We start from the raw sequence: 136,092 nt of genomic DNA, 5'->3' as shown, positions 1-136,092 counted from the left end.
TCACCAAAAAAAGGCAAACCAACTCTGAGTTACTGCCATCCCCTGAAACATTTCTAGGCTGCTTTCCCAGGGTAGAGAGAAAATAGGACACATTTCTTTTTGCATAGAGTAAGGAGGATGTCGGATGCAGCGTGGGACTACCCAACCTGCATCGCTTTTTGGCGTGCAGGCATATTCCCTGTCAGTGGGAGGCAGGACTGGTCTCCGGAGGGCTTGTTTCAGAAACAGATGGATGATGCCAGTGTGGGGGTGAGGTAGCAGCAATGCTGGCAGCTGGACAGGCCGAAGCCTATGGGGGACATGTACAGAAGCTAAAATTTCAGCTTTACCCCACATTCGTGGGAACTGGAAAAAAGGTACCTGATCATAATAGGTAGCATGACATGAACGTATTGGATGCATGAAAAAGAAAGACAAAATCCTTGGAGGTGATGCTTCAACTTCAATTCCAGAAGGTATTTGGGGGGAGCATTGAAAGGGCCAAGCAACCAAGAGATCCAAAAAAAAGCAATGTGCTTAATTCTCCAAGTCCTTGTACCATAACATGTCAACATTCTGTCTCCACACTAGAAACTATCTGTTCCTGTTCCTAAGTGTAACCTTGAGTGATAACAACCACATAAAACACCCACAGAGTCGGTGTGGTCCAGTTAATATGGAGGATTTCCATTCTGTTTTCCAGGCACTGGCACTTGGATACTGTCACTTGTCTGGTAGAGAATGAATACAAACAGACCAGGACAGTCTGTTTGGAGGAGAGTCACAATGCTAGTACTGAACCACAACCCCCAAGGCTGTACTTTCTCAAACTATCTATCTGGGCCCATGTAATGGGTACCAAATCCAGCAGGTTTTAAAAAATTATACATGACAGCACATCCACACTGAGGATGTCATCAGCCAGAAAAGTGCAGGGTATTCAACCCAGTCCTCAATGTGCCCTAAACATGACCTACTTTCACTGCTGATGGGCACACACATAAAAATGCATGCGAGCAGGTAAAAGAAACCATCAAGGAGTCTACAGCTGTAGTACAGAGCACACGTGGAACAACATTTGCCCACATAATGGAAGGATGGCCCAGTTCACAATGGTTTCTCATGTAAGCCAAAGAGGTCACCTCCTTGCACTAAACCCCCGGTCCTCGCTGATCATTGGAACCAGCGCCTTGCCCTAGAAACAGACAGCTGTTAGTATCCCATCAGCTCCTCTTGCTCCAGATGTTCCTGGTTGCAAAATCAAGGTCACATGGTCCAACCTTTTTGCAGGTGTCAGTCAGGGTGTGTGAGTGAAGGGAGAATGGAATGGGTGGATAACATAAACAGGCATTTTGGCCACTTGGCGCAAAGGAGCTCACTAAAAAACATAATGAGTGAGAAATGCAGGGTCTGTCAGAGGTGCCTCTCCTCAGCACAGCTCTGCTTGTCCAAATACAGCAAGCTTCCTACCACCATAATCAGTCAGAGGATTTACTACTCTACTATAGCCAGCTTTAATGACCGGCCATATGTGTTTCCTTGTAGTCAGAACATTACCGGTTTAGATGAGGGGAGATTACATTTTGCCATGAGGCTCTCAGGCATCTAATACCCCAGTTAATCTTAAACCATATCATCAAAAAACTTTAACCAAAATACTGTACATAATAATTATTTCAATGGGTGGGGGCTATGGATAGTTATCTCAATCACTGGATATGTGGAACAACTGAGAAGTATACTGGCCCATTAATTTTAAGACGGAAGATATTTTACTGCATACCCAAGAGTATCAGTGTATATATATATATATATATATAGGTGCATATATGTTAATATGCAATACAAATAATATCAAATGTTTCACTTCCCTCATTTTTATTACATGAATGCCCCCATTGCCGTTTTATTTGTTTCAGCCCTGACCATGATGAGACACCTGCTACACGACCACAGCCTGCCCACAACCTAATATTTGCCAGAATCATGATTGACAGCCATTTAAGTAATGCTTAGAATACTGATTCAAAAACTTTAAAAAATTATTTTCCTACACAAATGGGACAATTTTACATGCCAACGTGAATCGTGTGAATGATTATATTCTATAAGATCAAGTGAAAATGTGACTTTGATCGCGTAAACTGACTTTTTAGTATTTCAGATGAGAGTACACACATCAATTTACAACAATGGAACTTAAACTTGGTCACTGAAATAAAATCAGTTGATTTTAGCTTTAGATTAGGTTCGTTGTTAGTCGGCTAAATAAGGACAAAAGAGCCAAAACACCTAACGAGATTTTGATTTCCAGAAACCAGTGCACAGAAAACATTGCGACTTTAAAAATAGGCAAAATAGGCTAACAGGCCTACTTATATACAATTGCTCTCTTACTACGCACACTGGACCCATTCTGAAAAGGCAGTTTTTATATGACCTGGTTCTGTCAGTAAGATGGAAACATTTGGGACCTTAGGACCCGACGGACTTTTGCGCCGCTGTAGTACAGTTAGCGCACCAAAACAATCAGTGTGGGATGCAAATTGTTAGTGTCCCTTTGGGGTTTAACTGTGCGCTTTCATATGGAAATCTGTTTTGTCGAAAGAAGCCAGAGAGGACAGAGGAAAAAAATATAGAAATTGTACCCACAAACACTAGCCACAGCGTGAAACTGGTATAGGCTTTTTACTGCTCAGTAGACTACGGAGACTACGGTAGACGATGAGATTTGATTAGGGACATTAATAATGTTATATAGATTTAGGCGTCCATGTCATGCACTGCAGGGTACGTCTCTCGTACACATGAAGATTAATATTTATTCTTTGACATTAATATCGAAGAGCAATCATGAGTAATTTAGCTGTATCTAACGCCTATTTTCGTATGCCTATAAACGTTCATTCAGGTAGAGCCCCATGCGAATATGCGACGCTGAGCAAGAGGTATACATCTCAAACAATATTTATAATTTCAGAATTTCCCGTGAAAACGAATTCGCTGCCTCCGCGTTAGCTATTAGCTAGCTGGATCCATCTACCCACGGGAGACGCTATGATAATAGTGTCCCTCCTAAAAAAAACTGTTTTCAATACAAGAAATTCTCAAACGCAGGTAATGTCGTGTTATACAAGTCAGTATTGTTGCGATCTTACCTTTAAGTTTAATGATGCTACTGATGTGGGTACCTCGCTGCACAGGCCAGTTCTCTCACGGTGTATTCCACAGCAATTCAACTGTTCTCAGTAAGAATGGAGGGAGCGAGCATCTGATAGGAAGCGAGAACATCCGGGAGGACCAATCATGCGACCCAAACAGCCGATCACCCTCCCGTAACCCGGGGGCGTTTGAGCCTGAATAGGTAGGTGGTGTTGGGTATTGTTAAATAATGTAACTGTCCGTTTGAAACATTTCTGCATATAGGCTAGTATTTTGTTCATGAATACAAGTATTTAATTCCCCTTACTGAGCAATTACAATAGCACTGGATGAACAGTAATACAGAGCTCCCTGGGGATAATTAAGCGATTACTTCTCTGTAGTTTCAAATAAATCTATAAAATATGTGCACAAAAATGTGCGTTATTTAAGGTGCGACAGCGCCAAACCTCAAAACAGTCAGGGTATAGTAGACTATGCGGCTCATTTTTGCCATCGTGTGGTTGACAAATGAAATGGCATTAATGTCGAGGGAAACGTGTACCACTTCCTTCACATTGCAGCAACCATCTTATCCGACAAGTTCTCCCTACACAAAAATGTATCCATACACAATCATGACCGACATTTGTCCAAGCCCTTGTGTAATTTTTTGTGGCGTATTACATAGCCTTGCTAGCCAGCTCACTGGCCTGCGCCATCAGGCTACTGCCTGCCTGCCTGCCTGCCTGATCTTCAACCGGCATAAACTAGCTTTTGAACACTTCTTATGGCCTTCGCATGTCAGACACACAAGCAAATTATTTATGACCCAAATCATTAGAAGCTATAATCCAGTTTGATGTAGATGGTGACCTAAAACTCTTACTGCACTTAATTTTACTACCTTTATATTTCTACACTATTGTGTATGTTGTGTTTGTGTGTGACCCAGTGCCCCCCAATACTACTAAAACATTTATGGGATATTTAACTCAAGCCAACAAGCACATATCTGACCAAGCATTTCATTGCTTACACAAACGATACTTTGTGTAGTGTAAAAAATAAGTTGTAATTCAAGCCTTGAGTTTTGTCTGATCACACCTATGAAAAGAGCCTCTGGATTATAAAGGCAAATCAGTTTAACAACAGCAGATGAGTTCTAAATTTCAGTAATTCAGTTTCTGCTTCTTAATCTGAACAACTTTACTTTTTGTTCTGACCTGATAACCCAGTACAGACTAAAGCATAAGCTCCCACTTAATCAGGCATCCGGGACACTTTGCCACTACTGCACTGAATTGTACCAACTACCCAATATATAGTTCATACAATTTATAGCTACCCAATAATCAGACATTTATAGTTTCTTATTTTGCCATGAACAGAGCCATATTTTAGTTGTTAAACAAAATAATCAAACAGCAAGAAAGTATTTAAAAAAAAAAAAAAAAAAACTTTATTGTGCCTCCAAAAACAATCATAAACCTGTTACACCATGCTTCTTCACCTTTGTATTCCAAAACTTGCAACAGGTAGCAATGCTGTATGTCTTAAAAACTAGGGGAAAAAGGTTCAAAACAGCTGTACAATTTTTAAACAAGGTTCAAACAAAACTATCGCCTTTTCTGGAAAATGTTTCCTCGTCCCATACCACCACGTCCTCGACCTCTTGCAGCCACTGAAAGGAATGAAACAAATGTCAATTACGCAATACATTATGTTAAAAGGTGTCATTGGTAAAGCAACAAAGAACAAATTAGGCACAGCACACAAGACTGATATCCAAACAAAAGTGGGAGTTGGCAACATGGCTGCAAAATGCTTCCACTCTTTCCTCTCACCTTGGGCTTTGAGAATGGCTGCTTTCCCTCTCCCTGCTCCAGATCCCTGGTTTTTGTTCTTCATGCTCTTTAACATGGGTGCATTTTTCAGCATGTCCGGCAGGATCAGGAATCGGATCTTGCTTCCCCGGATGTAGACCTGCTCTAGCTGGGCCACACGGCCATCTCTGTATGTCACTGTGATGTTTGCCATCTAGGGAAAAGGGGAGGGGTTGTAATTAAAGGCTGTATGAAATTAAGACAAGTGGGATTTATAATAAATTTTATAAAGGATAATTTTAACATGTGCTTGTAAATCAGAAATGAATACTAGGAGCAGTAAAACAAATATTTAAAATCAACAAATACCTAACGGTTAAATTATTCAAATGCACCTCTGGCACTGCATATCAATGCAGAAACGTGAGCATAATTGGTCACTTAATATTAACTTGGGTAGATTTCTTGTTGTAGTGTTAGGTGGCATTACCTGGCAATTCATATTGTCCTCTGCTTCTATGAGTTTCCCTCTGTACACCTCGCCAGTGTTGGTCTCACAGGTCACAATATGTCCCTCTGCTTCGTGCAGGACTTTAATAGGCACGCCGATCGACATGTTTGCTGGTAACAAAACAATACAAAGAAAAGAGACAGGAAAGTTGATCAATGACACACATACTTTTGAATAACGAAAACAGTGAACAGGAAGGACACGTAGTCGGACGGTATCCGTTCTCCAACTGATTACGCTTAAAACGTTTGCTAATGCTGGCCTACCATTTCTTGATGCATAAAACAACCAGTTTAGCCACGGTGCTAGTAGCTGCTAGCCTCGGGTGTTCCGCGTATGAAACAGTAACTTACAATACGCTTCATTTGGTCACTAAACCAAATTTATAGCGCCTCAGCCGTTCTAATCTACTCTGTTTTGTCGGCATTAAACGAGAACAGTTAGAGGTCTAGTCGATGCAAAATAGTTGGCCGCACTGCTTGTTATAGATGACTTAGTATCGTTATCTGTAAAAACACCATACTGAAAGCAAGCCTCTACCAAAATCTGGGCCACTCGCAACTGAAAACCCGAGAATTAGCATCTACTTTTTTTCTGGGCCACTCGCAACTGAAAACCCGAGAATTAGCCTGATGCTCAAATCGAGCATTCAGTATTAATACGATATTTTTATATATTTTTTACGAGCATCTTAACATACCAAACAAGTATATACCCATTTAGATGGATTTTGCAATTAAATGTAACCCAATCTACTTTATAAATACAGACAATGTTAGCGTTAGCAAGCTAACTAGACTAACAGCCAAACAATACACAACGTTAGCTAGCAATGTTCGTCGCCATCGTTCCATTCGAGGCTGTACTGAATTATTCTGGATATTTTTTTAGATATTGGCTAACATCAACGACTTTGGGTTATACTAATGTGATAAACGAAACACTATACCATAAAACAGACCTTACCTCCTCGAATTCAAAGGAAATTGTTGGAAATTTACAAACGTCTCCAGACAAGCTGCTTCTTAGCTCAGCGTGCTACCAACGCAAAAGGCGTATTTTCCGCCACCCATAATGCATTAGTTACACCGGAAGTTGTTAAAGTACTTCCGTTTGTCTATATTTTTTTGTTAAACATTTTCTTCCTTCCGCATTAGTATTATTGACCAAAATAGGTTATGAACACCGTGTTTAATACCGTGGCACACCATCTGCATATGTTGCTAACTAGCTGGAAAACAACCAAGAAACCGAACTACTGTTCTGTGTTAATCAAAGGTCTATTAAACTAAAGAAAGTATTTTGCATTTTTGTAGTAAGTTAATAGTTGCCGACAAGGTGCAAGCTTCCTAAATAACAATCCAATGAACTAGTCTGATGTATAAAAAATATTTGCACTTTACATGACGGGTAGTCGCAAATGTAAACGCGTAACTCGCATGAGTGTCTGACCTATCGGTTTTTGGTTTCATGATCATTTTACAAGTTAGCTACCTTCTTCACATTCGCAAGACTGGCTTGAACCGTTTCTAGAAAACTAACAAACACACCCATATTTTGGGCGAGGCCATTCGACCATAGTTCTATCAGGGGCCGTATTCCCTAAGATCACCTTCCAAAGAGGAAGTTGCGCAGCCCTCTCGACGAGCAAGACACAACGTCGCATCTCTTAGAGTTACAAGTAGCAGACGGCTCTGTAGTTCGTGACAATTATACCGGGATTCGTGATCAAACAACATAGGCAGTAATGTAGCTAGTTTACTATCCGATTGACTTAGCCGTTTGGCGAGTCTCAGACTTCATGAGGTACCCAACGGGATTAACGGGCAAAAGACAGCTGATCGATATTAAACAAGCGACAAAAAACATCGCACAATGACAGGTAGGTGAATACACCGATTGTACTTGCATCGACGACAATTTAGTAGCTAACGTTACTTATCACTCTACGTTAGCCAGATTGCTCGCTAACGTGAGGGTATGCCTTGTACTTGAAGTGGACGTTGTGAACCTTAGCTCCATTGATCACCACTACTAAAAATAACTTGATTGCGGTCTGCTTCCTAACGTTAGCTTAGGAAGTCACATAGTTATTTGATATTTTGCTAGCGTTACATTGCCAATGTTAAGTTAACTAACACGACAAAGAAATAGCTGTCGGAATCCAAGCATGCAGTCATTGCTAGTTCGAAAAAACGGTATAAACAATGTAGCATGTTTATCAATATTTTGGCCAACCAAATTAGCGTTAGCTACTCTGGTTCCTTCTAGCTTACTGTGAAGTCATAAATGACACATAATCTGTTGACCGAGTAGCTAGCTAGCTAACATGATCAGCGTTATTGCGGTATTCTTAAACTGAGTGGATACAACCTGTCCAAGGGTTTTAGAGAGGGAGTGGAGTTATGGACTGGAGATGTATACAACATTGGATATTGTCACTCTTCACTGGATACACAACCAGTATTCAGCGAGGTGGCCACAGCAGAGATAAATGGCAAAGTGCATGATCTGAGGACTGCAGAAGGGGTCAAGTAATTGGACGCTTGGAAGTTAGGAGTCGCAAGAAGTTACACTTCAGCATTACACACTGCTGAATATGCTCGGCGTCTAGGAAGATTTGTAATAGGAGCAGTATGTCTTCGTGGAAATGTGATGTCGTAGAGCTATATAGATATTATAGAGCATATAGATATTTCTTATTTTGGTTTGAAAGTAGCAGGTGAAACAGTCGGCTGTTAGAGTGGAGGGGGAAGGGGGCTAAAAAACGAGTAAGCTTTAGGAGAGGATACATGTGCTCAAGATTTACTTGTTATTGCCCCCTTCCATGATCATGAGCTGGTCATGTTATGTTATGCTAACATGTTGGTCACAATTTTTAATTTGGCAGATGATGTCGTTCTGTTAAACGTACCTGTCATCCGGCAGCTGTACCACTGGGACTGCGGCTTGGCCTGTTCACGAATGGTTTTTAAGTAAGTCAGCCTGTCGCCTCCTTCTACTCCAATGATACGAAGAGAAAACGCAGAATATATTACCATGACACAATTTAATATGGAATTCAGCTTTAAAAGGAATCTGGAATTTTTGTGTGATCTCCGATTGGATGAACTTTTATTTTCTTAGAACGGTTGCGTTGCTACTCTCTTGGAAATTCAGAATTGTCGCGATGGTATGAGGATGCAAAGGTATTTTTTCTCTATACTGGTTAAATATTAATGTTAGGTTTTTCCCTAGAATTTTGTTGCATATGTTGTTCGTTTTTGATAGTTAGCCATGACGTCATTAGTTGTATCATCACCATTTTGACTATCCAAATAAATCTCCATCTGAGGCTTCATCACTGATATTTGATTATGATTCAATATAAAGTCTTGTACAGGGATCAAAGTGTATGTGTTTCAGATACACAAGTCACTGACACCTGAACTGTATCAGGAGACAGTGGAGATTAGTTAATTGTGTGTTGTAGGTACCTTCACCCTGTGAGTGAAGATGACTTCCAGAGTGCTTGCTGGGAGCTAAAGCTGACGGAGAGTGTGTGGACAATCGACTTGGCCTACCTCATGTGCCAGCTTGGAGTCAGACACCTGTTCTGCACTCAGACGCTGGGTGTAGACAAGGGCTTCAGGAACCAGGTAAAGTCGCTGATTACGGACATACTGCATATCTACTACTAGAATTGTAGACAAGATGTGGTACCCTTCAACAAGGTACTTTTCTAGAATAGCTTCATTATATGTCATACGTAACTTCTGTATGTACATCACCCCAGGTTAGATTTATTTTATTTAATAAAAGTTAATAAAAGTTTTATTTAATAAAAGTTGTTTGCAATGTTTTGTTGACAGATGTGTCAAATGTTCCTAAAAAGTATGATATAAGCATTGCAAACTTGAGTACAGTTAATTTATTTACACTATACAGTTTATCTTAAGATTGTCTGAATCTGGAATAACTGTATATTGGATGGATTGTGCTTAATGAAGGCCTAAGCCTTCACCATCTTCACCTTCTAGAATGTCACCGTATTTTAGGTGTTCATTGGTGGTTTCTGCAGTGTGCATTTCAGCAATAAATGTTTCATACAAAGAAAATTCACCTCAGTCACATGAGAAATGTAGTCTTGCTTATATTATCTCACTTTCTTTTCAAATCTAGTCATTCTACAAAAAACATTTTGATACTGAAGAGGACAGAGTTAATGAACTCTTTCTAAAAGCTGAGAGCAAAGGAGTGGTAGTCAAGAAATGGTATGAAATATTTTCTCTCTCTCTCTCACTCACATGATGCCTTTTAAAAAAATATAAATAATAGCCTTCCATGAAATAATTAGATTTATTTCTAGAATGTATCCTTCCTATCATTTTATGGGCAACTTGACAGGACAGGAAACCAGTGCAAGAAAATAAATATGTTCAAATACTTGCATGGTGCCATCATTTGAATTTTACTTCACTAACATACCCAAAGTGTAATTTAGTTTTTTTGGATTATGTGGCAGTTCTTTCTCCCCAAGGACAAAGACAGAAGTTTTCAGAACTCATTTTAGGAAGGTTGTGAATATACAGTGAGCTCCATAACATTTGGGACAAATAGATTTTTTTATTGATTTAGCTCTGTTCTCTGTGATTTTTAAACCATTAAGTATTGCCCCTTTTTGATGACTTTGCTGATTCACAGACATCCGCAGATCCTTTACAACCACCGCCCCCCTCTCTGTGCCCTCCCTTCCTTTTCCACTTTCTCCCCCCTTACAGACTCTGATGTTTCTCAACTCCTGCTCTCCCACCGCCCTACAACCTGTGCCCTTGACCCTATCCCCTCTTCTCTTCTCCAGACTATCACACCTGACATTCTCCCATTTGTCACATGCCTTGTTAATTCCTCCCTGTCTTCTGGCTGTTTTCCAGCATCCTCCAAGAGGGCCCACATCACCCCGCTGCTAAAAAAGCCTACTCTGGATCCCTCCATCATCCAGAACTACCGCCCAGTATCTCTTCTTCCTTTTCTATCTAAAACCATAGAACGAGCCGCTTCTAGTCAACTTTCTTCTTTCTTTTCTAACAACAGCCTGCTAGACCCCCATCAGTCTGGCTTCAGATCTGGCCACTCGACAGAGACACCGCACTCCTCTCCGTCAGTGAATCACTCCATGCTGCACAAGCAGCCTCCTTCTCCTCTGTCCTCATTCTTCTAGATCTCTCTGCTGCCTTCGACACTGTGGATTACTCCACCCTCCTGTCCGCCCTGTCAGCAACGGGCATCTGTGGCACAGCCCTGGACTGGATTGAGTCCTACCTCTCTGGTCGTTCCTTCCAAGTTGCCTGGGCTGGTACGGTATCGAACACCTCGGCCCCTTGCCACAGGAGTTCCCCAGGGCTCAGTCCTAGGCCCGCTTCTTTTTTCTCTTTACACGCGTTCCCTTGGCCCTGTTATCACTGCACATGGTCTATCCTAGCACTGCTATGCGGACGATACCCAACTCTTCTTCTCATTCCCACCATCTGACACACGGGTTTCAGCCCGTATCTCTGCTTGCCTGAGTGACATCCAGAGCTGGATGGCCAACCACCATCTAAAGCTCAACCCAGGTAAGACTGAAATGATATTCATCCCTGCCATTGCCTCTCCCCATCTGGATCTCTCCATTTCCCTAGGGGATACCACACTTACGCCATCACCCAGTGCAAGGAACCTCGGCGTGGTGATGGACAGCAGACTGTCCCCCTCCGAGAACATTCTCGGCGGTGACCAGGTCATGCAAGTTCTTCCTATACAACATACGGAGAATCCGCCCCTTTCTCACCCCATACTCGACCCAGCTCCTGGTCCAAGCGATGGTTCTGTCCCGCCTCGACTACTGCAATTCCCTCTTGGCTGGACTCCTAGCATCTGCCATCAGACCCCTCCAACTTATCCAGAATGCAGCAGCTTGTCTGGTCTTCAACCTTCCCAAATACTCACATGTCACCCCCTGCTTACTTCCCTCCACTGGCTGCCAGTCATGGCTCGGATCAAATTCAAAACATTGGTGCTAGCCTTCCAAGCAGTTAAGGGGTCTTCCCCAGCTTACCTACAAAAAATCATCAGACCCTACACCCCTGCCAGACCTCTTCATTCAGCCTCCACAGGCTGCTTGGCACCTCCCCCTCTCTGAACTTTCACCTCACGCTCACAACTACTGTCTGTTCTGGCTCCATGGTGGTGGAACAAACTCCCCGTTGAAGTCAGAACTGTAGAATCTCTTCCAATCGTCAAGCGCAAACTGAAGACGCACGTCTTCAAGCAGCACCTCTCCCCGTCCCTCCCTACCTCCCTGTGAACCTTAATTGTTGTCTTCCTGTGATGTACTTTTTTGTGTATCAGTATTTCTTGTTTGGCTAGGTAAGCAGTGTTTGGCTAGTTAAGGGGTTTGGTCATACTTTTGCGTTTGTTTGTTTGTTTGTTTGTTTGTTTGTTTGTTTAAAAAAAAGAAAAGAAAAAAGATCAAATAGGCCCTGGTCCTTATCTTTGTTGTGCAGGTAGCAGTTGAAATTGTACTTCCCTCTAGGGTCTTTCAGCGCACTTATCCCTAGTTATAGGTATGCACTTTGTTATACGTCGCTCTGGATAAGAGCGTCTGCCAAATGCCATTAATGTAATGTAATGTAACACACCAATGACAGGCTTAAAAATGACACACCTGAAAGAAAATGGTTACTATTCTTGAAGCCGTTTGACTATATGCATTAATTCCAACTTTTCTAAGTTGGAATTGTCTAGGCAGGTCTTTGTCCCAAACATTATGGAGCTCACTGCTGGGGGCTTTTGGGTACCACGTAAGACAGCAGCTCTTGGTCTGGAGTAAAATCCAGTCTTGGCTACTGCCAAATACAATCTTTCTTCACAGGAAGTGCTGGAAATGCCACTGCGGTGGGCATGCAGCTCATCTGACTGACTGCAAAACTGAAAATAAATGGCGTCTAGCCTGAATTGGCACGTTTTCATGATGCATGTTGTTCTCAACAGAGATGGGATTGGCATATAATTGTGTTTGTGTAGTCCAATTTGATCAGATAAATGTAAAGTAGAGGTTAATAAATTGTCATATACAAGTTAATAAATATATGAATATTAAGCGATGCTCTGTGACTCTGCCCCTCCCCAAAGCTCAGTGACCATCCAAGAAATCCAGAACCACTTGGTTCAGGGCCATGTGGCTATTGTGCTGGTCAACGCCGTAGTGCTGGTGTGTGAATTCTGCTCGACACCAGTGAAGTATTGCTGCTTCCTTCCTGTGGGCCAGAAATGCTTCTGCAGGAAGCCAGAATACCAAGGCCACTTTGTGGTGGTGTGTGGCTTTAACCGCAGCACTGGCTGTATCTTCTACAACAACCCCGCCTACTCCGACCGTGAGTTCCCTCCTGAAATGTATTCCTGTGACATGGGAGAATATGTCACCCTGGCACGCTGAGTGTAATTTGTATTAGCCGTACTGCAGTACTCTCTACCAGTTTATCTTGACTGGCGGAGTACTTCAGATCTTTTTTCATTTATAGGTCTTGAAATGCAGTTCTCACACAGGTGTGTGTGTTTTCTGTTTAACAGGAGTGTGTTGCACCAGCATGAGTAATTTTGAGGAGGCCCGCATGAGCTATGGGACAGATGAGGACATTCTCTTTGTCTACAAGGACAGCTGATTTCCAGGCAGGCCTCTGGAGCTCCGCGTCAGGTCTTGCCTTCTTCACTGTGAAAGCGCGGCAGTCAGACTGTGGTCTCCCGCCTGGCACTGGAGCTTACCCTTTATGACCAGGTAGCACAAGACTCTCCTTAGACTGTATTTTTTAAACGGCTGATGGCACCAAGAATATGACACTGTGCAATTTCATCCCTCCCATTTCCCTCAATACAAGCCATGTTGAATGAAGCAAATTAAGGGATAACTGTCGAAAAAGGTTTAAATGAACTTATTTTGTATATGAACTGAATGTAGGAAAAAAAGATTAATTGTTGCCATTGCTTTGGTTTTTTATTTGCTGGTTCCATGTTTAATTTGTTGAAACCATTCGTTAACAAGGAATTGTGTAATTTAATTATTTACTTCTCCTTTAGTTAGCTGGTGGCATGGGCTGTTTTGTAGACATGAGACAGACTGACGTGTTATGTCCATGTTTTACAGCAGAACTTTGTGATTGCTGTCCCAAAGTGGTGGTTTTGCACATGAGGGTGTATATTGGAGAATTGCCCATAATGGGTCACATTATGATTTAATTTATTAATAGTAGAGATGAGTCAATTCTTATTGCGCTGGTTTTCCTTGGTGAAGTGGGTTGTCTATACACTGCTTTTATTTTTCAAAAAAAATCCATTGAGTGATTTTGGTATTGATCTGGATTATTCTAATAATGTTGTGGAAAGAGGGGCGTCTGTTTCTCTTCTGTGCTTCAGGAACTGTCCTTAAAATCTTTGCCCTATGGTGACTGTATGTAACTGAGGAAAAAGGGGTGTGTTACATTGCAATATATCTGGGCTTGGGGGGCTGACTATAGGGAAACATGGGACCCTTTATACAGGTAAAAACAAAAGCTCACAACTACAGACATAAGACTGAAGTCCATCCCTCTGTGCCAGATGTCAAATGGGACTGTGGAAATTAAAAGGGAAAGTGTTATTACGGTTATGTCTGAACAGCATTTCCCATTAAAAAAAAATATTCATTATGTATCAATTTATCTGAGCTGCAAGCAAATAGACACTGGCAATGGCATGCTGGTATGACTGACAAAAGTACAAGTCTCTATAGCTTATTAGCAGTTTAGCAGTGCAGGTATTACAGGAGAGATGCTGAGAATAAATACTATCTCAGTGTATGCTGAATCGCTGGGTGTACACTGAATGTGCTTCATTTGCACCAGCTATAAAATGTCAATTAATTGGCTTTGATTTAGAAGTTATTTATGTACTAATCTGGATCTGACATCACCCACCACCTCTCCATATTAGCTATCAGTTAATTAATCCTGACATAGGATGTTGGATGTAGGAACATATCCCTAATGGGAAGGACTTAGTAAAGTCAAGATTTTCAGGTTGCCAGACCAGTTAAGAGTATTGAATTTAACTGTTGTAAATAACAAAAATATGTTGAACAATTTTACTCTCTTCATATTGACATAAGGCCTTGTCCAACAGGAAATCTGTAATTCACAAATAATTAATAGAGGATTAAAGATCAGATTGCAGTTTATAGCTCAGTAAAGGTCCCCAGAATGAAATGTGTGCCCCTTTAACTCCAAGATCTTCCACCTCTGGTCTATCTGCAGTACTGAATGTAGCCACCAACCTCACTTTATTACCTAGGATTGCATATCTGAACATTTAATTTAGCCTGAGAAGCAACTACAACTTCAGACCAGTCAAAAGTAATGTTTTCAAAAGTAATGCATTTTTTACTTATTTACCACAAACAAATATTTGAATCTGATTTGTGCGCAGAATAATTTTGCTAAACAAGGGCCCTTAAAGAATTGCCAAACAGAATTCCTGCTCCTGCATTCATGTTCACATATTCTCCATGACAACATGTGGAAGCTAAGCATTACCAAATTCCTAAGTCCTCCATTCAACAGTATCACAAACCCTATTACAATATTCTTATGGTTGGGGAATATAGAACTTTAATATAATGGATACACATTTCCAAATGTGTGTCAATAAAACATGTAATGGTTAATTCTGTGGTTTCTTCGCATGAAGTAAGATTACAGCAAATGCTGGTATGCAGGGGTTGCGTCTCAAATGTTCAGTATTATAACATCAGAAAGTTGTGAAGGTAACTTGTGGTCTTCTGGTAGTATCAACTCAGTGTTTGTAGTATTCAAACCAAGGTCAGGTTAAGTGTGGATGTTTCTTTAGTGCCCTGCATTACTTCCTTCCATGTTGTGAAAGGCTAAGCCATTAGCATAGATTGCTTGTATGCCATTTGAAATGCATTGAAGCTTGTGATTTGAACTAGTTCAGTCCACATGCAAAATGTATAGCCAACCATCAAAGTTGAGTAAGAATGCTACTGCGGAACACCGTTTAACCATCAGGACACGTTTAAAAAAAATAATGTTGACATAATTCAGATTGTGTACGGTGCTACAGTTGTTTTAAGAAATGAGATCTCAAGGGTAAAAGTATTGCACTACATTTTAATGCCATCCGTAATGGAGTATTATTTAATGTTGAATTTAACTGAGATGATTTCTTTTTTCTCCATCAGAATCTAGTGTTATGATTAGTTTTCAATAATTCCTGCTGTGCATCTTTTTTTGTTAAGCACATGATGGATATTTTAAAATGGCAAACTTTATTTTTATGAAATATAAGATTCCATTTATGTTCTCAATAAAGGAAAGTATGTTATGTACATTGCTTTGGCTGAGTGTATTTTGTTTTGGTGGATGGGGCAATGCACTCTGGGTTCATCATACGTACTGTAAGTAATACCAATGTTTTCAAAATCAATATTTATTTCAACATTTTGTGCAATTAAAAACGAAAAATGAATTTCAGAATTGACAAATTCCTATGGCTGCACTAAGTTTGACAAGCACCTCAATATATTCAGTGGCAGAAGAATCACCAGGTTCTCCAGTCCTCCATTAAATGTAAGAATTGTCCTGCGGTTGGAGAATTACACCACTTATCTCATTCTCAGACACTCATGCACTTGGTTGTCTCATTTCAGTTCCATTCAGGTACCATTGCTGTGGTAAGAGCAGTGATGAACTGTTATTCCTTCACAATGTTTGGTTTGAAGTCATCCTGGACTGCTTTAGTGAGCTCCTGTGCATACATGTCATACCTTCCAGTCATCTGCAATGCAATGCACAGAGAACATGCATCAGGGGACCTGGAACCAAAGCCATGAGAGACCACCTCGCCCAAACTTCAGGTCTGCTGTTGCGCTTAATTCATCCTATGTCACCTGTAAAAGATTGCTGAGAATTTCCACAATCATACCAGTTGATGAGAAGTAGAATTGGAAAGATGGGACCAGTAAATTTAACATGCCCCTGGTCTCTTTGCAGTCACTGTGTGAAACCAATTATTGTCACAATAGCCCAATCATGTCTCTTTTCCCCTAGCCTTTAGCTATACTGCGACCAGACAAACACAAGGTTTTTAACTCCTCTGACTGTAACAAATATGAGGAAAGAAAAGGTGCGTGGAGGAATCGGGTAACCGTCTCACCTTGAAACCCCACTTGTCATTGATCTGCCGAGTCAGGTTCAGGTCCAGTTCGGCCACTAGGAGCCCATCACGGGTTCTGGAGAGGCCTGGGGAACGGCTCCCATCCGGGGCAGCCACATAGCTGGAGCCATAAAAGTACCCAAGGTCTTGGTGAGCTACAAGAAGTGAAAAACAGATCACATTTGCACAGTTTAATCCTGAAGTGCCCAACAATACAACAGCAAGGCAGGAGATTAGAAGATTAATTTTGCAGTAGCTCTGGTTCTTCAATTTTTAATGAAAAGAAACCGTATAAGCAAACACCTTTGTGTGGGGAAAGTTTTACTCGTTAATGATCGTCATTGAAATATTCAGCACTTTTCACTAAATGTGGAAATGATATGCTGCCAGAGTACTGAACAGTCCCAGGTTTGGTCTTCTGTTCCATACACCTCAGCCATAAAAGTGTGTGATGTCAATGAGTACTTGCCTTCATCATAATGTGATGCACTGTATGCGTTACCTGTTCAGAATTCCTGTCTGTGTAATGCTATAGCCAAAGGGTGCATGTTCTGCTCACCAACTTATGCAACGGTAATGAGCTCTGTGTGGTTAGCACCACCATAGTTTTCAACAGCTGTGTTCACTGTTGTCAGTCAATATGGGAGTGGTGGAGCAGGGTCCTGGCATGGGGCCAGACTCAGACACTAAGCCATCATTAATAAGAGAACAGGGGACAGACAAACATGATGTTGCTGATAATTGACACTAATCATGGTCTGGGTGGAAGCCAGGCCCGCTCTCAAGAGGCTGCACCAGGCGCCTATGTTCGGTCATCAGAAGTTGGAGCCACTTGTTCTTTCTTATTTTTACTTTATTTTAAATTGATTAAACAGGTAGGTCAAGTGAACGCTCAATTCTCATTTACTTTGAGTGGTTCTCAACAAGGGAGCCATGGTCCAAAAGGGGGGGAATTATCGAAAGATCAATCACGAAACCTCAAGGTGCAAGTAATTATTCAGCTAAATAATACAAAGCAAGCAATTAACAGTACATAAAATATGATAACCTTTCTGTAGCTCTCACACTCATTATGCTTGCTGTGAATGGGGAAAAGGAAATAAAGAACGACTTCGGCTTCATAAATATATGATATAAACAGCAATAAAGATTTAAAAAACGAACACTTTTATGTTTTTATCGGGTTAAATGGAAAAGGCTTGACTAACTGCACTGGACTGTGTACAGATGGGAGTTTGATGATGACAGACAGACAGGTCTTCTGTGAGTGGCCTGCCTGCAATATTTCCTTGGACACAGGGGTCCTTGGGGGCAAAAATATTGAGAACCACTGACCTAGGGGAGTGAAATTCACTGGGTTGTGTAGCCAGTGAAAATGTCAGACTCTTAAATTGTAGCTGAAGGTAGTGGATGACATATAAGTAAAATGTAGGCAGGGGGCAGTGTGGTTAAAGAACTGGATTGCCAAGGCTGGCCATTGTACTTTTTAGGAAGGTACTGTGCTGAATTGGTTATATTTTTGCCCTCAACAGCACCCTGGGGGCAGACAGTTGTGTCAAAAAGGTAATCTCACGCTCTAATCTCACGCTCTAATCTCACGCCTGTGTATTTGATAATCAGGGTAAAGAAATGGCACTGGCTTCCAGCAGATTTGGTGATGTGTTTAGTGTGATAGTCTCTTCAATATATGAAAAATAGTATAGTCAGGTACTGAAAAATCTTCTGATTTCCCCTATTATTGATCTTTAGATTATAGACAAAGACAGCCCAAAGAAACACAAAACATGTATTTTAAAATAAATTAATTTTTTCCATCCATCCATCCATTATCTTAACCCGCTTATCCTGAACAGGGTCGCTGGAGCCTATCCCAGCATAAATTGGGCGAAAGGCAGGAATACACCCTAGACAGGTCGCCAGTCCATTGCAGGGCACACACACCATTCACTCACACACTCATATCTATGAGCAATTTAGACTCTCCAATCAGCCTAACCTGCATGTCTTTGGACTGTGGGAGGAAACCGGAGTACCCGGAGGAAACCCACGCAGACACGGGGAGAACATGCAAACTCCGCACAGAGAGGCCCCGGCCGACGGCGATTTGAACCCAGGACCTCCTTGCTGTGAGGCAGCAGTGCTACCCACCTTTCATTTATTTAAATCACCTGTGAAAAAGTAATTGCCCCCTTAAATTTAATGACTGGTCGCAACAGTCTTTCACATTGCTTTGGAGGACATCTCTTTGCAGAACGGCTTTAATTCAGACAAATTGGTAGGTTTTTAAAAACAGCTTTTTGTGTTTACTTGGATTCCCATTGTCTAAAATTTCATATTCCTAAAGATGAGACCATTCAGTATAACTAATATGCAATAATAGATGAAAATGAGGAAGGAGGCAAATAATTTTTCATGGCATTGTACATGGAAGTTTGTATATTGCAGGTTGATTTTATTCATTTTTATTTATTTAAATTAAAATTGATTATTTATTTTAAGGGAAATGCAGTAACTTCCTCTAAGCTATTTTATGCATAATAAGGTGTTTACACAGTTTCTGGTCTTAAAATATTTCAGATATACCCAGATTATTATGCTGACTGTCATTCACAAGAGCTTGGCAGCATCAGGGGATTTCTTACCTTTCTTTCCATCTGCAGAGGTGAACTCATTCTTGAAATGTTCCTGGATGTGGAAAATTGTATAACAGAAAGACAGTTATGAGGCACACAATTCTTTTCACCCACTGTGGCCTCTGCATTCCTAATCAGTTTTGAAATTCTGCTTAAATTGGGGCTATGTGGTAGGCTGTGAAATAAAACCACCAGTAGAGGACAGTGTTGAGTGCCACACTGCAGCTTGGGGCGCATTGCCACCTATAACTATTATGCTTTTGTACAAAGCAAACATACCATGTTACTTTGTTGAATTGGGAAATAAGTCTCCCACTGCCCAGTTTCAAGCAAACCACAACTTTATCAATTGTCATTTATTTAAACTTGCAAGTACTCAAACTTGAGTAAATTGTGATGGGGCATAATTATCTCATTATGCTCAGATCATATATAATTTGTATTTGATATTCTTACCAAATAAGAATGTCAGAAGAATGGGTGACTGTAAAGAGCAGTTAACAATGTACTGGTTTACACCACAGTCCTCAACAAAGATGTCCTGCTACCAGAAGGGAAGTACAATCTGTCGCTGCATGTTGACAGTGGACTTGTTCCAGGTAAAAGCAGTCAGACAGGTAAAATCAGTCAGAATCTGATGATAAACTAGAATTCAGACAAGGCGCATAGCCACCATATTCTAACACTGCTCAACTGATACGCAATATTTGGACACACATTTTTCTTCCACAAGATAATAACTTTTTTAACTTAATGTTGTTTGTATGTAAAATATATGTATGATGTATACAAGAATTATTGGCACCCTTGATAAAAAATAATACAGTTAATAACATAAGTTATTCCAACATATATATATATATATATATATATATATATATATGTTGGAATAACCATTTTCACATATCTGTTTATTTCATGTTTATATCGGTCCCACTAAGTTCAATCATTCAGTAACCCTTTGAAAAGTTTTTATAGCTATTCAGTCAGTCCAACAAAACATTTTCCCTGGGTCGTAATTTCACACTGGGCCGCCCTGTATGTCCATTCATGGGTATGACAGCAAGATGTGGGACGATAACAAAGTTGCCTTCATATTAAAATGAGTTTCCCAGCTGCATAATAACACATATTTGTAGTCCTGGGAGGCTCAGTATGAAGGACTGTGGAAACAGTGATGGAAACAGAGCTTTGTGGAAACGGCAGGGCTGGTCCTGGACCAGACACTGGTACAAAAGGCTCACCCACCGTGCCCACGCGGTTGATCGCACAGGTGAAGCAGTGGTTGGCAATGGCTGCGTTCCTTGCCTCAATAGGCCACATGGGCTCACTGCAATCAACCACACATGAACACAATTAGGCGCATTCAATTCCACGTTACACATGCTAGTACAACAGATGGCAATCTGGACTGCAGAGGGAGTCAGTCAGGAAAAGCACTCAACACAAGCCCTGTGCGAACCCAAGTGCAATCCCAAGCTATGCCTTTAGTTGACTACAACAAGCAATCTGAAGCAGTGCACAGGCTACTAGAAGTGTGAGACTAATTTGCCCAGGGTTCCTTGGTTGAACACTGCATTGGCCCTTCATGCCAGGTTCCTGCCTACAGTCTACCAATTCATTAGTGAAAGACATGCCTCCAACTGGCACAAGCTACAGTAGTACTGTGTAGCCTGTAATTTTGAGAATAGTCACATATTTCAGCTGCCAAGTGTCTTGCTTAGTTGTTGGTGGGATAACAGTGACTCCAGCAGCAAAACTGCCAATTCCAATTCTGGGGAAATTTTTTTGGGAAAAAAACAGTGTACCCAGAATGACTAAGCTCGATCAAAATGGCAGAAGCAAGAGTAATTACAATGCCTAATGTTATATTACAATAAATTAATGAACTAACAAATGAACTAATTAAATAAATCAACCACTAAATACAGGTTACTTACCCTCACAAAATGACTGCAGGATATGCACCTAAAATGAACAATGTCAGGCTGTTCATTAAAATAAATTCTGAGCCTAATGAAGTGTTGGAACTAATGTGACATCACTCACAAGTGCTGAAGCTATCTCACTCACCTCAGCTCCCCCACTGTTGCAGAGGGGTTGAAGATGATTTCTGCTCCATTCATGCTATACATGAACCAGTTCAGGGGGTGGTGGCGGCCATAGCAGATGTTCACTGCGATCTTCCCAAACTGCGTCTGGAACACCTGGTGACCGGTGTTGCCCTCCATGTAGTATGTGGACTGTTTTTCAGATGAGACAGAGAACACCTTACTCAGGGTTTGTACAGTTAACACATGAGAGACTAAATATTGGTGCCCAGGTTTCAATACACATTACAGCATTTTTATACATTACAAATGATCTATTTTCTGAGGGACTCCTACAAACACAGACCCAATGTTATTTTACTTGCCTGATGGTAAATTATTCAGGATAAACAGCAGTTTGCCATCTTTGGCACCTGAAGAATAATCACTAAAAAGTTAGCAGCAATACAAATGGTGGTGGAGTTGATAGGGAGGGAAAAATGTCTATGTCTGAAAAACTGAAAAATTGCAAGCTGCAGAGTTTGTCCATGTGTTTCGCTATTGATATTACACTGACAACAATTGCTATGTTTTGATAGATCAGCTATACAAGCTTCAGCATTATGAGACACTGCATGTACACACCATAAGAAAATCGTATTAACGCATGAGAAGCATTTCTTGTGCCAATCACAAGAATACCTTTACCCTGGTAATGACTGATAGTCTCAAGTGTAATATATGAACCTGCATATTATTTATTAAACCAAGTACGGTTTTAAACTTAAGGACAACAATTTGTACACAACATTTAGAACACAACAAAGTGTTCAAATAACAGATCATTACATTTATACAACAACTGTTTTTCCAATCCTGCTTTTATAGGTCAATGTTCCAGCAGGACACTCCGTAGCCAGTGTACCATGGCCAGGAGTCGGGATACAGCAGTGCTGCAATTATATGAGCCCATGAATACATGTTTTGAGGCTGAGAACAGGGCATCATGGATTTGTCATGTTTAGTTAGGCTGAGGCCTGAAATAAATACACTTTCAGCAAAATATGTGGCACAGGGGCATTATTAGGACTTTCCCCCATAGGATTAGAAAGGAGCTCATTAAAACACAGTTCTTACAGTTCTGTCTCTTTCTCCCTCCAAAAAAAAGAGCAAACCAGATGTCTTCATTCTGAATTCTGTTTTGAATGGTTGGTTAGGCAGTCATTCACAAATACGACGAATGATTATACAGATACACAATACACAATAGAGTGAATGAAAGGAATGAATGGCACACTATATGTACACTATGCCCTTCCGTTGTTTTCAAATTTGGACACTTACATAACTTCCAATATGCCAAACCATGTACTGTACATGAAAAAATAGATGGCACATTAATTACATGGTGGTCTATGCACTCTCTTTCTATAGAATGAAAGCACTGTACTCAGTTCAAAGGTGTCTGCTCTTTGTGGTCTGGCTTATTTTTTGCTCCTCTCAAAGGCCAATAAAATCCAGCCACAATATGTTTGGCATAATCATAATAAAGTGCAGTAATTACTTAGTTTTTCATTTCATGCATTCATTTATTATTATTATTTTTTTTTTTTGTAATCAGTATTTTATTGAATTTTTCAATAAACACATTTCTTGACTATTTTTTATTATTATTATTATATATTTTTTTTTACATACATATTGGATTAAAATAGAAAACAAAAGCAAATTATATGATGGGACTCCTAGTCTTTGGCTAGTAACTCTTTAACCAGTAAACACCAGGGGGGAAAACCGTGCTTTTTTTAAACCAATTCTTAGCCATGGATCTTCTTTACTCATGTGGAATAGCGAGGATATCAGGCTCAGTAAATCAGAGAAATAAAAACTTCCCATGGTAATATAAGAGCAAAGACAAGAGCAGAGCTCAGTACTGAACCCAACACAAAATGGAAAAGTCTCATCACTGGAACATATCGTAAGGAAAAGTCTGTGCTTACTCCCTGGAAAGGTGATCGAAGGTCAGATTCCTCTTTAGGCCCTCAACATACTGCACAACCAACTGCTCATGCATAGATTTACGGCTGTGCATTGGTGGGTGTACCGAGATGATCAACTGAAGCTCTTTCCAGGTGTAAAATGTGCTGACTACAGTACAGTTCTTACCGTTGATCTTCCCTAAAATGAAAGGCCTTTGATCTTCCCGAACCATGGGGTGGGGAGAGGGAAGGCAGCTTGCAGCTGATGTCTAATTGTTAGGAGAGTGTGCAGTTACAAGAACTGCCCGGTGGCTAGGCCCCAAATCATATTTCATTCAGGGAACTATGTCTACAATTAATTTGAAGGTGAAAGCTTTTAGATGTCACAGCAATTATCATCAACATAGCACACTCCCTGGGAGAGGGCAAAGGAAAGGGACTTTGTGTCCCAGGCTGAATAAATCCTGACTGTGACGGCATTAGTTGAAATGTCACAGCCCTTTCATTAACCTGCTGAATCTGGACAGGAATCGCACCTTTCCTCCTGCCACTACCGCTGCTGTTTCTTTAAGGCCACGTGCCACATTGGGTTTTCCTGGAAAGGCGGCACGTGTCTCTTCCCGCACAGCATATTCATCTCACAGTATCACAAGTACAGATCAGCACGAGACTGATCAATGGATCCAGATGAGTGTGGCTTGTGGTAATCAGTGGTTCCCCACTCTCTGCCACAGGGTGTTTGGACACATTCTGTCCATACAGCACTGACAGTCAAAAACCTCAGAGTCTCACACACAAGAGCTCAGAATAAAAAGGCCTTCTTCAAAACTTTTTTTTTTTTTTTAAAGGCCTGGATTCAATAAACCTTTATCCTTAGTGTGTGTGCAAGGTCTTGTGAGCTGGGGTTGTAAAGTTGCATATTTATCTGCAGCATTTCTGTTGTTGTTTGACAGGGTACCTGGTCCGGGATGGAAGTTGCAATTTACAGCAGACAGCAGCAAAATCCAGGAAAATGCAATTAGTGGGAAGTCACTCATGTCCACTGTGTCCAAAAAAAAAGAAAAGAAAAGTATACTCTGTGGCTCTGAAACAAATGCATTACAGCATCAACATCACACCAACCTCATTGAAGTCACCCACACGGGGGATGTGGTTCTTGCGAGTTTTTCCCAGCACGGCACCAGAGTTCGACACCACCACTGCTGTGTTCCACAGAGTGTCTCCGTGGACCTCGTCCCGCTCCAGAATTGGCGACACCACAACCATGTTGTACTTCTTTGCCAGCTGTACCCAAGGACAGAGGGCAGATGAACTGGTGCTTCTGACATTGAGTGCATGTAAGGATAGCTTGACACACCCAGAGTTTGGCTCTTAATACAAGTAATCAGGCACATCTGCAATCTGCAATCAATCACGTAAGCAAGCCCAATGCATATTTTCAGATCTGAGCCACAGCATATCTCAACAATGTCCTCTCCTCTTGAAAAAGAACTAGACAAGACCAGCTGCAGTGATCATTTATGTAGCATTGTGCTTTATAATACATGACCCTGTGAATCCTGACCCCTCACCTCTTGGCAGAATCGAATAGTGGGTCCCTCTTCAGCCGACTCTGCAAATTCTGTCCATGGCATCTTCTCTCGGGTGCAGAAGGCAAAAGGCATAGCTGTGAACAGCCAAGCAGAACCATCTCTAAAGTCATCGACAAAGCAGGACAGAGCCCCCTACTGCTAGTCTCCCATGCCACAAAGTGGACCTCGTCTGATGAGTCAACAAAACCAAATTTAGCTGCAGAAAATTTGTTTGGTATTGTGCGGTATTATATACTCTTGTGTATTATATTTGCTGTAATACTGGAGAGTTTAGTGGTCCTGTTTCTTTCATGACAACTAATATTGCGTAATATTGTTTTATTACTCCCTAAGTACTAGTTACTTACAGTGTAAGTGTTATGTTCCTGTGTTCTGTGTGTTAGTTTATCATTGTTTATTATCATTATTCTTGTAATTTATTATTTTTCATATTCATGTCTGGTGTTCTATTTATATTCATTAGTCTTTGCACTCGTCTTCCCCTGTGATGTCTGAGTCTGAATGTTTTCTAGCCCAGTCACTCCCTTGTCTGCGTGCCCCACGTGTTTACGGTAGTTCCGGGGTTCAATCTTCCTTCCAATCTTACATTCCGTACTTCCTGCTTTCTCTCCATTTCATGTTTGTACATAGCACTAATATATTAATCCCAACTAACATAGAATTTGTACAGTACTAATTATACTAACACACTAATATGTTTGTCAAACTAACAAACTAACATTCACTAGTTTTGGGTATTTGTAATTTAAATCACTTATCTAGCTTACTAATGCATCTCCAGTTTCAATTCTGTTCTGTAACTCCGCCTCCCTATTCTATCACTGATTGCTTGCTTAGTTTCAGCGAAGTATTGCACCTGTCTCTCTGTATCTCTGCATCTCCTGATTCTCTGCAAATTGTCTACTCCCTAGTCCGGAGCTGTTTGTATTACAACTTTGTGATTCCAGTCCGCGTTTTTGTTTCCCCCTCGTTATTGTCCTATTACCCTTTCATGTGTCTCACCTGATGTTTATTTGTTAGACCGCCCTCACTCCCATGCCCCACCTAGTTTGTCTCATTCCCCTGTGTATTTACACCTGTCCTTTTCAGTTGCACACTGCTAGTTCGTCTTGTCTTGTTTTGAGTCCTGAGCCCTTCATCCCTTCCCCCAGTTCTAGCCTCCTTGTTTCCTTGCCCTTGTTTCCTAGTCCTTGCCTTTGTGTATTTTTGTGGATTTCCTGTTTTGAGCCCTGCCTGCTTCCCTGGACTATTCTTTGTGTGTTGTGGATTTCTGTACCTCTGCCTTATTGGATTGACCCCTCAGTTTTTGACCCTGGCTTGCTTTTTTGCTTTTTTTTTTTTTGCTTTTTTACGCTCTGTCTGCCCCTTCACCTGCTAGTAAACCTGCCATTTTTCACACCCCTGTGTCTGCTTCTGCTTCCTCTGTCCCCCCCGCCATGACAGTAAGAACTCAGAATTCTCTTATTTATAATTATACTATATTCTACCTGCAGTGATCCATTATACAATAATTTGTTACTGTAACAGTAACTGCAAAGTGGAAAGTATGTCCTCAGAACATTATGATAAAAACGGACTGAATTGGCTGCTTGTTGAGTAGCAAAGTTGGTTGTCAATGCAGTTGGGAAGGAGTGGGGGTTAATGCCATAGCATGGGACCTTCTTTCATCTGAACACACTCAAAATGTCCTTGGCAAGCCAAGGCAAATAAGAGGATGGATTCGGCCTGCTATGCTGATTTGTGTTGGTGACCACTTTTAAAGATAAAAAGACCGTTGCTGTGCATAACCAGGGCAATGTGTATGAACCTGCATTAGCCAGACAAATGCACATCCAACTGAAATGCAGGACATGCAATTACAGGTAGTAACATTTTTACAAAATGGCTGAAAAAATTCAGATAGTATGAATCATTATAGTTGGGGTGTGCATCTCCAGCAAGTTCATTATGAAGTGAAGGACACTCTCAACCAGCCTCTATCAACCAGCCTCTATCCAGTTGGACCCTGAATTGAAAGATCTGAATGATTGTAGCTGAAAATAACACAATAGAAACGGCATGTTCCCGTCCATCTTGAGGAGCCAAGAACACACAGGATATAATGGTGTTGCGTAAGGCATGTCCTCAAAGAAGGAATCTGGAAGTCAGGTTTTCCTTTTAAGGGGACAGCTGAACTGGGTTACAACAGTGCTAAGCCATACCCACTTATTGGCACCAGAAGTAATCTATGTAGATAAATACTGTAGCTGCCTTGTTCTGATTTGATGTAAATGTGTCATAGTCTTTCTTCTGTAGAAACTGGAGACACACCCCCCAAAATTAAAACAAGGCACTAACTGTAGAAAACTCATACATCAGAAAAAAGTCACATAATTTATTCACAATGTAGTTAAAAAAACCCAATGTTTTGGCATGCAGTGCTTTCGTCAGGTTTACAGAAATTAGTTAAAGCATACAATTTATAGACATAACAGAAGTTAGTACAATCAACAACAGGCTTGTGTATCAGTAATTATACACAAAGGGATAATTCATACCTCATTCAATTGCAACATATCATTATAACCTAAATACATTTACATGAAATCAATGCATGCATGGAAAGCACAATTATAAATATAGTAGCTCATAGAAAGGATCTCAAAACTAAATCAACATTAACCAAATAAAAATTATGAGAGCAGGTAGAGCGCAAACTTCCTTTTTTCTTCAACTCATTCTATTAATCCCATCACTGAAAATATCTCCTTTCCCTGATTTTAATGTCAAATATGGCCTTGTTCAGGCCATAATTTAACATATATCCTTGATGTTTTTTTTTGTACTGAATGTGTTTGTGGTCAGGGCGTTAACAGTTGCATTATTTTGTCATTTTCATTATTCCACAGTTTTTCAATAATTACATTTTTGAATTTGTGTTTGTATTCCTTCTGGAAAACACCCAATGTAGAAGGGCTATGCAAATGTCTGATTGTAAATGGTAAAATGCTAAATAAAATGTACTGATCTATTTGGACTGTGCTGGAGAGGGTACTCACTCCAGGCCTCTTGGAAGCAGACAATATTCACCCCACACATGGCAGCCACCTCCACCACCTCACCCACCCTTCTGTGGAGGGCAGTGATCTGCAAGGGATAAAACCAGTCAATCACCAGCAGTAGTAGTAAAGAACAGCAAATATGAACAGGGGAGAAGTTACCATCTATTCTGCCACCCCCCCATGTACCTGCATATCTGCTGAGGCTAGACAAAGGCCACTCCTTCACAATTATGCTGAAAACGCACTGGGGTAAAGAATATCACTCATCATTGGACCACTGAAAAATGGTAGAAGTTCAATGCCTGCTTTTTTACGAAAAGGCACATATTGTTACCCATTAAATAATAGCAGCAACAAATATAAGTGATGTAGTATATGGAGGAAAAAAGAGGATTTCAGCTGCACATCCAATGCCTAGTAATTACATTACATTATTTTACATGTTTGTACAGGATGCCCCAGTGGCAGGCTTTGTATGGTTTCATGTTAAATATTGGACATGCTGTACACTTTCTTGTAGTATAAGTTACATTAAACACTTGCCAGATTGTCACACATCCAAATATCATCAACATCGTAGCAGAAAACCATGTCGCTTTCAGAATAAAACACATCCTATTATGACAGACTAAAAACAAGCCATTTCACGTAACAGCCCACAGGCAAAGGGGTATTGTTGGGGTGATGGCAAAAATATGTTTGCAGGGCTCCAATTTCCATCAAATTGCAATGAAAGGGTAATATGCCCTTGGAAAATGTTATGTAATGGTTTGTGTATGGAACATGTTACCTAACTGTTTTTTTGGAACATGCTTAATTCTGAGCACACAATTCAAGTGCCACAATGTATGAAATGCATTTCATTCCACAAAGATTGAACATACTGTTTCTCTTTGCCATCCCTTTTATCCAGTTTATGCCATTAATGTACTTTTCCTTTTACTAGAAAATCCTCTTGTCCTTGATATTCAGTACACAATGCCTATGATGTTTATGAAATTCAAACTCATACTGTAGGTTTTCTCTCCCATATACAATTGAAGAGAAAATGATTCATATTTTTTAAAAAGGCAGGTGGAACTGTGGTATTCTTTTTTCAGTTTTGTAGGACAACATCTATTCGGTATCACATTATCAGCACAAATGTACTGTATGTGTCTTAAAAACAGCACCTGGAAAAGTTTAGCACAAAAATGTAAGATGGGCCTAAAAATCTGTTATTCACAGCTCCTCTATCTTATGATTTCCACCAGGACAAATTACCAGAATTAGGAGATACAGAGCATTATAGGCAGGGCCTGGAGCTAGTTTCCAATGGACTCTGGAGTCTGTGACCCATTCTGAACAGAAAATGTAATCATTCAGTCAGTTGTCAATCATTCACAAATGCTACCATAATATGTCTAGTGTCAGCTCCAGAAGTATCAACCCTTAAGTTTTCCAGGTAACTGGTGTAATTAGCCCAAACCCAGGCCCCACAAGTCCCACTCGTCCATTACTGCAGTCTGTAGTAGGAAGTTTTCCACCATCATACTTTCACAGGGAGTGCCATCACCAGACTCCTTGAGGCTACGTTGTGAAGGTTACCTGCTCCATAACAGGGGCATCTGTCGGCAGGACGATGGCATTCTGAATAAGACCAACACGGACGATGCGTGGCTGCCTGAGTTGTTCCTGGCCAGCCTCGAACATACATCCCTGGAGTTCAAAGTCCCGCTCCAGGGCCGCTTCTACAGCACACTGCGACAGCTCCAGCTTCCTGCAATTATTATTTTTTTAATCACTGAGAGAGGACCTCATATCTTCCAGGGAGCTCCAACTGAAATATTACTATATATGCATTACTCTATACTATATATTACTCATTCTAAATATACATACAGCATTCATGCAAAGCATTCGTAATTAGGTAAGTAACTGCACAACAAAATAATTGCATACAGTGAACTAGAGCCATGCACACTCTCCCAATAGAGATTGAATTATCCATGAATGAAATGGAGATGACTAGCTTTAATCTTTCACCCTTCTCACACTATTCTCTTCTCAAATCATTTCTTGCACCTAGTGTATACCTGGGATGGTGGTCTTGAACAATGTAGTGTTTGCTGAAAACAGTTTGATTTAAATTTGTTACGGAATTTTAAATACTGGCATTTATTGAACTGAATGGGGAATCTGGCGGAGTTCGCATCCCATAATTCCACGTCCATTCAGTAAAAATGCACAAAAAATGGCATCTAGGTACCTGGGATGGTGCTCTTCAAGAATCTATTGGCGTTTGCTAATAAGTTTTACTTTTGTTAAATTTTTTTTATCTACATGTATAAGGCCTAAAATAAATGGCCATTTTGTAGTATTGAAAGTTATCATTTTTATTATTGAATGTTTTCAGACGAACCAAGTGAATACAGCATCAGTTGCCGTATTGAAAATAAGAGTTCCCCGCTGTACATTTGCGTCACAAACATACCGTAAAGCACAATGTAGACGCGCATAAGATTATTAAATTGAGATTGACCAAAATTTGACCAAGTTCAGATGGCATGACCACAGTACAGCCCCGAGGTCATTATGAGGTCTTAATTGGTGCTCAGCTTTTTACATGGATGTATAACAATTTGGCATTTAGCTTGCTATTTTGCCATGCTAACTGTTCGAATAGTTCTGCTCGAAAATGGCTTCGCTTTTCATGTTGTCATTTTCTTCACAAGTTACAGAACAACAGGTGTAAGGTTTACATTAAGACAATGTGATTGGATTTCTTGAAACTATTTCCCGTATACCATATACAGGTTTGTAATGTACCTACTCCAATACCTTTAAAACGATTTGTGACGTGCAAGCTATCGATTGCCTTGCAGGCTACTTACTTCGTGTCATTCCCAAATAATATCCGTCTAACGTCTTTCAACTCAACAGGAGGGATATGCTTTTCCAATGTCTTCTCCAAAGATTCAAACGGAGACCCAGCCATTGAGAAACGTACGCTTTATAGGACTCACAACCTACTTACAGTAACTGCTGCTGGGCAAGGGTGCCCAGACACATGCGGGTGGGGTTTATCCACGACTAAAAATAGTTCACCTCCCCCTCGAACTATTGGTTGCGCGCACGTTGCGGTTAACCTTTTCAGTGAACGTGAAATGATGAGTGGAAAGCTGCAGATTATAGGAACATTACAGAAAATTATGCGAGTATACTGAAATTCAATTTCAAAACATATGACAGGACATTAAAACCTGACATTTTCTTTTCAGCAAATATAAACCCATTATTACACACACAAGCTAGGCTAATTAATTGCTGAATTTTATTTTCTTACTCGACGTTCCTGTGTCATTGTGAAATTATGGTCTGAGTACCCGAGGACTTCAAACCACGGATACTGAACTTTCAAACATGAAGCCTTATTTTGCAGTAGGCTGCATTCATTGAATGTATGATGCATGCAGTTAGAATACTGTACCCCTTCATGGAAATGCTTGAAAAATGTATACATTTACACGCCACATTTGTGACCTGCTCTGTTTAGAATATTTTGAGTTTTAGAAAGAGGATAATGTACACTTTCTGAGGATGCCAAAGTTATCTCTCTACTCTAGATATGGGAGTTGTGTCCTTTAAGTTTGAGTGCCACCAAACCATGTTTTTCAGTTTCATCGTGAGAATTACTTGAGGCTGGGAGACTACCAACACTGGGCTAACAGAACTAAGGCTATAACTTCATTTTATAGTTAAAACCCTTTAAAACTATATGTTTAAGCAAATACATTAACATGTAGCCACGGGCAGCTGATGTGGTTGTTTGAGACTGGTCAACAGTGAGAAGCTGGGAAGCTGGCTATCCTCCAAAAAGTGCCAAACTCCAGTGTTACTTTCACTTTGACATCTTGGTTTGAAGGCATAAAAACAACATTTTTAATCTATATTTGGCATTAAAACATCCAGATTATGAAAGGCAAGATCCTGTTCTAGAAAATGAAGATGAAAGTCTAAAACAGCAAAAAATGAGCGATTTATGTGAAATTGGCCTTTGCAACTTATGACTGATTATGATAGAACAGCTAACATGCAGATTATTGGAGAAACAACTTCTTGTCCTTTCACCAGTGTTTAGTGTTGTATATATTTGACAATTCAGTGAGTCTAAAAATTCTTTAAACAGGTTCAACAAGTAAACAATGGTAGTGTAGACAAAGAGTGAAATTACAATTCAGCTTCAGTACGTTTATTGAGAAGTCCAATGAGAGAGAAAAAACCACAAACCCATTGCCATAAATATCAATAAATGTTCCAAGACTTCTGCATAAAAAGAAATAATAATACTGCTTTTATTTCCAAATAGATCACCATATCCTATTAACACCACAAATTCTTGAACCAAGTGGTTGTATTTTTAAGTTGTATGTAGATACATAATTTATGTATTTACTGTGTGTATATAGAAAAAAATATTTTATATGCAACCAATAATTCAACCAAGGCCAGGGGAAGAGAGAAGGCACATAACACCTGTTCTATTCATGTTAATTAATTTACTGTGTTTAATAGAGACAATCAGTTGAAACACACTGTTGCAGTTCGCTCACAAAGCATACATAGTGCCTACATAGCGAATCAGAGTTCCCACAAAGGCCCATTGGTGCCAAGACACCATGGACAGGATGGGGATCTGAAATTTACTTTGTGAGTGAAAGAATTAGAAAGAGAAAAAGATCAAATAAATTAAGAAATGAAAAATGATTTATTAAAACCAACTCTCCTTTAGAGTATCAGTTGTGGCAGTGAGTTTGTCAACAGAGCACATTGAGGATGTTTCTGCCTTAAAGGGGATCTCTGACAGTGCCGCAGTAGTAACCTCAAGCTTGCAGTTCCTCTCTCTGTAGATCTCATAGGCTTGTCAGTTCCTGAGTGTGACAGTACTGCTCTTCCTAGGACTCGTGGCACGCTTGCTCCTCGGCGTATGATTTGTTGGGGTGTCCCTCTGGGGCAACCCCCTCCTCGAGGGGTTCTTCTTGTCCTTCTCCTTGTGGGGGTTTGACAGCTTCTTCAGAAGATCTGTGAGAACATGCCAATAACGAACACCAGTTATGCAATGGTTTAAATTTGTCACACTGTCTTTTTCCAGTTTCTAAAGTGAGTGTGTCACCATTGACTGTGAATATAGAGTGCCGTGAAATTCATGAGGGAGTAGCAAGGTGGGAAACACTGTTAACCAGGGGAAACACCAATGCTCATCTCACAATTGCAAAAAGCATTTTGATGATCCCAAGTCTTTGGATAATGTTCTATTGACAGATGAGTCAAAAGTGGATTTTTTTTAATGATACGGGTCCCATTATGTCTGGCATAAAGCAAATACAGCATTTCACAGTAAGAACATAATACTAAAAGTCAAACATGGTGAAGTGTGATGCTGTGTCCATGCTTTGCTTGGGATCTGTCTGACTTGTCATTATTGAAGGAACCATGAATTCTGCTCTGTACCAGAAAATTCTTAAGGAGAATGTTCGGTCATCTGCCCATGAGCTGAAGCTGAAACGTAATCCAAAACACAAAAGCAAGTCCACATCTAATTGACTAAAAATAATCCAAATTAAAGTTTTAATGGTCCCGACTTGAATCAAATAGAGATGCTGTGGCAGAATCTGAAAAGAGCAGTTAATGCTCAAAAACCTACCAATTTGTCTTTATTAAAGCAGAAGAGTGGGTTAGCCCTGTTGTGGTTGAGTTGTTGACGTCTGATATTATTGTTGTATTTGTATTTATATCATACAAAAACTGTGACATAATAAAACTGCAAAATGGCAATGCCAGATTGTCTGCTAGCGAGAACAGAAATTTAGATGCTTATCAGCCTCTTATTTGCAAAGCAGGGAAATACAACTCCAGCCTCCCCCATGCCCTACTCACGGTTTACAACCCTCACCTCGCCACAGATAATAAAAGGCATATTCTAACAATCCTCTCAACGTCAAAAAATCATGTTCCAATATAAGAACTAAAAAAAGTTGCATAAATAAACCCTTTTTTTTTTTCTTAGCTCACGTCCGGCCTTAATGAAAGAATAATTTAAAATATGTACTTAATGTTTACTCAGGTGCCTTTTGTCTAATATTACATTTTATCTAAAGATATGAAGCCATTCAGTGTGAAATTATGCAATAATAGTGGAAATCAGGAAGGGGGCAAATACTTTCTCACAGTAAATGTAGCTCTCACAATAAAATGTGAGGTATTGTCTCTTTTCAGATACTTCCACATTTTAAAAGGTGTGCCACCAATAATGACTAATAATAATAATTCATGTCTAATTACTATATAATTATGCAACTAAAAATATATATGTATACAGTATGGCTTGCCTGCCTGGCATATATACAGTATGCCAGGCAGGCAAGCCACTGTAAACCACGTCCAGTTTTTTATCGCAGCTGTTCAAGAGGCCAGTAGGGGGCTACCCACAATACAGTAAAGCATGTTTCCAATTTACTCTCATCCTTCTTCAGTATAATTACAATGGAATCACATCCTGTTGTTTAGAATCACACACACACAAAAAAAAAAACTCAATGGTCACCCCTGTCAATGTCATTCGTACAGCACAGGATTTAAGGCCCCTAGTGTGACAGTTATTGAAGCATTCCATCAGCTAGTGTTTTTCCCATTTCTAAAAGGACTGACTCTGCAGTCATCAGTTAGAAGATTGCCATCTGCCCTCTCCAAGATGTGTGGGGAGAAGACAGAGATGGAGGACTCTGCCCGCGCATTAGTCACGGCAGTGGCTGAGACGGACTCTTTACCTGCTAACTCTGGGTAGTTCTTCCCCAGGTCTCTCAGAAGAGGTTCGTATTTATGGCCCTCGGTTCCATCGCCCCCTAGGTTTAATTTTATTTCAAATGAAATAAAATAAAAACAATTTGTAAAAAAGGATTAAATAAACTCACAACATCCATTCTCTACAAAATGAGTCTGAAAAACATTTATACTGTTCTGTTCTGAATATCATGATTTCCTTTATTTACAAAATAAAATATTTGTATTTGAGTGTCTAAAAACTAAAATCAGCTAACTTGATATATTGTGTTTATAGCCTATGGCTTATCTCATTAAAACAGTATAAAAAAGAAAAATGATGGTTTCAAGAATGAGATGCATGACATGGTGAAACCGATGCACGAGAGACAGTCCGAACCCCTTACCATGGATATATGAAGAAATATGGAAATATATTTAAGATATATGGAAAATGAAAACTGTAAATTACTTACTGATTACCCGAATGAGTATGTAGGTATGCCTGTCCCTCATTAGATAGTTTGCCCTCTCCGCAGATTGCTCCCTGTCACTCAAGTTCACCAGTTCCCCTGTCTTATCCACTAGGTCCACACACTCTGTACACACAGGGAGGTCAGTTGCAGGGTGAGAGGAAGCACATTGAATGTGTTGTTTACATGGATCCCTGTTTGACCCGTGGCCATATTCTCCTCTGTATGTCTCATACAGTAACATTATTTCCTTTGTGTGCATTTGTCTCTGATAAACTACTGACTTCTAATGATGATTTGTGAATAACTTGGACATCAAGACACAAGTGAGGTCTGTTCAATCACAAGCTTTTTCACAGGTGATGGCAATGTTAGTGTATTGATCAGGTCTGAAATCACCTGCCTGGTCGGTGCTACCCCTGTCACAAATCGATGCTTCACATCAGCAAATGTCTTTGCTAACTTCTGAGCTAGCATACATTGATAAATTCACACATAACGAGAATCCTGGAGAGTCTGCATTCAATAGAAACATACACTCAGTGAGAACTTTATTAGGTATTTCTTACACTTCTACTGCTGTAGATTATGATGCATTGTGTGTTCAGAGATTCTCTTCTGCATACCACTGTTGTTACTTGCATTACTGTCACCTTCCAGTCTGGCCATTCTCCTCTGATGTCTCTCATTAACAAAGCGTTTCTGTCTGCAGAACTGCTGCTCACTTTTTTTTGGCATACTTTGCAAACTCTAAAAATTAGTGTGCATGAAAATCCCCAGAGATCAGCAGTTTCGGAGATACTCAAATCACCCTGCCACCAACAATCATTCCTTGGTCAAAGTCACTTAGATCACATTTTTTCCCAATTCTGATGGTTGGTGTGAACATTACCCAAAGCTACTGAAAATCGCATGAAAGTAGGTGTAATAAAGTAATAATGTTCCTAATAAAGTGCTCGGTGAGTGTATCTTCAGTTGTTTACCCCTTCAGATCATAGGCATCCAAATTAAAAACGTTCGACAGTTATGTCCACCACATTATGAATTACCATTATCTTAAAATAACTGGCCAAATAAGACCTGCAGATAAACTTTACGAAATGCAGATTGACCTGAAAACCCATGTAATGTTCACGTGAAATAAGATCCTCTATGGTAAGTACCTTCAGTATCCAGACTGCATCGCTCCTTTAAGCAGTGGATGAAATTTATGACCCTGCAGTTTGTATTAAATATTTCCGAGTGACCTTCTGTGGACGAAAAACAACAAAACATTCGATTCAGCCTACGTCAAACTTGCACGTGCAATCTTTAAATGCAAATTTAGTACATATTGTAAAATATTGTCTTTATATGTTTTGCAAAAGCACTCAAAACAAGAGTTGTGATTCAAAGTCTAATGAACGACTTCTTTACATCCATAATCGCTTTGCGTCATGAGCAGCATCGGGACGTCGCAAATTACCTCTACTACACAGCAGAGAGCAGCCTGGAATTTTTGTTAAAGGTGAGAAAGTGGTTGTCTGCTCAGTGCACGACAAAAAAATTATAACTTACCGCCAAACTGCACTGTGACAAACATTCTTCCTTTACTGCTGAGTAAATAACGTTTGACCAACGTGAATACGAGCGATGATGTTGCAACAAGTCTACTGGCGACACTCGTGCTCTCGAGAAAGAAAAGTAATGGATGCGATCAGTCTGCGGGCACAGCTGCACAGTAGGAGGCTTTCAATCAATGTTGTTGACTACAGCCATACTTAGTGACAAAGCTTTAAAACTGCCGAAGAGCACTTCAACAATAGACAACGCTTCAAGCAGTAACATCACACACGAAACGTTCAGTGTCCATGCCCGCTTATAAATTGTGTTTGTGAACCACGAACTAACTTTATCAAAAGGTCGCAGCATTCTTGAAATATGACAGATAGCCATAAAATTAGATTTATTGCCGAATGCAGTGTAACATACTTTCTCTATTTTCCAAAATACATTTAAGCAACAACATAAGAAAACAAACACAATCTCTCTCTCTCTCTCTCTCTCTCTCTCTCTCTCTCTCTCTCTCTCTCTCTCTCTCTCTCTCTCTCTCTCTCTCTCTCTCTCTCTCTCTCTCTCTCCAGAGTGAAAGGACTATTCTCTGGGTCTTGCTTGTCTCCATGGCGTCAGCACACATACAGGAAAGTCCTTTTGTTTTACCTCCTTGGTTATACTCTGTGAATTCTAGCAGCTTGGATACAACTTAATCTTTTAATTGCATTGCCATTACAACACTTTCTCAATTTGACAGCCATAACAGCAACAATTCTTGTTGGTGTATGCCCTTTATATCCTACTTTATTTATTTCTGAGCATTTTATAAATCTCCCCACTGGTTGACATGCCAGATCTTAGAAAACAGTAGTCTCAATAAATTAGAATCCTTGACAAAATAATTGTGTGGATTTGAAATCAAATAATAATTTCCCTTTACTCAAAAAAAACTAATTAAATTTGTAGTTATATTTCTGATGTATTTGTTTTTACAATGTCAGCTGCTTCAGTGCTGAGGTCAGCTGTGGCATCTGTCATCCAATATGGCTCGACTAATGACAACAGTCACACTGTGTTCCAATTATCCGAATCAACAATAGCTCATTAATGAGTTCAAGTGTTATATAGTTGTCTTTCCCCACTTTGTGTCCCAGCTTACTCCATGAGGGGACACATTCATCCAAATGAATGGAAGTCACATTTCACCAGATTTACAGTATAATAAACACACAACCATTGATGTGATGTGTATCATTACCAAGTTATCTGTATCTGTTTTATTAGAATATTCTCATTATCAGCAGAGAGAGTGATGACAGAGATTTTTGTTATGTTATTTAGTCACAGTGTGCCACAGGCACATCACAGTAGAAAAGTGGACAAAAAAATTCCAGTAATAACAAGGATGAGACAAATTTCCAGAATTTTGACTGATTATATTGCAGTGCGCGGGAAGCTTTTCTATAACAGACAAAAAGATCGCTCTCTGGTTCAATCCCCATGACAACAGGGATGGGTGTAACTGCATTATAGCTCAGCCCGGCGCTCCTGTTAGACGTGTGATTTAACCCCACAAAGGCTCCCGAGCAACACGTTCACAGGGCTTGTACACAAACACACGAGTGAGAAATGCAATGCAAAAAAGAGGACAAAGAAAGGACAAAATCACTCAGTTTTGCAGTTGTTTTGTCTTGTGTGCTTGTTGACAAACTAAAATATTGTTTGAGGTTTTACAGTGGCAGATCCACAGATATTTCAGAGGGTGGTTTATATGGGAGGATGTCAATAGAAATATTAATGGGATGTAAAGTGTAAAATGGTCTTTGAATCTCATCAAGTATTTTCAGTACACACTGTACAGAAATACTTCAGCTGGAATCAAGTTTCTTTCTAATCACTTGTATTTTCCCAGACAGTAGGCCACAAGGGCTTGGATACATTATAGGATTATATTTTAAGCACTGTTTATAAATATTCAAAGCTGTGGGACATTTTCTTGGCTGCAGAGATGCATGACCACTCATGGCAGATAAGATCTAATGTTGGATAAACCCAATGATAAAGCAATATAAACCTCTCCTGGAGCCAGGCAGCCTCCCAATTTCAGATGTCATTAGACAGTCTCTTTGTAACATGGCAGACTCTGGCTTGACTCACTGCTTCAGGAATAACAGGATCAAAGGATGCCAATAAGATTCAAACAATTGCGGGATCTTTGTTAAAGCAAGAGGATATTCCACTGTATGTGATATCACAGGCAGCAGATTTCAATGGCATATTGCATATATGATTGTAAATGTGTAATTATTAGTCTAAAATAGTACAAAATAACATAGAAAAGAACATGAGTAGAACAGAACCGGCAACAAATAAACAGTTCCCTATTTACAGCATAATTATAGTGTATGGCGTTATGCTATTTGATTTATTACACAAATAACAGTAAATTTTGACAATAATAATTTTCATAATCTTAAACCTTGATCCTGTCAAAGATAACTAAAGTACAATAATTGCAATTGTTACAATGTGACTTTCTGGAATTTGTGGTACATTGTATAAAATATTAGACATAATGAATACTAGGTATACTGTATATATGCACGGTAATCAAGTACCGGGGAGTCAATACGAGATGGTTTCTGCTATGGGTAACACTGACAATAAGTTTACAATGAATGGCATGAATTGGCATGAACTAATATAGTTGTTAACTAAGAAACTACTGACAAGTTAACCTGTACAGCTCTGTTTATGTACAGTGGTGTGAAAAAGTGTTTGCCCCCTTCCTGATTTCTTATTTTTTTGCATGTTTGTCACACTTAAATGTTTCAGATCATCAAACAAATTTAAATATTAGTCAAAGACAACACAAGTAAACACAAAATGCAGTTTTTAAATGAAGGTTTTTATTATTAAGGGAGAAAAAAAATCCAAACCTACATGGCCCTGTGTGAAAAAGTGATTGCCCCCCTGTTGAAACATAACTTAACTGTGGTTTATCAAACCTGAGTTCAATTTCTCTAGCCACACCCAGGCCTGATTACTGCCACACCTGTTCTCAATCAAGAAATCACTTAAATAGGACCTGCCTGACAAAGTGAAGTAGACCAAATGATCCTCAAAAGCTAGACATCATGCCGAGATCTAAAGAAATTCAGGAACAAATGAGAAAGAAAGTAATTGAGATCTATCAGTCTGGAAAAGGTTATAAAGCCATTTCTAAAGCTTTGGGACTCCAGCGAACCACAGTCCCGTCTGGACTACTGCAATTCCCTCATGGCTGGCCTCCCAGCGTCCGCCAACAGACCCCGCCAACTTATCCAGAATGCAGCAGCTCGTCTGGTCTTCAACCTTCCCAAATGCTCACACGTCACCCCCCTGCTTACTTCCCTCCACTGGCTGCCTGTCATGGCTCGCATCAAATTCAAAACATTGGTGCTAGCCTTCCAAGCAGTTAAGGGGTCTTCCCCAGCTTATCTACAAAAAATCATCAGACCCTACACCCCTGCCAGACCTCTTCGTTCAGCCTCCACAGGCCGCTTGGCACCTCCCCCTCTCCGAACTTCCATCTCACGCTCACGACTACTGTTTGTTCTGGCTCCACGGTGGTGAAACAAACTCCCCTTGAGGTCAGAACTGTAGAATCTCTCCCCACCTTCAAGCGCAAGCTGAAGACACACCTCTTCGAGCAGCACCTCTCCCCATCCCTCCCTACCTGTGAACCTTAATTGTTGTCTCTGTGACTTGCTTTGTGTATTGGTATTTTTAGTTGGCTAGGTAAGCAGTGTTTGGATAGTTAACTTTGGTCACTTTTGCTGTTGTTTGTTTGTTTCTTTGTTCAAAAGAAAAAATAATAATAAAATTGGCCCTCATCCTTATCTTTGTTGTACAGGTAGCAGTTGAAATTGTACTTCCCTCTAGGGTCTTTCAGCAAACTTATCCCTGGTTATGGGTATGCACTTTGTTGTACGTCGCTCTGGATAAGAGCGTCTGCCAAATGCCAATAATGTAATGTAATGTAATTATCCACAAATGGCGAAAACATGGAACAGTGGTGAACCTTCCCAGGAGTGACCAGCCGACCAAAATTACCACAAAAGACCCCACAACAACATCCAAAGAACTGCAGGCCTCACTTGCCTCAGTTAAGGTGAGTGTTCATGACTCCACCATAAGAAATGGCCTGCATGGCATAGTTCCAAGACGAAAACCACTGCTGAGCAAAAAGAACATTAAGGCTCGTCTCAATTTTGCCAGAAAACATCTTGATGTTCCCCAAGACTTTTGGGAAAATACTCTGTGGTTTGATGAGACAAAAGTTGAACTTTTTGGAAGGTGTGTGTCCCATTACATCTGGCGTAAAAGTAACACCGCATTTCAGAAAAAGAACATCATACCAACAGTAAAATATGGTGGTGGTAGTGTGATGGTCTGGGGCTGTTTTGCTGCTTCAGGACCTGGAAGACTTGCTGTGATAAATGGAACCATGAATTCTGCTGTCTACCAAAAAATCCTGAAGGAGAATGTCCGGCCATCTGTTCGTGACCTCAAGCTGAAACGAACTTGGGTTCTGCAGCAGGACAATGATCCAAAACACACCAGCAAGTCCACCTCTGAATGGCTGAAGAAAAACAAAATGAAGACTTTGGAGTGGCCTAGTCAAAGTCCTGACCTGAATCCTATTGAGATGCTGTGGCATGACCTTAAAAAGGCGGTTCATGCTCGAAAACCCTCCAATGTGGCTGAATTACAACAATTCTGCAAAGATGAGTGGGCCAAAATTCCTCCACAGCGCTGTAAGAGACTCATTGCAAGTTATTGCAAACGCTTGATTGCAGTTGTTGCTGCTAAGGGTGGCCCAACCAGTTATTAGGTTTAGGGGGCAATCACTTTTTCACACAGGGCCAGGTTTGGATTTTTTTTCTCCCTTAATAATAAAAACCTTCATTTAAAAACTGCATTTTGTGTTTACCTGTGTTGTCTTTGACTAATATTTAAATTTGTTTGATGATCTGAAACATTTAAGTGTGACAAACATGCAAAAAAATAAGAAATCAGGAAGGGGGCAAACACTTTTTCACACCACTGTATTTATACTACATACTACATTAGTTAATGGCAATTCATATTGGAATGAAAAAACTGTTCATGTATTTGTTATCCTATGGCTAACAAATGCATAAATATTCATTTGGTTTAAAAAATCTACTAATTCTTAATGATTGTATTTGCACGTCAATTAATTCATGTTAACAACTGTGTTATTAATGCTTATTGTATAGTGTGACCCTGCCAGGTAAAGGTTCCCTCCCCACAGCCCTGCACAACTATATCACTCAAAGGTAGATCCTTCACACCATTTTACACCATTTCTCATCCTGGCTGAGAATAGCTGTTTTTTTAGGCTGTAATTTAGGCTCTATCCAAAGATAAGGATCAGTTAAACAGTTAAATCAGATATTACCTCAGCAGGGTGGGGGTGGGGATGACACAGAAGCACTCTCTAGCTTCAATTTCAAAGACAAAACTTATTGATTTCCTCTGGCAACCTAACTTCATTTTGATTGGATATGGTATGTAAAATGGTGACTTGACATAGTCTAACAACAATAGTTTCTTGGAAAAGGCTTTCAAAGGTGCTTTTTAAAGTAAATACTGTGTATATTGTTGAGAAGAGCATATGTAATCTCACCAGAGAGGGAGTCTGTGTATAAGTCAACAATTGTCACTGAGAAAATCATGTACTTCTAAACTGTGAGGCAATTTTTCTTCCCAGAGGACCTTTTAAAAACAATGGCTGGTCTTGGACAATACCGTTTAGTTCATGCAGTCCCCAATCAACCAATTCAATCAATCAATCAATCACATATGCAATATTTTTTGTATATTTTTAATATTTTGTTTAACCTTTATTTTACTAAGAAATAGTCCCATTGAGATTTACTTCTCTTATGCAAGGGAGTCCTGGCCAAAATTGCTTAAAATATAACAAATAAAACAGATTGTGTGTTTTATCGCAGAAGAACATAGACCTATATGTTCTATAGACCTATAGAACTGTAAGTTCTTTTAACGGATTGTCACTGTGAGCAAGACAGATTGTATGTTAGTTACAGCAAGACACAGAAGAACGTAGACCTATAAGTTCTTTTAACAAAAGAATTGTCACTGTGACAAAACAGATTACCAGAGAGGGACACTTGAGGACTGAAGGACATTCATTCATACCAGGAAAGGACACAATTTGTATGTGTGAATGTCAGCATCCATGCCACAAACACCAATTTCTAACAATAGGTGGGCCCATTTCTACTATGGTCCTAATCTAGTGCTTCTTATTTCCTAGCGTTTCAGTGTGATGATGTAGAAAGGCAAACAAAGTGGGAAAACCATGAACTGAAGATCTAGAGCATCTACACATACGGTAAGTTCCAGCACGTATTATCTGTGATGGAAATGTGCATACTGACGTATCATATTCTCTACTAATGCATGAATAAATATCATTAGGGTAATATGGCATTCCAATTTTGCTTAAAGAAGAGGAGTTAAGCTCATGTGGACAATTTCCTTTTGCCAAAGTTTCCATTGGATTATGACATAGCATTATGGATTATTTTCTCATTATGGAACAGCATAATAATCATAATTGCCTTAGCCACAATTGGATTTATCCATTTGTTTAATCGTTGTCATTGATCCCTCTCCCCCAAGGACAGACATCTTAGATTTAAAAGAACACGAAACAGACAGACTTTTGGTCACTCAGAAGAGTTTTCTTTCTGTGACAGTGACGAGGATAAAATACTGCCTCTGTCCTTTCAATAGCAGGGTACGGTGTCCTGAAGATAAACTACAGCCACGAGACGAATAAAGCAAACATATCTAAGATGCAAACTTAACCTGTGAACACACACACAGTCATGTACGCATGCACACACGAATGCAGGCACACACATGCACATGCAGCTAAACATGAAGCTACATGTAGAATTATAATGTGTGCGCATTACTTTGTCAGTAAAAAAATACAATTTAAAATTTTATTTTAAGATTTAAATGACATTTGAGCTCAACAGAAATATTTTTCATTGAACATTCCCAGGACTGGTTTGAAAATATGTATAACCAACAATTGAATCACCTTTTTGCACATGTTCCTGTACTGGTATTCTGCTTATTGAGGCTGGATAACATTTTTACACCATTCAAGTGACGGTTCATAGTGTCCAATTGCAGTAAAAAAAATATCAAGCCTAAACATTCAGGACTCCTGGTTGACATTCCACCTCATTGCTATCTATTTAAAAACTACATTCTTATTTAATCAGACATATTTTAAACATACCAATATACAAAACAGCATATTTAAATGCAATATACTACATAAAGTGCTTAGATCAGACTGGCACATACATTCTCTTAAACTTAAATGAACAAATCCCATTCACAAAAGCCAAAATAAATGTAATTAAAATTCATATTAATATAAATAAAAAATAAAAAAGATAAATGCCAAAGAAAATCCCAAAAGAACATTCCGGCCTACTGTTGACATGTCACATTAACGTCAGTCTGTTGCTTCCCTTTGAGAATGGTGTGCCATGAGTGGCTACATTTGGAAAGTGTGCAGTGGGCGGAAAAGTGTTGGGAAACGCTGGTCTGTTATAATTCATCACTTTCCCCTCATCGTTCCACAGACTTCAGGATCACTTTTTGGACTCTATGCAAAGAATCACTACACCAAGAAAATAAATCTGCCACGATGTCTTCTGATGTAGCCTCTTTTCATTTCCCTTTCCTGCGCTTTGCTTCCTCCTAACCTTGCACTGCTGAGATTTATACCACACAAATTTAAAAGAAATATATCTCAGGAATTGTCCCCATTCTCTTGCAATATAATGGATCATAAAACAGAAGTTTTCAGAAGTTGGACAAAAACATTTTCTACTATGCAGAAAATTTCACAGCTTTTACAGTAACTGCGCTGTTTTTATCTGAAAGTTCACTGGACAGGAAAGCCAACGGAATTCTCTGGAAAGGAGGGCTTTTTACAATTTTTATTATTGTTAACATTATTATCATGTCCCAATCCTAACATAGGCCTGAGTATTTCTGTGGACTGAAGTAGCTCCTAAGGGTATACAAGTAATGTATGTATGGTGCACTTGCACTAGAATAAGGGAGTTTTGACAGACAACAGGTGGCCAGACAGCTGCTTTTGTCCCCAGAAGAGCACAAGAGTTTTTGCCAGCTTCATTACCCAGACCAGAACCCACTGCATTGTGGACAGGCACTCCAATGCCAATCAACAATATGTGAAGTGTTTGTATGTATTTGCATACTGCATATTTTAGACTGCAGAAGTTCGACAAAGATATCTCCAACTCCTCAGACCATAGCAGAGGTGTGTGTGTGTGTGTGTGTGTTTACCATAACTTCTCTATTTCCTGAATACAAATTATGAGAATATTAAGAACATTTGTTTTTTTGTACATATGCTCTTAGTTTTTTCATAATAGTTTCATAATGAATTCAAAATATCAGTTGAGTGCTTATTTTAAATAATACTGATTATTTATCACACAGCATCAATCTGTCACCATAGACTGCTTTTTACAGATATAATGCCAGAAGTGTCGAACACATACATTTTTCCAGCGGTAATTTGTTCCAGTTATCCAATTGTGTATGGGTTATGACATCCAGTCCAATGTGCACTAAATGGGTGCTCAGAGGGATACAATTTCTTAATACAGAACAGAGAGGAAATGTGAACTCCTCGGGGAATAGCATCCCTCTGGTCTCAGCCCAGTTTTTTATTCTGTCTCAAGGGTTCTGCAGAAATTCTTTGTGAGGTCCCAGTGAGCAAACAACAGAATCTAGATGTCTGGAGGGGTAGAAATCTAGGTTGAGAGACGTTTTGACATAAACAGACTAGGTCAACCACAATATAGCTCAGGTTTTCCGAGTGTATAACCTGGCTATGTCCTAGTTAGCTATAAAACTTTCACATTTCAACCAAATATGGCCAGGTTCTCACATGAACACCTAAACTGCAGTTCACTGATGTCACACCACAAAAATGCTCACTGGGCTAAGTTGCTTGCATTCTTCTGAGAGGAAATATAAGCTCTTGATCTTGCTGTTTAAAATACAATAAATTGCAAAGGAAATAACCAGGGGTTTGTCATGCAACAAAAAACATGCATGAGGGTTGTGGAGCATCTTTGTTATGAACGACATTTAGGCAAAGCTACTAGAGTTACTGTGCTGATACAAAAATATAAATAAACAGCATTAAGTACAATACATAGGCACCTGTCGAATATATGATCTACTGAGTAACTGCAATCCTCTGTACTTCCTCCAGAGTGTGTGCTGAACATGTGCTGGGGGGATAATGGGGTGTTCTGTGCTGTGGTCCCAGTGTGGTTTGGTGCAGCTGTGCTGTGGGCAGATGGGGAGAGTGTGGTGGTAAAAATAACCAGAGGATAGCAGCTGACCAGGACCTTTAGATGATTTGACACAGACTGTATGGAAAAGCAATGTTGAACACAACAGTACTGGGTCTATGCTGCAAGACTGCCATTGACCATGGTAAATTTAATTAATCCAAGATTTTTAATCTGGCAAAAAATACATAGATGAAAAAGGATAAATGTTTAGAATACATTAAAATATGGTTACAAGTTGTCAAATAAAAGTTGTGTTGAGTGTTCCAGGACTCATTTTGGAAGTGGAGACCCCCAGATTGTTCACAATCAATGCATTTGTATTTCTTACCACCATACATCTGAATTGTAATGAGCTAATCACTGTTCTTAATTAGACACGTAGGGCTCTGTATTCATTGTCTTATCGCATAGTCAAGCACAGCACATGAGCAATCTCGCTTTTGTAATTTTTCCCTATTCTTCAGAACACCTCTAGCTCAGAAATATTATTTGGCCTCCTTGCATGTACGGCATGTTTGAGATCTCTCCACAGATTTTCAATAATATTCAAGTCTGGGGACTGTGGTGACCATTCCAAAACCTTCATCTGTCTTTCCTGGAGGTACTTCATGGTTGATTTCAAGGTATGCTTTGGATCATTGTCTTGCTGGTATACCCAACCTCTCATCAACTTCAATGTTTAAACTGACCTTCAAACATTAGCTTTCCGCAAGGTTGGTGGTTCAATCCCAGGTGTAGCCTTTAACCCCACATTGTTCCAGGGGGGATTGTCCCCTGTTTAGTCTAATCAACTGTAAGTCACTTTGGATAAAGGCATCAGCTAAATAACATGTAATGTAATGTAAAAGGTGAATGATTAGCATAGATAGATTGAAAAGCAACAGGCTCCCATCACATACTATTCTTATGGCCTCCTGTTCAGTGTTAACAAGCAAAAAAGGATGAACGTGCCATACTGTAGCATTAAAGCAAACTGAACAGTGCTGACACATCTTCCCAGGTCTCCTCCGATGTCCTGTCTTACCTCCCCCACCCCTTCCCCAGAGGAATGTACACCCCCAGCTCTCCCCTGCCCACCCATAGTTAGATCACTACTCTGCCTGCTGGTGTTGACTGTCAAGGAAGTACAGTGTCAGATGTTTCCTTTGAGCATTGTGAATCCTGCACAACTATTTCTGAGGTGACTGGCAGGACAATTACCACCAACATGATATTTCCTGATTGCAGTTTCATTATGGTCATTGTTGTCCTTATTGATATGTTCCTTCCTCTCTGTCATTCATTGTTCTTCTGTGGAAAAAAAAACCCCAACCTGGGTCAACAAGACAGCATTAGTATAAATTCAATGAACTGGAATGAGGCCAGCATGCATTTAGTATTATAACACAATGCAACAGGGATTAGCACACAAGGGCGTCTGGACACATCACTTTCATCCATTCATCTTGAAGCATCTCTCTAGGAATGCCACAAAGATCAGATTCTAATAAAGCTCTCTAATAATATTAGAGTGGGTGTAATAAAGCTGACATTAGAAATCATGCTAAATGGTGAGGATCTATTATGCCACCTAGGATGCTGTTAGGAAGCAAGACTCTCCAGGCCAGATCAAGGAACCCCCCTCCCCCATCACAGAGGAGGATTTAATGGTAAAAGGGACAGTCTTAATGGTGCAATAAAAGCGATTGTCAAATGTACCTTCATTTGATTTCCAATGCATTAAGCCTAACAACTGGCGTAAACAGCCTTCCCTCTGGCACAATAACACGTCAGCTTATGTACAGTATATGTGTGCATTTTCCAAGGAGGAAATGTCAACTCTTGTTTGAACAGATATATAAAATACCCTTTGCAAAGCAAATGGAAGGAGAATCTCCTTCACTCTCTGTCTCTCTGACATCAGCTATATATGGACATATATTTACTACAGCCTAAGGGGTTTCTCAGCCATTATTTAATGTTCTTGTTATTTCCATTGATATACTTATGGTCAACACTGATGGTTGTAAATATAAACAGGCTGCAGCCACAATGATTTATCACAAGCACTTCTGTGGCCTTGATCAGCATTGCACATTGTATCACAGCTTTTACAGCTTTTCAGTGAATATCTCAGGTAAAAAGAAGGAAGAATGGGCATGTAGACTGATTCAGCACTTATAAAGAACAAACCAGATAGTGAAACAAGTGCCTCGTCATCTACATATCCTGCACGTATCAAATATAGTATTTATGGGCTTGAGCAAATTGATTTTATTTGGTTGTGGCTTTTGTGGTCTTTTTTAAGCCCCCCACTGTGGTGTTGTCTGTAGCGCAGGACTAATGGTCGCCACAGGAAATGGGGATGCATTCATTGGTTTGTCTCCCTTGTATTTGCTTTTCTCTCTGATATTAGCCTTTCACTGAGTAGCAATCTCACCAACAGAAGCTGTTATTTACTGTTCAGCCATGGATTTACTGGAAGGCTCTTGTCAAATTTTGTTTTATGATATGTGAGTATGTGTCTGCATAATTAAACATTCTGAATCTCATGCTCCATGTACAGAATCAACCCCTCCTCCTGCAGTTATTGACACACTCCAGCCTAAAAACCCAGACTATTTGATAAAAGTGAAAGGAGGACTAACTTGGTCCATAATGGAGCAAGGTTGGTCAATTTGGTGTGGATTTCTCACATGCATATAATAGCCAATCAAAGAATAAGAGATTTAGTTGAACAATGGTTTATTTTATAGGGTGATTACAATGAGAGGACAGCAAGTTGGTGACAACACCTCAAATAGTGAATGAGGCGTATTGCCACTGCATGGACCTATGCACTACAAATGTGGTACAAAGGGCAATATCTTGCTGGGTACATATTTTAACCTCTATTTTACATGGGTGTTACATCCTTGAACTGGTTGAAACGCCCATTAATTGTACACACTGGGAGGTCTTACTTGGGCGTGACAATTCAAATGGCAAGAACAAAAAGATGAACCTAAAATATAACTGTTGTTGGGCACAGTAAATTAATTCTCACATCAGGAGATGACTGGAATGGCTACTTTCCATAGCCTAGGGTAGAGGCTGTGAGGATGGAACCCTGCTCCAGAAGTGAACCTCTACTTATATGAAGCCTTGGGCTTCTGAATGTCCAGTCTGGAAGTTTGCTTGAAGAGCTCACTGTGCCACTTTGATGTTTTAATCTCCAGTCTTGAAGACTCATTTAATCAAGAGACAAAAGGGTGGTCTGGGTAATTAAATGAAAAGGCATGCTGGCAGCTTTCCAGTGCAGTCTGATGCAATTCACAGTCACTGAGGGCCCCTGTGATCTGTGTTCATTAGAGAGATTAGGAAACACACCACTGGAGGGAAGTGAACATCATGTACCATTCTGTCCAAAAGGCAATCTGCCCCTTCCTTCACCGGCAAGTTAAGAATTCTTTCTGCACTTCTTAACTGAGTTTGGATGCTGCAGTGATGGGGCAAACCAGAAACAAGGACTGGACATTCAGAATTTGTGAGAAATATGTGAGAAATTTGTGAGAAAAAAAAAAGGGATTAAATTATGAATTTTTGGGAAAACACACCCAGATACAACACTGTCCTGGAAGAATGGATAGGACCCCGCTGACCAATGACTGCTATTTTTCTTCTATTGTCATGGAGATTTGTATCACAAAAGCACATTTATCCTTCTAAGCCCTATCATTCATTTTTGTCTCCTGTAGAGTACATGAGTCTCTGGTCTTATTTTCAATTGAAGGTCATTGAAGAAACTTGTTTTATGTATAAAAAAATAAATAAAAATAAATAAATAAAAAAAATTTGCCGGGTCCCAGGAGGTTATGGAGCTTAGAGGTCTCTAATTTGACTCTAAATTTATTGTTGCTTTATTCACAAAACCTTGGGGAGAAATCTAAACTCCAGCAGACCACCAACCCGGAACATTATTTATGGACAGGCTGGGAACGAATAGCAAGTTCAGTAGGCTTTGTAGCTAACAATGTCAGATACAAACCCAGTAAACAGACAGCAACAGCCCATGAGTCCCATGAGACGGCATTCCACTTTATTTATTTATTGACCATTTCTTCTGTTGAAAAAATCCCACCTGTCTAATTCGCTAACTATGTAAAAGTGTGCTCATATATTATGATTCTCCTCCGAAACATGCATTGGCAGCTTGGCATTTCTTTTTACACTGCTGCCACAAGCTGCACACGTGCATGGGTGGAGGAGACCTAATCATACACGTGCGCAGAGAGCAAGGTTCAACGCGAACCCTGCTGACTGAATCCCTCCCACAGTATATCCCTTGGGCAAAGCAAAGCCAATTGTGGGTCATCCCATCCCAGCCAGATTCAATGAGACCATGGTGCTCACTCATGTGCGACAAATGGCACTATTATGGAGTGAGCTACCCAGCAGCCCTGCTAATAACCATTTTTGGATGCAATCTATTGTGAGTCAGTGCATGCTCACATTAGTCCTGTCGTCAGTAAAAGCTTGTAGTGGTAAGAAAAAAAAACAAAAGAAAAAAAAAGTGGTAAGTGTAAGCTGTGCAATCAGTTGACAGAAGCCAAGTACACACAAGTATACATAATACATATTTTTATTATTAAATAAGACAATCATATTTAGAAATGGAGGTACAACATTGTCTTGTTTTTTGACCCACCCCCTCAGAATCTGAGATATACTATACACCACAGGCTCACAAAAAATGTATGAATATATTTTTTGAAAAGGCACAAAGATACATAATTCAACATTCATCTTAATGGTTTCCCCTACTTTTGGGCTTCAAAGCAGAGGGGTTATTGAACAATCATTTTTAAAGAAACCCAGAGAGAAAGGAAAGTAGACAAATGAAGCACAACTACAATTCCATTATATAACCAGAGCCTTCATCTGGATCAATAACATGGAATTCTCATGCACAAGGGCTACCGCCTTTCAAGGGCTGAGGATAGCTTAATTAGTCCGTCATCAACACACTGGCACAAATACAGACCATAGACTGATCGGAGGTATTATAAACTGCCTTTAAATTATGATCAGATGTTCTTAATATACAAAATGGGATGGCAGGCATTGTATGTAAACATCTAAAAGTAAATAGGCTCCATCATGAACAGAGGAACAGTTTTTGTACAGTTATTCTTGTGTACACCTGTTATTATTTTGGTTCCTAACCATGGATTATATCACAGATCTTTACAATAGCTATATCTGACTAATCCAATGCAGTTAAAGGTAAACCTTCTGTTTTTCCAATTCTTACACCAGCACGGTGGAAAGGGCAGAGCAAATGGAGACATAACTACAGGCTATGAACTCACATGTATATTACTGACCACTTCAGGTGCCTATTTACAAGGGTTCACCACTGATGTTATATAAGCATTTGTGACTTCCATGCCGGACAACAACTCTGCATGCTTTTCCACTGGCTATAAAGTATGTGTGTCACATTTGGCAACAAAACTATTACATTTAAATTGAAAGGCTATACTGTGACTGGTCTTGTGTGCTTGTTTTTCAGCTCAGCTATTCCAAATAATAACACTGAATTTGAGTTGTAAATGTGATGTAATATAATGCAATGTAAAGACAACTTATTGGCAAAGCAGCTGGCTAATATTGACTACTACATTACTGCTAATGTATCAGTTTGATACTCAGATATGTGGTTAAACATCTTCTTTCCTTCATAGTAAACTTGCTAAGTTGCTGCCTACCTACAGTGAGAATGTTCTAAAATACCTTTATGTCTTGTGTTACAGTTTGTTCCTGGTATGAAGTCTTAACAGTAAACCTGAGATACACTGATCTGTCAATCTGTCCATCTGTCTTCTGTAGGGAATTTATAACTTGGAACTCTAATGCCTGTTTGTTCACCCAGCAGTTAGATGCCATCTTTTCACAATTTCAATTTCACTTACTCTTTATCTGCTCCTTAAGCTAATGGAATGGAAATGGAAAGCTTTCCAAAGTTACTGCCTAGCATGAAACAGGCTATTTATAGCATTGTGACTTCATTTGTAGAACCCACATATAAATAAAACATTTTATCAGCAACAAAAATATTATAACAAACACACCCAAAGGGGGACATATTGGTTGGACAAGTCTCATTAGAAAAGTTTTTCCCTGACAACGAACATTTGAAGCAGGCAAATTGGTGGCAGGACCGCATCGTTAATTAATTGATTCCCACAGTAACTTGGCCTGTCCTCTAGGACACTTTTGTGAGGGCTTGCATCTCTGCCTGAGGAGAGGGTTGGTCTTTCATGATGGATGATCTGTAGGAATAATTAAGACTTTAAGCAATTTGTTGGAATTCCTCCAAAGGAAAGTGTGTGTGTAGGTGTGTGTATGGGGGGGGGGGTATTGCCTCACAAAAGACTGTACCCTCCTGTACTAGGAGGTCCAATGCAGGCTACCCATCTTTGGTCCTGCTCTTAACCCATTAAGATTTGAACAGACTCAGGAAAGGTTAAAACACTTTGAAAATGAGTGGCTTTGTGCCTTAACATTAACACTTCCAGCCCTCCCCCTCTTCCAAAACCATCTGATGGAGATGCTGGAGCATAGGTCCAGATAAGGGTGGGAGTCTGGTTGACTTACTGAACCCCTGTGAACCTAAGGTGCAGCCTTGCAACCCTTCAGCACATCTGTCCAAGTCCGATTGTTTGGTCCATTCTTCCCACCAGGCAAGGTAATAAATACTAGAGATACTACAAACTAAAAACTACAGTGCAGTGTTTTCCATTTTTTTGAGCCATCACGACACCTGTGTGAGCTCTGGACAGTGGTCCGTCTGTTTAAAGAACAGTGATTTGACTTTTATGGCAGTGGAGAACTCCTTGCTCTCCTTAACCTCCATAATCTCTGTCCCTGGAGTAGGCTGGTGCTTGCCCCCATTCTGAAACGTACGTCCCACGACACGCGGCTGCTGCTGCAATTGGGGGGAGAAAGGGACATCCGCAAGGTCAGTTTTTGGGATGAAGCCTGGCTGAGAAAGGGTGCCCAGATTCAGGCTTGCCCGGGGAGTACTGTCTGAGTCAGGGGGAGCCCCGGGCACACTGTCTCCGGCAGCCACACCGCTGCTGCTGCTGCTGCTCTGCTCAGCATATGAGTCCAGGCTAAACCCGTTCACCTTGGAGGCGCAGACGTCCACCATGCTGGTGCGGGTGGACGTGCGGGCACTGCTACCGCCCTCAAAGTGTGCGGGCCGCCCCAGCACGTGGTGGTGGATGATCCTGCGGAAGGTGAGGCGGAACTCGCGGATGCGGTAGGCATAGATGAAGGGGTTGACCACTGAGTTTGCGTGGGAGAGGATGATGGCCAGGTACATGATCAAGACCATGGGGCGGTCACAGCCCGGGCAGAAGAGGGTGAAGCAGTTGATTATGTGCAGCGGGAGCCAGCAGACGGCGAAGAGCCCCACGATGATGGCCAGGGACTTTGCGGCATGGACCTCCTTCTGCAGGGTGGAACGCGACTTCTCTCCGTGCACAGCTTTCAACTCAATCAGCTTCAGCTGGTGACGGGCTGCCATGAAAATGCGCAAGTAGATGCCCAACATTAGCAGCAGGGGCACCAGCACACAGGCAAAGAAGTTGAAGTACACCATGTAGTCCATGACGACCACTGCCTCAAACAGGCACGCCATCATGCCTGTGGGGCAGGGGGCTGTGCTGTTGTCGGGATTGGTGTATTTGTTCCAGCCCAGCATGGGCGTCAGGCCAATTATTACAGACAGTACCCAGCAAATGGCGATGATCCCCTTGGCCCGCTGACCAGTCACCAAACTGTTATACCTGGAAAAGGGGGGAGAGACAGGAATTTCAGTTCTGCTAACAAGCGCATATAGCAAGCCATGGCTATGACAGTGTAACTATAATTAGGAAAGTCACAAGGTCTCTTTTTTCCCTATTTGTTAATAGAAGTGCACTTGAGGACTTCCTGGCGCTGAACTAACAGCAGTTTCCTGAGAATCAGGATCTTCCGCAGGGTACGTGTGAATACCATTGGGAAGCTTAGAGAATTTACTAGTGGGCATTCGAGGACAAGCAGCCATTTTATTGCATCAGCATCAGCCTCTATCACCCTGGTTGAGAACCTTTTATGCTTTTGTGACCTTTTTCTTCCCAGTTTGGGATGCCAAATCGTGTTTACCAGCCCTCATTGCTGCAACCTTTGCTATTGATTCGATAGAGTGCAGAAAAGCACTCTCCTCTGAGGCACACCGCTTCTTGTTGGTTCACACAAACATGAGTCAGAGGAAGACTCTTTGAGGGGCAGCTTAACAGATGGACTTGCACGAGCCCGATCAACCAGCACAAGCACACAACACAGGCACTAAAGAACAGTGCCCATTTGTGCAATGAATTTGGGCAAAGAACTCCTGAATTTTGCAACTGGCCTCAGTCACAGTCAAGACCACAGCTAATGTTTCTCAAACAAGCAATATCATGGCTCCCCCAACAGTGAATATACTTTCATAATCCACAGGGGAGACAAATTAATTCTGAATTACAAATTATTATTCGATGACATGTATATACTTAAAAAGCAGCAGGCACCTCCTGGCCTTTGTGTAGGCTATCATGAAAAAGCTTCCAGTTTAATTTTCCACAGCACATCCAGAAAAGTAATTATATTTTAATACAAATGTACAGGCAAGAGAGTGACATGAGGTATAAAGTACACATTTACTGCTGGGTATCTAGCCATACAAGTGGTTATTTGCCTTGACCTTATTAATGAGTGATTAATAATAATGTTTCTGCAGACTGAAGGCCATTCGGCAGAACAGGCATTGATTTTGGTAATCTGTTCTATTGTACCCAGCCAGGCAAATAAATGGCCTGGTTCATTTTAGATGACAAAACCACCGGTAATAACACCCAGTAAACAATATCAGAGCCAAGGAAGCCAACGGAGGACGAGCTTCTTGTATGGAGAGACATGGGGAACTGTCGTCTGCTGCAGTTTTCCTGAGAATGCACAGCAATCTAGTGACTGTATACTTCATATACAAGCTAATCATTTTAAAATGAATTACTACCAGTCAGTATGTGTATCAGTATCACACGCATGAATGCACACACACGCACACACACACACACACACACACACAGACACACACGCACACATACCCGCACAAACATAATGACATGCTTTGAATAGTGTTCCACCTGCTTGTGCTACATATGGATAGTTCTAATGACATGCTGACCAGGAACAGGAATGTTTACAGTAACCCTCTGCTTAGTAAACCAAATAAAGTGAAATCTTTTAAGTTAACAGAATAATTGACAAGATTACAAAATGGTATTTCTCAGCTATTACAACCAGTGGGATATTTTACAGTATTGGTATTTTTGAAATAGCTATTTATTATGGTGCCAGGCTGCCTAAAACAGACTCTGAATATGGACACAATATCTCTGACATCACTATCAGTGGCGGTTGTTGAAATGAAACAGACTGGGCGGAAAACATCACTTTATACTATTCTTTGTTCCCAAACTGCTTTCACTGATTTTCCTTGATGAAAGTGTGCCAGCAATCCATTGGCAGGTAAACACAGTTTCACTTCATGTTAGAGAGACTAAGCGATACATTCAATTTAGAAAAGTAAGTTTTAATCATTAAGTATACACACAACAAAAAAACTACACCACTCTCTTAACTACCACATTCGCCTTAAGCAAACCTGCAATATACCATAGCTAACTAAACCTGTGCTTTAAGAGTTTAAATGACAAAAAATGCGCATTGCAGATCTTTACCATGAATCGGCTATGTATAGGTACAGAACAAACAGTATCGAGCATTTTTGAGAGTGTCTATAAAATGTGAACAATTTTGTGATTAGTAAAGAAGTAAAGAAAATGTATTATGAGCCTAAATTACCTACTTGAGGAGAACCAGCTATATCTGATGGCATTGAGTATTGTGTGAAGTAATTGCTATATTGTCAATCAAGGAAAATGATTGAGAACCAGTCTACAGAAATGAATCAGCTTATAGGGAAGTTTTCTGACCTGTCTCTTTTAAGCACACCAACTGCCCCTGATCACTATGGGCAGCCAGCTCTATGCATCCATGGCTAGCTGTGCGTTAACTACGACTCATCTAAGCTTGTGTAACTCAATTTAAAGAACAATTGGAATCATACAGCCACATCTAGTACAGTGCCAAAGGTGCCAAAGTGGTGCCAGCCCAGCTCCCAATGGAGCCACACAGATTTTTACTATCTGTAGATTCCATAGCTCTGCCCAGACCTCTGATAACATGCCGCTCATATGCAGACAATCTTGTGCAACTGACACCTGTTGGGCCCTGCAGCCACCATTAACACTGCCTTCAAACAGATTCAGAGAACTAAGGAAAGGATAATCCCGGGTTGGTGATTACATCAGTGTAGAACGGAACCCTCTGTTGTCAGAAACAGTAAGTTAAAAAAAGATACCAGAGACCAGATACAGGCTATATGGTCACGTGTTCTGATTCTGTTTTCTTTGTTTATTCACCCTATTTTTAATACATTGCAGGGTATAAGAAAGGACTAAGCATATACTGTAAGTAAATGGGCTAAGGGGTATCAAATGGATAAAACAACAACCAAACAAACACACATAGCAGGAAGAGAGGGGTGCATAAAGTCAAATACAAAGCTGAGACATAACAACCTTTCACAGACCCTTCTGAAACCTCTAATTATCCACTGAACCTTGATGGGAAAACAGAACTAGTTAGAATTAATAATAAACAAAATAAATATTAGAAACAACAACAGTACAAAATAGTTAATGTTCAAAGAAAAGGTCTATTTTCAGTCTGCCTTTTGGTCGTTGTGGGAGAACAGCTGAGTGTTTTGGCCGGCTCTTACAACATTCTCAAGATGTTAAAGTTCAAAGGTCATCCATAACTAAACAAACTCCTGGGTACATGGATACATAATTATAGATGGACCAAGAAATTAAACCTTCATCACGCTCAAGGAGGAGAAATCAATACATTGTTCAAGCGAAAAATGGGAATAGCCTACCACTACTGTGAGGATGTACAGAAGTGAAATATGTTTTTGGAAAAAGTTAAATAGCCTTCTGTCTAGACTGATTCAATAGTGCTTTTTAAAAAAGGCATACAAACCGCTATGACACTGTACTAAAGAAATAGACATTCTATACCACAGAAAGGTGCTGAAAATGCAGTAGAATATTAACATGACCACCACTGCCAAGGAAAGCCATTCTTCTCCTGCTGTAAATTCCAAGGCAAAATCAACAGACCACTGAGGCAGCACATAATGCCCATTTTAATGGGGGATGGCTTTGAAAGCTTTCATCTGCATTATCTATTAGCTAGCAGAGTGCTTAATTTACGGTTCCCAAGTGGATCAGCCTTGTGGGAAAAAGAACATCTACCGTCACAAGGATATTATAAGCTTGGGTTGCCATTTGCTCAATGGATCCTGCAGCCCAAATGTTCCTCTTCCTGGCTTTTTAAGGGAACTTTAGGTCCTGCAACCAAAAATGCATTTGCCCCCTTCCTGATTTCCTGTATTATGATACACTCAGTGGGCACATATTGGTCTTCTGCTGCTGACCACTGAGAGGTTTGACACATGTGTTCAGAGATGCTCTTCTGCATACCATTGTTATAATCTGTGGTTATTTGTGTTACTGTCATCTTCCTGTCAGCTTTGACCTGTCCGACCCTTCTCCTCTGACCTCTCTCATTAGAAAGGTGTTTGCCCGCAGAACTGCTGCTCACTAGAAACTGTTGTGTGTGAGGAGATCAGCAGTTTTTGAGATACTCAACCCACCCTGTCTGGTACCAACAATCATTCCACAGACAAAGTCACTTAGATCACATTTCTTCCCCATTCTGACATTTGGTCTGAAAACAGGGGAAACTCTTAACATCTGCATGCTTTTGTGCATTTAGTTGCTGCCACATCATTGGCTGATTAAATATTTGCATTAACAAGCTAGTGTACAGGTCTACCTCATAAAGTGGTCACTGAGAGTATATGGTAAATGGTTGGCATTTATATAGCACCTTTATCCAAAGCGCTGTACAATTGATGCTTCTCATTAATCTCACGGCGATTGGCTGCCATGCAAGGCACCGACCAGCTCGTCAGGAGCATTTGGGGGTTAGGTGTCTTGCTCAGGGACACTTCGACACAGCCCGGGCGGGGGATTGAACCCTCCAGCTGCCAGACGACTGCTCTTACTGCCTGAGCCATGTCACACTGAATGGTTTTTGGATCTTACAGACAAAGGGACTAAAGGGGGTAGAATCAACCACCCCTAACACCTTCAATTCATGAACCCCACATAGAAATCAAGATACAGAGCCCCCAGTCATTGCTGTTATAACCGGTCACAAATGTCCAGCACCGCAGCCCTTTCAGAAGTACAGGTGCTAGGGACTTCTGCCTGCCATTCCTGATGCAGTCCACGCTGCGAGCATATAACTATGCTGCTGTGCTGCATCTTTCAAAGTGAATAATTGCTGTCTGTTTAGAACATAGCCACTTGTAATGCTCCAGGAAACGTTCCACGCATAACAAAAAGCCTGTTTCGACATCTTACAGAAGTACATTAGACATTCCTTTTTTGATTAATGAAAAAGATAGGGATCAAAGCAGGTCATTTAACTGTGGTCATTACAAATCCTCAACTAATTCACAACAGTAATAAATCAAATGCCTTCTGGCCCTGATAGACGTATTCTGCTTCACCCTGATCACAGAGAATGTTAGCCATTAACAAAAGCACACATTTTGTTCTGGTTTAGTTAGCAGCGCTAATTTGTGAATCGGCAGCTGACCACTGACACTAAGTACTTTAAATAACATTAAGCTTGATTCTGTTCTTAGTAGAGAATTGACACCAGGCCACTATTACAAGAGGAATTAAAATAGATAAAACTGACATAAAATAAAATGTCTGAAGGTGGCTGACGAAAGTGTATATTATCACATAACCAACTGAACTGATTATTCCACTTTTATGGCACAAATGAGCACAACAGACTTCCAACCACAAATTTGTCTTACAGCAGTTGCACTATCCATTCAGAATCAGCAGTCAAATAATTGCTGCAATATTTATAAACTATAAATGCTACATGATATATAATTGCTTCAACCTACCCCCCCACCCACACACACATACACACAGGAACTACAATTCCCAGATATCCCCATTGGCCGCCTTACCGCAAGGGGATCTTAATGGCAATGTAGCGGTCAATGGCAATGGCAAGGAGGCTGAAGATGGAGCTCTGGGTGAGCACCAGGACGAAGCAGGCGATGAAGAGGCACCCGTAGAAGTGGCCGCAGAATCCCGTGCTGATGGTGATGGAGAAGGGAATGGCCAGCACGCCCACAGCAATGTCAGCCACCGCCAGGGACACCACAAAGAAGTTAGTGATACTCTGGAGGTTGCTGTTGAGACACACGGCCCAGCAGACCAGCACGTTTCCCAATACGGCCAGGACCGCGATCACCAGCTCTAGCAGAATGTAGATTAGAGTGGCAGAGTCCGTCACCATGGTGGGGGAGAGGGCAGGGTCACCAGGCATGAGGGGTGGGGCCTCGCCTCAATGTCCATAGTTGCAGCTTGGCCAGCAGAGCCGTACAGCAGGGGACCACCTCACCCTATAGGCTCCCTCTGCACCAAAGGTGTCCTCTTCCAGCAAGGTAATTGGGGCACGCCTTTTTACCTTACGAATGTCCTCCGGGAAAGGAATCAGTGTTCATTGCAGTGTTGCCTCTGGTGCATTTGCTCGTCCAATCTTTAAAAGCCTATAAGTCCGGTCTGAAACCCCCTTTCATGAAATGCCAGCAAGACTGGAATGGCACCAGGCAGGAAATCACATGGAGATCCTGAAAAAATCCTGAAAAAAAAAAAAAACAAACAATATATTAAACTGCAATTTTCTAAATAACACAGTTGAACAGAAAAACGGTTTCACTTAATAGACATGTAGGTTTGCATATGTCTGTGTATGTGTGTCTGTGCTGAGACTACCTCATCCTCTAAAGAATGCTTTTTGTCCAGTAGGCCAAGTACTGCAACCAAGAGTCATGTGACCTTAGGGTTAATGGAGGTTGCAATGGTCCTCAGTATCTCTCCCAGGAATGTGTGGACAATGTATTGAACAGCCCTGTCTGGTTATAAATCTTGACATACCTTTCTAACACTCTCTCCTCAGAAGTACCTTGAAAGGGTGGGCTGTTTGGGAAACTAAGTGCTGAGATTTAATGATAAAGACAAGTGGAATCTCACAATTCTTTGCAGAAGATATTCCTTCTGCTTATAACAGTCAAACAAACTGGCTGGCAGGTTCAGAAACTGAGAAAAAAAAATAAAGAGGGGAAGGCATGTCCCAGGATTCCTTCCTTCACACTGAGAGCTCTAATGTGCATGCAGTCCCACAGTTAGTAAGTGCTCAAGATCTCCCGTACTTCCTCTGACCTGCAAGCTGAGAGTGGCCAGAGCGTTTTTGACCCAAAGCTCTTGTTTACAGAGCAGAATTCCCACAGTGTTTGGCTAGGATGCTTTTGGAGGTTGCTTGTGTTTTCAGGAGATAGCAGCTGCATCCAAAGATAGGGCCACTTTACTATCCACCACATTTTGTTCTTATGGGACAGAGAATGTTTCTTTCCCCACCCCCTCTGTTATTTAGTCATTTGAAAATTCCTGATTGGGAGTGAGGGCGGAATGCCTGCATTGTTCAGATAACTGCTGTTTTGAATGTGATTGGTTATCAATACGCGCATGAGAGAGGGGGACAGGGGCCTACGAGGACTGAGGACATGCTGTGCATGTGAAACGCTTGTCACTAAACAGAGCTGCCTGGCTCATCCTGTGAAATAAGAGAAAACAAAGGTTTTAGGGCCTGTTGCTTGGTCTCCTTGACTATTAATCACCATAGATGTTTCTTGTCTTGTTGCTAATGGCAACATTTTTGTGTAAAATGCTACAGTGCCATAATGTAATTACTAATAATAACTAATAAATAAACCAGTTGTCTCTACAGAGCTTGCTGTCTGAAAAACAGGGTAGTTGTGTCTGGAGTCTGCTCTATTCTTTGAAATCAAATTAAACATGTAGCCCAGAGATTGTTAAATACAATGTATAAGTTTGATTTTTCTGTCATTGTTCCGCAGTAGGAATACATTGTCTTCACTTGTGATGTAGACCTACATTCACTAACTAAACAATGGGACGTATAGTATGACTGGATGGTTTCAGGCTGTTTTAATTAGCTCTCTAATTTTAGTAAGCTTTTTATACCTGCCTCATTGCATTTCACAAATGCACTGCCACCTCAGCTAGGTGTCAGAAATGGTAAATGTTATATTTCAGTGACATTTAATTGAACATAGTAACTTTACTTCATCCTTCCTGTAATCCCTACAGGAGATTACAGATGTCTGTATTTAATCCATCCATCCATCCATCCATCCATTATCTTAACCCGCTTGTCCTGAACAGGGTCGCAGAGGGGCTGAAGCCTATCCCAGCATACATTGGGCGAAAGGCAGGAATACACCCTGGACAGGTCGCCAGTCCATCGCAGAGCACACACACCATTCACTCACACACTCATACCTATGGGCAATTTAGACTCTCCAATCAGCCTAACCTGCATGTCTTTGGACTGTGGGAGGAAACCGGAGTACCCGGAGGAAACCCACGCAGACACGGGGAGAACATGCAAACTCCGCACAGAGAGGCCCCAGCTGACGGGGATTCGAACCCAGGACCTCCTTGCTGTGAGGCGGCAGTGCTACCCATTGCACCATCCATGCCGCCTCTGTATTTAATGTAATAACCAATTACATTACTATCTTGACCAGTGACATAATCTGAAGAGAAATGATTGCTATCTCTAATCAATGTACATGATGCAGGGCAGGCTCCAGGATTCCAGAACCCACAGGCCATGCATAGTGCCCTAACACGGCCTTGTCTGGTGCAGAATCAAAAAAACTTAAAACATCATCCCCTGTGCAGCCTGAAACAGGAAGTGATGAAGAAGCTCTGTCTGTGGCAGTGTAGAATGGTGTGAAAATATTATATTTGGTTGAGAGCAGAAGCTGTTGGTTTACCACTATAGCTTGCCACTTAAAAAATACAAAATCCTTCCCATGGAGGCTATTGCATATGTGACATTAGTTACTGCCACCTTATGATTATAACATTGTTGAGGCTGACTGTTTGAGATAATGAAAGAATGCCGGTGTGAGGATCCTTTGGGGCATACTAGACATAGAGATTACCTTGAAACAACAAGAGGGTAATTATGTCTTCTTAGTGGGTCAAAGCAGCTTATCTAACACAAAAGTCAATTTTCCCTCATCGACTAGGGAGGGAAGGTGTTTTGACACCAACCTTGATGAGAATGTGCAACCGCCCAATCTAAAAAAAGAATAAGAATTCAACCAGCTTCCCCTTTAAATAACCACACAAGAAAGAGGATTCCTCATAAAAGTATAAAAGCAGACAATGATCTATTGCCACAGAAAACACTATGATAGAGCAAGGCTGAAGGCTATTGCCAATCACAGGAGAAACCATTTACTTTCTTTGTTTTGTTTTTTTTTAACCATTGTTGCTGCTCAAGATAATGTAAATGGTAAACAATGACTGGGAAAAGGACTTAATGCGCTGGATTCCTCTCGTGTGTGAAATAAGACCCACCACGCTCAGGGTGAGGGTGGAAAGATCACCACCAGACTATCAGCTCTGGTTTCAACAAACGCAGATGACCTGGTGCAGTGCAAACTACAAAGCAAACTGGCCTCAACCACAAGAGAACTGGATATTTTCTCTTCCTCTTTGAGGCACAGTGTGCTATAGTTAAACTTTAGCATATATGCAAAAATATATTGTTTCCCGCCATTTATCCACACCATGACAGACTCCTTGGTCTCAAACATAAGGTTGTTCCTGGGTGTCTAGGTACATTCTCCCTGTTCTCTAGGAAGCATAATGAGTTTTATTAAATACCTTGTAGGTTTCTGCTCACTAGTGAGCCCCAGTGGTAACACTTAATACTACTAAAAATTAAAATTGTTCACAGCACAGTTGACGGACACTACAGGCAAAACCATCAGCCATGGAAACACTTTGTGGGTAACTGACTGTCAATCTTTCTGTTTGGAAACAACTCAGGCAAGAGGACCTGCAACATCACAAAGTTGTTTGCAGAAGAAACAAGAGCTTGTCTAAACACTGTTTTGACACCAATCTAATCCCTTAGACTTGTCTTGAGGTTTTGTGTAAACTAAATTGCTTGTGATCAGGTATGCATACCACTGGCCTCAAGGCTAAAGCAGACAACATGGCATGTCTTCAAAGTTCAAACTCTTGAAAGCTTTTTGGGAGATACATTTTTGCATGACAGGTTACATTAATCCATGGGACAACAATGTTACATGATTTTACTGTCATTTGAAGGCACACAGCCTTTTTGTTGTGTTACTTTAAGCTAAAGCATCTTACGATTTAAAACTTACAATTCAGGGGCAAGGTTTACAATACCTAGGTTCACGAAAATACACCCTGTGAATTGTACTGTGGGACCAAAGAGGATGGAAATATGGCTTTAATGTTAACTAAATTAAGGTTCAATTTAAATAATGACCTTGGCACTTGATCTAAATGAGGACAGGGGGAGTGAAATAAAAAAGATGTAAAAAATCGAGATAGATCACAGTCTAAACAACTGGATACATCCCATAATATTGAACTGACTGATTTTTCAAGAAGGTGTAATAAGTTTTAACAATGAAAATTCCAAGTAATGCCAATGGGAAATACCACGCAGAAAAAGAAATGTCCAATTGTCCATGAACCAGCAAAATGATCATGGTTCTCTTCAGCACAGGACAGCGCAGGCAGAGTGAGTACAAGAGCCATTATTTTCCAAACGCACGCAAACGAGTTTTGGATTGAAATAGGAGAAAATTATTTCCTAATTATTTCCAATTATATGCGGACAAATAAGCCAATGCAATTGAAAATGTCTTCTGCTGTAAAGTCGGAAGTGCATGCCTTGATCGGCCATTGAACTTCTTAAAGAAGATTGAAATTCCAAGATTGAAATGCACAAAATAAGTGAATATCACACGCAATACTGCCTCATTGGAAAATCTACACAGCCGAAAATGTACAGCAAAGAATAAAAAATAAAAACACAAATGTACAGGCATCATTTGATCATATAAAATATATAATTGTGTACAGAAATATAACGCAATTATGGTGAAATGACTCAAAACGTAATTCTCTATTCGGACATACGAACCACACAAACGTAACGATTCAGATTCAAAAACTTACCTAAAATTGCTCCCGTGGATGATGCTTCCAAGTGAAAGATTTCCCAAAACTTTACCAAACTGGTAAGAAAATGCTTTTAGTTGTGCGCCAGATTAAATAAACGTACACTTGCTCTATGTTTTAGTAACATCAAACGAATCTATCCATAATTTCATACATTTGCGTATATCTACAGACTTTTTATATTGAAAGGCCAATTGATAGATAAAGTGAAAAATTAATTCTGAATACATCAGACGTGAACAATGATGAAAATAAAAGAAATAGTCCGCCATGCCACGGTTCCCGGCATTGAACACACCATTTCAGTAATCCGTGAACTGTGAAAAAAGGATGTTGCAAAAGGGGAAAACGTAACAGCGTCCGCGGTTGTCTGGGACAATGATGATATTACATCTTCCTAATACACTCATTTTCCATACAGGTACGACATCCACCGGCACCGCGCTCTGACTTATGTAAAGCTAAAGCGCGCACTGAAAGCAGTCCAGCTACTGCTGCTGCTCTTTCCAACTTTCGAGCCAAGCAATCGTTAGGACCTGAAGAAATCATAGTCGTCCAATCAAACGCAGACTTTGGCCATGTGATTGTTTACGTGTAACAAACACTGCCTACGTGATGAGGTCTTTGGATAATCAAATTAATATCCAGATGACTTCCATTTGTTAAATGCGTGTACGGACAATAATTTTTTCACACTGATATTGGTTCAGTATGCAAGTCAATTAGCCTAAAGGATAGGCATTAGGCAGGTACGCTGTCTATACCGCAAAGCGCGAGAACGACTAGGGTCCTGTCAAATTTAGCTGTATTTATTGGAGCGTCCAACAGCCGTCTCTAAAACGTGTAATAGCACAAAACTAAATAATTATATTGTTATAGTCAGATACTGGTACGTTTATGTTTAAACCATTACGCATAGGTTACTGTACCTAGATACATACAATGCAGGCCATAAGTATTTTAACAGTGACACAATTTTTGTACTCCAGCACACTGGATTTGAGATTAGACAATAAATATGAGATGTAAGTGCACTTTTTGAGGGTATTTACACCCATACCGGGTGAAGCGTCTAAGAAGTGCAGCCCTTTTTACACAATCCCCCCACTTTTGAGGACGAAAAGTAATTGGACAAATTAATATAATCATAATAATTATAATATTTCGTAGGTTTTGGCTATGATTCCGATTAATTTATGCAGATATTCAAGTCTAATGATTTCCTATTTTACTGACATTGACGGTTTTCTCTGTTGAGGAATTTGGTATCGGGGATTTCTTTCATTTCTCCAGTTGTTTAGACATGTCCACATATTTTAGGGAATTCATCTTGGTTTCTGGTTTGAATAAAACTCCTTCCAAGAAAATTATTCTTGCCTTATTAGACTGGTCACGAAGATGCAGATTACAACCCAATGTTTTCTTTTTTAAATGTCATTTGGCCAAAGACCAAATTAACTAATTAGCCTTGAGATTAAAACGAAAAGCACACCAATATCATTCTTTTTTTTTTTTTTATTAAAATGATAATAGACAAACAAAATGCTAATTAAAGTTCACTTCCTTTTTGAACCAGTAGAGGCATAAAACGACAGCAAGAACAAAAGTATGGATTCATAAGTATTATGAGTAAAATAAAATACAAAAGGCAATACATAATTTAAACAGTGTAATTTGCAGTCATACTCATGCCATAACAACACAGAATAGCACAATGTAGTAAAAAAAAAAAAAAAAAAAAGCTTTATGTTTTCTTATACATTCACAATGTTACACTGGGCGAGAGTGAGAACAGAAGATCATAACTGTGTTTCCCCCCCCGCCCCCGCTTTCTCCTACAGCTTTTACTGTCCGGCGAGACGTTAAAGTCCATACGTCAGGCTGCTTGGATGGATACCTAGAACCACGTGATTCACAAATCAATTCTGAAGGGTTATCATTTCAAGATGATCTCTGCTCTACATTCGTCCATCAGAACACATCTGCTCATTTTCCACACCATATGCCAACGGTGCATTCTCCCTGTAGTACAATAACCCGGTGCGCGTGTCTCCCCTGCACACAGAACAGAGCCTGTGCCAGACGAGACTGCTTCAGCCAAAGGCTTTTAAAAAACCTCCGTGATCACATGCTTTTTTTTATTCAGCCGAGGTGTAGCAGCAGAGTAGCTTCAGAGGATAATCACTTTTATATGTGATTTCCTTCGGATCCCTGGCAGACCCCCTGGATAGAAGGCAAGAGTGTTGAGTGTTATGACAACCGACATGATAAACACAGAATGACGGTAAACACTGACATGGTCTGAGCACATTTCCATTCCGATGGTCCAGGGGTTGGGGGTGACATTCCCCATGGGGACAAAGTACACAGTATTTGCAGCCAAATAGGAGCTATTGACCATTAAGTTTCATTGCCAAAACCAAACTCTCCACCTCCCCCAGCAGCTCAACATAAATGGAGCTGCCATTATATAGTAGCTAAAGAAAAAAACATAACCCAACATATTTTCTAATTTGCTGTGCAAGACCAAGCATATGGTAACCACCTCCTGAACAGTTGATGGGAATGTAGCCTGGCAAGCAGTCAAGAGGTGAATGTGTGCTCTGTAAGAATCCCGCTCTCTACACATCTTCACCACAGAAGGTGCCAAGTTCTGAAGCAGTACTGGATGCAAAACAGCAGGCATGCTTTCTGCTGGAGAGGCCAGCGAACAAGGCTAATAAGGCAGTAATGCAGAGTCTGGTCCTTGCCCCTTTGACCCCAAAAGGCCAAACCTGAGATACAGGAGGCAAGAGAAGGGAACCATAGGCCTGAAGTCCTAACCCAGCATCCAAACGTGTTTCATAAGCCCTTCTGCAGGACCAAGAGATCATATAGCCCAGGGGGGAAATCATGTTCTAGCTTTAAGGATGAGCATGGCCTGGATGTTTAAAGTCATTTCCGCTCCATCGTACAGTTCAGACACATGCAGCGTGATGCAGGAGGCATCGCAGAGTATCTCTTTATGCCCATCCAAATGCTAAACTTAAATCAGCATTGTCATTCACTGCAAACACTGAAAAGTACTCATATTGTGCTATGCATACTCCATGCCAGATTTTACAGAATGTCTGAAATAGTGCTGGTTCTATTATTACATCAACCTTCTTGAACCAGAATATCAAAGATTAAATGATCAATTTACACCATAGAGTGTTATTCTTAATTGGAAATAAATAAATGAAAGCATTAAAAAGACCATTCCAGCTGGGTGACTCCAAATTCTTAACTTTTAAACAAAATTAAAGCTAAAACAAGAATTCCTCTATTCTATTATTATTTGGTAATTGCAGTGATGTTGCAAAAAAATATATAAGTAAAAAAATTAAGGACAAATAAAAGTGTAATTAATATTCTAATAGTAATTTTTTTTTTTTAAATCATAGCCTTTTCTCACTCAGACGTAGATGAAAATATTGCAACAAACCTAAGACATGTACACATTATAATAAAAGGAAACAAACTGCAGTAAACTGAAGGTCATTTTTGTAGTTGTAGTTTGTATCTTTTTTAACTGAGAGGTAAGATTAAATTCCTAAGCTAATTTTTGTCTATTACACATCACACAGGTATTAGATAAAGACGAAGAAGCCAACTGCTACAAACCACACAAATTCTCATACCATACACAGTCATTCCCTTACATCTCCAACCATGCGCTCCAAATGACCAAGCTTATAAATAACCTTCCACTAATGCCATGTTCCTGGTATCCCTGGACATGATCCAACTCACTATTGTTAACAAAATGGTATGTCAATGGAAAAATCTATCATAAGGTTTTATGGGCATTTAAAGGCACACTAGGTAGGGTACTGATCTCTGAACAGCCTCACTGGGTTACACTGTGGGTGTCAACATAAGACATTTTACTACTGAACTAATCTAAAGGATACATAAAAGGTATATTTCCTTGGTGTAGATTTGTGACCCATTAAGACAGTCAATTCATGGTGAGATTCTGATCCAAATGCTTTATGAATGGCACATGGTAATGAATGACCCCCTCTCTCCGATCAGATCAACAAGGTGACGACTCGGTTTGGCTCAGGGGTAACCCAAAGTTTTTATACTCCAGAAAATGTGGCAACAATTATATAGGCAATTAACTAAATGTGGAGAGCTTAATGGAGAGCTTCTTTCAATACAACACTGAAAACTCTCAAGAGGACTGTGTGAAACAGTTATGAAAGTCACATACAAGTTGTCTGCCATCTTATCCAGACACAATCTGAATAGAGATTACAGTAGTTTGGCTTAATTAGCTTTATAAAAGATTGTTTGCATAAGGCATCAAAATGTGGTCAATTCACAAAGGCAAAATTTAAGGAACTTTAGGTAGGTCAACAGCACAGAACATGCAATTGAATATGGAACAATTATTTGTGCTTGGAACCGTTCAGAAAACTAAAACACAGAAAATGTGCTTCAATATTGCATTGCAGGCATTTTCAGTTTTCACTGAACATTAGAAGGTACCATTCACTTTTCCAGATGGTTTGAATCAGACCACCAGTACTCTCAAGTGTGAATGGAGTGATGGTTGCAGTGATCCGAAACTCCTACATTTCAAGCCCTGAGACTGATCATGCCAGCTAGCTACAACTTTACCTGGTAACTTTACCAAGTCTGGTCATAATGTGTATTTGAGGCGATACTGTTCAGCTTATCACACCCTCCTTTCCATGGCATCAGAGAGCAGACTCCCATTACATTTTTGGTATTCGACATGAAGACAACAGGTTTTTGTGATATGATGAGGGCAAAAAAACAAACAAACAAACACCTATTCTGTTACTAAACACTATTACTACTCTTACACACAACACTGGTGAATAAATCATAAACACAGCTAAATATTACTTTGTTAATGTCTCAACAGATGACCTCCAGAAAGCTTATGACTGACTGGTCTTCTTCTCCATCCCCAAAAATCTTTTTTCCCTACACAAAGCTTTTGGCCCATTCACTCTCTGACTGAAAATATTCCTCATAAACCCCAGAAAACCTTGGTTCCAACCTTGAAAAGGGTCCACTCTGGGGGAAACCACCAATTTCAGCAAAAAGCAGTAAATTAAACATGCCCTGAAATGGAATAGGCTTTTCCACCTACAAAATGTTCATTGTTCTGAGAGTCATTCATTCAGACACGCCCCCTGCCATACAGGAGACCCACAGCAGTTCAAAGTCTAATGAAGGCGTTTTCAAAAGGAAGCTCTTAAGCGGTATTTTTACATTTCCACTCCACATAATATCCATCATGTTATATAGTGGACAGCTGACACTAGTCCTACTTGGCTGAAGTTTTCTTGATAATACAGGTGGTGGGGGACCGTAAAGCCATTTGCATGGGAAAGGCACAGAAGTGGGGTGTTTCTGCAGGAACATGACGCCCGATTGGCGAAGGCTGCTCCTTGATGCACTCATCAGCCAATGAAATGGTGGTGCGGAGAAGCCGGTCGGGTCAAACGGAAACCTTGCGGTGGAACTTGTGTGCTGAAATGGCACAAGAGGACAGCTTGACGCTTTGAGGAACCAGCCAAAGTCACCCAGCTATGACGCAGACAGGCCGAGGGGACAACGCACAGAGTGTCACAGAGGAGAAGAGTCAACTCTGAACATAAAAAAAATAAAATGATAAAACCCATCCAAGCTCACGCCATTCTCCTCCCTGGAGAGCATTGACTGGTTGAGCCAAGAAGCATGCTAACAGTGCTCAGTCATCAAAGCACTGCAAAGTCTCTGAACTGTGTGTGTGTGTGCGTGCGTGTGTGTATATGCATGTGTGTGCGCGTGTGTGAACGGGTGTAAGGGGGGAGAGTTCAGTGTTGCTGGACAGATTGAATGACGTCGCTGGCTGTGGAAAGGGAGCTCTGGAGTAGGGTTAAGCTGCAGGGCTGGTTGGTGGGCTGGACGATCGGTTCAGGTCTCAAAGTACTTGTAGATGGCTGTGACATAGGTCATCACACTCTGCCAGTCTGGTCTCTCCGTCCGCACCATCTCATTGATGTCCTGCATGCAAGAAGGAAACCATCAGCTTAGAGTCACTATTTTTCCGCACTCAGAAGGAAACACCAGCATGTGATTAAATAATTTACATATTAAGTTTCTATTGTATATGTGGAAAGCTGGTTGGGGGTCAGCTTTCCACAGCAGTCAGAGAGAAAAACAGTGTGCGAACAGTGGGCTGTGCATTTCAAAAGCCTTGTGGGTTTCAGGCGGTGAGCATTACAAACAATGCATTGTATTTAAAAGCAACACTGACAGTCTTGCTGCTGCACTTATGCAGAAGTGAATTACGTGCTGCGGGTAGCAGGCATTCGCTGTAGTACAGAACAGTTTGGAGGTTTGTAGTCATCAGCATGTGACCCTCACGTTCTCATGCTGCCCTATGGCCCAGAGCAGCCAAAGCGACCATGGACTCCCAGTTTAATTCTACTGGGAGCAACTGGGTTCTCTTCCTCTCTGTGGGGTTCACCACAGTGCGAACACGTGAACATGAACGTACAGCAGCCATGGTGAGAGAGGAGGCAGTTACCTTCAGGCATTTACTCTGTCCTCAAACATGAAAACATATTCACTTCTCTTTGTACTCTATCCATTAGCGCAAATACTGAAGCACAGCATGAAAAGAGTTCAGGCTGGATAAAATGTGATAGCAAGAGAGTGTGAGCGAGAAATTAAGTGGTTTTTCTGTAGTTCATTATATTGTCTTTTGAGTACGACATACTTTCTACACCAGTTCTCTATATCTGCTGTGCTCCTCACAGGTGACTGCAGTAGTGAGGATTCTTCCTGCTGCTGTGGGTGAAACTGGGCCACAGTGGAGATGCCCTCCCTCACTTGCACAAGCACTCGCCCAGACACACTCAAAAACACTCGCTCTGACACACTCAAAAACACTCGCTCTGACACACTCAAAAACACTCGCACTGACACAAACACACGCTCCTCCACCAAGCACTCACTCACACGGACACCCTCAAAAACACTCACTCGCACTGACGCACACAATAACACTTGCAATGATCATTCACACAAACACTGACACACACACACACACACACACTCTGCCACCAAACACACTCACACTGACACTCAAAAACACTTGCAATGACCATTCACACAAACACACTCACATGGACACACTGAAAAAAACACGTTTTCTTCCACCCAACGCCCACTCACAGTGACACACTCACAATGATGCACGCACACAAACACGCTCTTCTACCAAACACTTGCACAAACACACACATTTACACACCCACACAAACGCATGCTGTTCTACATAAGCGCGCACACAAACTGTAGTTCCTGAACATCTGGCAAGTCCAGAAATGATGTCAGAATGTATAATCTATGGTCTTAAATAATTATCTACCGACTGTGCTACCCTTGGATGAACTCTCCCCTCCAACGCAGTGATGATTTGTAATGAACCCAACATCCGGCTACCAGACCAAAGAGGGACTGCTTCTCATAAGGACATGGGTCAGTTGAAAGAACATTATGTATGTGCTAAATTTCAGTTAGAAACCTAAACCAGATGCAAAAGGCTGTTCTTTCAGTCAGACAGAGCGGCTATGGTTAGTTCAATATTACGCCAGCTTTGAAATCTTACCAATGTGGACTTGATCCCCACACTCTCCGCTGCCTGGAAGGCAAGTGTAAAATTCCTTCTCTGCAAAACAAACGCATATTATTTAAATGAATCTTCTCAGCTTCTCTGTCACCTACACATCATTCACATCATAGACAGAATTTATTTCCTGACAGTTTATTGCACAAAGAAACTGTATTCATGTGTAGACCGTTTCGATCACACAAGCGAGGGGGTAAAAATGCATGATTGACCAGGGAGAAGGGTTATAAGGGTTATAAACATCCTTGTTGCAAGTGAAAATGGCTGCTTGCCTTATCCTGGCTGTTGAGCTCTTGATAGGGGATGTGGGCAGGCAGGTAGGTGTGCAGGACGGCGCAGAACGCCAGACCATCATTCCAGCTGCTGCTGAAGTTTGTTATGTCGATGTTCTGGAGAGAAGAAACAGACCAGAGAAACATTGTGGGGATGCCGTTCTGCTACACGAACTGACACACAACTTCAAACATAAATAGTTTAGTTGACGTTATTGTTTTACTCTGGGTATTCTAGCTGCCAACCGAGGTATGCTAGTTGATGCATTCTTCAAGGGTTCAAGAATATGTGGTCACGCTAGGATTCGGAATTGTATTTTCCTCTAGGGTCATCACACTTGTCCCCGTGTTCAATTTGCACTTCATTGTACGTCGCTCTGAATAAGAGCATCTGCTAAATGCGTGTAATGTAATGTAATGTATTTATTTTTATACTCAAGCAATGAGATGTATTTATAGGCTTTTCCACCTTTTCACCTTTATATATGGGGACAGTACAACAATTCACTCCAGCGTCAGTTACTCCAGAAACTCACCTAACAGACTCTGAGCCTCAGAAGTTAAAATCCTCACAATTCATTCAAGTTCTCTTCTACCTACAACTCCAAGAAAAGAGGCGTATCTATTCTAATAAACAAAAGAATACCATTAATCCATAATGCAACATTTACTGATCGTGAAGGAAGATCTTATCATCAATGCCTCCATTAATAGCAACAGTATCACCATTGCAAACATATATGGCCCAATGTTGATGATCCCATTTCAAATTCAAAATTTCAAAATAATCGGAGGCGACTTCAACACTGTCATCAACCCTGCTTTAGACAGATCTAGCCACACAGGTAATACTAGAAACTGGCACACCACCAAAACACTGAAACAGTACACGAGTGATTTTGGTCTTGGCGATAGCTGGCGATTAAAAAAATCTCTCTATCTCTCTCAAAATTACCAATGTATATAGGTTTGTTTTTGTATTATTAAAAATAAAGTTGACCTCCCATATATAAAGGTTTCCCAGAACATAAAAAAGGCACCTTAAAAAATACTTTGATTTTACAACAGTCATGCGATTCAGCAGTCATCGGTTCTCTTTGACTAGAGTTTCTCAGGAATTCAGGGACTGTGTGTATCCAGCAACATCTGCACACTGGAGGAGTTTGGCCCTTGCTAACAGGGGCTGACCCCTTACGGACAGCCTGACCACCGTCCTTTCCACTGAAATCAATCCTCTGAGCCATTAGAGTGTGTTGAAACCATCCTGCCTGTTGTAAGGTCTACGCCCTTCTCAATATTCACAGCTATCAAGCTCTTCCCCACCCCCTATTCGTTGAATTTATCAACCTCAGGGGAATCCATGCAGTTTGCAAGCACGTGAAGGAATGCATGTTTGGGTCAGGAAGGGGGAGGAACAGGCTCTTTTACGAACATTTGTCCGGCCCCAACCCCCCTCTCGGGGTGAGTAAGAGAGAGGGGGATGGTGTTGAGGGTGGACAAAAGCAAAAGTACCCTCAGAATACCCCTGGCCTTTGCCACAGTGATGTCACGACTGGTCAACTGGCAAGGAGAGGGAGAGAGCAAGAGAGCGAGAGAGAGTGTGTGTGTGTGAGAAAGAGAGAGAAATGGCTGCTTCCTGTTCTTTTTTGGGCCCTGTGACTTCCCTTTCAGAAATGTGGCGGTTGATAAACGGAGGGAAGCAGTCTGAAGAAAATGTAATTGTCACCCGTCGGACTCCTCGGGGCTGGAAATGAGATTAGCCCAGCATGCGGCAAAGTGCGACAGGAGGCATCAGCTCTGTGAAACTGAAACGCAGGACCTGAGCGACAGACGCTCGGGCACAAAAGCTGGACACGTCCACCGCACATTCCTCTGTTCACCTGAGCAGGATGCCGGTCGGTGGAGCTCCTGTGGGACCCAGGGAAGCAAGGCCAGTCTACAACTACCACCTGGGGCTGGACCAGATCTCAGGCAAGAAGCCCTCCAACAGCAGCACGCTCCTGCACCGGATAACCTACAAAGAGTCTCCCTTGCACTTTTCCTTACAGCACCCGCTGCCAAATCACCCCACCACACCAAAGCTCTTTCCTTCCCCTTGTCGTCCTGTGCGGAGGCTGCCAGGGGTTTTACATTTGGACTGTACGTGTCCGCGCTCACAATGCTCCTGCAGCGGCTAATTGACATTCTGTGAGGCCGCGTCACTGCCAGAAGCAGAGACGACACCATAATAGCAACAGAGCTGAATTAGCAGCAGGAAATTCAGGATGCAGACAACTACTGGACACAGTCCAGTTCATTCCAAGACCCCTGCATACCTTCTCACTCTCTCCATCCTTCCTCTGCCTAACTACACAGCCACACACACACACACACACACATACACGTGACTATAGATGCACACAAACTTGTACACGCACCCACAGATACACGTGTACATGCACATGTACCCCCACATACAGCCGCCCACACAGACGCGCGCACACACAGCGCACCACAGAATAAGATGACTGGGGCTTGTGTGATACTTGTCCTGGAGAAGCCCAAGAGCACAGGGCCAGTAGCCCACCGGTGGAAATGACTATTCTGTCAATGAGGTCCCACAGGATGTGCAGCGCGAGGAAGACAATACGAGACTTCAGGAAACAATAGCAGGCTGCGCAGGGCATGGTGGTTCCCCTGAGGTCACCAGGACACATCATCACCACCCTCCCAGGACACGGCACCCAGTGGGAGGCCAGCCACCCTCCTCTTACAGGTGGTGGAACCATGTCTGAATGGGGATGACCGCTTTCCTCCCACCTGCTCACATGAAAGCACAGACGCACGCACGCACGCACGCACGCACGCACGCACGCACGCACGCACGCACGCACGCACGCACGCACACACGCACACACGCACACACGCACACACGCACACACAAACACACAAACACACGCAGAAACATACACAAATAGGTTGCTTAAGTGACCAACTGAAAGTCACATGGGATTTCAGACAAATCCAAGCCTTTGGTTACTTATTACAATGGATAATTACAAACAGAGCCCGCAAATTGCCATCTAGTTCAAATTACAATGACAAAAACGTCCGACCGCAGGCTTACAATGGTGGTGCTGACGCACTGTCCTTCTCCTCAAATTGCCAGTCTTCCCCAGCATGATTAATCCATACCGACAGTGTTTTATTGAAGGTGAATATTTACCGTTGCATGCAAAGAAGCATGCAGCAAACATAGCCACAGTAGTAGATTTAAAGTAGATTTAAGGAAAACCGACCTTTGCAACCAAAAAAAATGATTTTCCATCTCTGGAGAAGGTCAGAGGGAAAGGCAAGAACTCACTACAGTACTCAAAGGGTTAAAGGGTCAATTCATACGAAAACAAACAGTGGCACTGCCTGTCCTCAGATTAAAGTCATTAGGTCAGCAAAACATTATTAACTAGCTCTCACTATCAGTTTCCCAAAAGTTTAAATGCATATAACTGGCAAAATCAAAATCAAAACCGTTCTGTAAATGTGCAGACCTGTGTAGCATTCCAGACAATAGCAATGGAAATGAACTACAAACACAGACCCGCTGCATGGTGCTGAAATATGACCATCCAACAGCAAGAGACAATAGCTTACCCGTGCCCCTACAGTATGTATAACACTGGGCTGAGTAAAAGCAGACAGCTGAGGTGCAGGCTGGACGGTGTAGCTGTATGTCGGGAGTCTCACACTAACTTACACTGACACACTCGCACAAAAACACACTAATTTCATTATGCCACATAGGACCACTTAAGAAAACCTGGTGGCTGCTAAATGATGATTAATTGGCCAGATTGAGAGAGCCATTTTGGGACTGTTATTTGACTTCCATGCGATCACTGGAAGACAACCTTCCACAGCACAGTGTCCCTGCGACTGGCTTATATATTTTGACCAAACGGAAGGCTGTTCCCAAACCAATAAGCCCCAGGTCTCTCATAAATTTCCGAAATAATTCCAGCCCCACTTCTCTGACCCACTGCGGGAAAGCTAAGTCTACAGTAAAGCTGCTGGTGTTTTTTTTTTTTTTACATTTGATTACAGGCATTTATCCAGAGTGACATACAACAAAGTTATTTCAAATTTGTTTTAAAATGAATAGAGAACGACAGCTCATAAAATGAAAACGGCTATACTCAGAATAAAGCCACATGCTTTGATTGACCCAAATCAACCTCTCCTGTTTAAAAGCCTTTCATGTTCCCCTCCACCCCTCCCTAGGGGGGCAATGGCTTCCCCCTGACATGGCAGGACTGCCACTTCTGCGCTCACAGGAAAGGACTCCTGGAATGCCGGATTCAGACTAATGGAGAAACGTTCTGTCATTTCCCTGGTTTGTAGCTTCCATGACAACACCCTAACCCACCCTCTCCGGCGTCTGACAAATGACATCATTCATTCACATCACCCCCGCGGTCTGTAAAGCCTCCTTTACATGAGCGAGAGTTCATTTACGCACCCCTAGGAAAGGCCTGCCCGCAAGCTTTCCTCCTCTCGTTTGGCCATTCTATACGTAGAAATAAACTGCACACCGCATCAAGTGGCACATTAAAGCTTTCCATGACTGCACGATGAGGGACGTTCATCACTCTCAGTTCATCCCTCCAGTGTTGTAGCACCGATCGTACCAGGCCACCCATTGAAGGATCCTGCAGAACAGGGAGTGGTGAAGGAGCCCATTCCTGCAGAGGCAGTTTCCCAGAAACAACAGGTCATCAAGGTGAAGTGACAGGCAATTAAAAGTGTATAGGAGGCAAATGGTAACGAGACACCCAGAAGAACCCGAGCAGGGGGATTACTCAAATGACATCCAGAGCACATAAAATGCCTTGAGCGTGTTTGGCCAATCCTGGCCGTCCCCCATAACCATCAATAAGAGAGCCTCGAGTGTGTGTGGGGGGGGGTTGACGTTTCAAAAAAGCTTCTGTGAGGATATGAGAACATGTGTTGCTACATGCCAATAAACAAACATATGAAGAATGTATTGTGCTCCAACACAAGCCTACAATTGCACTGTCAAGTTGCCAGAAACAACAAGTACACCAGGTGTGTTAATTCTGCCCCTGTCACCAGGGTCAAGGGTCATCATCCACTCAGAAGCAGAAGTAACCCTCCCTCCCCACCTGACCTCTGGCATACAGTCTATCAGTGATTTTAGTTTAATAATTCAAATGGCTCAATTATTCACAATAGAAAGAAAGGGTTTGCTAGTTTCTCTACTGCCCTACCTGCCTCACAGACCGCTAAAACGTTACTTCCAACCTAACACCCATTCAAAACCAACAAAGCAGAATTCATTTAATTCTTATGCTTCCTTCACAAAACACCCCGAAATTCCTCTAACACCAGTTTTCACATCGCATCCCTCCAGGGCCAGATCAAGCCCACAGCATAAAATGCATCACTTAAGACCTTTTAATGGGTTTCCACCAGCCAATCATACAGACAAATGGCCATATAAGCGTCAGACAGAGCACCAGCATGAGAAGCAGGGTACATGTTTCATTAACTCCCTGCAGACAGACACTCTCACCTCATGTCACCTAGTTCCTCTCCAGGGTGTGAGAATACAGGATACTCAAATGAAGATCAGGGAAGTGACTATCAATGTGATGTTTACATGTGGTTTAGCCAAGAAGTCCTGATTCCTGTAAATCCATCCGCCCGAGCACTCATGGGTTCAGTAAGGGTGGGGGGAAACAGGACACCCATCGCCCGCCAATCCGGCTATGACGAGTGGACATGCTGAAGACCCACTTTACTGGGAAATCTCCACAACACAGTGTCCTTTCAGTCCTTATTTACATTTCTGCTTTCTCTCCCGATTGGCCGATGCCACAGAGTCAGTTGTCATTTTCATTGTTTTGCATATGGTAGGATGCAGGTGAAATCCGCCGAACTTCCTGGAGAGGGCAGCCATAAAGGGGAACCATGACGACGCCACAACTCGTCCGCCGGAGACAAACAGGCCTTTAGATCAACAAACGCTGTAATCGCTACCATTACCAGAGCTAAAGAGGGGAAAGAGGCCATATATCAAAACCCGGACTCAAATTTCAAATGTATTGTGAGCTTTGTTAGGCCTGGACCCTCGGTAAGTGTTCCCTGCTGTACCCAGCAATATTTGTGCATCTTAGGTTGATAAGGATGAGCCAATAAAATTCTAAAAACATATTGGCCTATATGGTTTACAAAAGAGACGGAAACTCAACAGATTCTACATACTGTATATAAGAATTTACATTTCACATTTTAAAATGAGTAAAAATGTTGAGAAAACATGAAAGTGGTGGTGCACCCTTCTTTGTTAATGAAATCAAAGTTGGTCTCCAGTCAATTATCACACTGCTCCAGCATAGACCGATCATGGGACAGGAGCCCTGTCATTTTCAGTTTAGTGGCAACACTTTAGGTATATATGAAGTACTGGTGTGTCTAAAGTTATTTAGTGAAAGCATGGTTTATTTTCAGTTATTGCTGAGAAACTCCATCAATCTTGATGAACTAATTTATCACCTGGATAAGCCTGAAATGTACAGCAATGAGTACAGTAAAATCCTTCAGGATAAATACCAAGGACACAATATAATTTGCAGGCATTTAAAGTGTGATTTACTGGGGTTTTATGAGGCATGTGTGACTACGGGTATTCCATGAAGAAAGTTTGAGAGCAAATGCAAAGGCAAAAAAAGTAAAGTAAAAAGTGCTTGCGTAGGGACATTCATAATTCAATTAGAAGTCACTTTTAACAAAATAAACTGAAATTTTGAAGTGACCTAGTATGAAAATCTCTCCTGTAGTGTAATGCAAATATGAATCTTGAAGAGGAGGCCAATCTGAGCCAGTTTCAGCGGCTGGACCCTCCTTCTTGGTCAGGCGGTATCGGAGCGAGTGTTCACCTGGTACCCCTCGGTCTTCTTCTGGCACCACTTCAGCAGCGCATTTCTCTTAGAACCCCCGTACTCCCGGGCCAGTGCCGACAGCGGGTCCTTCCGCTCCTCTCTGGACACAACACAGAGAAATGTGGGGAAAAACATCATCAGTCAGGTCACAGAGAAATTAGGGAAAACACCATCAGTCAGGTCACAGAGAAATTAGGGAAAACACCATCAGTCAGGTCATGGAGAAATGTGGGAAAACGTTATCCTTGTGATCACCGGCTCATTTGCATTAATTTGCAGGCTAGTTTAAACTTCCTGGGATGTGGAGAAAATGTATTGGTGCTACCTGTATTTCATAATTCCACTGAACATAAAAAGAGGATGAAAACCACCCCCATTGAAATTCCAATACTGAAATTTGATTGGATCTGCTAAGGTCAGACAAGACCAAATTTATTTTTTCTGGCCAGGCACACAAATGGTGGGTTTAGCATCACAAAAAAGTTAAATATGGCCATATGGTATGACAAAAGCACTTACCACACACTATACACTACGTTATGTACTGTGCCCTAATATTCTGGAGAAGAAGAATATAACAAATGCATAAAAGGAAATAAAAAATAACAATGGTAATCATTTCATCAATCAATTGGTGAATGAAGACAATGCACCACCAGAACTAGGATTGACTTTCTCTTCTATTTCCTAGAGGGACCCATAAGGAGATGGGAACGTAATGGGAATTCAAGCTTTTCAATCCACTAAAACGTATCGTTTTAAAAAGGTTTGAGACGGAGCCTTCCGCCCCCTTTCTTTACGGAGGCAGATTGGAGTGGTTGCAATAGAAAATAGTACCGGGAGCAGATCAGAAAAAGGCAACAACACAATACCTAACCCTTTTACCTCTGCGACCCGGCCGCTGTGGTATCGCTGTGTGTGAGTGTGACACTGCCATTAGCTCGGACTCTGCGGCCGCGGGGCTGAAACTGATCTCTCTCCTCAGACAGAGGGAGGAGGGCGAGCTGAGAGCGGGAGAGGGGCGGGGCTACGGTGTGTGCAAAACTGCACGTGCGCATCGCCCCCCTACCCTCCCTCCCGCACACTTTAATACTGTAATGACCACATACCAAAGCAACAGTGAAGGACATAAACAATATCAGTACAGAATAATGACATGGACACTTGCAGGTTAGACAAATTTCCACGACATTATAATAATGTGCATCTACTACATTAGCGCTGGTAGCCACTGCGGTTGTATGCTCTGCGCGTGCATCTTAAAAAAGGCAAGAGAGGCTGCAACACTGCGCTCGGATGTTACTGCTGCCAGCTGCCTGCCGCCATTACACGCAAACACATAACGTTACACACAATAATAATGTCATGTCCTGCTTACAGTTAGGAACAGGAAGGACCCTGAGTGGTGCTAAGCTTAGCTACATATTTCAGGGCACTCCACTTGTTCCCAGAGGATTAGACGTCACAAATAAATTGCTCCCTCCAACCCTGCCTCATGCGTCTCTTTCAAGCCTTTCCTTTCTCTCCCAAACTGCTCAGTTATTCAGAGAGTTCCTTTGCTGAGGAGTTTCCTGTGCTTTAAAGATATAGTCAGCTCGTAGGAAGACCCGCTCTTTCGCCACCGTCAGCTGAAATGGCATGTCAGGACACAGCAGGACTCTCCCTACGCCACTGGCTCCAGAAATGGGACAGACATTTCTAATGAACAGGGCACACCCGCGGGAGAGGGCAGAGGTCATGGCAGAGGTGACGTGCTGCCGCTCTAAATATGGCCAGTATGTGCACACCAAACACTGTGGGCCAGCATTTCTACACACAGGCAGGCTAGCCTCAATAGTGATTCAACATCAATGGACTGACAGCCCCCACATTAGTGATCACTCAAATTCCCTACCCTGAGCCAGCCTCTGTCAGGCCTGTTTAGCCTCAGTACTGGACAGCCCAGTCACAACTAACCTGCTGATTTACTGCCCTGGTCATAAATCACAACATGGCACGATTGGGAGGACAGAAACAAACGGAGTGAAAGAGATTGAGAGCAGAGGATGAGGGGGAAAAGGAGCAGGGGACAGAAAAATAAAGAGGGAAAGTGGAAGAAATTGCAGGGACAGAGCAGAGGGCTTGAGAGGTATAGATGATAGAGAAAAGAAATGAGGAGAGAGAAAGAAAGAGAGAGAGCGAAACAGCAGAGGATTGTCCTGAATTGAAAGTGGAGGTTGCAGCAATGAGCGAATATTGTGCAAGCAACTTAAAATAAGTTAATAGTTTCTACTTGAGAGAATAAAAATAAGATCTTTATACAAGACTAAGGTCTTCAGACAGTGACTTTTTGCGGAGAATATGACTGGGTGTTCTGGAGTTGGGAGGAAAGGTGGGTCTGGGGCCGGGGTCTGGGGCCGGGTCTGGGGCCGGGTCTGGGGCCGGGTCTGGGGCCGGGTCTGGGGCCGGGTCTGGGGCCGGGTCTGGGGCCGGGTCTGGGGCCGGGTCTGGGGCCGGGTCTCACCGGAGGCGGCTGCGGGCGGTGGGGGTGACGGACGCCGTGGGGGAGGAGGAGGACATGGACAGCTGGGGAGAGGCCGAGCCCATGGCCATGAGCGAGGCGGAGGCGCTGTTCTCCGAGGCCGAAATGTCCCTCTTCACCTCCTCACTGCTCCTGCGGGACACTGCCGAGAACACCCAAACCGCACGTCACACACGATTTACACCTTTATTACCACATTCAAATACAACCAAAATACCGCTGACAGAACTTATCATACATCTGAGGAACAGCAGGATCTACATCCCTACTAATCTGTGCCAAAACCAACTCATCATGTCCACACGTTCCAGGAGACCTGAGTCACACCCCTGTGGAGGAAAAATCCCCTGTACCCTTCTGCTGTCCAAAATCAATCAATACTCCCCTTTTAAACTCTCTCACTCTCACTCTCACTCTCACTCTCACTCTCACTCTCACTCTCACTCTCACTCTCACACTCACACTCACACTCACTCTCACACTCACACTCACACTCACACTCACACTCACACTCACACTCTCACTCTCACTCTCACTCTCACTCTCACTCACACACACTCACACACACACACCTGAGATGGCCTTGGAGGTGTCCATGCTTGAGACCCTCTGCAGTGCAGAGCCGGGCCGGCTCCCAGGGGACCCCCGGAGGAGGTGCTCTGCTGTGGGATAAAGGACAGTCACTCGTGACACAAAATCGCGCCTACACTTTCACTACTTATTTCATACACCTATCAAATATTATTATATACACAGAATGGAAGAAACTCAATAACCTTGGGATTTACAGTTTTTGGGATTAAAAACAGCATTTAGTTTGGCTGTGATGAAGGACCCTTTGGTCCACCCTCCAAGGCAAATACCAGCTGAGGTCAAGGTTCAGAGCCAGGGGCGCATGCACCTTCGACCCCACACGGCTAAAGCACTGGTTCTTGGTATAGTGATTCACCCCATGGTATCAATGTGGAATCCAGAATGAAATCCTACAGTACTGCTGTAGCACTGTAGCACTGTTGACTGTGGTATGTCATTGGCCAGTGTTACTCATGGAGGGAAGGTTTCCATCTCCGCCCCCACACCCCCAGATTGTGCAAGATGAAAACCTATCCCAGTCCAAATTGATAAAAGGATGTTTCAGTGATGAGCCAGGCCAATAGGGCTGAAAAATATTAAATCTAGAGAGAGCATATTGGGTGGACCACAGATAGGAGGCTGAAATGTCGGCGAAGCTGGGCTCTACTTTACAGAGACCAGCGAGAGCCTATGTCTGCTGCTGCACGTCTCCAACCAGAAAAACGTGCAGAGCTTTCAAGTGCCGTTTTCATTGGAACGAAAGGGGGAGGCAGGGACTTAGAAGAGGGGTAATTTCTGCCCCCTGGCTCCTCTCTGTCATGTTATTACACCTGACACTTCAAAATGAGGTCAGGCCGGTCGGACCAGGCCACAGTCTCCACTCATCCCGAGAAACAATGACACCGCCTGGGGGTGGCCCAGGGGCCACACCGAAATTAAAGACTGGAACCAAATCGGACAGCTTCCCAATTTGCATTTTGCACGTCCCTCACGTGCGGTTTATAATGAAAAGGCGGAGCCGGAATCCAATTCCAAAACGTCATCATGCCTTTGCCTTTTCATTCCGGTTTATTCCCGACAGAGCTTGCCAACAGGCGAATGCGATGGGATACTCGCACCCAACAAACCCCTCCGACAATAAAGCAGAGACATTCCCAGCTGCATGTTTGTGGCTTTGGTATTAGCAGTGCTCTGAGCCACGCGGGAGAGATCAGGACCCAAATCGTGCTGGGTCCAGGAAGCAGCCTGCAGCCTCCGCTCATTCATCTGGGGCTGCTGTGCGTGACACAGCAGATGCGTGACAGCACAGACCGCGCCAGGGAAAAGTTGCAGTACTTCACAGAGGCGTGTGACGTACAAGAATCCTCAGATGGGGCACTGTGAGCATTACAGTGCACAATTAAAGCTGCTTCCCACAGGAAAGTTCTTCGATATCAGTGCATGTCTCTTACATAAATACTATTACAACTGTTGGGAATTCCAGTTGTAATGGAACAAATATGGAACAAATATGGAAATATGAAATAAAAAAAGACTGGGACTTAGAGTAATTTAACCAATAAATATCAGTACCAGTAAATAGCCATATTACAAAGCTCTTCATTCATGTTAGTAACTAAAAACACTGACAGCTATTAAATAATGTCATGGTCTTGTGACCTTATCGTACTGCTAATAGCAGATAAGAACTACAGATAAATAAATAGCAAATAAACAAATCGAATATAACTGGTGCCAAATTTTTGGAACTTTTTTGCTCAATCATGCACATTGCTAGGCTCACTGCTGCCTCTGCTGTTGATTCAGGAAAGCACAATACTGGTTAAAGGCTTGCGCTCCAAGTCGTTTTGTCCAGCGGAATAAGCCCAGAGGGGGGGTATACCGGCTGCATGAGGCCACTCACCTGGCATGTTGATCTCAGTGTAGCTGGGCCTCTTGTCACTGAGAGAGGAGAGGGTTTTTGGGGTGGAAATGGGCCCACTGATAGAGTGCCTCTGAAATACACCGGTTTAAAACATACTGAATCAACACATCATCTTTTAACCTCGTCATAAAGACAATCATCGAGCAGCATCTTATCAAAGAAATTTAACCTGATTTGGCAGGACCAATCAGAGGTGACCTTGAATCGAGCACATACTACTTATTGACTGAAATCAACTGTCCTCGTCTTGACCCATCATCCCACTTACCACCTACTTCCATGTCACACTCAGCAAAAGCAAATAGATTTGATCTGCATTTCTGGAATGTTCTAGGGAGGCTTGACAATCACACTTCCTCCAGCAAATAAACAATGAAAAGATCAACCAGATTTATACAGTAGATGCAAAATAGATCAATTATAGATCATTCTATGCCAACACCTATGGACTGGATATATAAAGTAAATGCCAAAATTTCTAGACTGTACATTATAGCAGTAAATGCATTCATTTAAAACCAGCCCTCTGCTACAGTGATATTAATTTATTAATAGGTTATTTAGACCTGTGTCTGTGTCTGTGGTAGCCCATCATTTCACCTGCAGCGCCTGTTACTGGATAAGAGTGGCACCTGAGAGAACTTCCGCCCTCCTTCACTACTCCCTGGCTCTTGAAAAGCCTCCAGGTCGGACATTAATATTTGATTTCTAATAAAAAAAAAAGTGTTTTCCCCAATGTAGGAAAAGGATTTGTGCCTCTCCTGGGTATTAAAATGGGAGAGACATGTCTTTAATATATCTGGTAAGGCCCATGAATGTTTTATTCATCTCTACTATTTTTCACCCCACCCTATCTGATATAATCAGGCTATCTGGTCATCTGATGAGGCGACTGTGGACACAGTCTGGGCTCCCTCAGATTTCTATCTGCAGTATTGCCGACGACCTGGTTAATATTTTACTAAAGCAGCTCATGGTAGGCTACATGTGCCATTTTATCACTCATTTGCCGCACACAGTCAGGCAATGCTACCTAATATCAATCTTTACTTTTTGCAATAAAACAACATTCCCCACCAAATAGTTACGCATGCAGGATCCATCTGTACATTCAAGCAGGTTTCACCCAGATTCGTTAAGGTAAGGAACCACCAAGCAAAATCGGCGTCATTATGTCAGTCTCTTTAGGTCGGCTGGCCAAGGACATGACCTCACTCCAATTTCAGAGGAAAAAAAGGAAAAGCAACGCAGGAAAATACTAAATGAACAGTCCTGAAATGGGCTACATCTGCTTCCAGGACAGAGGCAGTCACACCTCACAGACTGTCAGCTGTGACAAACTGCAACAGGAAAGGGAAGCATTCTATCTGCACAGCACTGGAGGTCTATAAAAACATGTGGAAGGAACAGCTCTTGACCCTGGGCAGGAAGTGTCCCTCAAATTAAAGGGCCCCCCCACCCACACCCACCCACCCACCAACACACACACGCACACACACGCACGCACGCACACGCACGCACACGCACGCACACGCACGCACACGCACACGCACGCACACGCACACACACGCACGCACACGCACGCAAACAATTGATAAAGTACTTCAGTACTGCAGAGCACTTCAGTGTGATGGACTGCCAGCATTGCAGAGACCAGAGCCAATGGTTCCAAGCACAAATCATGGATGCCATTTCAGGCATCAACCAGGCGCACCGCTGTGAATCAATCCTGCATTGTTTTTGAAAGCAAATAATTTTTACTGGTTGAAAGAAGCCAGCAATTCACAGCTCATTGGAGATCCAGTCCTTATTGGGTTCAGAAAACGTCTTTCCCACCACCACGGGGAACCACAGAGAAGTCTCCAAGAGGATGACATCACCAGGTCCTCAGGAGACAAATGGGAGCCATCTTTGATTACATCTACAGTGAGATGATTTCACATTTCCACCGGGGCATTATGACTTAAACATCCATCTCCTTTGTTTTTGGGGAGTATTTGGGCAAAGAACCGTTCTGCTTCAGTCTCACACAGCTCACCCTCAGTTTCAACCCGTAACCAAACATAACAATTCTTTCTCTCAACCTACATGTTGTCAGATGTCACCATCCAGTAGGTCCATATCACTACCCACAGCTAGCCAAACGTCTCAGTGAAATCAGCTGGAAAGTACTGGACTAATTGGACGATGGCGAATTTGACCCAGGTGTGGTGGCGTCTGCCTTGACCCCAGCGTGTGACCTCACCTGTATGGGCGAGACTGCGGCAGCGGGGGGGGTCTTCAGGGGGCTGGGGCTCAGGGGCGTCCGGGGGAGAGCGGTGGCGGGAGCAGTGGCAGGGGCGGCCGCGGCATTCGGGATGGGACCTGGCGGCAGAGTTTCTGGTCACCAGCAATAAAACGGTCAGAATGAGCAAGACACACAAAATTCCCTGCAGCAAAACTTGGGGTTTAGCAAGTAGTTACAGTTGTGTTCAAAATAATAGCAGTGTGTTTAAAAACGTGAGTGAAGCTCAAAATCCTTATAGTAGTTTTTATTTCGATGCATTGGGAACACTGCACATTATATCCTAAATCAAACCATGAAGAAAAATGTGTCAATTTTTTAATTACTTTACAGAAAATTAAGAAAAATGAATATTGGGCTGTTCAAAAAAATAGCAGTGTCTGCATTTTTCTTCACAAACTCAAATATTTACTGTATAAACTGAAAAATCTTCAGGATTTAGCTTTCCTGTGAATCACTAAACTAATATTTAGTTGTATAACCACGGTTTCTGAGAACTGCTTCACATCTGTGTTGCATGGAATCGACCAAAATTTCCCATTTCTCCATTTCTCTTTAGGCCAGTTGATATGTTCTTTGGCAAATTGTATCCTCTTCAGCACGTGTCTTTTTTTTAACAGCGGGGGCTTCTTGCTGATAGATTAGCTTCACACAGGCGTCTTCTAATTGTCACAGTACCCCCCGGTAACTTCAGACTGTCTTTGATCACCCTGGAGCTGATCATTGGCTGAGTCTTTGCCATTCTGGCTATTCTTCGATCCATTCGAATGGTAGTCTTTCGTTTTCTTCCACGTCTCTCTGGTTTTGCTTTCCATTTTAAAGCATTGGAGATCATTTTAGCCGAGCAGCCTATTATTTTCTGCACTTCTTTATATGTTTTTCCCTCTCCAATCAACGTTTTAATCAAACGCTGTTCTTTTGAACAATGTCTGGAACGACCCATTTTTCTCAGGTTTTCAGAGAGAAATGCATGCAAACATGTGCTGGCTTCATCCTTAAATGAGGGCCACCCGATTCACACCTGTTTTTTCACAGAATGAATGACCTCACTAATTGAACTCCACACTGCTATTATTTTGAACACGCCACTTTCAATTAATTATTCAAATACACAGACTCAGGAGCATGTGTATCATGAATGTTGGGTCTGTTGGTTTTCTATGACTCTACTATACCTACTGGTAAATTATTTGCCATGTAGTAATATATTTTCTACCAAAAACAGTGATTGATCTGGTAAGTCATGTTGGACTGCTATTATTTTGTACAAACTGTACAAATGGCGCATTTTACGAATCCAAGCCCACAGTATGATGACAGAAGGACAAGCCTCCCGTTATTACCACAGGTTTCAGTATGACTATGTAGGCGGATCAAGGTTCTGTTGAATACCAGCAAGGGCACAAGGTCTCAGGGGCAAGCAGACAAGTGGTGAACATATGTGTGCATACAGGCAGTGGGGTGGGGCTTGCAAATGCGAATGCAGTCAGCACACAGATGTGTATGCAGGTGATGTGTGCAGGTGTGAATGCAGGTGATGTGCGCAGGTGTGCATGCGGTCAGTGTGCAGGTGTGTATGCAGGTGTGAATGCAGTCAGCACACATGAGTGTATGCATGTGACGTGCGCAGGTGTGCAGGTGTGAATGCAGGTGATGTGTGCAGGTGTGCATGCAGTTAGCACACAGGTGTGCATGCAGTCAGTGTGCAGGTGTGAATGCAGGTGATGTGTGCAGGTGTGCATGCGGTCAGTGTGCAGGTGTGCATGCAGTCAGCACACAGGTGTGCATGCAGGTGGTGTTGGGTACCTTGTGATGATGCGCTGTCGAAGGACTTGATGAGGGTCTTGACGGTGGGGGAGGGTTCGGAGGAGGTGGAGGAGCGCCGGCTGAGCCCCATGCCCTGCCTGAGTGCGGCCAGGTCCCTCTCCACTGCGTTCATGTAGTTATACACCCGGCCCCTCTCCTCATCCTGCCTGCAGAGGAGCAGTGCAGAGCAACGTCATTCACAGCCAGGCCTGGGTCCACAGCAGTCTGACCACACTGAACACCCCTCATCACACACGCAGGCGCCACTTACTTGCGGTTCTTGACCTCGTCCAGCTCCTTGCCAAGCTTCTCGTTCTTCTCCTGCGCCTCCAGCAGACGCCTCCGCAGGTCCCCGATCTCCTCCTGCGCCTCAGATTTGATGTCGTTGGCGATGACCACGGCCGTCTGCAGATCGGCCTGGAACTGCCGCCACTCAGCCGACTCCTCCTGCAGCGGTGACCGCGGCACACGTGGGTATTAGAGCCTCATGTACACACGTGGGTATTAGAGCCTCACCTCCACACGGGGGTATTAGAGCCTCATGTACACACGTGGGTATTAGAGCCTCACGTACACACGTGGGTATTAGAGCCTCATGTACACACGTGGGTATTAGAGCCTCACGTACACACGTGGGTATTAGAGCCTCACGTACACACAGGTATTAGAGCCTCCCGTACACACGGGGTATTAGAGCCTCACGTACACACGTGGGTATTAGAGCCTCACGTACACACGTGGGTATTAGAGCCTCACGTACACACAGGTATTAGAGCCTCACCTCCACACGGGGGTATTAGAGCCTCACGTACACACGTGGGTATTAGAGCCTCATCTACACACGTGGGTATTAGAGCCTCACGTACACACGTGGGTATTAGAGCCTCACGTACACACGTGGGTATTAGAGCCTCACGTACACACGTGGGTATTAGAGCCTCACGTACACCGTACACACGTGGGTATTAGAGCCTCACGTACACACGTGGGTATTAGAGCCTCACGTACACACGTGGGTATTAGAGCCTCACGTACACACGTGGGTATTAGAGCCTCACGTACACACGTGGGTATTAGAGCCTCACGTACACACGTGGGTATTAGAGCCTCACGTACACACGTGGGTATTAGAGCCTCACGTACACCGTACACACGTGGGTATTAGAGCCTCACGTACACCGTACACACGTGGGTATTAGAGCCTCACGTAGACACGGGGGTATTAGAGCCTCACGTACACACGGGGTATTAGAGCCTCACCTCCACACGGGGGTACTAGAGCCTCACGTACACACGGGGTATTAGAGCCTCACGTACACACGGGGTATTAGAGCCTCACCTACACACAGGGGTATTAGAGCCTCACCTACACACGGGGGTATTAGAGCCTCACGTACACACGGGGGTATTAGAGCCTCACGTACACACGGGGTATTAGAGGTTTGCTGCTTGCAAATAGCATACTTATGTACATTACATTACATTATTGGCATTTGGCAGACGCTCTTATCCAGAGCGACGTACAGTTGATTAGACTAAGCAGGAGACAATCCTCCCCTGGAGCAATGCAGGGTTAAGGGCCTTGCTCAAGGGCCCAGCGGCTGTGCAGATCTTATTGTGGCTACACCGGGATTAGAACCACCGGCCTTGCGTGTCCCAGTCATTTAACTTAACCACTACGCTACAGGCCGCCCCAAATGTTGCAGCACAAACTTTTTTCCATAAAATTCTGATATTACATGAAACATCTATCAATGAATCACACTTTGCACACAAAAATAAATACATACACAGAGACACCTCCATATCATTACAATCACCACACAAGCCAATATGCCCATATACAGGTCTTCCTGGTTCACTCAATTGCACCAGACTAGATCCATTAAGCACATAAAAGTATTTGAATCCAACACAACTATTGTATGTATTTGTTCCAGGTCTGACTTGCATATAAGTGTACATGAGCTCACATAACCATTTAAATTCAACTAGTGGCCATATTTAATTAATTAAAGCCTTCTCACCCGCAGTTTACGATGAAGAATCTTAATCTCCCGCTCCATGTCATGTTTATGGTCCTGCAGCTTCTTTACGGAGTCTGAGAGAAAAAGAGAAACACAGTAAAGTTCACACTGAGAACGGCCCCTGTAGAGGAGGAAAAGCTAGAAAAGACCCTTTATATGGCCTGTAGAGACACCACATGACAGTTACCAACTAATGTGCCTGTGAGATTAGGCACCTGTTCTGATTCTGAGCACCTCAGGGCACCTTTCCACACCTACACAGTTGATTTCAGTAAAGAAAGTGAATGACCCATTTCTACCCGTGGAGCAGGATCTTACAATCCTGCTCTAAATTATGACTGTTGGATGGTAAAATAGCTAGGCTCTTGAGGTCTGAAGCAGCAAAGGTACCTAAGTATTGATTCAGCATTCAAGTAACAAAATAATTTGGAGTGCAATTTTGAACCGATCATGTTTGCAGTCATCTCGGAATTTAGCTGCCCATATTTTCTTGTCACCTCCAGGGCAACAAAACACTCTCATGCTTTACTTGTATAACAGGCAAAGTGGCCGTTCTCTCTGACTGAATACTACCACTCAAAGACAGCTCTACAGCGCCATCCTGTGTGCACAGATGTATTCCCATGTTTTCATTTTTCTCCAGGACCCACCACAGTGTTTACAATAAATACAATATTACTGTCAAGAGACAAACAATAGAATAATCAATATACCAATGACTAAATATTCTATGACTGAGAATGACACATGCTTTCTACAGGGAAAACATGGCAGCACAGGTATGATTGGCTGAAACTACTGCGGCTATGTAAATGCCGTGGTCCTTAATTAACACGCGTTCACAGAAAACCCACATCTGACCCAGTCGCATCGATCGGGCCCCAACACATGCGTACACATAACCCTCTGTTCCTCCCGTATGCATGTCATTTCTTGTAATTTCTTTTCTTTTGCTGTGGCTGTTCTACCTTCAGCCACATGCCATCATGAATATTCATAACAAGCCAATTTCAGAGAACACTCTGACCATCTAACAGTCAGTCTAGACTCCCTGAGGACCCTCCACTGCTCCACACACTCAGGCTCAGCCCGACTCACTCTCCAGATCAGAGATGATCAGGTTGTCGTGAAGCTTGACGGCACGGTGCTGCTCCACCTCATCCTCCAGCTCAAAGATGGTCTCCTTCATGTCTCCGATCTCAGTCTCCTTCTCCTCCAGTTCCACCTGCTGCTTGTCCATTATGCGCTTCTGCTCAGAGATCTGCTTCTGCGCATCCTCCCGAAAGTCTCGGTACTCGGCATCAAGCTGAAGAGACGAGCAGAGGAACACATGTATGAACACATAATATCCGCTATTTAGTGCTGGTTGAAATGAGTTTGAACTCCCACCTGCCCACAAAAAAAAAAAAAACATACCTGAAGCAGATTCAATGCAATATATAAAGAATATATATTGAAAATATATAATATATATAAAGAAAAAATATATCAACAAAAGATTGAATAAAGGCCAAAGACCCTATACGTCTGTGAAATGAGGTGTATGATTGTAGGCCAACAGGGTACAGGGTAGCCTTGCCGATGACAATTGGTCAAATTCCTAATTGTTTTGGATTTAAATACTTTTCTGTGCTGATGATTGATCTTGCCTGGTCCAACTGAACCAATTAAGAGGACCAGAAGATGGGGTTTGCACTTTGAGAGTAGTTCATAGGTTCCAATGCACCAGAAAAGCTCAGTAAACCATAGACAAGTATTTGAATCCAAAACGATTACATATGACCCATACTTGACGTTGGCGAGGGTCGTTCACCTTGTCGAGGGCGTCCTGCAGCCGTGCGGCCTCGTTTCGGGTGTGCCCCAGCTCCTCCTGCAGCTTGGCCGCCTGGCTCTCGGCCTGCTCCTTGTCCAGCCTCACGCTCTCCAGCAGCTCCCGGATGTCGTTCTTGTCTCCGGAGTTGTGTATGGAGTAGAGCTCGGCCACCTTCTGCCTCTCCTGCTCCAGGTGGGCGCGGCAGCGACTGAGCTCCGCCTGCTCGCTGTTCACTGCCGCCTTGTACTCCTCCAAAGCCGCCACCATGGCCGCCTTGTCCTGCCGCTCGGAGTCCACGATGCGGTCCATGTGATGGTTGCGCTCCTGTGGTGGGGGGGAAGGTGTGGGTGATGCAAGAGACGTCCCTTCCCATAAACCCTACCTCTTCTATACTCGTTCCACACATAATAATTAATAGAATTTATGCTTAATTACCTTCAGAGCACCGATGATCTCCTGGGCCTCCTTGTTGTCCTGCTCGGCCATCTTGAGCGTGTTGCTGAGGTGCTGCTGCACGCCCAGCAGCTGCTCGCGCTCAAAGCGGGCGTTCTCCGCCAGGTCCACGTAACGCTGCTCCAGCTCCAGGTAGCGGCCGCTCTTGATGTCCTCGTCGATGACGTACGCCACGTGGTGTTCATCCAGCAGGCAGCGGAAGTACTCGATCTGCCGGCCGTAGTGCTCCAGCTTGTCGCTCTGCTGGCACAGTGAGTCCATGAGGATGGCCTTCTCCTCGCCCAGACGCTCGTTCTCGCCATTCAGCTCCTGGGTGATCTGCTGCAAGTCGGACAGCTCCTGCAGGGTTGCCTGGAGCTCCTCGGACGTGCTGTGCTGGTTCTCCTCCATCTGGTGGATGCGCTCGGTCAGGCAGGCCACCGACACCTCACTGGTGTTGCCACTGCTGCCTTTTCGGGAGCGGTCCCGGCTGGGCGGGGCGCCCTCCGACTCCGAGGACGAGGAGGAACCTGAGGGGGCGTCCAGGGCATCGTCGCTGGAGGTGACGGGCTGGTAGACCTCGCTGGACTCGCTGTCCAGGTTGTCCACCGAGCTGCTCCGCTGGTGCTCTGCCAGGAGGTCCTCCATCGAACCCGGGGCCGATCCCTCCGCGGAAGAGGCTCCGCCACCAACCCCGCCCCCACTGCCATTGCTTGCCGCCAAGTCCGGGCTCGGGGACTGGTAGCAGAACATCTTGTCTGAACTGTCCAACCGCTGCTCCAGGGAGAAGCCCAGGGCATTGAGCCGGTCCTTCAGCATACGGTTCTCGTTCTTCAGCAGGTTGAGCTCCTCACGGATGCTGTGGTTCTGGTCCTGCAGGAGGAGCAGGGTGGACTCCACGTCAGCAGCACTGATGGCGGGTGGCTCCTTCTCCTGGGGCTTGTCGTCCTCGGTAGTGTCCTCTTCGTCCCCCAGGCCCAGCTGTGCCCTCATGTCACGAAGCTCGCTGCGCAGGTGCAGGATCTCCACATCCTTGCTTTTGGCCAGACCCAGCAGGTCCTTCACCTTGGCCTCCAGAGCCACCTTGTCACTGATCTGCCCGTCCGACTTGGACTTGCTCATCCGGGCCTCGGACTCGGCCAGAGCCCGGCTGCGGGAGCGTTTAGGCTGGGTGGCATCGGGCAGCCCCGGCACCGCCGCGGAGGCCTTCTTGCCTGCGGCAGTTCTGGAGTTCCTCAGGCGGTCTCTAGAGGAGCTAGCCTCTTTGGAGGTCAGAGACACCCCACGCTTGGCAGAAGAACCTTGTCAGAAAGAGCCAAAAACAGAACACAGTAAACGTACAAGTCAAATGGTACATTTACACATGTAATGGCAATGCTGACAGTTGAAGGCATCTGGGATTTCACCCATTATATTTCAATATAAATCCCAGATCCCACATTTTTCAAGTTAGTCTCATGAAAATGTTTTATTTTGCAAGTGTAAAAATACAATGGTGGCAGTACCTGAGCTGGTCTTGGCCTTGCTGTCTGGGTTAGAGGTGTTGGGCATCACAGAGGCTTGGTGGGCAGAACTGCTCTTCTTGCCCTTGGTGGCTGTGCTGTTGCCGGTTGGAGCGCCCCCTGCCATCGCGGCTAGCAGATCATCGTTGCTTTTTACCTGCAGAAGCAAGAATCAGTCTCAATCTGCTGATGGACCTGTCAGTTACAGACAATAAGGCAAGACGGAGCTCACGGGTATGGACGCTTGGTTGTAGGTTGAAATCAAAGGCAGAACACCACCGTGCCATCCTTGAAATTATCCCCAATTAAATCTGTAGCTGTATACATTATAGTTTGAAAAGGGTGGGGTGTCTCGGTGGCGCAGCCTGTAGAGCACTGACCGCATGCTCATTGCGAGCCTCGACGTCGGCGGTTCGAATCCGACCGTCCGACATTTGTTGCATGTCTTCCCCTCTCTCGCTCCCATTCTTCCTGTCTCTCTATACTACATACTGTCCAATAACGCTGAAAAAGGCCTAAAAAATATCTTTATAAAAAAAGAGAAAAAGAAAAGGGTAACCTAATGCAAGAGGCTCTGGATAAGATAATGTTGTTTCATGCAGTAAGATACTGTACCTTGGGCAGTGATGCTGTGGTAGAGGATTTGGCAGAAGTCTTGCCAGCCGTGCCTGTGACTCCACCCTCGGTCTTCCCCCGCTCTCCGCCCTGGGTTTTACCGGCCACTGGCCTGCTTGCTTTCTTCATGCTGGGCTCCTGGGTTCTGATACATTTACAATGGAATCTGCAAGAGGGACCACATCAGCCGAAATGTGTCATGGCACAGATCTGCCACGTTATGAGTCATACACTCAGACACTTTCAGTAACTTGATATTTTTGCACAAATTTTAACCTTTACTTCTGTAAATTATTTATTTTTCCCCAGGATAAAGTTAATTCAATCTGAGGATCTTCCAGGCAGGCGCAGGGGTCTGCAACCCTCCACCAGATGGCAGATATGAGCAGGATTCACACACAGGACTCCTCTGCCCAGCCTCCCAGCCCAGCCCAGCCCCCAGCCCCCCAACCCCCCAGCCCCCGCCCCCCCCCAAAGCCTTGCCATGGAAACGGACTCCATCTTTGCACAGCACAAGCTTTCACATATCCTTGTATGGGACAGACGAACCCAGAGCCTATTCAAGCACACTGCTGTGGGTGACAGGAAATGGACGCTCTTGCTGTGCCTTCAGCTTTCTTTTCCAGAAAGGGCCTGATTATCCTCAATGGATGTGTGTGCTCACTGCTCACATCATTCCCCACATGACCACTAAGAGGAAATCCAGAGTCATCGTGGAGCTGTGATCCCTTGTTCAGTCCAGAGGCACCCAGATACAAACCATACAGAAAAACATCGGACATCACTGCGTCATGATGAGCCCCAAGCAGAAAATGAATGAGGAATAAGATGAACCGCGGTGAACGGTGAACCAACCAAAGGAAAAAAGAAAAAAAAGGTTACCACCTGTCACTCAACCTTAAAATAAACAAGCCTGAATTAGGGGCTCTGTGCCTATTGTAGCAGGTTTTCTGGTACAATAGCCCTGTGGGTAAAGAATCTGCAGCACACACGGTCGGGCCACAGCATGGAGCGCTGCACACAGGGACTGGATAAACGGAAAAAAACATGGCGAGTTCACAGGCCTCTTTTCAAACACAGACGATGGGGTGCAGTGCACAACGTGTTGTGAAAACAGGGGCTGATCCCATTGGAGAGGCGGCCTCTTTAAAAACACACAACGGCTTCACTGGACAGAGCTTCCACACCTTAAAAGGCTTGAGCACAGGAGGCCCAAGAGCAGGTAGCATAGATCTGCACTACATTTCAAAACAAACGAGCGCTTATTCATGGGCTGAATGTGCTACAGTCCCCCAGCACGCTTTGTGGGTCCAACCACATGCCGGGCTGGCTGGCCCACTCACGATTGTTTCAGTTATGGTCCAGGTATTACAGTAAATAATGAATGCCACATTTTTTTCCTTTGCAGACCACTTGAGCATACTTTTCAATCGTCTTCCCACTGTTACCATCTGCCCGCTATCTTCAAACACATTCTGGAGTGTCACAGGAGTGCACATGTCATTACCGGCATTTTGCAGTGCTTGTCACATTGCTTGAACTGGAGCCAATCTGTGAACCTGCACTGAGACAGCTGAGAACATTTCAGTCTCATATTAGCTAGGGACACGCATACTACGAGTAAGAGGAATCCATTTTAAAACTGCCACCTCTTAATGTCACTGCATAAGTTTATCACGGGGTGAAAGTATCGGCATTAAAAAATAGTATATGATGTTGCTGGCTCAGAGACCTGCAATGCATGCAGGTTAATAACACTGCTGAAATCTGACTCCATAAAAGCCAGTTTGGGTACTTCCAACAGCTTTCCAATACCAAACTTTCAATTCAGTGGTTAATCTATCAATTCAGCTGGAGCAGCACTCTTTGGTATGAAAGTAGCCTGAAGTTAACGCAAAACAACAGTCTACATTCTAATTTAAAAAGTATTTTTTTAATGACCTAAAATGATACATTAAAACAATTACAGAAGAGACATCTAAATGATATGACAGCTGGATCATGGATGGATTGTTGATACAGAAATAAACAAAGCAGTATTCACAGCAACAACTTCAAACCACAGACAACCCAGTGCCGGTAAGGCAATTTCTGTTACATTTGAACAATCGTCTCCCCTCCTGGGTTTCGCTTGGACAATAACGGCCTCACAAATCATAGCATAGCTTGAATTCTGCAGCGACCTGGCTAATGTCAGTCAGCTGAGCTGCATGAGCACAGCATGAGCGCAGCATGCGGTCTCAGTCCGCGGCCGCTTGCAGAATTTAGGAGCTCACCTTCTCCCATGGCTCGCACGCGCCTTAACAGGCAAACAAAATTGCAGGCAGACGGTCAAAATATAATAAAACGGCAGATGCTCCGTGCTATCCACAAGCAGGTACCGTGTCTTTGGATGAATATACGCGAATGGCATTCAGCCCAGGGGACAACTCTTCAACTTCTCTGCATAAAAGGAGGGGGAGCAACCGTCTCTCTCGGTACTCGTTTTGAGAGTTATGAGATCTTTCCAGAATTTTCTAACGGCTCCCCGCTGTCCTTTGTGACCTCAGTGGGAAGGAAGCAGAGGTCAAAACGGAGTTAATGTATTTTGTATGCCTGTGACATAGGCCTGAAGCCTGGGCTCTGGGGGCTTGAGGTGGGGACCCACCGGTTCCCAGAAATACGCCCCGTGTAAACAACCACAAGTACTGGGGGGCAGGAGGAGAGCAGTTCGATTTAAAACAACTTCTCCAGTCATTATGAAACCAGATCCAGGTAATGACCAAGCCTGCACAAAGTGCTGAGTATAACACAAATCGCTCAGCGGTTGAGAAACACTAACATGTGGCCTGCATTTCACATGAAAGTCTGTTCGTGTTTAAGTGCCATGTTCCAAGGTAGACTTTAAAAAAGTATTTAAATGAAAAATCCTTCTGGCATCATTGCTAAAAGGGATTTTTCAAAAGCCATTTTTTAAAAACAGTGTTTAATCTTTACCTCCCCCCACATGCACACACACAAGCACACACACTCGTACACAAGCACACACGCACATGCATAATCAAAGCCAAGTAGCGTGTGTAAAAACCTTGTCCCATGAGTTTGAAGTGCTCTGGGATTCTGGGAGATATCATTCCTTCCCTCCTAGAGAGCAGCTGTTTGCAGGGGGGAAAAAGTGCAGAAAGAGAAGGAACCCTTTAAAGAAGGGGCCCAATTTGAATCATTAACATTGACACATGACAGCGTGAAAACCTCCAGCCATCATCACTGCAGTCAGCCTCAAGTTAAACCTCAGCTAGTGAGCACAACAGCAAAATGGGGGTCTGCCTGGATTCCTGGAACAAGGACAAATACAATTTCAGCCGCAAAATACAGAGGAGTGATGGAAACGATGATGATGAATACTACCTCAAAAGGGCTACAAGCTAACCCAAAGTGCAGTTGCACAACAATAAAAACGTTAATATTTAAAAAATAATAAATACAGCCAAGATGTAAGATCATTCTATGAGAATTCACTTGGCCATCTGCCAGAGGACCAGTCTACCAGCTAATAAAAACATCTAAGAGAGTGGGCTGTGTGATTTTGTTTTTTGGAGTAGGCAGAATTCTGTTTTTTAAGTTGCATAACTCATATATAGACTGAGTACAGCTAACTTAAATGAAAGATACAACAGCTGGGATAAATGCCTTGACCCGTTGTTCCCGGTTGTCGACGTCTGGAAGCGTCACCCAGGGGGAAGTGCTTCAGATTCTTGGCAGAGCGGGTGTCTTCCATCAACAAGTGTTTCACAGCCGTTAAGAGCACACTCTGTACGGGCTAAATATTTTTGAGACATGCTCAAGATTTCACAGGCCATGTTTAAGGAACCAAGCTTCATTTGGTGACCATAATATCCCTGATCTTTCCCTATGGCTTGTCTACTCGGGGGTTTATAGATGAACACTAGGAGATGGGTGGCATCCGGTGACCCTACACGCAGGGGCGTGGCTGCCTGTGCAAACAGAAGGTGTGTAACCTAACTATCAATATGAGAAGGTTCTACAGGAAGAGAACTCACAAAAGATAGCTCACAGCCTTATTCTGTCCTCTCAAGGGCCCAGGATTTTTCGGGGACCTGCACCGATACACACAGCTGCACACCATCTGTAGAATCTCGGAAGTGAAGACTGTCAGCCAAAATCACTTCTGGTCACAGCTATGTGGTACACAAACTCTTGTTGGGGTAAACATGAATGCATGGTGACAGACTTCCTCGGCATCGGTGAAATTATTGTTTCTTAGCAACCCCTCTCTCAGCAGCAGGCTTATGGGAGCCTGTGGGACGCCACAGAGAGGCGCGGGCCCTGTTCGGCCTGTAGGAGGAGGGGGCATCTCCTCTCCCTTCTGGGGGACAGGAAAGAGCAGGGGGTTTGCAGTTTCACCCACACCCGACCCCCATTCGGAGAGCGCAGGGCGCCCTGCCAGGTGCTGACAGGGGTGCTCAACACTTCCCTGGGCACGGCCCCAAAAATACTTAAATGTGGGTCACGGCAAATGACCAAAAAACACAACAGACCGTCAAAATGACATCCCCTCTGCCTGCAGGAGAATGAACTGGGTGGTTCACATGGGCCTAAGCAGGACAGGAGTTCCTGTTCCGTCTATTCTTTCAGGATTATATGGCTTCAGTGTGTCCAAACATTTATCCAGCTTCTCTATTTGTGCCTGAGAAAATCGTCATCTAGGGCATCTTTCTGAACATTGTGCTATGAGGCTGCTCAGGGTTCATGGTTAAAAGACAAAGCAGAACACAAACAGACACAGAGCTGTACCTCATATTACCAAAACTAAAATTTTAGAAGCGCAATAACAGACCAGTCTCAGGTCTGGCATCAGGGTGGGAAGAGCAGCAGAAGGGAGGGAGGTCAACAAATGACTTGCCAGATTGGCCACTCCTTTGCCCTTGGGGCTTGTGGGATAGGAGTGAAGTGTGCCTGCAAGCCAGCTGTCTCTGACCTCATTCATTCAGTCCCGCCTCCCATTGTTTGTGCATGAGCAAGCACGCACGCTTGAGTGTGAATGTGGGTGTGTTAGCGTCCATATCAGTGCATGTTAATATATATGGCTGTGCAGGAAGACATGCAATCATTTCTGCATGATGTGTCAGGATGGGTGTATATGCGAGCACATGTGCATGGCAGTGTGTGCACATGTGCGCATATTCATGCCAGTGTGCCTGTGCATGAGCCTGTGTGTCAGTGCACACGGGTCTGAGCAGGTACATGAGCCTGCATGCGCGGGGGTGTCGCTGAAACAGCACAGTAGACCCTGCCTTTTAGTGTAGACAAACCCCAGATGAGAAAACCTCTGGTCAGACATAAGGCTGTGCGGGCTGACAGCTTGGACATGAACCTACAATTCATGTACTGCAGGTACCAGAGTCCCTCAGTACCTACAGTAATACCCCTCGCTCCCTAGAACCTGTGCACATAAACCGAGAGAGGGGGCCGGTTTCATTAGTGCAGGGGACAGTGAGAGCAGGGAGCGGTCCGCCCAACACAGTGCACTGCCATGGGGCTTTATGCGGGTGCAGCGTAGCGGAAAGTGAGGGACACATATGAGCTGGCCCTCCTCCTCATTAACTGGGTTGGTGGCATTGGAGTCACTTCCCTTCCACAGCATCAGCTTCCTGAGGCTGCTAGTCTTTGAGCCATTCTTAAAGCTGCAGTACGCAACGGTCACAAGGTTCATTTAAAAAAATCACAACACCCATTGGCCTTGCCCACAGAGAAAGAGGTACACCCTCGCTTCTCCACACATCTCGTAAATGGCAAATGGCAGGCATTCATATAGCGCCTTTATCCAAAGCGCTGTACAATTGCTGCTTCTCCATTCACCCATTCATACACACATTCACACACCGACGGCGATTGGCTGCCAAGCAAGGCCCTGACCAGCTCGTCAGGAGCATTTGGGGGTTAGGTGTCTTGCTCAGGGACACTTCGTGACTGGACATCAAGGTCAACTCCACTGCAAGCAGGATTACAGACTGGCATGAAGGTAACTACACTAAAAAAAAGTCAGCTCCAAGAGCCACAACAGAATCTTATTTGCTCTTGCACAGCTTACTGATAAAACAATGTCCATTTACTGATAGCTGAAAACATGGTATTGCTAAATGAATTACCTAGTTTAAAGTTGGCCATCTACCTGTTGGATTGTGATGGCTAATGTTAGGCTAGCAAAATATTTTTATACATAGCTGAATAAAGCTTCTGTACCATCCCAACTAGCAGTTGGTGATACTCTTCTTCAATGCACCTATTGTGGCTATGTGCACTGCTGTGTGGATGCACAAGGTCAAGCTGTGTTGAAGCAATTGTTGAAAAAAATTTCTGAGCAGTATTCTGAGTTCATAATCTGAAAGTACACAGAAAATTCTGTCTGAATGCACGTTTTCAAGTGTGCCCTTGCTTTAATGCCAAAGACATGATGCCTGAGGTGAAAGCATCCGTGCGGTTTTAAAGCACACAGCCAGACCTGCATACTGTGTCCTCGCCCCTGCCAGGCCTCGGACCCCCGGGGCCTCCTCGTAAACAGGGTCCGCCCAGGAGACGCACCACAGCACTCTGCTCACCCCAGCTCCACACTGCGCATTCTGCAACCCAGCTCCCCCCAGCAAACAGCAGCAGGGAGTCAAGGACACGCCTGTGAATGTAATCGAGTTACCACCGTTTCCACTTCCACCTCTTGTTCATCCATGTCACCCATCCTGGGTGAAATATGTACAACAAATGACACAGATTAGGATTTTCTAATCGTTTAGTCAAACTGAATTTGTGATGATTATCAATGATCAAGATAGAAAAACAAAGTAGCTTACTTTCTTCAGGCCCCCAAGCATTCCCCACATTGACTCCAGAACTCATCAAACCGCAGCTGTTTGGAATCTGCATCCACCAATGCCAAATGTTTCCCCTCTGTTGTCTTGCTCACAGCTGTTAAAAAACTTTGCTTTCCACAGTCTATACTCGAGAAGTTCTTCCAGCAAGCTGATAAATCTGGCTGATACTGTTCGCTACACCAGTATATCAAGAGCTCCGTGTGTAGGGAAGCACATTTTCAAAGTTACTGGCAATTAAGGAGGATTCGGGGTGACACCAAAGCTAATAAAGAGCAAAGCTACAGTGGAAATTCTGATGGCACCAAAAGGTGCAGTGCACAGCAGTATCTGGTGTCAGAAGGCAAAGCGACGGTGAATAAATGTTATTTGGAGGACAAGCTCCCCAGAAACCTGGGCCATGCCAAAAATATAAATAATGGAAAATAATGGGAAAAAGGCACATTTAAAAGCAGTGACAAACATATAAATCCTTACAAAATCATCACAAGGCTCAAGATTTTGGCTAATCTGACAGGACAGCATCATGCTTATACAGACAGAAATAGGCAAGCAGAGAGGGGGAGAGAGAACAGAGGGCAAGAAACAGATTTAAATATTTGGACATACTGAAGCCATATAAATGTCTAAGGGAGTAATTTAATCTAAATTACCCTATGTGCAAAGCAAATAAAATGCTACAATTGGCCCAAGATTATTATGACTTTCATTCAAGAATCTCACCTATTGAAGGAGGATGTTTGGCGCTTTAGTAATAAGTACTACAAGGTGTTGGCCTCCTCCGCCTTTCATAAAGGTAGGCAGACAGAATTTTATATTGGCTATTTTGGAGACAGAGAGTGATGAAGGGAGTAGTGGAGCTATCATTAAAACAATGATAGGCAATACTAAAATTGCTTTCATCTCAGTCTATACACCATCTATCCAAGTTTCGCTTGATTATTGGTGCTGACTTTAATGCAGTTTGGGAACATCCAGAGAATAGAAAAGGTCTGAATGAACAAAGAGAAAACAGCGACTTGCTTCTTCACCCTTACATAGATGGGCCTTTGATGTTATCAACACTTGGCGCTTGATTAATCCTTCCCTTAGTGACTAAACCTTTCATTCTGCACGCCATAAATCTTTTTCTAGAATTGACTGCATTTTCATTTCCAAAGATCCTGCGGGGAAGGTCCACTTCCGCTGCTCCCTGTAGCTCTTTCTGATCATAATACTGTTCTTTTACAAATCCAAAAATCTTTCCTCGCTAGGAAAGTCAAGAGCAGCCAGATGGCATTTCAATACTTTGCTATTACAGAATGAACAATTCTGGGAGCCTAATTTTAATTGCTAACATTGCTGACTGCTGAGCAACTGACAAACATGTGATAAAAGAAACTTCCTCCATTTGAAATTCACCTTAATCCTGACCCCCTTGCCCCCTGTGTCTTAATCCCTGGCAGGCTCTAATGGTAGCCAATGGCGCGTGACGATCACATCTTTATGCCTGTTCTGCAGCCCTCAAGGCCAGCACCTCCCACTTATTGCTCCTCATCAGACAAAGGGCTTTTGGGGGAGCAGGGTGGGGACAGGGCACAGGCTGAGGTACACATAACAATATCTACAGTCAGAATTGGAATCCCTCAAAACAGACATGTTCACCCAACCCTGAAAATGCTACACTAGTGCTTCCCATCCAGTACCCCCCTCGGAAAGCATGCGCAATTCTCCAAGCTCTAGGAATGTGTTTTGTTTGGAGGAGTTACTATAAAACGGCGAGTTTCCAAAAGAACCCCAGAGATTTTTTCCTCTGGGTTAAGGGCCGCAGAAGACGGAGGAGGCTGTAATTCCTGTTGCATAAGGCACATTCCCCGGACAGGTATGGGGAAGAGGCCAGTTATGAAATATTGCTTCAGATGAAACATTCTCGTAATACGGGGGGTTGGGGGGGAAACAGGAAAAACAAGCAAGGTTTCTATACAAACAAAAATCATTCAACTACAGAGTGGAAACTTGATGGTTGCTTGACAAAATATAAATAGGTTGTTAGTGTAGGGAGGACAGTGTAGCAATACTCAAAAAACTTTTTTTATTTGTATTATTTCACCACTTGTTATGTGTTCCTATATAGAATGACTTAAATGGCCAGTATTCCAAGACATATAACCTAGGCAATTAGAGCTACAGGAAGACAAGTGTGGGCAGAACAGCAAGTTAGCATGTGACGAAGTTTCAAACTACTGTCAATGAGCCACTAAAGGTAGAGAACCAGAGATGAGTGTATTTGATTTTCAAACTGATTTGCAGAAATCCTTTCATAATAACAGAATGCGAGGAATAAGATGGATTTTCAGATGGGTAAGAATAAATGCATGTCCTGGATCTGAATAGCCTGGACAGGTAGATATTAATAAGTCAGTGGAAGAAAATGAGGACAGGGAGGCAGTTTTAAGCAGTCCACTCCTTGCATGAGGAACAGTATTTTCAGAGCTCTTTAGACCAGCTGGTGAGAATGAAAATCCCCAAAAGGCAAAAGACATCCAGCATTCAAGTTCCAAATGTTGTGGTACACAAAGAAATATATGCAAATCTCGCCATACCGGGGTGTCAAACATAACATCCATGTATCATTTTCTAATGCGTTGACAGAATGTCTAAAGCTCTAGGCTGAAATATGTCCTGGTGTTTTCTAGGTTGCTTGTTTTGAGACAGATCAAACAGCAGACAGGTAACCCATAAGTAAACAACTTTCTGTATGTCCCTCAAACACGCAACGTATATTTTTTACTAAAAACATAATTCTCTCCAAAACAAAGACTTTCTTGCATTAACTGGGAACTACACCAGGTCAAATGTTGCAAATGATAGTGCTTGGACTAATGACTTGACTGGAATCTCCTACCACCCTACAAGAGAGACTGTGCTATTTTTACACAGAGGTACAAAGAATGTAGTCTAGGGCTCACCATTACATCATTGTCATACCTTGGAGAATTACACATGCTACTGGCAAGGCCACACGGTGTGGGAAACTGATGCGTCTGACATTCTACTGACTTGCCGATTCCAGGGATCCCTGAATTTTGCTTTATTGTAGCCAAATGCCAGATTGACCTGGCCCCTAAGACCTAAAGCACCTACTAGAAATATTGAGCTGTATTGAAAAAAGAAAAGTGTTGATTATTACACCATGAAGGTAACGTGTTGCGAATTCTGTTGAATTGATGAGACAAGAGATGTTGCAAGCCAGCAAGGTAGACTCCTACCACTCACTAGCCTTACTCACGTTAGCTAGCTAACATTTTTTTTTAATTTTTACAAATGTTATTTTCGCGTTTCTACAGTCATTACAAATTAAACTCCATAATTATTGTAATTATATGATTGTGTTTACACAAGAGCTTACGGTCCCTTACTAACGCTACTTTGAAGATGTTACATTAGTTCGCAAGAGCCATTCAGTATTCATACAATCGTTTATTTGCCCCACTGGAAATGTTTACATGAAGCTAGCAAGCTGATTAACTACGTGCTAGTAAACCCGTCCAAGCAGACATATCGCTAGCTGATGTATGCACGGGAGACAAGACAAACATCATCAAATGTAGCAGCTCTTTAAAGAAGGCCGCTTGGTGCGGCAGAAAACGGACGATCCCAGAGTGGCTAGTGGCTACCGTTAATTGTTAAATAACGTTAACGTTACATCGCTCTCCAGCAGATAGCCTAGATCCACAGTGCTAACAGGCTAGCTAGTAGCGCCGGTTATCTATGCCAGGTAGCATGAACACCCCCGCAAACTAAAGGAAACGCGTTTGGGAATAACCAAAAACACACAAATTATGTCACCCACCGCTAATCCAAAATCAGACAGCTAACGTTAACGTATGACAAAAATAGTTAGATGTGTAAGTCTCCAGCTAACGCAACATAAGTAGCTAACGTAGCTCAAGCTTACAATTGCTACATAGCATCTACCCACAGTTGCGTAGTTTGTAACTTCGCTAGGCTAACGTTACTAACGCGAATAGTTATTTCCAATCAAGTTTTTGGTAGCAACAGACAGAAGATGCTATAAACACAGTCTATCTACACACAGAGACGCCCGACTTCCTCTGAATTCCCATGTCCAGACAGGGACGTTAGCGTTGGAGGTACACTATCGGTTCAGCAGGCAAGGAAAATCAGATTCGGCATCATCTCCTTCAAATGTTTGCGGTCTTATTAGCTTGCACAGCAGATTCAAATATTGACTAGATATTGCCTTACCTATGTCGCTTCCCTGTAAAGACTGATCTCTGGCTGTCGCGTTTACCGATTCCCCTCCATACAAAGCACACCAAATTATTGGTGAGCTACAGCATCGAAACTCTGGTTTCGGGGGTTCTCCCTTTAGTTGTCACAGCACTGGACGCAAAGAGCGTATCTTCACAGCGCTAGACCACGATTCCAACATAGACATAGATATAGCTAGCTAGTCGCTAGCTATGATTTGTAGTCAAACACAACACAAATCCACAACACAAAATTATTTGTTTGTTTCGTGTACATCCAGCCAGGCAGTCATATTGGACATAATCTTTAAATGCACACAAATTCAACGACGTTGCAACGGATCTAGTTTGTCAATACCTATGGTATTCACTCCTCCTTCTTTCGATGGATCGCTTGGAACTCTGGGATGCAGACTGACTGGATTCCTTGAATGGTTTCTAATCTTGGGTATCAACTTGATGTTTTGTTAAAATAAATATTGAATTGCTATTATAGTTGAGGTCACGGTGGTCTATGATTCGCCAAATTGACGTATTATACATCTGAGTAATTTATTGACTTCCCATATATTATTGCAAATATATAACTTTTTTCTTTTCTGAGAGAAATAGCTAACTTGTGACAAGACCGGACCCAGCAGAATACTACTTCCTCAATTTATTGTAGTTTACAAGGAGTGAAATTAGTTTGTAGATTATAAATTATTGCTAACTGCACTCTTTATCTCACACCCAAATACCAGATATCCAAGACCCCAATGCTCGCCTCATCTTCAATGCAGCACACTTGAAATAATATGACAATATCAATTTTCTTGAACAAGTTAAACAAAGTCTTAATATAAACTCCTTCTGCTGCCCCTCTATAAAGGCTTCAGTTGCCAGACACAGCACTCAGCCCCCAGCTGCTCTTCTTCCTGCTGCTCAACAGAGCGTCCAGCTCCTAACTCCTGCTGCCCAAAAGTGTCTCGCTTCTGAAGTAACTCCTGCTACTACTTCTGCTGCCCAACAGAGCATCCAGCTCCTGTACCAGCCCAGAACCAACATCCAGCTCCTGGTTTTCCTGTAGCCCACAAGGCCATTGATTGACCCTCTCCTGTTTCAAGGTCTACTAAGACTAACACTAGTTACACAGTTACATCTTAAATATTCAAAGTGGAGAAGTAAGGTTTATTTTGTGCAATGTGTCAGTAGAGGTAATGCAGCTAGACTGTTCTTCCTGTACCTCACAATTATGTACTGAAAATGATGCCCAAAAACACCCAAGCCACAAATTCAAAATAACAAGGAGCCAGAGCTGAACCAGTTGACTACTCAACTGAACTACCGTGGGGGAACCAAGTGACAATGTGTCTGAATGATAATGTAGGCTAGAGAGACAAATGGATGTGTCTTTGTCAGTGCAAAAATGTCAAGGACTAATTAGTTGTAACCCTCATATCCAGTCTAAATTTATGGACAGCTAGTCTTGTTTCTTTACCCCTTTGTAACATTAAACAAATGTTACAAATGAGCGTGTGTGATTGGAGCACAGGAGTGCTCTCTTGGAGTATCCTTTTTGTTGTACTGGCTAGCTTGATAGAACTTTGCTGTAGTAACAAATATAGCAGTAGCAATGAAGGGTCATAAGCTTGATTTTATAGTGGAGCATGACATGGTCGGAGGTCAGTATCCACAGCTGTATCCCCCACGCTCTTGAACAGTATAGACCATGTCATCAAAGCCGAACTAGTTGTCCAAAGGCCAAGTGGACATGAATAAAGAGGGCTGTTCATTTATACTGTATATCACTTTTACATTAAATGGGTTTGTTTCCCAAACCCTCAAGCTTTTTACTTGTAAGCCAGTGTTCCTATGCATTTGTAGTGTGCTATGCCTGTTATCCAGTATGTGGTAAGGTTTGTTCAGTTCACACCTTGTGCTCCTGTCAGGCTTGCTAAAACAATGTATGTATGTAAAACCCCCATATCCTTTTAGACTAAAACAAAATTAAGAAAAAAAGAGAGTCTGGTGCTGTTCATTTTAGTTAATGGTTTAATATTAAGCTGAATGAGGTAGCACTGTTTTTATTTTGATTGCACAAGCATCTCTTGTATTTTGCTGCCTCAAATTCAGAATACTTGGGAATTATTGAGTAGCTCAAAAACATTTGAAAAAATGTGATTGTGGTCCTCATGAAACAGAATGGATGTCAGCTTAACCATATCCTTTTTTATTTTGATTGCCTGAGCAACAGTTGTAATTTGCTGCCATCTACTGCACAGGGAAAAGACAAAGGACATATGGTCCAAGTACATATGGAGTCACCCAAACTGGCATAATAACAATAGCCAGCCATATCTAGCCAGATCAATGCTTGCTCGCTATAATGCAAATGCTATTCCATTCAGTTAAAAGTGTTAAACAATTAACTGAAGAGAGCTAACAACACCAGAATCACTTGTTTCTTGTCATTGTCTAAAAAGATGTGATTTCCCATCTAATTTTAGCAAGCCTAAACCATAAGCCGAGAACTGAACAAAACTTTACGCATACTGATTATCAGGCATTGTTAATACACTGCAAACAGCTTGTTGGATCACTGCTGTCCTACTTAATGTTTTTGGCCCCTAGAGTAACACAAAATTTAATCAATTCCTTGTTGCCCTTGTACTCACAGGAATGTGCATTTCACAGTCAATTTGAGCTACAAAGGTCCTGTGGCGACGCTTATAAATGGAGGCTGGAATCTACGTTTTCCATTCAGAAAACGTGGTAGTGCTGGAATAGTCATGGGTGACCACCCGGGGGCAAACAATAAACAACCCTGGACATTTTGGAAACAAAGGTGACATTAAAATTCAATATAGCACCATGCAGACTGTGTATAATTGCTCTGTTCCTGTTCCTGTGTTGGACAATTTAAAACGAACACTCTTTAAACCCAAAATACAGAGTGAAAAAATTTTTTCAGCAAGAAGCGCTGGCATTTGCATTTAGTTAACAATTTGTTCCTGTGTTTATGCAGAATAGTCAAGTGATATCCCAACAGAGGAAGTTCTGAATGTGTATGTACCTGTAGCACTGCTGGTAGAGCGGAAAAGAACCAAGGCTACATAGATACAGGAGTTTTTATTTAAATCTTTGTGTACAAACAGAGGCTACAAATGCCTTTCAAACATTTTTTCCTTCTCAATACAGTATCCCTTTTTACAGCTACATGATCAGAACACAAATGTTGAATAAAAAAAGAAAAGAAAAATCTGAATCAAATCTCAACTCTGTGGTTGGCAATTAACATTAACCATTTACAAGACCTCATAACTGAGCCCTGGGCCACTGACTGCAACAAGTGTCTAATACATATCTGCAGCTCTGCATTGTGCAGACAATCAACCAGACCTAATTTTGTCTACACATTTTCAAATTAATATTGTTATTACTAATTATATACTTAATTCTTGTATATATACTCGATCCTTGTGAATTAGTACTTCAATAAATAACCCCATAACAATGTTTTACTTTCGAGAATGATGATGGGTCACATCTTTGCACCACAGAAATTGAACGTTCTCTCAGGACTTCATTCTTGAAGAGACATTTCTGTGCTCGCAGTAGACTTTTGGAATGACACAAATAAATAGAACATAAAGAAACAAGAAATGCTGGTGTCATACACAATGTCGGTGGTGCACAACAAACTTTTAGGAGGTCCAGACATTAGTGAGTAAGTAAGTCCCACCACGGTTCCAAGGAATTGGTTTACTGCAAGAGAAAAAGGGCACAAAGCTTGGTTCTATGTACCTCTGGGAGCTCTGCCACAACTCTACAGCACTCAGGCACTGGTAGCTGAAAATGGAAACACCAAAATATCTGAGTGGAGTGCTATGTTTAAATATGCTCAATTAAATATGATTCAAAAAGAAATTAACCATAACTCAAATGTCTCTTTTTGCACAATGGATCTGGATTCTACTGGGAAATATATTGTATTGTACAGGGAATACAGATGTTTTACAAACGAGAACATAAAAACATTTTAAAAATCTCTAAATTAAATTGACTGGAATTGTATTGGTGTGTAATATTCTTGAGTATTCATGGAAACTCTTTTCATTTCTGTTTACAGTGATCATAGACTCACACTCACTAATATCTCCGCAAGGCCTGCAGAGGTCAATAGGTGATTTTGCAATAAGCAGTCTTAACACTGTCGAACAGGTTAAAAGAGAACAGATAAATAAAATAATAAAATAAAAAAACAATTCTGAACATTGTTCAAGTGAGTGACTTCCAAAAAGAAAGAGTTATAATATAAATGCTCTCCATTGAGTTCTTACACTAGGGAGGAAAATGATAAAACAACCTGTTTGAGGATCATCAGATTTAACCAATCAACATGCTTTTCTCCAAACCAATGTAGGCCTTCAAAGTAGGTTACAAGACAGATGGCCATAACCTGACCCACGTCAATAAAGTAAAAAGCTTTCTCATTGTTGAACCATTTGCTCTGCAACTCTTGAGTTAAACTAGTCATAACAGTTCTGGGTGTAGTGGAGCACGGGCAGAAGAGGGAAACTACAGAACCCCGCCAAGATCAGCTCTGCAACATCAGCAATCATCTGTCAGGGAACGGATCAATCTTGTAAGTGCAACTTCTTACCAGTCTCTATGGAAACTGAATTAACGCAGGCAACAGGGCAATTTCTGCCTTTGCCAGTTTTTCCCCCATTTAGCAAATATTATGCAACATTATTCAGTTTTAACTTACCACCCCAAAATAACCAGCTTTGGGAAGGAGCACATAACCAGAACTTCCATGGGTTATGTTTTAACAATACAAAAGGAAAAGTCTGCGCAGAAAAAAATATATACAAAAAACTTTCAAATAAACATGCCTGCATGTTAATGAAAACTAAAGTAAAGCATATGAATATAACCATCCTCTCTTGTTTTTTCACAAAATAAAAGACAACACATTTTCCTGTTGAAAAGTCCCTCTGAGATAACCCACACGTTCAGACTGTACTAGATTGATCTGAACATGAACCCATAATAGATATTGGCACGGTGGGGTATTGGAGCTGAGGTTTTGCAAATTATCTGGAGAAACCCTGGTGAGAAGGCAAAAAAAGAGAAAATAAAATTGAAACATTTTTTTCAAGTGACGTATGACAAAACCACTCATAGTGATAATGTATTGATTGTGGGTTGGGATAACAAAAGTTAACATTGCTCACATTCAGTATAACAAGAGTATATCTGTTGTACTTCTGCCCTCTATGCAGTGTTTAAATGATACACACTGACAGCAGAAGACACCATTGCCCAACTGGATGAGTAGAATTCCAATGGCAAGCTTGACTGAAATGGAAATGTGCATGTTGGTTCCATTTAAAGAATTTGAATGGGGGATGAAGTCACCCCCTTGTTGCATTTAATGTGGAAAGGATTTGAAAGACGGAGAGTACAGTGACTTCCTGAGGTGGCCAGCAGAATGTAGTTTGTTTTGGCGGTGTAACATAATGGTGAGGGAACCAGGCTTGCAACTCCAAGGTTGTAGGATTGAGTCCCAGGTGGGGAACTGCCATTGTACCATTGAGCAAGGTACTTAACTGAATTGCTTCAGTAAATATCCAGCTGTTTAAACAGATATTATCTTAAGAAAATAAAAAAGGAATGTAAACTCTGTAAATCGCACTGGATTAGAGCATCTGCTAAATGTCTAAAATGTAAATGACTTCAACTTTCAACAGGAAAAAAACAAGTACATATCTTGGTGTACACCATAGCATGGCAGGACACTTATGATAAGATATATAACCTTATAACCTACAGTATGTGGACAAAATGGTGAGAGCAGAAAATGCAGATACCCCATATGTTCAAAAATATTGCTTCCTGGATATTAGTTGTTATGCAGATTAAAGCAAAGCCAATTAGCACACATATACTCAACTACCATAAACTGAAAAAGGCTGTCAAACACTGAAGGTAATCAATACTTATAACTTATCACCTCCCAACCAAAGGAATTAAAAACTGTGAAGAAATAGTCTTAAGAATGTGACTACTGTGTAGGCTCCGCCCATAACATGATGATATTATGTCACTTCTCAAATTCTCCCGTCTGTGCTGCTGGTGCCATTCGAGATATAATGCACCTCATTTGACCTCAGTCTAACTCCTGTGACAGATTACAAACTCAGGAATGGTGCTAATATTCTCCAGATCTTCTACTTTAGTTTGGAAACTTTCCAAAACATCTGTCAATGAAAATCTGCATCTTCTTCACTATTTAATTTCTGTAAAATCCTTGTCCAAATCCTCAAATGATAAACATTTGTACTCTCCTTGAGATTTGTTCCCAGTCTAAAACTGCACAGGCTTTGATAGTGGGACAGATAAATCATTCTTAGTAAGTCTTCGGCACAAAACCAAAGTTGTATGACCTGATTGTCTTAAAATGAACTTGTTCTGGGCAACCTGGACTTTTTTAGTCACTAGCAATTAAGACAACATTAATTAGAAGCAGATGCAAGTTCTACTTCCCTCCCCCACTATTCCAAGCCTGTCTATTATCAAACGTTTCAAAAATCCTAACAGAATGGATGCAGAACAGTTGTGTTGCAGACACCCAAGGAGAGTCTGTGTCACCATAGAGCATAAAGAAAAACGACAATAAAACAAGAAAAACTAAGATGCTTGTGTCCTGCTGCATGTCTCCTGTTGTTAAATCAATGTTTTCCAAATGCACAAACTGACCAAAGACACTAGCAGAATGCAAGGCCAAAGACTTTTGAAGAGCAAAAGCTCTGTGTCATATAAGACACAAACAGCTTAGATTTTCGCAAAGAAAAGAAAACAATAGTACAAGGAATGCGATTTTCGAGAAGTTTCCTCTTCATGGCTTCAGAACATTACTGGCGCCCCCTGGTGATCACACTGTGCACACACTAGTCTGTTTGTTGGGTCCAGCAGGGGTCCAGTCTATATGCTGCTGATCACAGCCACTCTGTGATCCACAGACATCTTTCACTCTAGTTCTCTTCTCTCTTTTCAGTGTTGCTGGCAGAAGGGACCGATTTCCTCCTACACTTCTGTGGAGAAGAGGATACTCTGACGCTTGCTGTCTGGTGTGGGGATAGTCTCCAGTTGAAGGAAATACAACAAGACCTGGACCTGTACAGACAGACAGATAGAAGGACAAACACAAAGAGAGATTGGTATTTCTGGCATTTCTGTTCATGTAGTGGTGATGACAGAGAATATAAACATTACTACTGCCAGTTACTTTACTACCCAAATCTATACACATTATTCAATTTTTTTATAGATTACCTGTGACATGACCTCAAGCGACCAGCTGTCACTCATGGTTATGGGTTGTGTAGGATTGGCTGGGATTTTACTGTCTTTCTCAGAGGGGCGGAGCAGCGTGGGGCCGAACACCGTGGCCAGGTTGTGAAGGGACATCTTGTTTACGCTCTCGTTCTCAGCCACCCTGGGAAGAGCCACACAGATAGAGCGGGGGTGTCACATGACGTCAGTGTCAAAGGACATCAGCAGTCACATGGAAGGTGATAGATGTACAAGTGTATGTGTGTGTGTGTGCGTGTGTGTGTGTGTGTGTGTGTGTGTGTGTGCGTGTGTGTGAGTGTGTGTGCGTGTGTGTGTGTGTGCGTGTGTGAGTGTGTATGTGTGCCTGTGTGTGGGGGGGGTCATACCTCTTCAGGTGGTCCAGCAGAAAGAGGAAAGTGACCAGGTTGGGCTCTGGTAGCGAGAGGAGAAGGTTGAGCATACAGCTCTCCTTTGCCACGCTGTCTGACAGGGCTGGATGGGAGAACAGACAGTGATTCAGAAAGAGGAACTGTGCTGTGTTATACAGGCAAATACATGACAAATCTGCTAGGGAGAACATATAAACAACTGGTAATGGAACGTTAATGGAAAGCAATACATTCTCAAGCCATACATGTGACAGACAGGGCATTGGTAATTAAGAATAAAATATACACAGTAAATGGACTGCATTTATATAGCGCTTTTATCCAAAGCGTTTACATTACATTACATTATTGGCATTTGGCAGACGCTCTTATCCAGAGCGACGTACAGTTGATTAGACTAAGCAGGAGATAATCCTCCCCTGGAGCAATGCAGGGTTAAGGGCCTTGCTCAAGGGCTGTGCCGATCTTATTGTGGCTACACCGGGATTAGAACCACCAACCTTGTGTGTCCCAGTCATTTACCTTAACCACTATGCTACAGGCCGCCTTTTTACAATTGATGCCTCTCATTCACTCACACACCAACAGTGATAGGCTACCTTGCAAGGTACCAATCAGCTCTCCAGGAGCAATTGGCGGTTAAGTGACTTGCTCAGGGATACTTCAACACAACCAGGGCATCATCACTGGTGCTCTACTATCGTATGTGGTGTAGGTTCAAACACTGCTGCAATTGAGCAAGGCACTTAACCTGAATTACTTCAGTAAATATACAGTTGTATGAATGGATACTATGTGCAAAATGTGAACAGTGTGAATAAGTGTGTATAAAACTGTCTGCTAAGCAAAAACAAAAAGGGTTTTAGAAACAATGTCCTGTGACTGACCGATGCCTCCAGCAAAGCTGGGATACAGTTCGTCCGTGAACAGTGGTTCCGGAAGCTCACGGAAGTACAGCTTCAGGGTCCCAGCAATGGCGTTCACATCCATCTCACTCATCATCACCGACACGTCCTTGTTGTCTGAAAAGCAGAGGGCAGGGTGTCACGCACAGTACATTACAGGAAGAGCAACCACAGTCTGAGGCAGGCATGGAAACCCCCTTATGCCATCCCATCAACATTTCTGCAGAAATATGCAGGAATTATTCAACACAACTGCCCAGCTCCTCGCTTGTTTGTTTCTGGGTGGTTTTTTTGTCATTTGAAGAATGCAGGCTCTCTTTTGTGCTCAGTCAGCACACACATGCTGTTTCTATACACAGAGCCCAGATATCCCACACACATTGCACCTCAAGTGGTTAGTATGGAGAACATGGTTAATGTTGCCAATAAACTGGATTCACACAGCAAATCAGTAAATATTGCACTGGCAAATCTGACAAAGCAACATACCGCCAAAGTCTGGTGTTCCCCTAAAGAGAGACAGACATTACCAAAACAGAGGAAACAAAAGGCTTTTTAACCTGTATGGAAAAGGTCGAGAAAACACTTATGAAATTTGTCAGCAGTGGGATAGCCTGATATTTTACACTCAGGCGTCAGAAGAAGGAGTTGGAAGAGGTACTCACTGGCATCGAAAGCTGCTTTCAGGGCCTGGATGTCTGTGGCCACTCCCGACACACGGTAGATGCCCACCTCCTCCATGCCACGGCGCTCCACCTCCTCCAAACACTGCCTCACGATGTAGGGCACCTTGGAGCGCTCCCGTCTGAGGAAACACATTCACACACACACACTTTAGGGTGCTACCGTCAGCTTCCCATGCATAAAAACACAAAGGATGGCATGATGCCAACTGACCCTGGAGGAATTTCTGAAACAAAACAGTGACTTGGTTACATAATCGTAATGATGTGGAACGAAGAATAACAAAACTTTTACCACTACCTCGTCCAGATTCGCCAGTATGTACCTGTCTGATTTTACCCATTTTACCCCCCCCAATTTGTTGGCCAATTATCCCCCGTTTATTATCAATTCCCATATTATTAATGTACTGCTGAGGAAACGCCGCTACAAGCCTGCCTCCTGGCAGCCGGGATGAGAGCGATGCCTTCCTCAAGCTGTGATCCCCGGCTCCCTCATGCGACGGCCATACTCGGATCAGGCAGGACCAGGGCGTGACCCCCGGTCCTCTGCGGCCAGCTGCATCGAACCAAAGTCCAATGTCTTAACCATTGCACCCCTGCGGCGCTCGTGTGTACCACGTCTGCTGATAAAGCATGACTGAAGAGAATCTTTCCTTCTAATGGCTAAAATCTTTGATCTTTGATGTAGATCCTGGTGCTTGGATGCGCTGGTTAGACTGAGCATGCAGAAAAAGTGCTGGGAACTGGTTGATGAAACCGTCTGAGAGCAGAATCCCCCCCCCCCCATGTCCCTGTTCCCATTGACTTACACAGAGAACAGCCATTACTGCTCGTTCCCATCACTCCGCTCTAATTATAGTCCTGCTGAGAAACGGAAAGGCCCGCCTCTGAAACGTTTCCACTCGCAGAGTCTCTGCCTCCCATCTGCTGCAAGCCTTTTCAGCATTAAACACCTTGGGCTTCTCTGTACTACTTCTCTCTTTGGAATAATCAACATTTCCAATAAGATTGAGATTAAGTACAGCAATGCACATTTTCTGCCATAATGGCAGGATGTGTTCAAAGCAGAGGCCCAGGAGAAATGTTGGACATAGGACATACTGTACAAACTTTACAAACTGTGGTTATGGCCCCTAAGGCTTATTCAAACATTTATGAATGAGCAAATTCTGAGTTACCTTCGTATTTAATTTTTTGAGGTCATTGGTGCCCTTTAATGTCACTACAGTCCTTCTGTGAACAGCACATTGGTGCACCATGGCTAAAACTGGAGGGGAAAAAACAGATAAACTCCAGCAGACCAGCTGATGGAATGAAGAGCCTTGAGGAGCATGAGGAGTCTATTTTGTTGCTGTTATTAGAGCTATATTGTCACTGCCCTCTTGATTGGCCCTGCTCCTAAACCAATTAAGTTCCCATTTGCGAGGATCTTCATTAGTGTCAATCACCAGTGTGCAGTCACACTACTGGTCGGGCAGACCAGCATGAGTTTCTGGATCAGTCTGGCTCAGCGGAGAGGAAAATTAGTGAGCATTAAGGAAATGCCACTTTGGCAACCGTGCTTGTTTGTTTGTTTGTTTGTTTGTTTTTTTCCTTCTGACAAGAAAAAATACCCACATGCTTTTGTAAACATAGGGGAAATACTTGAGACTGAATTTAGGAGTTGTCTAAGATCTGTGGGAGCTCAGGACAGCTGTACCTGGAATATGTAGGATTATTTACATAGCTTGAAACATACACAGTGCATCAGTGGGTCATGAGAAGGGTTGAAGCAGGTCTTGAAATACATGTGAAAACACACATTATAATGGTAATAAAACACACACCGATTCATGCATGCAGCTACTTTGGAATTTGTTATAAATGGCACAGTATCATTATATGAACATACGTATATTAGCCTAGATTTCAATAATGGAGTCACAGCAAATGTATTCACTTATTAAGTGTGCATGGGGTTTCTATGCTGCTTGAAGGCGCAACAGCTGGAATTCAAGCCTACATTTGCCAGTTATGCAGCCAATTCCCCAACAACTATGGCTTTATTTCAGTTTGTGGGTAGTGTCATACAGTGGGATAACCTTTATACACGAACAGAGGAATTCTGCAGTGTAACCCTGTGAGAGTCGCTCAGACCACTGCGCAGCGGTGTGAGGCTTTGAGCAGATATCACCAGCAGGGGGCAGCCTCACCACAGAGCTCACCTCCCTCCAGTGCAATATCACATACTCTGCAGTTAAGATCTGGGCCCATTACTTCTCATTCATGACGTACTTATAACAGGCAGCACAGGCAGCAGATGATGTGTGCTTTTTAGAAAGCAGAGTACATCGACCAACTCCGTCCGACAAGTTTGATTTTATGAATCCCTTACCTCGAAGATTTGCACACTATCTTTACTTTTGTGGTGACTGGATATACTTAAATTGAGGAGATGACTGTTTAAATTATAGTGAGCCATACAGCAGGTTTTCATACAGTTAGGTTTTTGCTATGGCAAAACCAACATCATATTTTCTTAGCATGTCTTGAATTTACTGGTACTGTAGCAGTCTTTAAGATTACAACAGCAGAGTCTTTATTACAAGGTGTAGTCGCATATCCTGGGTCCGCCATTAATAACATCCCTTTCCTGTTTTTCTTTCTGTTCACAGACTAAATTAAAGACTGAGACAGGTTTCAGACTTACATCTTCAGCACTAAATAAGGATTTTTAAATCAGTACATTTTTCCCTGCTGGGTTTGAAGTTATTTTATGACCCATCATCAGGGCCAAGGGCTCAGTGCCCTTGTGAAAATAAAGCCCCAAAAACGCCTTTCTGTGCCTGAGATTTATTATTTTTTTGCCCTTGGATGCATGTTGTTTTTGGATCAGGGAAAAGAGGCTAAAGGTAAATTATTCCTTTCAAATCAAAGCCTTTAAAGGCATCCCTTTTTGACAGTGTGACAGGAATATCAATGGAACATGAAGTTATTTTTGTAAGTCTCTGCTAAGATACAGAATTGAATGGGCTTTCATATCGGCAAATGTATTGGCTGACTTACTTGGTCACTGCGCCAATTTTCACCCCAAACACGCCTGTCTGTTTCCGTGACGGCATTCTCTTCAAGCTGAACTCCCGGCTAGTGAACTTCATGGAGAGTTTCACTTCAATCTGGATAAATGACAAAAAATGAACAGCAGACATTAATCCTCGACAATGTCAGAAAGTCGGTGGTTTGTGACTCAACTGAGCAGGCTGTGCCCCACAATGGGAGACTCCTGGCTGTCAGTACTCACCCCATTCATGGAAATGACAGTCCTCTGCCAGTCTTTCCCCTGTAGTGTCTGAGGGTCCAGCTAAACAGAAGCAGATGAATCCTGTTTAGTCTCAAATGTCTGTAACACGGTCCAAACCCCCCCCCCACACACACACAAGGAAACACTCAGTGGACAAGAACAGGAAAGCACCGCTGCAGGTACAGGGAACTGTGATCCAGCGATGGGCAGATTCTCCCCCCTTTCACAAATCAGCAGGCATGGGAAAGCATCCCATTTCCTCCCTCTCATTTGCCAAACTAGAAATAACAACGAGTAAACTTTAAAGTAAACCAAATATAACTTTACAAACATGTTGTACTCCAATGTGTGCCCTCAAATTTCTTATTTTATCTTCATTCACAAGACAAAGTGGTCCTAGATTATGCACCAGGAGGAAAAGGAGACCGAAGGCAGAATGAAGTGGCCCTAGATTACGCGCCATGGGGAGAGGAGACCGAAGCCAGAATTAATGTCCTCACCTATATTACAACTACATTCTCTTCTAGGATCCATCTACACTGCGTATTAAATATTAACATAATAACAAGGTATTCCTGAATATTGATACATTAACTTGTATTAAACTATGGCACATTTGCATGACCAATTTACCAATTACATTTAGCATTCACATTGGACTAACATAGCTCCACTTCACCGGAAGGTTTGAGAAAGACGGGCTCAGCAGAACTGCTGGAGGGAGAACCCGCGAGTGAAAGCAGCAGAGACTCTGTGCCTGTAGTGGGAGAGGTGACCGTGAACGAGGAGGGGTGTGGGTTGATCCTCCTGGCCTGGCTCACTGGGGTAAGATTAACCCAGGCTGGCCTCAAACATCCTCCGCTGGCGAACAACCGTTACAAAATCGTCTTCATTTCCAAGGAGCAACAGGAGTGATCAACTGTTAGTTTTTAACCAAGCACACTTTCTCACTTCCCTGACATGCAAACTAAGCCCAGAGCCAACAAAACAGCAGAACGGAAAAAAGACTGCTTGGGGAAGTAAAAAAAGAAAAAAAGAAAAAAAAAGGCATTATTATCCTTTTTTTTTTTTTTTTCTAAACCCACCACATCTCCCCTACTGCATTATTACTATTTTTATAAACCTCAGTAAAAGGGAAGCTGTACCACATCATGACTCTCTGTATACACCACAGAGAGAGTACGCTACCAAGCACTCTCGTTTCATAAAGGCTCACATTATGACCAGGGTCTGGGTTTCCACTGTTTTCAAAGACACCTTAGTAACCCAATGTCACGCATCACCCATCAGAAAACACTCTCATGAGGATGTCTTATTCTCCACCATTCATGAAGTGGTAAACAACTGTACAAACACATTTGCCCTCTGCCTGCTGCAGTTGTTTGCATCTTTTTCCTCTGCTCTTACATAAACCCCATATGGTCATGTAGAGTCATCTGTCAACACAGATTCTAATTCAGCCAAATTAATACTGGGCTGCCAGTGTTCCCATGCAGGCCAACAGTACAGTTGTGATTCTCCCCACCCCCCACAGGCTGCTAATCCCTCTAAATACAAATGAGAAGCCCGATTGGAACCAACATTAGTGCTTAAAGAAACAAGAAGCACTTATCTAGCAATAAAAAAAACACCAAAGCCCACTTAATTCATTCATCGGTGGATCAGTCATTTGCAATATCAACCCACTCAACCAACAACATTCCTTAAATGAATGAATGAAGGAATTAATTAAAATGTTACAATTCCCAAACATACAACAAGATAGCTCTTTATACACAGGCAGTCAAAAAACAGATCAATTCAAAAGAGGAATATCAATGGCAGTATAAAAGATTGCATGATCTGGCTTCCAGCTCTTGGGCCTGGCATAGCTCTAGGAGAGGGCTGGGTGGAAGGTGCCAGAACATTACCTTCTGTCTCAGGAGCGCGTTCCGTACGCGGCCCCACAAGCGAGCCCCTGTGCTGGCTGGCTTGCTGGAACCCCTGTCTTCCGCGCACTCCAGCGAGCAGTTGTCCAAAAGCTGCCCGCAGGTCTCCTCTTCGACACTCTCTCTGGCCTCTGCCACGCTCATCCTCACTCCCACCTCTCTCCCACCCACGCACCAAAACAGTCAACAAACACACAAAAGCCCCGCAAATACTGTCCAGGAGACAATCCCTCTACGAATCAGGGAGTCGCTTCACCAATTCCACAAAACTACCCAGCATGCCGTTTTGTATCGTGCAATCACTCTATGGAGCCTTCCGTCCCTCTTTCATCCTCCCCAGCGGGCTGACGCTACATTTGAGAAAGTCCTGCGCAGGCTCATGCCTTCTCCTCTGTTCAGGTCTTTCAGTGTCCCGTGTCCCACTTCAGACCTCCGACCCTGCCTCCACACGACTGTCTCTCTCTCCGCCTTCCCCCCGTGGTGTCTCGTCCACGCGGTTCCTCTTTTGTTCCCACTCCCAGATGGAGCTCTGGATTACGGCTCCAGCGCTAAGCCCTGAAAATTCCCCTTGTGTGACCAGATGACTGACAGATGAGTCCCTGGGGAGGGCTGGCTGGATGGGGTAGCGGTTTGGAAGGGTGGGCCTGTAGTTTTCCTCAGGTGTCTAGGGGACCTCCCTTTCTGTGGCGTGATGCATCGCTGCTCTGTGTGCCTCCTTGTCCTCCTAACACTCCTCCTCTGCGCCCTCCTGCTCCTCACTGCTCCGCCCCTCCTGTGCTAATCCCTGCTCGTGTGAGCACACAACCATGCACACGTCCTTCTCCTGTCCCCGCTGTGACACTGTGACCCCAGTCTCCCCACCTCGCTCCCCCTCTCCCTCCCCCCATCGATCGCTCATCACGCACCAGTGTCAGGGACGTGTGCTGGGGTTGGGGGGAGCCTGATTTCGATGATATGACATTTTTAACTGAAGTCGCGCACCTGTAGAATTTTGTTGTGTCGAGGACACAGTCATATTTTGTTGCACGGTGTTGATTGAACACAGAAATGAATGGTCATGGATAGGCTACGCTGTGTTGAGTATTTAAAAATACAAACATTGGCTGTTTGCCGTCTTGTTACCATAGAGACAACAGAACCATAATCACAGACCTTTGCCGAAGTATAAATGCAAAACATCATGCGACACTTTCAGTATGAATCAGGCTTGAGCCCCGAGCCCAGGCTCACAAGCTACCGACCCCCTGCTCTAATTATGCTGGATAAAAAGAGGATCAATATCTGTGCCAGAGATTATCAGACATCATGCCAACCGGCTAAACAAAAATCGCTCAATCAATAACAGTTACAGCGTCTGTACACAACAATGCTCCCATCACAGGCTCCTGAGTGGTCTGTTCCAAGAGATTAACTAATCGATGATACATACAACAAAATGAGACACGGTTTGTTCACTTTGGGTTTTCAGAAACAGATAAATCCATCAAATGTGAATTGCAGGGGTAAATGAATGAATGTATTTGAGTGCAGTCTATTAATCACATTCAAAACACATACTGCTATTAGCACTCACTGAAAACAGGTACTGAGGGTGCCACTTTAAAGCCACATATACAGCCAACCATGACCAGCCACGAAATGAACAGTCTAACACAAAATGAGACAAAGAAAGAGCAAGAAAGAGGGGGTGGTCTTTTCATGAGTTATTCAGTATTAGAGACACTTGTCTATCTCCCATTACAGCCCCAGGCCTTGCCTGTTGGCATGATGATCCTCGTCCACATTGTCCTAGCTACACAAAATGGGGGATGGGTGCGTCAGGCCTGTTGCCCAGGCAGGGGCTCTGGGAGACATCTGGCCACACAGCTGGCCCACCTACCCGCACCATGCGTACCATGTGACCACCCGGGAAGAGGGGACTCTGCTTCCGCACCTTCCCATTGGTTGGAGCCCCTCCAGAAGAGGCTTTGAGGCAATGAACCCTGTGCACCCACCGGCACTGTGTAATCCACCCTCTGTCACAACACCCTGTCTGCTGTCTGCTGGGGCTGACTCGGTTACGATACTCCGGCCTCTTTCCACCACTACCACAAGCAACACATATCGGCATGGGGGGGAGGCATTCAGAACCATACAGCCAGGACAGTTCAGTCTCTAAGAGCCATACTGCCAAGTGATGATGTGGTATATATGTTAAACGTACAGTATAAGGGGCCAAACAGTATCAGATGCTGGTAAAATAGATATGTAGACTTTGTGAAAAGACAAATACAGCTTATGTATATGCATATGGAAACCCAAAAGCTTCGTTTTACACAGATGAGGGCCGGGAGAGAGGTGTGAGCAGGCAGGCCATTCCCAGAGTCCTCCTGTAGGGCTATAGTGTGTCATAGGACACCACTCAACAGAGGCCACCATTCATGTGTTCAGGCAGGCCCGAGGCAACGGGGAGTGGGGGGGGAGAGTGAATGGGACACCAGAGAACCAGCACATCAATCCTCTCGGCTTCGGCCAACGGGCTGATATATCCGGCTCTTTAATGAGCTGCCCTGGCCCAGAACCGCTTTGTGTTTCCAATGAAAAAAAAGAAAAAAAAAGAAAGCTATTGCAGCCATTGTGAGCAGCCCACGAATGGGGGAGGAGTCTTTATCCCCCCTGCCTCATTCCTTTCAGGGTCACTCATAATGCAATCAGAGGCAGCTCCAGGTCCTCAGAGTCAGCATACACCAAGAAGGCAGGCGGAGCTGCAACGCATCTCCAGGCCCAGGGTGAGGACAGGGACGTCTCAAGGATAATTCCACTCACGCGTCACAGACCCGCCACATCTCCAGGGCTTAATGCAGTGTGATAATCGGGAATACTTTAACCCCACCACTGCCCAAAGGACAATGTTCTCCTCTAACCTCCAGCAAGGACAATTCCGCGTTGTCGGGCAAAATGGTTTGTAAATGCTTAGCAGACAAAACATTTTTTTGCTGGCCATCTGAACATTTCTTCCTGATTCGCCATTTTAGGTGTGAGGGTGCATGTGGGTCGTCCTGCAGCAGGGTGAAACTGAAAGGCTGAGACTCCCAACTAGACTGAAATATTCAAGCTTCTCTGGATCATGGTATTCAGTCCAAAATTTAAATGAAATTAAATAAATCGCACAGATCTAAACTCTGGCATCTGCTTTCAATCTCAGTGCTCTTGAAATCACTAAATGTTCCTGTCGCAATTTGTTCCATATAATGGGTGACAGGCTCGCATGCTCTGAGAGTTGACCTCTCAGCAAAAATCTGCTTGAAACGACATGCTGATTTTGAAACTGATATTGGATATTTTCTTCATTTGAACTGTAGACAAAGTGCCCAAATCATTGTTCATGTTTGGGGTGAAAAGTAGAACGCACTATTGTATGGGACTAATCATGTTATTCTAGTTAAAATGATTTGTCTGAGAGGTCAGTGGTCCCTCAGAGATTAAATGTATGCCATCTGTCTGTGAGGGATCTGTTTGGATTCAAAAGTCAGGCCATGTTTTGCTGCTACATTGCGATTTGCACAGTACTACGCTTTCATCAACATCTATCTCATGCAGAGGCAGTCCGTTAGCTGCATTACCCCCATTTCCCCAATGCTTTCAGCAAAAAGCCATAGTAGGCAAATTACTATTTTGCACATTGGGAGCTACAGGAGAGCTAGCACTAACTGGAGGAAATACACCTACAGGTGACGACAACAAGGTCATCTGGAGACACATACTGTATGCGGTGGTATGCCGGGCCCTCCAAACACGGGCAGAAACACAACCACTGTGTTCCTGAGGTAGTGAATACTTGTCACCCTCACCTGGATCTGGCCTTTAGCCATGATTCTGTCGGTGTTCTCTCCTTCCTCTTTCAGCCGGGTCTTGTTGTAGCACTTCTCATAGCACAGCAGCCTCAGAGTCTGCGATCCCTCCAGCTCGATTTCAAACTCCTAGTACCAGCACAGAGATGACCGTTAGCAAGGAATACCCTGGAGGAGTCTCTCACATAACCAGACAGGTAACAGGTTACAGGATTTTATAATCCCTTCAAGGTCCTATTCCCCAAAAGTGATTAAAAAATGTACAGTAGGCCACATAACAAGTGTGCACACACTACAACCAATAAAGCCATAGAAAAATGGCAACAATGTCCCTGAATCCCAGGATCAGGACCAACCGCACATAGTAAATGGAGATTTTCTAGGATTGTGCGAAGCTCTTTGGTTAGTAATCAGGGATTTTCAAGGTTTGTGGGAGCCAAGACCTGGTACACGTTACACATGGACTGTGACTGACGGATGACATATGCCCACAAGCTGCTGACAGACTGTGAGCCAATGATCAGCAGGCCTCACCTCGTTCCAGTTGGGTTCGGTGGTGTCTCTGTAAACTCGCGTTTTGGCTTTGTTCACAAAGTAGCCAAAAGAGTCCACCTCCAAGGTACAGTACAGATCTGGAGGAAAATCACCAGAGTTTAGGGTTGAAGTTAGCTGGAAGGCCCGCTTGATACCAAGAAAATTAGATCAGACCAGATCCAGATGTCACTTGTGACAATGGCAGGCAGGAAGGTTAAACACTGGTGAACAGGAAATGCTTGAGTTCCAAACAAAACAACAGCGATGAGAGCCACTTCAACTCAGGTCACCGTTTAAGGGATTACTTTTTTTAGATATTAAAAAAAATAAAAATAAAACCATCATAACAGGGTTCCTAGGCAGTGTGTGCTGACCTACATAGAGACAGTGTCTGGCTGGCTATCAATATAAAGGCCTGAGGCGTGAAAGGGGAGCAGTCAGGTGCAGTGGAGTGCGGTCAGGTGAAAGCCTGCCGCAGTGTCCCAGCCAGCGGGGCGGAGCCGCCCTCGCACGCCAGATCGGGGACACGGCGTCCCCGCCTAATCCGGTGTTCCCGTCACTGCGGAACAGCATCTGCTCCAACAGGGAATTCCTGCCTTCTGCCCAGAGACAGGCGCAGAGAGATAACCAGGCCGGGTTCGGGGAGGGGTGATGGGCATGGGCACCGCGGCAGTGGCTGTCTCAGTGCGTGACAACATTTTCATCCATCAAACGACACAGGAAGCACAGGAGAGTGGCGGAGCACACTTACTTAAGCTCTGTTTGAGCCCTGAGGCGGAGTGGACGATTACATTCAAAAACCCATACAGGCCAGGCGATTCATCATCTGAAACAGACAGAGGGACAGAGATGGTTTTGTGTGCCTTCCCCTGGAGCAAGTGCAATGCCACACATGCCTGTACCCGTATGTCTGTCCTGTGCAAGGTACAATACATCCATATATTTATTCAATATTTGATAAGTAAAGACACAATTTTTCCTAAACTTTCAGATACAGTGGGGATAGACTAAATTATGGTTCATTGTATCTTTCAGTCACGTATTTTGCCATAACCTGTATTTCACGCATGGGTTCAAAGACCATCTGGAACACAGTGACCTCATTTCCTCTATGAGTCCCAATTCTCACTAAAATTAGCACAGCGATGAGGAAAACACCCACAAGAACATCAAACAAGAAGTCCCAAAGAATTATTTAGTAGACCACCGCTGCTCTGGAGCACATTTGCAAAAAAATGCCTTTTCTGTTTTGTGTACCTCTCTGCTTAAATCTTGCCTCACAGTGAAACATTGTCCTTTATCTCAATAGTGTGACTTGGGTTTTAATCACAGATTTATACTGTATACCATTATACTCATTTTGGATTCACAGATGTCTATATAACTATACTAAGCTATAAATTAATTTATTTATACTAAAGTTTGTGAAAACTAGTCAACATACAGATTTTTCTTTATATGACTATGTGGTTTATGAGTGTATGTGTGTGTGTGTGTGTGTGTGTGTGTGTGTGTGTGTGTCCACACATATATGTATGTTGTGAGTGAGTCCATATGTGTGTCTGTGTGTTTAAGTGTCCTTGTATGTGTGTCTCTGTGAGTGCGGGGGTCCGTGTGGGTGTGGATAAGCGTTTGCCACAGGGTTATGCGCATGTGTGGGTGTGCATGTGTGTTGTGGGCGTTTGTGTTTGAGTGATATGTTTTTATGTTTTTATGTTTTGTCTGTCGAGACTGAATAGCCTGTGACTCAGCAACAGCTTGATGCCTGATGTAAAAACCTGAGCCAGCACAAAACAAAAACTTTTCACAAAACCGCAAGGGTAGAATTCTGCCCCCTCCCAGTCCCACAATCCCTTGCCCCAGCGAAGGTACCTTCTTTATTTATGGTCAGCGGGATGCTGTGGACTGTCTGTAGTTTGACGCAGGAGTTTGTCAGCATCTGCAGCTCCACAGAAGTGAGCGTGAAGCTCTTAAAACCTGCAGAACAGATTTCAACATATATATTTATTAGACCTATTTTCAAGTCTTTTGCTGTTGTAGCCTATCCACTTAGATATTTGACACGTTGGGATGCTCTTCTGCATACCACTGTTGTAATGCATGGTTATTTGTGCTACTGTCTCCTTCCTGTCAGCTGTCCTGACCAGTCTGGCCCTTCTGCTCTGACGTCTCATTAACAACGTGTTTCCTCCCACAGAACTTCTGCTTCTGTTTTTTAGTTTTCTCACCATTCTTTGCAAACTCTAGAGACTGTTTCACATGGAAATCCCAGGACATCAGCAGACATCACATGATTGGTTGATGAAATATTAGCATTAACAAGCTGGTGTAAAGGTCTACCTAATAAAGTGCTCTGTGAGTGTATACATACACACACAGACACACAGGCACAGACAACCAACAGACAGACAGACAGACAGACAGACACAGACACAAATATTCACACATACCCACACAACCACACAGACACATATTTTCAAACAGACAGATATAAACACACACACTGGATTACTTTTCCCCTGTAAAACCACCCAAGGTGCCTTTAACACAAGAGACCAGGTCTGAAAGCATAATGTGCAGGGGCAGGGGAAAGCGCCCACAGGATGAAAGGTAAGACCGAAAATAGCTGCAGTGTAAATTTTTCACCCTGTGGAGACAGACCCCCCCACGATGTGCAGGACAGAGTGTGTTTGATTAACAGGCTGGACAGTGGCCAGCAATGCAGTGGGTCGAGGGGGAGAGGGAGCAGGAAATAGTGTGAGAGAGTCTGTGCGTGTCTGTGTGTGTGTCTGTGCGTGTGTGTCTGTGCGTGCGTGTGTGTGCGTGTGTGTGTGTGTGTATGTGTGTGTGTGTTTGTATGTGTGTGTGTGTCTGTGCGCGCATGCGTGTGTGTGTGTGTGTGTGTGTGTGTATGGTGGTGAGGGACACGCACACTTTTTCTGCTGCTCCCGAATGATCTCCCTCCACTCAGCTCTCTCGTAGTCCGAGGAGATCAGGAACATGTAACTCTGAAACACAATGCAGGACAAACCTCAGGACCTACAGCCACGCAGCTATGAGCCACTCACAGGCACACTGGAATGCCTACAGTACATGTCGTGCACAAAAATGACGAAGAGAGCTTGTGATGTCACCCCCCAATGAATAACTGAATGAAGTTTTGAGCCGGTGACAGATGTGTCACCGCTGCAGTCCCTGACGGCAGCCGCAGCTGTTCGCGCACAACCTCCGCAGTCCCACCATGTGACTGCAGCACAGCGCCGCCCGGTCGCTTAGAAACCCTCTCCACGACTACAACAATCACCTCCGCCCCGCCCCACCCCACCCCCGCAGGGCCTGCCTAGCCCCACCTAATACAGCGAGATAAAGCCCTAAGTACTAAATCATCTTACACGCAGTCAGCTAAGAAACAAAGGGGGGAAACAATAAGGCTGCAGACTCAAGGTAATCCAGTCAGTGTGAAGCAGCACTTGTGTATTACAGCAATGCAGAAACTGTTAGCACTGTCAGTCCCCCGGGCATCTCCAGAGTACATTAATAATAAACAACAGGCAGCGGCACACTGAGCTGTTTATACACACCAGGGGGAAGTGGGGCCAAGAACCATTACCATAAAATCCACAAGCTGTTAGCATCAGGGTTAGTAATGGGTATGTAGCTCCTGAATGGCAGCCAGACCAGGGGTTTGAGTGATGAAAATATGAGTTGAAAGGAGACTGTGCTGGTATAGAGGCAGTGCTGACAGCCTCGTCTGAGAGGAACGGGATGGAGGTTTTGGGGTAGGGGTTGCGTTCGGCCATGAGGCTCACCTTGCCGTTCCGGTTGTGCACCCTGAAGGCCATGCAGGGGGACATGAGAAGGAGAAGGGACTCCTGCTCACAGAGCTTCTTCCTCAGCCTCTCCATCACCTTCGAGCCCTTGTTGGCCCTCTGCAGGCACATTCAAAATCACTTAATACTCAAGCTGCCACTAACGTTCCCTTCTTCTGTTACCGATGAAATGACATGTATTTCCGAATGTAGTGTAACATATTTAATCTATTCTCAAAAAGCCATATAAGCAACAAAATAAAAAAAAACTCCTTCGCTCTCTCTCGCTCTCTCCCTATATGACGCACCTTTTCCCTCTGGATCTCGTTCTTGATCTGCGAGATCTTGATCTTCATGGCATCGATCTCCTCGTCTGGCACCTGCGGTATGGGTGAGGAGTCGGACTCGTCGATGGTCTGGAAGGTGAGGTCGGACAGGGGGATGTACCACTTGCAGTCGTACTGTTGGCTCTTCCTGCGGTGGTGGAGATGGGGAGAGATCCGTCAGACACAAGATCTCTAATTAGAGCATCACCACACCAGATCTCCTCAGACTACAGACATGACTGTGCGACTGGGTCAGCCTACGGACCCGTCAGTCCAAAGGCCACAACTCCACCAGTCAGTAAAGTCCAAATGACATACAGATCCCAGCTAATAAACCCTCATAAACAGAGACCCTTACGTGTACCTGACTGAAATCAGAAATGTCCACAAATCAATACTGCATTACTGAAGCTAATCCAGCTGCAGAACACAGTTAGAAGAGAACATATCACACCAGTTATTTGATGGAAGTGTGACTGAAACACACAGCCTGTCCAGATCCAAGCAATAACACAATGTCTTCCTGGAAATAGGGATTCATTACAGATATAGCTCATCACAGATATAGCACATGGAATGAAGGACAGCGTGCTGGTCAAGACAGAGGGTGACCAAGGAGAGAGGAGGCAAAGAGAGGGAAGAGTGAGAATGAGGGGAACAGTGGAGGCAGAGGAAGAGTAAACAGAGTAAGGAGAGTAAAGAATGAAAAAGAGAAGGAAGAGGGGGAGCATAAGGAGGTGAGAATACAGCGAAGGGGAAAAGACACAGAGGAGCGCACTCACCCCCCGATCTGCTTCTTCAGCTTGGCACAGAGCAGGAGGTCGGTGAAGAGGAAGACGTGACGCAGCTTACGGGCTCCCTCCACCAGCTCCACCATGAAGCGGTCCTTCAACAGCTGCCGGTTCTACAGGAGGAAGGACATCAACAGACCATTCCAAACATCCATCTATCTATTCATCAAACAATCACATGGCCTCCCCTGGCAATGTTTCAGTGGATCCCAGTCAACAATAGAGGGCCAATAAACTGAATGTTTCTAGCACCTTTTAAAATCCATGCCAAGAATTCAGGCTGTTCTAGGGGCAAAGGCAGGTCATACCCAGTACTGGAAAGATGTATCTAATAAAGTTCTCACTTAGTGTATATACACGCATACGCTCATACACAAAACATAGACACAAACCTTATTATAAACATATGTAACATGCATCATTGCAAACACACACTTATTCCTTGTTTTACCACATTTTACCAAAAGGGGGTGCCATTGCATTAATTTAAATCTATGGCACTTTGTTTCGTAGACCAAGAAGCACAACTGGTTGTTGCTTTGCGCCTCCCTGTCACAAAATTAAACATGAGTAGGTCCACCAATCACACCCTACTGGAGAACTGCAGGGAGAGCCAAGCGCGTGTCTGGTGTGTCAAACAGCAGTGATATCAGCTTAAAACACATCATCCTGGCTTGCTGAACATGAAGTCATCTGAGTGGTCAAGTGACATCGCAGCAAGTTTGACAATCCAGACCTCCTCCATGGTTCAGTGGAGCTGCTCTCTCCCAAATATCCAGCCATTAGGTCAGTGATAAAGACACAGATTTGGGTGAGTAATGAGTAGCACTCGCCCCTAGCATTGCACATGGTCCATGCAACATCACATATGATGCCTCACATGTGCTGAAAGTAGAACACTTTCACAGTGAAATACTGCAGGGCCAAGGCCCATGTTCAAATATAGGGTTTCAATGCAGTGAACGCCATTCAAAGCTCCCCTGGACAGTAACAAACAAGCTTGTGCTCTTGTGGGATGCCAGCATACCCACATCCTGCCCCTAAGACTATGCTCTCTATGCTGGCCAGAGGGGGCGGAGAGAACAGGGGGACTTCATTGCAACAGTGCCTGTGACATTTGAGTCACTTTCTATCTACCCAGAATCCCTCTGGTTCTGCTTCTGTGCAGTATGAGCCAATAAGCCAGATCACTCTATGCTAACTATAGGAGATTCATGGATTAGGGTAGATTATCCACCAATGGGAAAATATACAGTATGAACGTATCTCTCGTCAGAGTCAGTAAGTGAACCGTCTGCAACAAGCCTAAGCGGGAAGATCCCGGAAGGCCACAGTGCAGTGATCCCCAAGCAGATATACGTGAGGGATAAACAGAGTGACTGAGCACTTACAGACACACAGCCATCCTGTAATACCCCAGCTCCCACCCCAATCCCTGTGTTTCCCAAAAACCAGGGCCGTTCCAAGATAATAGTGTGAGGGGAAAAAAATCAGGAAATCCGTGGTACAAACAACAAGACCGATCTGAGTATTCCACTTCCAGTTTACGCTTTATTATTGCATAACAAACACGCACAGAGAGTGGATCCTTCAAAGTTCCCCAGCCGCATTTTCAGTAAGGGCTTAAAATTTCGGGAAGTGAGCCCCCACTCCTCCAACTCTCCATTACCCCCCAGTTCAGGCATGCCATCACACCGGATGCCGATGACATGGTGTTGTGACGTCTGGGTTTCCTCAAACCAGTGGGAAGGTGCCAGTGACTGAGCAGTTTACTATAACCTCAGAAATCCAGGCCAACAGCACATATTTATTCTACACACAGCACTCGCATGACCCAGGAACCTGGCAACCACACCCCTGGATTCACACAAACACTCCCTGCCTGGGAGGTGAACCCAGGATTTATGTTCCAGGTTCTACCAACAGCACTGGGATCCATTTTAGGGCAGTAGGGAGCCTGTGCTCAGCCTTTAGAATGGAGAGATGAAGGAAAGAGTTCTGAAACTAATAACTATGTTTCATTCATCACTTAACAAGTAAACACAGAGAAGCATACATATGCAGCACACACAAATTTACACACAGGCACACAAAAACCAAGTATAGGGGTGGCCTGTAGCGTAATGGTAAAGGTACATGGCTGGGACCTGCAAGGTCGGTGGTTTGATCCCCAGTCTAGCCACATAAGATCCGCACAGCCATTGGGCCCTTGAACATTGTCTCCTGCTTAGTCTAATCAACTGTACGTCACTCTGGATAAGAGCGTCTGCCAAATGCCATTAATGTAATGTAAATGCGCACACACACCCACCAATCTCCCCTGTCACATGCAAATACAGAATTCTATATATAGTTTGTGCTGCTGGGATGCTGTAATTATTACTGTAGGCCTTACCCTAATTGTACTATCCATTATGAAAAAGAGGGCACTGCTTTAAAAACGGAAGGAAGAAAAAGAAGCTGGTCATGAGTGAGCTGTCTGAATGCATCAAAATGACAGTTTATCAGCGCCTGTCTCTGGGGAAATATGACATTGGTAATCTTCCATAAAGGCTTGACTTGTAAGGGCCAGGGACTATTGGAAAAACGCCTTGAACAGCAGACTCATGAAGGCCCTTTGCTATTAAATATTGACAGGAAATCGAAATCTACACTCCCGACTGAGTGGTAATGGCAGGCAGGTACCAAATTCTGTCGTTCATTTATTTATGATCAAATAAAAAAGAGATCGGATAAACGTAGTACCAATATTCGTCAAATAAATTCTTCCGCTTTGGAAAATGTTGTGTGGAGGAGGTTCTGAATGCACTGAAAAAGAGCACAGTCAACCAAATGTCCTCCATTCATACATTTGTCCATTCATGACATGCCAACGAGGCCAGCTGAACCCATGCATTTCCATTTTTTTCCAGTGAACTCAGGGAGTGGTTCTGATTTCGGTCATCTGAGTAACTGCTTGGTGGGGGGGGGGGTATATGTACATTTCTGTGCAGATGGGCGGGGGACTCGCTGGCTTGATAAGAAGTGCTGGAGGTAACTTCCAGGAATGTGAGGCGTGGGATCTGGGCTACACTTCAGAAACAGGATATTGAGTGAGGGGTAGAGGGGGGTGTGGGGGTAAGGAGCAGGAAAGCTGGCTGTGGGCTTTCCCATCTGGGTCTGGGACTCTTGCATTGTGTTTTTGTGGAGCTGTATCACCGGAATGTAGGCTCAAAATGAGGCGAGTCAGAGTTGAGTCAGCACCTCAGACGGCCTGACTCACACACTCAAGAGGTCAAACTTGTTTCATTAAAGTGATTCTCTGGCCCCGGCTCTCCAAGACAATTCCCAGAGATCCAGAGAGATACGGATCTGAGAAAGGGACGGGTGTCCTAACTTTGGCTCTTCTTGCCTTGTTCAGCTGAAAGCCCTCGAGCCTGTCCTGTCACTGGGGTATCTATAGTTTAATTACCAGCTTTTCCAGAATGTTCCAGAGTCTTTTCACTCCACAGGTATGGAATGTGATTTATGGGCACAGACAATTTCCTGCCAACCCCAAACCCAGACAGTCTGGCCAGTGCCCACAAATTTAATCGAGAACTGGGAGCAAGAAAAAGGCACAAGGAGCAGTCATTTTAACAAAAGGCCTTGTGGTCCCAATCCCCTGCCCTTGACACAGATGGCACAGGATACCCTCACGTACACCTCCACTGCAAGCATCAGACCTTCCCAACTCAATAGAAGCTGAACCAAAAGTGTAAAATCTAGACATCCTGCCGACATCTTGGCACAAGACAAGACAGGGCCAAGGAGGGGCTGGGTCCAGTAGAATCAAGTTGGGAGAGCAGAACTTGATGTGAAAGTCACAAAGGAGACTGGTGCATCCATCAGGCCTATGGTTATGATGTGTTGAAAATCAGTGACATCACCACTCACAGACACGACCATCACAAACAAAAAACACTCATAACACGCAAACACAGTTATCGCGCACACACGGGTAGTCACAAACACAGACACACAGGATATCTCACATGCACAGACACTTACATACAAAGTCAGACACATAAAACACCTACACACTCAGTGTCACACACAAAATCTCTACTGTGGGCAGTGAGTCAGATCTAATTGTAACCCCATAAGAGGCCTCTGCCACCCAGAGGAAGAGCACTCCCTCCGGTACATGAACAGACCTAATTACAGTATTGACCTGGTAGGTACACAAGCAGACACTTTCTAACCCTGCCAAGTGGGGGCCAAAGATTTAAATTCTCAGTGCTGCATGAATGGTGTCACTTGATGCGAAACCACCAATCATAACACAGGGACGCACATCCTTTGATGAGATCTCCAGTTGACCTCCATTACTGAAGATGTAGACGGTTCTAATTAGCATGGGCTGTCACGATTACAGCAGTGATGTAGTTTGAACATCAGTGCTTTGACAATGATTAATCAGTCTTTCACCATTAGCTGACCTTCAACCTACATCGCCATGCCGATGATCTGATAAATTACAATTGCTTCTCATTTGAGTCATGAGGACTTCACTCTTCAGCCATGCAACAACAATTCTTCCATTGTAAATGTTATCACATTAATCCCATTCTGAATAGGATTACACACACTGCAGTGCCACCAAGGATTTCTAGTTATTAGCTTATTATCTATTCATTAGTAGTCTTGGCAAAACTCAGTCCTCCAGTGAAGACACTGCATTCAGATTACCAGAATGAGGAACAAACTTATTCGTCATGGGCCTGCCTTATTCGACCTCATTTCCCGTCTCATCAATCAGAGTGTGAGGAGAGGTTGGCTTCTGCCTGACTGCTACCCCTCTGCTAGGGGGTGGGTGCAAACCAGAACAAAATCCAATAACGCCACCCCCCACTCCCAGAGCCACAGGGATGGAATGAGAGGGTTCATTAGGGAAATGTCTACATGGTGTAACAGGAGCTAAGAATCGGAGAATGCTACTCTTCTGCCAAAGAGGGGGGCGCATGGGGGGGGGGGAGGGGGGGTCAGCCAAGCACCCTCACGGATCTGCCCACATCAGAGGAGCCAATCAGGCAGCAGTTCTCTCGTGCCAGCAAGAGGAGGGGACCCAATTAATGGATGTTGTAAAAGAGACTAGGAGCTCAGAGTCTAGGGGGAGGGAGAGAGCAGCCTTGGGCCTAGTTTTGAGCTCAGACACTTCTCTCAACGACCACACTGGTGTTTGTCAGGAGCAAGGGTGACAGCCCCCGTATCCAGAGAAACCAATCTATTGACTTTGTCCTTGGCAGGGGAAACAATTGCTTTTTTATGAGAGGAACAGCAAGTCCTCTCTCCTCTCTCCAAACCGCTTTCTTTTCTGCTGCTTGCTTGGAGGTGTATGCATTTCACAATATTGCTTTCGCGGAAAGCAAAATGACCAACAAAAACTTCCAGACTGAATGAAAAGTTTCATTTTGAATCTGGCAGAGTACTATTCTGTGCATTTAGTTGAACCAATTCCTTTTCCTTTTTTATACTTCATTATATATTATCACCTAATGGCTCTGTGTCTGACATGAGAACACACAGGACACAACACACAGAATATGGCTACATTAATAACAGAACAATACATTAGAGCAAGTCTCTCGCCATGTAACACACTGGAGCTCATCATTTTACTTACACCTACAGAACAGTAACAATCAATTTCACTTATGGGGCATGTTATGCATTAAGAACAATTATAGCAGCAGCAAAAACTACATTAATCAGAAAAAAAAAAGCAAATGAAAACATTACGCATACACACACGTAACAGATAAAGAGCCTGAAGCCAACCTGGTAATGCACTTATGCACAGCAGCGCTGTTGTCAGTTGAAGTCATTATAAGATCTGATACGAACTGCACATTAGTAAAACTTAACATTACAGTGGCCATGTACCTGTAATTACATATGGATAAAATACTTGATATTATGTAAACACAACGTGTGACTTACTGAACGGAAAACCTTCACCACTTAACGTAATTACACATTGCATTCAGCTTACACACATTAAACATGGTTCTGCACTCACACAGCTATGTACTTATGGCTGTGTAAAATGTAGGTGCACATGTGTAATTAAAACCATTTGCTGAGAGCCTCCTAGACTCCAAGTACTGAGGCAACATACAGGATCAAATATCCAAAGATGCTGTGGTGCCCTTGGGTAAAATATAAT

At 43.0% G+C, this 136,092-nt stretch overlaps 8 protein-coding genes across 11 annotated transcripts in view; 1 reads left to right on the top strand and 7 right to left on the bottom strand.

The window, feature by feature from the left end:
* LOC133140896 (calcium/calmodulin-dependent protein kinase kinase 2-like) overlaps positions 1 to 3,316 on the bottom strand; it is a 17,160-nt gene extending 13,844 nt beyond the window's left edge. The window contains exon 1 of the mRNA XM_061261179.1: positions 3,138 to 3,316. The gene's annotated coding sequence lies outside the window, so the exon portion shown is untranslated. The remainder of the gene's footprint in view (positions 1 to 3,137) is intronic.
* A 1,250-nt stretch (positions 3,317 to 4,566) lies between these two features.
* snrpd3 (small nuclear ribonucleoprotein D3 polypeptide) lies at positions 4,567 to 6,580 on the bottom strand. The gene is made up of 4 exons (XM_061259646.1): positions 6,424 to 6,580; positions 5,437 to 5,567; positions 4,968 to 5,160; positions 4,567 to 4,804 (listed from the first exon to the last, which is right to left on the bottom strand). The coding sequence occupies exons 2-4, from the start codon at positions 5,560 to 5,562 to the stop codon at positions 4,740 to 4,742; spliced, it is 384 nt and encodes a 127-aa protein (XP_061115630.1). The 5' UTR covers positions 5,563 to 5,567; positions 6,424 to 6,580; the 3' UTR covers positions 4,567 to 4,739.
* A 14-nt stretch (positions 6,581 to 6,594) lies between these two features.
* Positions 6,595 to 15,858, top strand: gucd1 (guanylyl cyclase domain containing 1). Of its 2 annotated transcripts, XM_061259645.1 has the most exons (7): positions 6,595 to 7,339; positions 8,348 to 8,432; positions 8,584 to 8,645; positions 8,930 to 9,095; positions 9,619 to 9,710; positions 12,610 to 12,851; positions 13,048 to 15,858. In XM_061259645.1, the coding sequence occupies exons 3-7, from the start codon at positions 8,632 to 8,634 to the stop codon at positions 13,137 to 13,139; spliced, it is 606 nt and encodes a 201-aa protein (XP_061115629.1). In that variant the 5' UTR covers positions 6,595 to 7,339; positions 8,348 to 8,432; positions 8,584 to 8,631; the 3' UTR covers positions 13,140 to 15,858. The 2 variants fall into 2 exon arrangements, with proteins under 2 accessions (XP_061115629.1, XP_061115628.1); XM_061259644.1 differs by lacking the exon at positions 8,584 to 8,645 and having other exon boundaries at positions 6,596 to 7,339.
* Positions 15,859 to 15,936: 78 nt separating this feature from the next.
* upb1 (ureidopropionase, beta) lies at positions 15,937 to 31,016 on the bottom strand. Its single transcript, XM_061259643.1, has 10 exons — positions 30,829 to 31,016; positions 29,543 to 29,714; positions 27,953 to 28,040; positions 24,894 to 24,988; positions 24,445 to 24,606; positions 21,387 to 21,556; positions 20,562 to 20,643; positions 19,323 to 19,365; positions 16,681 to 16,835; positions 15,937 to 16,302 (listed from the first exon to the last, which is right to left on the bottom strand). Exons 1-10 carry the CDS (start codon positions 30,930 to 30,932, stop codon positions 16,219 to 16,221), a joined length of 1,155 nt encoding a protein of 384 aa, XP_061115627.1. The 5' UTR covers positions 30,933 to 31,016; the 3' UTR covers positions 15,937 to 16,218.
* A 1,154-nt stretch (positions 31,017 to 32,170) lies between these two features.
* LOC133141282 (uncharacterized protein C22orf15) lies at positions 32,171 to 37,070 on the bottom strand. The gene is made up of 5 exons (XM_061261779.1): positions 36,784 to 37,070; positions 36,390 to 36,476; positions 35,230 to 35,352; positions 34,762 to 34,836; positions 32,171 to 33,016 (listed from the first exon to the last, which is right to left on the bottom strand). Exons 1-5 carry the CDS (start codon positions 36,806 to 36,808, stop codon positions 32,859 to 32,861), a joined length of 468 nt encoding a protein of 155 aa, XP_061117763.1. The 5' UTR covers positions 36,809 to 37,070; the 3' UTR covers positions 32,171 to 32,858.
* Positions 37,071 to 50,804: 13,734 nt separating this feature from the next.
* On the bottom strand, positions 50,805 to 65,087 carry adora2aa (adenosine A2a receptor a). The gene is made up of 3 exons (XM_061260560.1): positions 64,595 to 65,087; positions 59,458 to 60,137; positions 50,805 to 54,034 (listed from the first exon to the last, which is right to left on the bottom strand). Exons 2-3 carry the CDS (start codon positions 59,820 to 59,822, stop codon positions 52,996 to 52,998), a joined length of 1,404 nt encoding a protein of 467 aa, XP_061116544.1. The 5' UTR covers positions 59,823 to 60,137; positions 64,595 to 65,087; the 3' UTR covers positions 50,805 to 52,995.
* A 1,007-nt stretch (positions 65,088 to 66,094) lies between these two features.
* specc1la (sperm antigen with calponin homology and coiled-coil domains 1-like a) lies at positions 66,095 to 106,333 on the bottom strand. Of its 2 annotated transcripts, none has more exons than XM_061261527.1 (17): positions 106,100 to 106,333; positions 94,989 to 95,154; positions 94,377 to 94,530; positions 92,875 to 94,172; positions 92,440 to 92,763; positions 91,725 to 91,932; positions 90,627 to 90,700; positions 88,871 to 89,046; positions 88,600 to 88,766; positions 86,755 to 86,888; positions 84,489 to 84,579; positions 82,585 to 82,674; positions 81,995 to 82,154; positions 79,489 to 79,591; positions 72,554 to 72,670; positions 72,261 to 72,320; positions 66,095 to 70,648 (listed from the first exon to the last, which is right to left on the bottom strand). In XM_061261527.1, the coding sequence occupies exons 2-17, from the start codon at positions 95,115 to 95,117 to the stop codon at positions 70,559 to 70,561; spliced, it is 3,375 nt and encodes a 1,124-aa protein (XP_061117511.1). In that variant the 5' UTR covers positions 95,118 to 95,154; positions 106,100 to 106,333; the 3' UTR covers positions 66,095 to 70,558. The 2 variants fall into 2 exon arrangements, with proteins under 2 accessions (XP_061117511.1, XP_061117512.1); XM_061261528.1 differs by having other exon boundaries at positions 82,585 to 82,671.
* Positions 106,334 to 109,200: 2,867 nt separating this feature from the next.
* si:dkey-91m11.5 (PH_BCR_vertebrate and RhoGAP_Bcr domain-containing protein) overlaps positions 109,201 to 136,092 on the bottom strand; it is an 86,501-nt gene continuing 59,609 nt past the window's right edge. For both annotated transcript variants that reach the window (XM_061260447.1, XM_061260448.1), the window contains 15 exons: positions 129,897 to 130,018; positions 129,097 to 129,262; positions 128,789 to 128,908; positions 127,912 to 127,987; positions 126,852 to 126,956; positions 125,731 to 125,805; positions 124,980 to 125,077; positions 124,446 to 124,574; positions 118,688 to 118,747; positions 118,453 to 118,562; positions 115,387 to 115,526; positions 114,704 to 114,838; positions 113,814 to 113,919; positions 113,428 to 113,590; positions 109,201 to 113,268 (listed from right to left, as the gene is read on the bottom strand). In XM_061260447.1, the coding sequence (XP_061116431.1) occupies positions 113,179 to 113,268; positions 113,428 to 113,590; positions 113,814 to 113,919; positions 114,704 to 114,838; positions 115,387 to 115,526; positions 118,453 to 118,562; positions 118,688 to 118,747; positions 124,446 to 124,574; positions 124,980 to 125,077; positions 125,731 to 125,805; positions 126,852 to 126,956; positions 127,912 to 127,987; positions 128,789 to 128,908; positions 129,097 to 129,262; positions 129,897 to 130,018 (1,695 nt within the window). In that variant the 3' untranslated portion in view covers positions 109,201 to 113,178. The remainder of the gene's footprint in view (positions 113,269 to 113,427; positions 113,591 to 113,813; positions 113,920 to 114,703; positions 114,839 to 115,386; positions 115,527 to 118,452; positions 118,563 to 118,687; positions 118,748 to 124,445; positions 124,575 to 124,979; positions 125,078 to 125,730; positions 125,806 to 126,851; positions 126,957 to 127,911; positions 127,988 to 128,788; positions 128,909 to 129,096; positions 129,263 to 129,896; positions 130,019 to 136,092) is intronic.

Source organism: Conger conger, chromosome 11, assembly GCF_963514075.1.
Source record: "Conger conger chromosome 11, fConCon1.1, whole genome shotgun sequence".
Classification (NCBI taxonomy): domain Eukaryota; kingdom Metazoa; phylum Chordata; class Actinopteri; order Anguilliformes; family Congridae; genus Conger; species Conger conger.
The sequence above is the reverse complement of the archived record's forward strand: the minus strand, read 5'-3'. Positions and strand labels throughout refer to the sequence as shown.

What these genes read in the sequence shown, in the direction of transcription:
- snrpd3 (XM_061259646.1), bottom strand. Translation starts at nt 5,562, where the DNA reads ATGTCGATCGGCGTGCCTATTAAAGTCCTGCACGAAGCAGAGGGACAT. An exon ending in AGGACAATATGAATTGCCAG is followed by an intron (nt 5,161 to 5,436) that starts GTAATGCCACCT and finishes CCTTTTCCCTAG; the next exon opens with ATGGCAAACATCACAGTGAC. An exon ending in AGCCATTCTCAAAGCCCAAG is followed by an intron (nt 4,805 to 4,967) that starts GTGAGAGGAAAG and finishes CATTCCTTTCAG; the next exon opens with TGGCTGCAAGAGGTCGAGGA.
- gucd1 (XM_061259644.1), top strand. An exon ending in ACAAGGGCTTCAGGAACCAG is followed by an intron (nt 9,096 to 9,618) that starts GTAAAGTCGCTG and finishes TTTCAAATCTAG; the next exon opens with TCATTCTACAAAAAACATTT. An exon ending in GGAGTGGTAGTCAAGAAATG is followed by an intron (nt 9,711 to 12,609) that starts GTATGAAATATT and finishes CCCTCCCCAAAG; the next exon opens with CTCAGTGACCATCCAAGAAA.
- upb1 (XM_061259643.1), bottom strand. Translation starts at nt 30,932, where the DNA reads ATGGCTGGGTCTCCGTTTGAATCTTTGGAGAAGACATTGGAAAAGCAT. An exon ending in ATGCCCCTGTTATGGAGCAG is followed by an intron (nt 28,041 to 29,542) that starts GTAACCTTCACA and finishes TATCCCTTGCAG; the next exon opens with ATCACTGCCCTCCACAGAAG. An exon ending in CTGCTTCCAAGAGGCCTGGA is followed by an intron (nt 24,989 to 27,952) that starts GTGAGTACCCTC and finishes GGCTGTTCACAG; the next exon opens with CTATGCCTTTTGCCTTCTGC.
- LOC133141282 (XM_061261779.1), bottom strand. Translation starts at nt 36,808, where the DNA reads ATGTTTGTCACAGTGCAGTTTGGCG. An exon ending in CATACTCATTCGGGTAATCA is followed by an intron (nt 34,837 to 35,229) that starts GTAAGTAATTTA and finishes AATTAAACCTAG; the next exon opens with GGGGCGATGGAACCGAGGGC. An exon ending in GAACTACCCAGAGTTAGCAG is followed by an intron (nt 33,017 to 34,761) that starts GTAAAGAGTCCG and finishes ATGTTCTCACAG; the next exon opens with ATCTTCTGAAGAAGCTGTCA.
- adora2aa (XM_061260560.1), bottom strand. Translation starts at nt 59,822, where the DNA reads ATGCCTGGTGACCCTGCCCTCTCCCCCACCATGGTGACGGACTCTGCC. An exon ending in GCCATTAAGATCCCCTTGCG is followed by an intron (nt 54,035 to 59,457) that starts GTAAGGCGGCCA and finishes CCCCTTTTCCAG; the next exon opens with GTATAACAGTTTGGTGACTG.
- specc1la (XM_061261527.1), bottom strand. Translation starts at nt 95,117, where the DNA reads ATGAAGAAAGCAAGCAGGCCAGTGGCCGGTAAAACCCAGGGCGGAGAG. An exon ending in AGATCATCGGTGCTCTGAAG is followed by an intron (nt 92,764 to 92,874) that starts GTAATTAAGCAT and finishes CCCCCACCACAG; the next exon opens with GAGCGCAACCATCACATGGA. An exon ending in AGAAGACCGAGGGGTACCAG is followed by an intron (nt 72,671 to 79,488) that starts GTGAACACTCGC and finishes TCTTCTCTCCAG; the next exon opens with AACATCGACATAACAAACTT.